General features: G+C 41.6%; 2 protein-coding genes and 1 long non-coding RNA gene across 3 annotated transcripts; 2 read left to right on the plus strand and 1 right to left on the minus strand.

Moving 5' to 3' along the window:
* Positions 1-8,567: 8,567 nt before the first annotated feature.
* LOC138974853 (uncharacterized) lies at positions 8,568-13,160 on the plus strand. Its single transcript, XM_070347578.1, has 3 exons — positions 8,568-8,633; positions 8,799-10,677; positions 13,015-13,160. Exons 1-3 carry the CDS (start codon positions 8,568-8,570, stop codon positions 13,158-13,160), a joined length of 2,091 nt encoding a protein of 696 aa, XP_070203679.1.
* A 54,175-nt stretch (positions 13,161-67,335) lies between these two features.
* On the minus strand, positions 67,336-121,237 carry LOC138974855 (uncharacterized). Its single transcript, XM_070347579.1, has 6 exons — positions 121,213-121,237; positions 120,088-120,258; positions 114,230-114,443; positions 113,691-113,815; positions 108,012-108,128; positions 67,336-69,672 (listed from the first exon to the last, which is right to left on the minus strand). Exons 1-6 carry the CDS (start codon positions 121,235-121,237, stop codon positions 68,078-68,080), a joined length of 2,247 nt encoding a protein of 748 aa, XP_070203680.1. The 3' UTR covers positions 67,336-68,077.
* Positions 72,891-74,024, plus strand: LOC138974283 (uncharacterized). The gene is made up of 2 exons (XR_011458374.1): positions 72,891-73,761; positions 73,830-74,024. It is a non-coding gene; the product is annotated as an uncharacterized lncRNA (long non-coding RNA).
* Positions 121,238-131,811: the final 10,574 nt, after the last annotated feature.

A 131,811-nucleotide genomic window follows, 5' to 3' on the forward strand; every position in this document is an offset into this window, starting at 1 on the left:
AGAAATGGAGCCACTTCCTGTCTGCAGGAACGCATAAGGAAGGCTCGTGTGAGAGCACAGAGGAAAATCTCAGCCAAAGCTGATACCTCTAGACCATGCCGTCCAACCTCATCCGGAGAAGGAGGAGACACTGAACGAAACACCCACTTTGTGACCGGGAGCGCATCAAAGCGCTGCTACTTGGGCAAGACTGAGGCTTCTGAGTAGGTTTTAACAAAAACCCGAAAAAAGCCTGACCCTTGCTTCCTGTAACTGGTGTGAAATCAAACCCCTTGTAAAAGAAGGAGATCACACCTGGTGAAGACAGTGTGGGCATAGAACATCACTGACGAACTCATCTGCTCGGTGATGACCCTAGCCAGAGCTGCCAGCAGCATGACTACGGCCCTATCCGAGGCATCCCCCCTAAACCAAAAAGAATCCAGGGAGGATAAGATGGCTCGTATGAGAGCACAGAGGAGAGTCTCAGCAAAAGCAGATAACTCTAGACCATGCCGTCCCACCTCCTCCAGAGAGGAGAGGGAGGAGTAAGATCACGAAACCCCACGTTCCCTGTGGTTTATTTGTGAAGCCCGGAGACTAGTTCCGGCGGAGCGGAAAAACTAGCCCTTGGCAACGAGAATGTCTGAATCAGATCCTGAGACTTGACACTCCAACCTATCTTCTTCCACACTAAAAGTGAGAACGAAGCAGCCTGAAACCCAGAAGCCAGCCACTGGCTAGCAGAAGGAGGCGCAGGACCATGCGCATGAAGCAGCGGGAAAGGTGTAGGCTGAAGACCACTACCCTGAGGTGCAGGTCAACCCATTGACCATTTATCCTGGACCGCCAACAAGCTCTCTCTCCGCTCTTTCTCTCTATTACGAGGTAGCGGCCTCTCGCATTTAGGAACCTACGCTTACATGGCCTTTCAGAAATCAGGGGGATGTCATATCCGGTGTCGATTGTAAACATGGACGAAGTTGCCGAGGTAAGTTCTGAAAATGCTAAAATAAACTCAGCTAAAGTGCATATGGAACATGTTTTTCGATGAATTTTTTTAAGTTTAGTTTCGAGTTTTGGAAAATCCAGTCAAGTTCATTGTCACCTCCCACTGTCACAAATAACTGGAGCATGCTTTCTTTTCACTGTCTTCGAATCGCTGGCCTTTCAAACCGGACACTAAGCGCCCCTGAAAGTCGAGCGTCGTAACCTCGAAGGGTCACGTGACGAGTTGGCGGTCCAGGCTAGTTGGTCTATGGTCAAGCCAAGAGCTGCGACATGTGGTAGGTAATCACCGGAGACTCGGCAAATCAAAACGATTGGGAGTAAGCCCGCGTAAAACCAAAGTCATCCGCGGAAGAGGGAGGAAGAGAGACACCCTGCTCTGAATCCGCCACCCCATCCGGGAAAAAATAAGCTGCCACAGCAGCCGCTTTTTGCATAGCAAGCCTACAAGCAGTAGGCAGCGCTACACACTCTCCCTCCTCAACCAAGGAGTCCGAATCCCGACCAGCCGTTGTGTCAAAACACAAAAGGAGGGGAGACAGGGGAGGTAGCCGCACTAAAACTCCTGCCGATAACACCGCCAAGAGTGAGAGTGAAAAGCGTGATCAGTCTCTGCCTGCCAACCCAAACCGCCCACCTGACGCGAGGGGGGAGAGGGGTTGGTAGTTGGCACAGCGCCCTGCCGAGAAGGAGGGAGAGTGGGGGTACGCGACAAAGCTAAGCCCGTCCAGCCGTACCCCACCCGCTGTGCGAGAGAAGCATCCCAGTGCTGAGAACCAGTCTGCCTGGTTTGAGCCACGCCGCTCCCCGAGTGGGGAGGGGGGTGGTTCGTCACAGCAGTAACTAACCCCTGGAGGGGGGAAAGACTGAATGAAGGACGCAACCGTAAACGGCCGTCCCCCACTCGTCCACCTGCTGACGTCCTGTAGCTCCACCGCTCACCCACCCCGAGGAGGGAGGGGGGGGGGTGACGGATGCTGGCTGAGGACAATGACCACTGGCAACGCGAAACCCGCTGTGCGAGAGAAGCGTCCTAGTGCTGAAAAGCAGTCTGCCTGGTTTGAGCCACGCCGCTCCCCGAGTGGGGAGGGGGGTGGTTCTTCACAGCTGTAACCCCTGGAGGGGGGAAAGACTGAATGAAAGACGCAACCGTAAACGGCCGTCCCCCACTCGTCCACCTGCTGACGTCCTGTAGCCCCACCGCTCACCCACCCCGAGGAGGGGGGGGGGGGGGGGGAGGGTGACGGATGCTGGCTGAGGACAATGACCACTGGCAAGGCGATACTGTGGTCCGATTCCCCACAAACCATTGTGTCAGAACACAAAGAATGGGAGACTGGAGAGTAAGAGCATGTTCTGTCTCCGCCTGCCACGGCCACCGCTCACATACCCCAAGGGGGTAGAGGGGTAGGCAGCCAGCACAGCACCCTGCAGAGAACAAAGCAGAGCAAAGCTCATTGTTCCCCGACCGCTGTGCGAGATACCCTGCCGAGAACAAAGGAGACTCAAGCTCATTCCGCTGTGCGAGATACCCTGCCGAGAACAAAGGAGACTCAAGCTCATTGTTCCCCGACCGCTGTGCGAGATACCCTGCCGAGAACAAAGGAGACTCAAGCTCATTGTTCCCCGACCGCTGTGCGCGACAACAAGTGCGGGCAGCTAACACAGCCCCCTGCTCCAAATGGAGCAGAGAAGGAGTATGTAACGTAGCCTGGAAAGGACGTACATAGCACCCCCACTGTGTTGAAAGGCTTGAGCCACGCCACGCCCCAGATGGGGAGGGGGTGGCTCGTCACAGCAGTAAACCCCTGGAGGGGGGAGAGACGGGGTGAGAGACGCAACCATAAACGGCCGACCCCCATCCGTCCCCCTGCTTACGTCCAGTAGCCCCACCGCACAGGGCGGGAAAGGGTGGGCCACTGACACAGCCCCTTGCCCCCATTGAGGCAGAGTGGGAACCAGCCCAGGCTGTGACTTACCGTGCCCCCCCACTCCCCCTTCCAAACGGTAAGGGGGCTGCATGCCCGACTCAGCTGTGCCAAAAGCAAGGAGAGCGGGCAAATACAGGCGGGGAGCAGGCCCCCTCTCCCAACGGAGAGAGTGCTCGTGAACAACCCTGTATTACCCGAGGAAGAAAGGGTTGAACCGAACTGGCCATTTGCACCAGACCACGGTGCGAAGCAGGAACACCCCCCCCCCCCCCCATCCCCCAACCGACACTGAGAAATACCGGAGGTAATCAGAGTGGTCAGAGGCAGGTGGGAGCAGCCCCCCCCCCCTCCCGAAAGGAGAGGGTGCTCGCGAACAACCCAGAGCCACCAGAGGCAAAAAAGGGCTGAAACGAACTGGCCATTTGCACCAGACCACGATCACGCTGCCAAGCCGGGTGACACTGGAATACGCCGCGTCACCGCATGACGTCAAATGCATCAGCTGTTCGCAGTGAGTATCTCCAGAAAATCGCCTCTAACTTCCTCCAAATAACATATCATAACATTGCTGTTGTCTTCACTTTAGCATAAGGTGCTATAGTATCCTGGAATCGATTCATTTTGTTCCTCCGACATATGCGTGGCCCTCGAAGTAAGATTATGTACACTTTTCAAGCATATTCAGTGTAAATTTAGGCATTCCTCAGTTCGTATGGAAAAATAACCTCACGGACAAAGCTGCAGATACCTGGAGAGTAATTAAAGGCCATTTCGTGATACGCACGTCACTTTTTGTTATTCAAGTTGGTATACTTTGATCACAGTTCGTGAATTCATTTGGTCACCGAAAGATTTCACGGGTGTACGCCGCGTCACTCGCCGGGTGTCTGCCCGATCACTTTTAGCTTTGCCATGGGTGTGCGCCGCGTCAACAACTTTCGTTTCTACTTGGCCATAGTTTATCGTTTAATGGTGGTATTGCGTACTTTTTGATACAAGCTGAACTCAGGAAGTACATGGACTGATCCGTGTATGTGTCTTTTCCATTTCATTACAGATGGAATTGTCCGCTGTCACCCTTGATAGCTTCTTGGATGTAAGTACTGAAGAAACTGTTCAAACGCAACCACTTCAAGATCTAAGTGAGGCTATAGGCCTCCCAGCCATGACGTCAACGCCGGCAAAGAAAACCCGAGTTCGGGAACTTTGCCAAGATTGTGGAAAAATCTTTTCACGAATGTCCAGTCTTAAAGAACACAGACGCATGAAACATGATTTTGCGCAAGGGCCAAGGTACTCCTGCCAACATTGTGCCAAAACGTTTATGAATAGATCTGACTTTCACAGTCACATCAGTGCTCACAGCGGTGTCAAGCCTCACGTTTGCGAAAAATGCAACAAGTCATTCCAAAACAGACGGAATCTCACCAGACATGTGTGTCTTAATGCCCCGAGAGCAGCTCATAACTGTAGCACCTGCGACAAAACATTTCATTCTACACACCTGCTTCATCAGCACATGCATTCACATGACAAGGAACCCCAGTTCGAGTGCTCCACGTGTCACAGAAAGTTCAAGTTTCTCCAGGGACAGAAGCGCCATGAGAAGGGGAGATGTCCCATGACAAAAAAACCAGTGAATGTATGCAAAAAAGACTAACTGCAAAGATTTCAGTTAGATTGCGATTGCTGTGATTTCTTTTGTTTATTTTATTTCTTTGTCAACAAGGAAGACAATCTGTATCAATCTGAGAACATTTGACGCGGTGCTCACCCGATCGGTGACGCGGCACACACCCATGAAAAAATAAAAAGGGATCCGGCGCACACCCGACAAAAACTTGGGTGACTTCAGAAATTCATGCAGTGTAATCAAACTACAGCACTATACGTCTCAACAAGTGACTGAACTATCAATAAATGACCATCGAACGTTCTCCGATTGTCTGCAGCTTAGTTCGTGAGCTTGATTTTCCATGAGAATCGTGGAAAACCTAGATTTAAACAGAATACGCTTGAGAACTGTGAATAATCTTATATCTACGTCCACACATGCGTCCGAGGAACAAAATGAATCGATTCCAGGATACTATAACACCTTATGCTAAAGTGAAGACAACAGCAATGTTATGATATGTTATTTGGAAGAAGTTAGAGGCGATTTTCTGGAGATACTCACTGCGAACAGCTGATGCGTTTGACGTCATGCGGTGACGCGGCGTATTCCAGTGTCACCCGGCTTGGCAGCGTGACGATGCGAAGCTGCCAAGGAGTACGCCGCCACAGTGGGTGGCCGATCGTGCCTGAAACAGCTGAGAAATAAACACATATTTCATCGTTAAGTCCCCCGAAAGTGGATTAGACACTGACTGGTTCTCCTTAAGAGGAGAGGAGGGCTGGGAAGAAAAAAAGAAACCTTATGCGCACGAACAGCTACTACAAAAGCAGTACTACTCGAAGGGTCGACGACCCGCACAGAGGTTTCTAAAAAAGGCCTAACCGCCTTATACACTTCCTGCCCGGCCCTAAGTTACTGCTTGCTATCGGCCATCTTGTAAAAGGCCGAAAACGAAGTCCACCAGAAAAGTAAATTTCTGAAGCGGCTGTAAACAAGCAGCTACCAAACAACAATTCAATTCAATAAAAAGGGCAGGTCTCACCAAAAGAAAGGCGAACAGGTAAAGGCCCCCCCAAGCCCATAAAGTCACAAAGACAAGGGCTAGGGAAAGCCAAGTGAGCAGACGAATTCCGCACGTCTGACCTGTGTCGTCGAAAATCGAGAATGATTATTCCGGATGCCGGCGCTCACGTGGTGCGCGGTGGGTTATGGGTAACCAGGTGGGACAAGGCATAGCAACGGCTATGGCGTCTGTTTTTAGCTTGGTTACCACCCTTGCAAGGGCAGGTAATTTGAGTAGTTTTTCGACATCTAGCATGTGAGATTGAAATCAATGCATTTATGAGAATTGGAGTAAGAATATGTAATTTAATGACCAATTAAACAGAATCGTGAATGTCACAGGTGTTACATCTATATATATATACGACTTGTGTCTGTCTGTGTGTGTGTGTGTGTGTGTGCGCGATGCACGGCCAAAGTTCTCGATGGATCTGCTTCAAATGTGGTGGGCATATTCAGGTAGACCCCGGACATAACCTGGTCGATGAGACTTTTCAACACGTGCTCTCAGCGCACAGCGCTGAACCAATTTTGGTTCCACCTCAGCTACCCGGGCCCCCATACCGACACACCAAAGCCGCTACACCACATCACAACGCCAAAGTTCTCGGTGGATCTTTTTCAAATTTGGACACCGTATTCAGCTACACCCCGGACACAATATCATCGATGAGATATTTCAACACGTGCTCTCAGCGCACAGCGCTGAACCGATTTTTGTTTTTGTGTTCATTTCACCATTACAAGTAACCCTTCCTTATCTTCTCCAGTGTGTTGCGTTTATCTCCCTTCATTCGTGTGGCTTCAATCCATATTCCCGTTTCTAAGTTACTATTTTTAGAATGTCACTGCGCTGTCCAGAACGCTTCCCTTGCACCCGTAAGTTGTTCTTACTGTCAAAGTGAAAAGGTCGAATCAATTTATAGCCACGCGAAAAATACACTCTCACCTATCTCTATATATTTATTTTGATAGATATACATATATATATATACGGCTTCTCTGTGTGTGTGTGTGTTTGTGTGTGTGTGTGTGGGCAAAAACCTGTGTATTGTAGAGTTCTGTTTGTGATGTGGTCTAGCGGCTTTTGTCTGTCTGTATGTTCTGGCATTTGAGAAGCCACAACAGATAATATAGGGCTAAGAAATAAGCTCTAAAAATCTCAAACCCGTTTGACAGGACTTCGCCTTCAAAGGTGATTGTGGTGAACCGCCACGCTGTCTGTCTCTGTCTCGCGATTCACCCCGGCGAATTCACCATTCCCAGTAACTCTTCCTTATCTTCTCCAGTGTTTTGCGCCTTCGTGTGGCTTCAATCCATATTCCCGTTTCTAAGTTACTATTTTTAGAATGTCACTGCGCTGTCCAGAACGCTTCCCTTGCACCCGTAAGTTGTTCTTACTGTCAAAGTGAAAAGGTCGAAAGTAGTAAGGAAGCGCACGTCTCAGGCCTTGCGCAATGCGCAATGCGCAAGGGTAGGGCCCATCATAAAGTGATAGGTTAAGGTGCCTGTGTTTAAGTAGTGATAAGGAGATATTGCGGATAAACGGTTTATTGCGTTTTATATTTTGTCATGTGATTTCATGTGCCTGTACCTGTTGCTCGGTACTAATGACCACTCCAGCTGGGGTAAGTACCAATAAAAAGCAGTAATTCCCCCCATTTTCTCCGCGCTTCGCGGAGCCCTCTCTCTTTAATAGCTATGTAGTTTAGTGCCCTGACAGGGGAGGTGTCAGGATAAAACAATAAAAAATGGTACCCCTACTCTTTGCGGAGCCCCCTCGCCGATAAAACCACCAGAGGTGGGCAGCAGTTAGAGAAGTTTAATAGGAGGTGGTTTGCCTACCCCGACTGTTGATTAGGGTTTAATGCTTAGATTAGTGCCAGACAAATGGTGTGGGGTGGGTGTGGAAGTTAGCTCGACTGATGAGAGGGCTGGGAGCTGGTGTACACATATAAAAAAAGTTTTAACAAGTAGACTCAGATTGTTGGTTTTTATGTGGGTGTTATAAACATCAGAGGTACATTTTACACCGAACACGAGTTGTTCTACAGTCAGTCATACCTAATGTTAGGTTAGAGACTGATCACGTATGAGTATTGCACCACAGAGATGCAAGACCTAAACATGTTAGAACTTGTTGATTGGTCAGCACTAAAAATAGAAACGGTTGTTCTACGTACAAGGTTTTGATAGGTACACCAGATAAGATAGGTATTATTTTGTTTTTGATATTTATTTTCTTCGTTGTTGCGGTGTTTAATTTTTTTAATTTTGTTGTTGATAGACTATGTAAGAGGTAGGGGTATATGTGTGGTGGGAATTAAATGTAAGCGCAAACACACACACACACACACACACACACACTTACACACACACACACACACACACACACACACACACACACACACACACACTCACACACACACACACACTGTCACACACACACACACACACACTCACACACACACACACATACACACACACACACACACACTCACACACACACACACACACACATACACTGTCACACACACACACACACACACACACCGGGCACACACATACACTGTCACACACACACACACACACACCACACACTCATTCACACACACACACTTTCTCTGCGCTTCGCGGAGCCCTCTCTTTAATAGCTATGTAGTTTGGTGCCCTGTCAGGGGGGTGTCAGAGTAAGGCAATTAAACGGTATCCCTGCGCTTCGCGGAGCCCCCTCTCCGGTAAACCTCCAGAGGGGGTCATTGGGTGCTTACGCCTGAGTTATTGCACCACAGAGACGCAAGACCTAAACATGTTAGAACTTGTTGGTTGGTCAGCACCTAAAAATAGAAACGCGTAGTTAGAATACGGCGGTGATGCGGGCAAAGAGGGGTATAAATAAGATTCTTCTGGGGCTAACTCTTGAGTGTCTCTTCGACTTTACAAGTGGGTGGTGGTGAACAAAAACAACTATGGCGACCAACAGCAGCAGCAGCAGTGACGCTAACACAACGCCACAACCGGCCTCAACAGATTTGGTAAGTTGATTTTGTTTTTATATCTTGTAAAGATAAAAAAAATAAAGGTAGCGTGTTACTTTTTTTCTCAGACATAGCTTTTTAGAAAAATAAATGTTTTTATGTAAGATGTTTTTTTTTATATTGTTTTTTTGTAGCTCAGACATAGTTTTTTTTTTATTGCAGCGTAACCAATGCCCGCACTGTGAACAGGTTTTTACACAAAACTACAACCTTAACGTTCATGTTAACGAAGCCCATAACAAAGCCAGACCTTTTCTCTGTGCTATGTGCGGCAAGTCGTTTAGCAGAAAACACGGCCTTGCTCGTCATGAAAACTCAAACAAAAACTGTCAAGATGCCGCGAGTCGGACACCTCCACCACCAGTGCCGACAGGCGGACAGAAAAGAAAAAGTTCGCCTTCACAGGATGCCCCTCCCCCAAAAAAGGGATTAAACAAACGAAGTCTAGAAAAAGAAAAAATCAAAAAGTTACCTTTTGAAGAAAGACAAATGTACGAAAAGCATTGGAATTCTGTTAAATCTCATAAGCGGCCTGGTAAACTCCAGTCAACCTATACCATTCTCTGGAACCCTTGTTCTGATTTCCCTGATTGGGACGAGTCGCTTCTTGATCTGTTCCATGAACAAAACAAACGCTTCAAAATCAATTTTTCTCACTCTTTTCTTCTCAAAAACAAAGAGTCGGGTGACTTGTCTTTCTTTCATGCCTCAGTCAATAACCACTCTGTCTTACAACGACCGCGCCTGATCAACTCAAAACAGGACTTTCTTTCTTTTCTTGGTGAAATCAGTGACCATGACATTTTAGAACAAGTTAGACTCGAACGCCCAAACTCTCGGTATGCTGTTCATACCATCATGTCTTCCAGTTTCTATGTCACGCCTTTGACTGACTTTCCTATCGGATGTGCCTGTGGTAGTCTACCTGACTACATCACAAACACACCGTTCTTGCACAAACTCCAAAAAGATCAGAATCAGCATTTTCCTTATACTGATGGTCTGTGTCTCTTTCGCTGTCTTGCTTTGCACAAAGGAGCCTCGCGTCATTCTTTGCAAAAACCCACAAAAACCTTGTTCAAACAGTGGGCCGGACATTCTCCCCCTGTCCACTTTTCGGGGGTCACTTTGTTTCAACTTGAGTCGATTGAATCTGAGTTTAAGGTGAACATAGATGTGTTTGAGTTTGATGAGAACCAAACACCTGTCTGTCTCGTTCCTCTGCGTCGTAGCGCTTACAAACATTCTGGTGTTATGCGTCTCTTGCGTTACAAAGACCATTTCATGTACATTTTAGATATTGATAAACTCGGTCATGCGTTGGCTTGTTCCAAATGCGGGAAACTCTGGTCGTCTTTGTCTCAAATGAATCGACATGAACAGACTTGTCAGGGTGAGGGCTCAAAAGAAACCTTGAAAGGCGGGGTTTACTCACCACCTCAAAACATTTTTCAACAGCTACAAAACCACGGTGTTCAGGTAGCCACAGATTTTGTTTTTCCCTACAGAGCGACGTTTGATTTTGAGGTGTTTTTTGACACAGATAACTTGCCACAGACAAAATCGGCTGAGTCTAACTGTACACAGTATACAGCAAAACATATTCCTCTTTCTGTTTCTGTATGCAGTAATGTTCCCCATTTCACAGAACCAACCTGTTTTGTGAGTAAAGGTGACCCTCAAGAACTAGTGGATAACATGGTTAACTACCTAGAACGTATCTCCGAGACCTCCTGCGCTCTTCTTTGTGAAGAATTTAAAGATGTGTTTGATCAGTTGACTGAGATCGAAGAGACACAACAACAAGAGACAGATAGCCTCAACATCCCCGTAGAAAGACTCAGACAGAAATTATATGAGTATTTACAAGAACTGCCTGTCGTAGGTTTCAATTCTTCCCGCTACGATCTGAATGTGATCAAACCTTTTCTCATTGAAAAGTTTGTCAAAGACAAAACAGCCCATAACGATCTTCCAAAAGACGACAGTCAAACAGACCCTGTTTTTGAACCAGATGGTTTTGATACCGTGGGTGAAGAAGAAGAAGAAGAAGAGAAAGAGGAAGAAGAAGAAGAAGAAGACAAAGAAGTCAAAACAGAGGGAAAAAAGAAGGCCCCTAAAAGACCCCCTTTCAAGTTTGTTGTTAAACGAAACAATCAGTATATGTGTCTTTGTACAGACAAACTTCGGTTTCTCGACATCAACAATTTTCTTGCGCCAGGTTTTAGTTATTCCAAGTACCTCAAGGCGTTCGGTGTCGAAGAGCAAAAGGGTTTTTTCTGTTATGAATACGTCACTAGTCTAAGTACACTAGACGAAAGAGAACTCCCACCCCATGCAGCTTTTTTTAGTAAGCTCAAAAACTCAAATATTTCTGATACAGAGTACGCTTTTTGTCAGCGTGTGTGGACTGAAAACAAAATGACGACTTTGAAGGATTTTTTGGTGTGGTACAACAACCTAGACACAGGGCCGTTTCTGGTTGCTTTGCAGCATCAGATTAGTATGTACGCTAGTCTGCGAGTTGATTTGCTGAAAGACGGTATTTCTGTCCCCGGTGTGACACTGAAGTATCTGTTTGACACGTTGTCTTCAGATACCTACTTTTCACTTTTTAACGAAAAACAAAAAGATGTTCACGCACTTTTGCGAAAGAACATTGTCGGGGGTCCGTCTATTGTCTTTCACAGATACCACGAAAAAGACAAAACACACATTCGTGGTAATCAAGACAAGCCGGTACAGTCTGTTCAGGGATTTGATGCAAATGCGCTGTATTTAGCTGCACTCATGCAAGACATGCCCACAGAGCACCCTGTCATTCGTAGAAAAGAAAACGCTTTTAAAGCGGAAAAAACAGATCCCTACGGTCAGCTAGCTCGGGAATGGTTGGAGTGGGTCATGGCCTCAAAACAGATCCATCTCCAACATAAGTTTAACGCGAAAGAGAAGGCCCTTGGTCGAAAAAAGATTAGGGTTGATGGTTGGGATGCCGCAAATCAAATTTGCTATCAGTTTCACGGATGTTTGTTCCACGGGCATGACTGTTCTGTGACCGCCGGTAAAACGACTAACCCTGTCACCGGAAAAACACTAGTTGAACTCAGAGAACATACAAGCAACATTACCAAATACTTGCGTGAGGATGTGGGTGTGATTGTCGTCGAAAAATGGGAGTGTGAATGGCACGCAGACAAAAAACAAAACACCCACATTCAGACTTTTCTACAAGGTCGTTTTCCGACACTTAAACCCTTCCGGCATCCTTCTACCATCACAGATCAAACTGTCTTAGACGCGGTGCAAAACAAAACTTTGTTCGGGTTGGTACAGTGTGATATTTATGTACCTGACCATCTAAAAGAACATTTCAGTGAAATGCAGCCTATTTTCAAAAATGAGTCTGTCAGCCGAGAACAGATCGGGGATTTTATGAAAGACTACGCTGAAAAACACAAGCTCTTATCCCAACCACGCCGTACACTTGTTGGGAGTTACCACGGTGAACAAATTCTGCTAGCCACACCCCTCTTGTTTTGGTACGTGCAGCACGGGTTGGTTGTTGAAAACATCACGCTGATCGTAGAGTATCAACCCAAAACCTGTTTCCGTCAGTTTGGTGACAGCGTTTCAAACGCGAGACGAGCAGGGGACCAAGACCCGTCAAAAGCTATCTTAGCTGAAACTTTCAAACTGCTCGGTAACTCAGCCTACGGGAAAACCTTAACTAACGTGGCCAACCATCGTGATATTCATTACGTTTTGTCTGACGAGGCCTCAAAACTGATCAACAACGGTCGTTTTCAAAAACTAACAGAAGTAACAGAGGTTGTCACTGAAGTAGAGATGACTAAAAAAAAAATCAACTGGTCACTTCCCTCTCAGATTGGTTACTTTGTTTACCAGTACGCTAAACTACGCATGTTGGAGTTTCATTTTGATTTTCTAGATAAGTTTGTGTCCAGAGCCGACTACCAGCTTTTGGAAATGGATACAGATTCTCTGTACATGGCGCTTAGCGCTTCAACGTTAGAAGAGGTGGTTCGTCCTGAACTGCGAGAGCAGTTTTACAAAGTGTATAACCAATGGTTCCCTGCACAAGCCTGTGACCAACACGAGGCAGCCTTCCAAAACACCCGTTTAGCTAACGCCCCATGGGACGCGACTCTCTGTCAGGCCTGTACAGCGCGTGTCCAGTACGATAAACGAACACCCGGTCTCTTTAAAACCGAATACCAAGGAAATTTGTTCATTGGTTTGTGTTCTAAAACCTACTTTTGTGAGGGAGACAGTGGGACCAAATTTAGTTCAAAAGGTTTGAACAAAAACCAAAACAAACTGACAAAAGAGTCTTACCAACAGGTGCTTCTAACGCAAGAAAGTGGTGGCGGTACAAACACTGGTTTCAAGACAGACGGAAAGTCTATGTTCACCTATTCCCAAACCAGAAAGTCACTCTCGTTTTTCTACATCAAGCGTGTGATCGCTTCTGATGGGGTTTCAACCCTGCCTACACCCGTCTAACGGGTCTCTTTCTTTTTTGACTGTGATACCCGTCTAATGGGGCTCTTTCTTTTTTGACTGTAATACCGCCGCCTGTGATATGGTTAACATTCCAATGCCAAACAACTTTGTCGTTTTTTTGTAAATAAATTTGATAAGACATGTTTTGCTTCTGTAAATAATGCTCGTATTGTTTAATCCCAAAAACCCCCAATGTGGCTTTGACATACCTTGTCAAAACGGTCCCAAGCCCGTGAAAACACAGAGGGAGGGTCAATTGCTGAATTTTATTGGTGCTTACCCCAGCTGGAGTGGTCATTAGTACCGAGCAACAGGTACAGGCACATGAAATCACATGACAAAATATAAAACGCAATAAACCGTTTATCCGCAATATCTCCTTATCACTACTTAAACACAGGCACCTTAACCTATCACTTTATGATGGGCCCTACCCTTGCGCATTGCGCATTGCGCAAGGCCTGAGACGTGCGCTCTTATACTACTGTCGAATCAATTTATAGCCACGCGAAAAATACACTCTCACCTATCTCTATATATTTATAGATATAGATATACATATATATATACGGCTTCTCTGTGTGTGTGTGTGTGTTTGTGTGTGTGTGTGGGCAAAAACCTGTGGATTGTAGAGTTCTGTTTGTGATGGGGTCTAGCGGTTTTTGTCTGTCTGTATGTTCTGACATTTGAGAAGCCACAACAGATAATATAGGGCTAAGAAATAAGCTCTAAAATTCTCAAACCCGTTTGACAGGACTTCGCCTTCAAAGGTGATTGTGGTGAACCGACACGCTGTCTGTCTCTGTCTTGTGATTCACCCCGGCGAAGCCGGGTATTCCTCTAGTTTACAATGAACAATTACAATAGACCACAGCGGTAATGGTCACAGGTGTTTTCCGTGAACAATAGACCACAGTGGTTAAGGTCACAGGTGTTAGAGTGAATAGTAGACCACAGATCATGGTGGAGGTGTTGACAATGGTAGTGGTGGAGGCTGTAATGGGGAGGTGGAGGTCGTCGTCGTAGTGTGGGCGGCATTTCAGGACGAGACACACTTCCAGTCGCTTCTGCTTCTGTTGATGGCGGTGGTCGTTGTGGTGACGGCGGTGATGATGTTAGTGTTGGGGGCGGGTGTGCTGGTGGTGGTGATGGTTGTATGGGATGGCGGCGTGGTGGTGGTGGTGGTGACAGGAGGCGTGCGGACCGTGATGAGCTGGGTGGTACAACGTGATACCGCATGCAGCCTGTCTTCACGACCAACCTCGTTATCAGTTATTTTATTCTCATTGTCATACTCATCTCGGTCAAACAACACGGCCACTACGCGCCGCTCCAGGCCGTACACATGGTGATACCACATTACTGTCACTGTGTCCGTTGCCGCCACCGCCACGTCCTGCACAACTCCCTCCCACCTCGCCCTGTTGTGTAGCCAGTCTTGATACCCCAACACACTCACCGGTACACCTGCATCCTTCAGTCCCTGCACCACGCCGCTAGCTGGTGATGTCACCCGCCCTGCCTCATCCGTGACGTCATCAAGTAGATCGTCGCTTCTGGTCAGGACGAACACATCACGATAGCTCAGTCGGGAAGGACTATTGGCGACGCTGCTCCCTGCAACCAATGTCAAAAGGTGCTGTCTGACAACTTCCATAATCAAAGTTCATTTACAAATTGACTTGCTTCCATTTAAAACTTCTCTGTCTTCATTGTTGATTGACGCCCTCCCAAAGCCTAATTGAAGCCCGACGGAGCGAAGCGAAGGAGGGCTTCAATTTAGGCTTTGGGAGGGCGTCAATTCACGATGAAGACCGAGATGTTTCAAATGGAAGCATGTCAATGTAATTGTAATCTAATCTGACGACGATCTCTTTCCTGCTTTCATGCGGTTGTAAACAGACAGAATTGGTTCTGTTCTGTTCACATACTACTTTCAGTCCACCTGCCTGCAAGGGTCAAGTCCCAAGAAATATGTCTCCGTATTCCTATCTTGTCACTCAGCTCCTGGTTGTTTTTTCCTTTCACATACATTTTCCCTTCTTTTTTTATGGGTTTCTGGACAGCAAACACTAAACAATTTCTTTTCATCTCAAAAGCGATCTTTGGAATTGACTGACATAGCCCCGAATAATTCATGCATCAACGTACGTCAAGCAATCGACGTTATCACTTCGCATAATTTATGGTCTCGGTATTTCGAAGGCCTTGCATATTTTTTACTTGTAAAACGACCCTCAACGCTAACCGAGACTAGTTGAGGTTGTATTGATGCGCCTGGCCAGCAGTTGATCATTGGTGTTTGTAACTGGTGTTCTTCGAGAACTTATGACCGGTAATTTTTAATGAGTTGGGGCATTCTGACCAATCATAGAATATGTTTGATTTGAAACGCCAACTTGAATTACAATTTGTGTTAAATGACTGGTGTTTTTAGTCTCATTAAACATCCATTTTATATTTTCTAAGGGGCAGAAGGTACAATCTTCACAAACCGTTGTGTTTACATTTTTAAAGTTAAAGATTTGAAACTTCACACACTTGTATAGGTGCATGACTTCCAGACGTGATGTGAGACTGGTTGACCCTCGTCAAATTTGAAGGTCATGGTGGGGTCGTATTTGGTTCACAAAGTAAGATTGTTGAGTTTTCTCAAAAGATTTAGCAGCCGCTGAGCGAGAGCTTTTGAAATTCACACAATTCTATGGTTTTATAATCTTGAAATTGTATGCGAGTGTGGTTCACCCTATCAAAATGTCAAGGTCACAGCAGTGTTGTGATAAGGTGAAACATTCGAAAATAATCCCTTTAAAAAAAATGCTTATGGGGCTTGATCTTTGAAACTTCACACACTATCCTGGATTCGATGGATTCAAGATCTGATACAAATCTGACTGACCTTCTTCAGATATCAAGGTCACTGTGGGATGTTTTTAGGTCAAAAAGTGAGAAATTGGATTTTTGTCGAAAGTTTTTGAAGCAAGAGTTTTAAAACTTTACTAACTTCTTTGGATCGATGATCTTAAGACCTGATGTGATTTTGATTTCCCCTTTCCAAATATCAAGGTCACAGCAGGGTCATGATTTAGTGAAACAATAGAACATTTCCATTTCTTAAACATGTTTTTCAGATTAGATTTTTGAATCTGCACACACTTCCAGAGGTTTAAGACTCCAGACGTAATACATTTTAGTCTGGTTCCCAATCGTCAAATGTCAAGGTCAGATTAGGAACATGTTGAAAAAACAAACAAACACCAGAACATGATAAGAAGCGTTTATTGCCTACCTTATGATTAGATTTTAGAGAAGAATATTCGTATATTTTAATCCTATTTTGAGTTTTGATTAAGTTGACTAGCATAACCATAATGTATTTATGATTATAAAGCATAGACGAGAGTATGTACGAGGATGTGTGTGAGAGTGTGAGTATGGATATGTGTGGTTTGGGTTATGTGTGTATTGATGTGTACTTGTATGTGTTTATTTGTTCAGAGAGTGTATGTTTTATGTGATGTTATTTCGTACACGAGCCAAAAGAAAAATTTCTGTTTGTTGCATTCAAATTATAAAGTTTTATTGAATCGAATTGATTTGAATAAGTACGCCAACAGTTTAAATGTTGGAGCTTTGAAATTTTGCACATTTTAATGCTTTGTTTGACACAGGTAAAGTTGATTTTTGTCAAATTTTCAGAAACCATTTGGGTCATGATGAAGTGAAAAATTAAGATTTGTATTTGTCTGTTAATTGTCACCAGAGCTTTGGAACATCCGGGATTTAACAACCTCCAGACATGATGCAAGTCTGCTGATGCGACTTGTATAATTTTACAGTGGATTAAGCATAACATAATTTAAAAAAAACTTATATAGGTGTGTTTCTTCATTTTAGCATGCTTGCACCAACACTTTCTGCAATCACCGACACACACACACACACACACACACACACACACACACACACACACACACATATATATATATATATATATATATATATATATACACACACACACACACATACACATACACATACACACACACACACAAATTCCCTGCAAGAAGAAGAACGCCTTAGATTAACAGCTTAACAGTCGTAGTAAGCAGTCCTCTAAAGTCATCTCCAATTTGTTAATTTTTTCTTTCTTTGCTGTTATTTTCACAGTCGAAGTACTCAAAAAAGCTGAAATTATTCTGTTGTGAGGTATTGACCAAATACTTAATATTGGAACATACACCATTATACGTATGGTTCCCGATCATCCTTATGCAAGCATTCACGGAAGACTTTATACAATAACAAATATATATCCAGTACTAATGCTTGTAAGGAAAATCCCTTATGATCAAGTGGTAGAAATCTTTGATGAAGCAATATATGTAAATACGCGTCTCACCCTTGTTTTAAAGATCTACTTACTATCTAAGGAGCCCAAATTAACAGAAGATCCTCCTGAGTGTACATTCAGTAACTAGTTACAGAACTTTCAAAAAGCATGGCGCGTGCCCACAGCATCCTTTGACATTGGCTTACATTTACAAAAAGTAGAAAATGTTTACTATTCATCCCAACCTTTCATCATAATCATCATCATCATCATCATCATCATCATCATCATCATCATCATCATCATCATCATCATCATCAGCTACACAACTCACCCACACCCAGACGGCGCAGCACGGCAGCGATATCCTGACCACATTGTGCACAGTCCACCGGCCACCGACCTGTGTGACCGTTGCCATGATGACTCAGCCGTATCACGCTCAGCCCGTCACCAGGGGCGGGCACGCCGCTGTCGCTGTAGTCGTGGACTATGTCAAACTCTTGAACTGCTTGCTGTACTTCACGAAGGACGGCGGGCGCCGAGCGGAGGGGGACAGTGAACACCTGTGTCTGCAGTACTGGGGGTATGTCGTGGTTCCAAACAGAGGCACACCACAGGTACAGGTGTGGTATTCGCTCCGCTAGGCGTGCTACAAGGCGTTTCTGACGGGGACCATGCTTATACCTGTGACAAAAAATGGAGGGGTCTGACTTAATACCGCCTGACAGCGCCCGACCTCTAACCAATGCATATACACGTTATGTGTTTGACTTTATCCCCGAGTACGCTAGTACTTGGGCTCAACAGACTTTAATTATGTGTGTGTGTGTGTGTGTGTGTCTGTGTCTGTGTGTGTGTGTGTCTGTCTCGACTTAACAGCTTATTGCTGGGAAACTACTGGGCGCAGTTCGTTCAAAAGTTGATACACTAACTTGATAATAGGTCCGATTGATCGTATTAAAACTTCATAATGTTACCTGGGACCTAAATGCGAAATAAACCACAAAAACGACTTGGCGGTGGGAGGAATTCACACGGAGCAACAGCCAGCCAGGCAGCCTGATAGAACAGCCAGCCAGCGGATACTGTCGTCACAAAAAGACGTCATGACAAAGTTACACGCAAAGCAAAAGAGACTTTGACGTCATTTACTTTTGTTCGGAATTTTCCGTCTGTTCCTAGCTTGTCAGTGAAGACCTGACGTGAGTAAGCTTACCCAAAACGTCTTTGTTCTCTATTCACATTGCAGCTGTGAAATAATCAGTCTTGTGTCTCGGTCGTGTAGGTACAGAGTTTGCTTAAATTGCAATCATTGTGTTCGTGTTGATGACGGCTTAATAAGACAAATCAGCGAATCTATCGTGAGGAAGACGTTTATGTACAAATCACCGAACCCAACCCATTTTTTGTGTGCATTTTTCTGAAGAATAAACTGCATGTGGTTAATTTCATCCGTTTAATGCTTGTCGAAACGAGCCATAAGGCTTTAGAATAAAAGATTTCACGCATTGCTTGGCCATCTGATCACAGATGAGGTCGCAGTTTGTAGGTTGAATCTATGAATCGGCCAGAGATAGATCTGCATTTCTGGTCAGAAACCAACATTCACACCACAGGCATTCCAAACATTTATATTGTTAAGTTATGAATAGGGTCGGCAGTATATTTTTCACTGTGATCAAATAAAAGAGAAAGGCCAGTCACCACGCACATCCTCGGCTCGCATGCAATGTATTTATATAGCAAAGGGAATGCCTGTAATTCACACAGAGCAATCACTTGGTCTTAAACGTGCACAAGACAAAAACTTTCATACTGGGGGAGCGAGCCAGTCTGAAGAGTACTCGGGTCCAGCGCGAGCGTTTTTTTTTATAGTAATTGTATGGTATTTTCTTGCGGTGTACCAAATTTAAAGTCATACAAATCTAAACTAAGGGAGTTACTATGCATTTTCAAAGAGCTATAGGGCGAAAGTGAAAGCATGTCAGACTTGCTTTTAGACCCCACCGTCCGACCTCAAACTAAAGCTTCTACATGTTAAGGACCACTTACGCAAACAAACACAGCTTCCAAACCACCAAACAAAATTGAATCAAATTTGTAACATGTTTAATTCATTATCTCTGCGATCCTTTTCCAAAATATGGTGACATTTCATTCACGCATTACGTGTCAACAAGCTCTGAAACAACATGGGGGTCGAAAACAAAATTTGCAAGTTCCGAACAGTTCAGTAATGGGTGTGTCCGCCGCGTTTTGCGATGCCTTCTGCAGTCCTGTTCCGCATCGAATTTACCAGCTTCCTGCCAAAGGCCTGAGGAATGGCCTGCCATTCGATTTGCAGGAACTGCGCATAGTGCTTTGCGCATAGTGCTTTTAGTTATGCGCTATAGAAATCTCCTTAATAAATAAATAAACGGAAGCAATTGCTGCAGGTTCCTTGGGGGTGGGTGGTTGTTCCTCACTCGCCTGTCCAGCTCATCCCACAGGTGCTCGATGGGGTTGAAATCAGGGCTGCAGGCCGGCCAGTTCATCCTGGTGACACCAGCCTGCTGGATGAAGTTGTTGACCAGCCTCGCTCTGTGAGGTGTCGCGTTATCGTCCTGGAACACAGCCTGCACACCAATCTGGTGTAGAGCGGGTAGAACCAAAGGGGCGACAATCTCATCTCTGTAGCGCTGGCCCGTCAGGTTGCCAACAATGTGGTAGAGGGGGGTTCTGTGTCGAAAACTGAAGGCCCCCCACACCATGATGGAGCCCCCGCCGAAGGCCACCCTCTCCTGCACCAGACCGTTGTTGTACCGCTCACCCTGACGCCTCCACACACGAGCCCGACCGTCATGATGGTGCAGATTAAAGCGGGACTCATCGCTGAACAGCACATCGGCCCATTGCTGGCGTGTCCACCTGGCATGGTTGTGACAGAACGCCAAACGAGCCTGGCGATGAGCTGCTGTCAGTCGTGGCCGTACAGCTGGACGACGTGATCGCAGGCCAACTTCGTGCAGGCGTTTGCGGATGGTTTTCGTGCTGACGTTGGTGTTTGTTGCCACCCTCAGCTGGCCCCTGATGATGTTTGCAGTGGTGCCTCGCTGCTGCAGAGCTTGTCTTCTTATGAAGCGATCTTCACGCTGTGTTGTCTTCTTAGACCGTCCTGACCTGGGCCTCTCCAGAACGCTGTTGGTGGCCTGGAACTTCTGATGCAGCCTGATAACGACAGAATGGGACACTCCAAGTCGTCTGCCCACTTCTCGCTTGCTTACGCCGTCTTGTAGCCATGCGATGGCCCGGGCTTTGTTGAAGGTGGTCACCGTTCGTCTGGGAGACATAGTGAGAAGATGGTGGCTAGCGGAAAATCGCGGGGCTATAAAGCCTAACCGGTGACAACAGTTCACTCTCAAGACATCCTCCCTGCACGTGCATAACGAATTTTTCATCTTTCCCGCCCAGGCTTGCCCACGCGCCAGCGTAAAAATGGTCCACTTTTTGCAGTTTGGCAGTTTCTGTCTCGTGCCCTAGCCAGGCCTCCGTGGATCCCGAGCAAGTTTCCTGCTAACACAGCATTGCTCACCCACTGGTGTGTACGGCCTGACAGCCATTTGGTTTTATAAACTTAGGAACAAGGAGTTTGGCACAGATGAAGTCAGCTGGTTTTTTCAAGGGCGGTCCCTAACTTTTGCCGTTCAGTATATATATACTATCTTCTCAACATTGTCTCACTTTCTATCAATTTTTAAGTCATAGAAATAAAAAATAAGGGAGTTATGGTGCATTTTCCAAGAGCTAGAGAGCGAAAGTGAAAGCATGTCGACTGACTTGTTTTTAGACCCCACTGCCCGACATCAAACTAAAGCTTGTACGTACATGTAATATTTTTTTTATATATCCACTATCTTCACAACATTGGCTCACTTTTTACCAACTTTTACCCTGTGTGTGTTAGAGATGTGTGTCACACTCACATGATACATTGATTGTCAGGTGATGATCATTATTCACAGTATGCAAGTTTTGTAATGACGCAATTTGATGTAGGGGAAGGTTGCCTAATATGGACCACTTTTTGTTTCTTGGTAATAACTAGCTTGTTTTCTAGTGAAGAAGTTTCATTTTGTGTTGGTAGTCCTTCTCTCTTATGTTAACCGTTAGGCCTAATTAGAGTGAAATAGTTCTGATACACATACAGCAAAAATTAAATACAGAAAAAAATCACATATTAGGAACCTGGGCGCCTAATATCTACCAGTGAAGAGGCAATCACTAATCCCTGCAAAAAGCCCCCTATACTTCCAAGTAACATGATACAACTTAGTGTGCAAGTCGGACTAATTTAACCCCTTGTGCAGCCGCAGCGCCTACGTGACAGGTAAACCCGTCAGCTGAGTTCAGGAATTTTCCGGAAATGCTACGTCACTGCTGACACACAAATACTAGCCAATGGCTTGGTAGGATACCTCATTCTCATGAATAAACATAAATGGTGACCCGGTTTTGCTTCTGAAGGCTATTTTCGGCCTTGGCAGCAGGGAAGTGGGTTGGGAAGGGGAAAGAAGACTCGACTCGTCAAAATGGCTAACGGTGACAGTCGACCGGGCCCTAGTAGGGAAAAACAAAGACGGACTGACGCTACAGGCGGTGCAAATGATTATGGATACTGACAGGGGAAGGGGGAGATCTTCTTTCGGATGATTGGTTGGAAACAGGTAGATGACAGTGATTATGATCCTTTCTTCGAGCAAGCAATACAGCCACCTGTGTTTGATCCACAGGCACCGGAAGGTGCGCCAGACTGATTTTTTAAAAGTTCATATTTAAACATCATTATAAGCCAAACTAATTATTATTTTCATGTTTAGACACTAAAAACAAATTCTTCGTTCAATTTCCTTGAAAAATAACATAGGTTTTACTTACCTACCTACAGCCAGTTTGGAGCTAGAGTTGTTTGTGAATTATTACACCTCGAACTCCAAAATTCCCTGGCAATCAGGAATGCACATAAGTAAGTTTTGATTGGCAGCGAAAGGGTTAAATATGCTTTAGATCTTTCTGCTTTGGTTGGATGAGAACATTATTTTAAACACAACAAGAAACTAAAGAAACTTATCAAAAACAGAGTGAAAATAATGAAATTATCAACTTCAAGTAAAAGAAGACTATTTGTTATACTTTTTTAAAAGCTCGAGAGCTTGTTACAGGTTATTTTCAGCAAGATTAGACGTGATCGGCGACGGAGCTTGAAACATGGAACCATCTGCACAGGGAGCCTTCCCTCCCAGCTGAACAACGTGCTGACGTCAGGGAGAAAGTGAAGCAGGACCTGCGCATCATCGGTGCTGCCATCAGGGCTTCTCTTGGTTGAATGACTGACAGGGGCGGGGATGTAGCTCAGTCGGTAGCGCGCTGGATTTGTATCCAGTTGGCCGCTGTCAGCGTGAGTTCGTCCCCACGTTCGGCGAGAGATTTATTTCTCAGAGTCAACTTTGTGTGCAGACTCTCCTCGGTGTCCGAACACCCCCGTGTGTACACGCAAGCACAAGTGCGCACGAAAAAGATCCTGTAATCCATGTCAGAGTTCGGTGGGTTATAGAAACACGAAAATACCCAGCATGCTTCCTCCGAAAACGGCGTATGGCTGCCTAAATGGCGGGGTAAAAAAACGGTCATACACGTAAAATTCCACTCGTGCAAAAAACACGAGTGTACGTGGGAGTTTCAGCCCACGAACGCAGAAGAAGAAGAAGAAGAAGAAGAAGAAAGACTGACAATCGGTCGTGTGAATCAAGTGAATACAAAAGACACTGAACGCGATTCGGAATCCGCGACGATCTTCCGACAGTCGGACTTTCCTACTATTGTGTATTTGTCGAGTTTTTGTTTTCATCCCATTCCCACTGTTCCCTTTTTGTAATGGGCCTACGGCCTATGCAGTAAACTATTCGTTCGTTCGTTCAGCAAGCTTCTTAATTAAAGGCACAGTAAGCCTCCCGTAAACCATCACAGAGCTCCCCGAGCTTCTACATACAGTACAAGCATACTTCCATTTGAACGCTCACCGAACGGGAACATCCTGGCTGCTTTCTGTCGAGCGTGAGAAATTTTCAAAGAATTTATTTTCGTGGACTTGGTCCTCTACAACAATCAATCAATCAATCAATATGAGGCTTATATCGCGCGTATTCCGTGGGTACAGTTCTAAGCGCAGGGATTTAAAAAAAAAAATTAAATGTATGCAATTTATATTGCGCACATATTCAAGGCGCAGGGATTTATTTATGCCGTGTGAGATGGAATTTTTTTACACAATACATCACGCATTCACATCGGCCAGCAGATCGCAGCCATTTCGGCGCATATCCTACTTTTCACGGCCTATTATTCCAAGTCACACGGGTATTTTGGTGGACTTGTCTCATTCTATCGATGTAAACTGGCGATAGCCGTGGATCGATGATTATCAGAATGTTTTTGGACCGTGGTGCGTTTTTGCGCTAGACCTAACTTTTAAAATCTAAATGATAAATTGACAGCTTGTTACACAAACATTTTTTAATCATAAAAGAATTCTTTTTTCATCAAGACAAGATCAGTACAATTCGAAGTGGTGAAAGTTTGAAAAAAGAAAAGCCCGGAAGCAGGGTCACGCAAGGGTCGTAGCAGACGACGGTTTATGCATATCGCCGTTGCGTTCCTCTCAACAGTCAAAAGCCATCGCTAGAGTTCTTGTGAACCACAGCTGTTTGTTTTGTGCATAAAAACATGCTATTGTAGATAAGCTCACATCGAGTCGCATTCAAATTACTAACTGACGACTACATTGTGAAAAAGGGAAACTGGATCACACGGGTTCACGATGGCTCAGGGGTAAGATAAACCACGCAAAAATAAATTCTTTGAAAATTGTTCGCTCTTTACGGAGGGCACCTAGGATGTTCTCAATCGGTGAGTGTTTAAATGAAAGGGTGTTTGTACTGTGTGTAAAAGCCTGACCGTATCTGCAATGGTTTACGGGAGGCTTACTGTGCCTTTAATCAATGAAAATAGCCTTTCGCTTTAATTTCTTCGGTTTGTTGAAGGTGGTCCATATTAGGCAACACAAACGTACTTTGAAATTTTGCTATTATTTTTTCTTTGCAGTAGAGACTCGGGATCAACACTGCTAAAATGTAACAAATACAGTCGTATACAGCACTTTTTGTGTGCTAACGGCTTTGACTGTGAACAGAAACTGGTCCATTTCAAGCGTCAAATTTATAGTGAAGGCTGCCATAAATGCAAACAAGTCGCGAAATTACTACATTTAGTCAAGCTGTGGAAGATTAAGATTTTAGGTATATATTAAGTAGAAAATTTGATTTGTAAATATAAGGAATATTTCCATTGTAAAGAGAAAATGTCCATGTCTCGTGAGTGTAAAAAAAAGAATAGCAAATATATATAAAAAAAAGAGAAAAAAAAAAGTCAAGCTGTGGGACTCACAGAATGAAACTGAACGCACTGTATTTTTTCACAATGACCGTAGTCCGCCGCTCGCGCAAAAGGCAGTGAAATTGACGAGCCTGTTTAGCGCGGGGGTGGTTGCGCTCCGTTGCATAGCACGCTTTTCTGTATCTCTTTTCTTTTTAACTTTCTGAAGTTATTTTAAATCCAAACATATCATATCTGTTTGATTTTTTGGAATCAGGAACCGACAAGGAATACGATAAAATTGTTTTTAAATAGATTTTGGAAATGTAATTGTAATCATAATTTTCATATTTTTGATTTTCAGAGCTTGTTTTTAATCCAAATATGTATATGTTTTTGGAATCAAACAATGACGAAGAACAAGATGAAATTGTTTTTGGATCGTTTAATTAAAAAAATTTTTAATTACAATTATCCGATGTTTAATGACCAAACTCATTCATTAGTTCTTAAGCCACCAAGCTGAAATGCAATACCAAAGTTCGGTCTTCGTCGAAGATTGCTTTGCCAAAATTTCAATCAATTTGATTGAAAAATGAGGGTGTGACAGTGCCGCCTCAACTTTTACATAAAAAAATGCAGTGCGTTCGTATTTATCGAAAAAAAGAAAAATAATGTCCGGGGATATCATTCCCAGGAACTCTCATGTCAAATTTCATAAAGATCGGTCCAGTAGTTTAGTCTGAATCGCTCTACACACACACACACACGCACAGACAGACCTACATACAGACAGAAAGACAGACAGACAGACAGACAGACAGACAGACAGACAGACACACGACACACACATACACCACGACCCTCGTCTCGATTCCCCCTCTATGTTAAAACATTTAGTCAAAATGTAAAAAAAGCTCAACGGTTTTGATGTTTGTTTTTCTGGAACTGTTTTAACATGTGAAAGTTGGACGTCACTTCCGGGCCCATGTAGAGAGGACGTCTTTTTGTGAGCTCTCAACATCTACGATGTAAAAACGTCTATTTCAAGTCGTTTAGGGCTCTAGTAACATGGACTGATAGTCCTCTGGGCTGTCGTAATCCTCCTACTAAAAATGTGACGTGAATATATGTGAATTTTATCGTACTTTTCCTGAAAGACACGAACCTTGTCAATGCATGATGTGTTATGAGTGAGTGATCCGCCATGCACCGTAGCCGGTCTGCATCAGTGAAGCGACGCAAAGCTGACACTAGTGGTGAAGGTGACATAGGCCTATCTAACACTCAGTCTACTTCTACGCCCAAGCCACCGAACCGACAGAAAAAACAGAAAGTGATAAATTCGCAGTTGTCTCAGCCTTCAATTGTAGACTCTTTTCTCCGGAAAAATAATGATGTGAGTGACAGTATGACAGCATCGGGTGGTGAGGACGATGACTTGAATATAATGAGTGGTACCGGTCTTGAGAGTGGTGACAGTGACACGGAGGTGGGAGAATGTTCAAACAAGGATCTTATGTCAGTACTGCTAGCTGTAAGAAAAGACCTGAAGAGTGTGAATCGTAAATTTGACAGCTTGGCACTCAATGTGGAAAAACTGGAGGGAGAGGTGTTTGATCTAAAGCAAGAAAATGACAATGTGAAGAAGCAACTCAAAGCGTGTGAGAAAAAGCAAGAAAACACAGAGAGTCAGTTACACGAGGTCCAGTACTACGCTAAACTTGCTTATGATCGGGTAGAGGCAAACGAACAATATTCTCGCAGAAACAATGTCAAACTACTGTACATTGAAGAGCCCTCTGACCATGCTGAGACGGGTGAAGAAAGTGAAGAAAAAGTTCTGAAAGTTTTCCATGACAAACTGAAGCTGACCAACATCAAACCATGGCACATTGTGGCAGCACACCGTGTGGGCAAACGAAAGGCAGGTCTCAACAGGCCTATCATTGTGAAATTCGTTTCACGAAAAAACAAGCGTGAAGTTATTCAGAACAGAAAACTCCTCAAGAATGTGCAGCCGAAAGTCGTCATCGTCGAAGACCTCACCAAATCAAAGTACATCCTCTTCCAGTGTACGCTCGATCACCCTGGCACCCGTGAGGCCTGGACCTCAGAGGGTTCCATCTTCGCTAAAGACGCGGCCGGCGCAGTCCACCGTGTTGAACGTGTAGCAGACCTGAACAGACTACCCCCCATCCCTGAGAATGACCCAGCCGCTGCTTCTACTCCAGCCCAGCGCCGTTTCCGGCAACGTAAAAAGAAAGAATTTGAACAAAAGAAACAATCAGACAGTGCAAAACAAGGAAGCAAAGACAAAACACCAGACAAACAGGACAATTGATCACAAATGTGTGCTGAAGCGTGTTACGCAGCGTGTATGTAAACATTCATACCATGTGACAGTCTTAGCCAATGATAAACGTTCCCGCAGTGGGGCACTGCGGTTATGAAATTAAAAGCCCCTCCTGTTTTTGGAACCGCAGGAGCTTTCTAGTTTGCTGTTAGGTAGATTTTTGGTTCCTCTTTCCTGTCATGCTCTCTTTTTCTTCATGAATTCTTTTCTTTTTTCTGCCTTCTTGCTCATTCACCTGTATTTTTTCCAAAAATCTCTTCTCTTGCCGCTTGTCTCGCGATTCATGTATAGTTTAATCTGTTAGTGTTCTGATGTAAGTCCAGCAGTAGATAGGTTAAGCCTATTTTAACATACTGGAAACTGGTAATCTTCCAGTAGGTATTAATTTAGTTTTACTAAAGCCTGCTGGGACACAAGTAATGGGTTAGTGCATTTGTAAACAGGAATCGCTTGACAAGTGGCCCCCTTCATCCCCCCCTTCCTCGTCCTGATATGGCTCTGCGTAGTCGGCTGGACGTTAAGCAACAAATAAACAAACAAACAAACAAACAATGATAAACGTTCGCTGCATTCTGTGTAGGCCTATGCTTGTCAGTTTCACTTTGTGCTCGGCCGCGGAACGTTGGATTTACAATGAAGCTGTCTTTTGTGTGTGTTACATAATGTGTATGTTTACGGATTTGTACGATTTTTCAAGATGGAGGTGTGATAGCTCTATCCGGAAAGTATGTTCTTTTTTCTCCATGTGTTTTACATGTCCCTGTGTTTGTGTCTGTCAGCTGTGTTCTCCTGTCACTCTCTCTTTTCCCTCTTTCTGTCACTGTCATTGTGCCTCTTTCTGTCACTGTATTGGCTTCTTATATTTTCCTTTTTCTCTATGGTGACCAGGTGCGACCAAGTTAGGCCTACATGTGTGTTACGTAACTGTTGTTATGTGTATATTCCGCCTTCTATGTTGATTCTTTCTCCCCGCATGTTCAGAAGATGGATTTGATTGCCGAATTTCTGAGTGGGGTCCTGTGCATGAATTTGTTTTTGCACTCTGCTGGTGAGTGTGTACATGACATGTCTCCTGTATTTGAATATTCATGCGTGCATTTATATCCTGACTGTGGATTACATCTACTTCATGGAGATGTTTGTGTGTGGTTAAATGTTTTACCATATTTGTGTAAGTGCAAGTGTGTTCAATATCTGTTTGCTGCATGTGCATGCATATCTGCCTATCTATGTGAATATTGCCATTGGTATGCTGATTGTTGCCCAAAGCTGCTGCAGGGTTATGTTGGTGGGTGTGTGCATGACTTGTTTGCTATTTTTGATTTGAGTAGGTGCAAATGTGCACCTGACATGTCATTTATGCCTAGATATGTGTGGGTGCTTTTGTTTGCTTATCTTTACCATGGTGTACTTCTGTTGCAGGGTTATGTTTGTGATGGTGTATACAACTTGTTTGGTTTATTTGATCTGTGTAAGTGCAAATGTGTACCTGACCCACTTATTATGTCTGCTTATTTTGGTGTGCTTTTGTCTCTCTATCAAGGCTTACTTCTGTTGCAGGCTTGTTTCTGTGAATGTGTGTATGGCAGGTGTGACTTTTCCTTAGAGCATATGGGCAAATGTCTACATTATTTGTTGTCCAGGTCTGAATATTTAGGTGTGCATGTACACTCTGATCATTGTTTATTTCTGTTGCAGTGCTGTGCTTGTGAAAGTATATTTGACTTGTTTGTTTTTCCAGATCTGTGTGAGTGCAAGTTTACACATTATTCGTTTACTAGGTCAAATCATTCATGTGTGTGTTTGTACGTTGACTGCTGGTTTAATCTATTACAGGGTTGTGTTTGCAGAAGTGCATTACATAGCGTGTATGCTCTATTTTCTTTATGTGAGTGCAGGAGTATACTGTCTTTGCTTTTTGTTTTTTTTATAAATATTCTCTGTTACTGTTGGCTAGACCCGATTATGAAATATGATGGCAAGCAATTGTGAAAAACTGAGGATCTGCACTTTCAATGTAAATGGACTAAATGATTATAAGAAAAGAAAAGATTTATTTGACTTTTTGAGAAATTCTGATAATAATATCTTTATGTTGCAAGAAACACATTGGAAAACAGAAGATGAAAATTTCATCCGATCACTGTGGGGATTTGATGTTGTAGTTAACGGAGATAGTTCAGCTAGTAGGGGAGTAGCGATTTTGTTTAAAAATAATTTTGAATACAAATTACACAATACCATAAAAGATGAATCGGGGCGGTACATTTTGTTGGATATTGAACTTCTAAATAAACGCATGACAGTGGTGAATGTCTATGGTCCCAGTAGTGGAGATCATCCTGAGTTTTTTCTTGATCTGTTTAACAGTGTTATTTTGTTAGATAATGAACTGATAGTAATGGGGGGAGATTGGAATGTTCCTTTGAATCCAAAACTGGACTCTAACAATCCAAACAATGTGTATAGAAATAGGAGTAGAAAAGAAATAACTGATTTTTTTGAACAGCATGATGTTGTTGACATTTTTAGAGCTATTCATGGTGATGTGAGAAAGTATACTTGGAGAAGAACTAATAGCACACAGAGAAGCCGGCTTGATTATTTTGCTGTCTCTGAACAACTTGGTCTTGTTGTGGATGATGTTAATATCTCACCTGGATATTGCTCAGATCATTCTGTTGTATCTCTGAGTTTTAAAACTGATGTTGTTAAAAGGCATAGATCCTTTTGGAAATTTAATAATGGTTTATTAAAAGATATTGATTATGTTCGCTTAATTAAGGAATGTATTTTAGAGGTTAAAAAGCAGTATGCTGTTCTTGTGTATGATACAGTTAACATTGCAGAGATTGATGATGAGGAGTTACAGTTAACTATTGACGATCAACTATTTTTCGAAATGCTACTTTTAGAGATAAGAAGTAAAACTATGTCGTTTGCAGCGCAGAAAAAGAGAGAAAATTGCAGAAGGGAGATTGATCTGATGGATGAGATTAAGGTTTTAGAAAGTAATCTAAATGATGAGAATGTAATTATTTTGGAACAGAAGCGGCAAGAGTTGTTTCAGTTAAGACAGAAAAAAGTAGACGGGTTGATTGTTAGATCAAGAGCAAAATGGATTGCAGATGGTGAAAAAAATTCTAAATATTTCTGTAGTCTTGAAAAAAGAAACTTTGTCAAAAAGGCTATGTGTTTTATTGAAAAGGACAATGGCGAACTTTTATGTGACAGTGATGAGATTACTAAAGAAGTTAAATCCTTCTATGCACAGTTGTATGCTTCAAGGGAACATAATATAACGAATGAAGACATTCCTAATAACTTAGAACATCCTGTTTTGACTGAGGAAGAACGTGATGGACTTGAAGGTATTATTTGTAAAGAAGAATTAGTCAAAGCAGTAAAACAACTTAAAAACGATAAAAGCCCCGGATCGGATGGATATTCAGCAGAATTTTGTAAATTTTTCTTTATTAATCTAGGTGCTTTCTTGCTTCGTTCAATTAATGAAGGTTTTAGAAAAGGTGAAATGTCGGTAACACAACGTCAAGGTGTGATCACCTGTATACCCAAAGAAGGGAAAGATAAAAGGTTTCTAAAAAATTGGCGTCCTATTACTCTTTTAAATACTGTCTACAAAATAGCTTCCACCTGCATTGCTGAAAGGCTGAAACGTGTTCTCCCAACCATAATTCATGAAGATCAAAAAGGGTTTATGCAAGGTAGGAATATAGGCGAAAATATTCGTTTACTCTATGATTCTATTATTTATGCTAATGAACGACAAGCTGATGGCCTTCTGTTAATGGTAGACTTTGAAAAAGCTTTCGATAGCATTGCATGGTCGTTTATACAAAAAGCACTGAATAAATTTAACTTCGGAAATGATATAAAAAAATGGATATTAACTTTTTACAGAAATAGTAAATCATGTGTAGCAGTAAACGGACAATATTCAGAGTGGTTTAACCTGGAGAGAGGAACCCGTCAAGGGGACCCTTTGTCTCCTTATATTTTTCTAATTTGTGCCGAAATTATGGCAATAATGATGCGTCAGAATCCAAAAATCAAGGGACTGAATTTTTTTGATGTCGAAATTTTATTGTCACAATATGCTGATGACACTACCTTTTTTCTTGATGGCACCAAAGATTCTTTTTGTGCATGTGTAAAAACACTACAGACGTTTGCTTCTTTGTCAGGTCTAGTTATTAACTATGACAAGTCGTCAGCAGTGTGGATAGGAGCCTCTAAAAATTCTAACGTTAAGTTTATGCCAGAGTATAACTTTGCTTGGAATCCCACTGTTTTCAGAGTTTTGGGTATCTGGTTTTCGACAAACATCGAGGAAATTGTTCCATTAAACTATGAAAACAAGTTTGTGGAGATTAAGAGAATTTTCAACTCGTGGTCCAGAAGGAATTTAACCCCTTTCGGAAAAATAACAGTCATTAAGACTTTGGCATTGTCCAAACTTACCTGCCTATTTATGAATTTGCCGGACCCAGATCAGGATTTTCTAGCTAATCTACAGAAACTACTGTTTAATTTTGTTTGGGACGGGAAAATTGACAAAATCAAAAGAACATCTATGTATCAGGCATACGAAGAGGGGGGGACTTAAAATGGTTAATGTGAGAGTTTTTCTATCGTCATTGAAGATAACCTGGCTAATGAAAGTTTTACATGATGATGGAAAAATTACACAAATTCTCTATGCATTATGTCCTGCTGTCCGAGTTGTGAAACAACGTGGGGGCGAGTTTGCAAATGTACTGATGCAAAGAATTGTTAATCCTTTTTGGGTTGATGTTTTTAAACATTATAAAAAAGTGTGTAACAAATGTATTCCATCTTCTTTTCATGACTTTGTATCTGAATGTCTTTTTTATAATATCAATATATGCAGAGACAAGAAGGTGTTGTTTCTTAGAAGCTGGGCACAATGTGGTATTGTTTCTGTTGGTCACTTGCTGAAGGAAGATGGATTTTTGACCTATGATGAATTTAGCAGAAAATACCCAAATGTGACTGTTAATTTTTTGTTATATCAAGGAATAGTACGGGCTGTTAAGAAGTATCAATGTAAGCTAGAAATTGACTTTTGTGATAACTTTTTGGTAAGTGACCCATGTATTTGGCAGTGCTTGGCTAGTGGTGGTTCTAAACATGTCTATGGATATTTGATTAAGAGTACTGATCCTCTGAAATGTATTGAAAAGTGGTCAGCTGCACTGAACTGTAATGTAGATGTCAATAAGGTTTTTCTAAAAATTAAAAGAACAACTGAGGACGTACGTCTCAGATGGTTTCAATATAGACTGATATATAGAATTATACCCACCCAGCGTTTTTTGCATCTGAGAAAAATTGTTGAATCTCCTATTTGTACTTTCTGCGGACAGCAGGAGGAAACGCTAGAACATCTTTTTTGGGACTGTACAAAAACACAGGCTTTTTGGAATGATTTCCTTCAGTGGATGCGAGACAATTTTGTACAGTGTACTAATGTTAGACTGTATAAGCAACTTATTATCTGTGGCTACCAAACAAACTGTGTGACGGACAAAACCTTTGATTTGTTCCTTCTAATCGCAAAATACCACATTTATACATCTAAAATACGTGCGACCTGCCCCCATTTTCAGGTTCTTGTTTTAACTCTAAAACAAAGATTTTTGGCAGAGAAGCACAATGCATTGGTTAACAATAAGTTAACTTCTTTCAACAGAAACTGGAGTCTGTACAGGCATGCGTTTGAATGATATCTTTTTTTTTTCTTTTTTTTTGTAAAATTATTTGTGTAGGTAAACTGCAAAGCCTGGTCACCGCTCGCTATCCTCTTTCTCTTCTTTCCCTGATCCCTATTCTCTTCTGTCACCCCTCTTTCTTTCTCTCTCTTTTCTCTTTATCTTTTTTGTATTGTTTGTTTATATGCGCGTGTGTAAATGATATGGTTGAGACGGTTTCAATTGGACATCTGCTATTGTCGTTATCCTATGTGAAAAAAAGAAATAAAATAAAAAATAAAAAAACATGTGAAAGTTATCAAGAGAGGGTGGACACAGCGAATGAAATATTTTGAGCGCTCTAGCACCGTTTGTTTTTCAGAACAGGAGGTGGTCCATATTAGGCAGTAGTCCATTTTAAGCAAACTTCCCCTATTACCAACGATGACGGCATGATCTAACGCACATTCTCGTGGTACTGACAAGCAACACCGCGCATTGACAGTTGTGTTGGATACACGTATGAGTGGTTTACAACACACACACACACACACACACACACACACACACACACACACACACACACACACACACACACACACACACACACACACACACACACACACAAACCTGTTGTCAAACAGCACCTCGTCAAGCAAGACGTGGAGGTGATCGTTTTGGACACATGCCACGAGGTCGGTGACGGCCTGGTCAACATCTTCCTCCCTGTCCAAGAAATCGTATTGGTGGTACGACACGCTGCCTGGTGTCAGGGAAGGCGTCGGGCCCGCGCTCAGCGACATCCCCAGCTGTTGTGTGATGGATGTGCTGATGGCCCGGGTGTTGTACCGTGTTGACAGGACGTGCACATCGTGCCCCTCTCGCAGCCACCTCAGCCCCTGCAGCACTAGCACCACCGTCTTACCTGTTGGAATACAGACATATTTAGGTTAATATGTTGCAAGACAATGTACAAACAAGGCAGTATTACACATAGAGACGACTTGCACATCGTGTCCCTGTTGTTAGGGAAGATGTAGGCCTACGATCAGCCACCTCAACCCCTGCAGTACCAGAACCATAACATTATACGCCATCGAAGTACACCCCCTCCCCCCGCCACCACACTCACCCACCCACAAACAGACGCACAAATGCATGAGTGTTGTATGGGTGCCAGCTTCCATATGAAGGCGCGCACAGTCTGTGTGTGTGAGTATGTGTGAGTGTGTGTGTGTGTGAGTGTGTGTGTGTGTGTGTGTGTGTGTATGTGTATGAGTGTGTGTGTTTAGGTGTGTGTGTGTGTGTGTGTTTAGGTGTGTGTGTGTGGGTTGGTTGGTTGTTTGTTTATGTGTGTGTGTTCAGTGTTATTGTATGAAGGGGATGGATGGTTGTAAAGATGGTGGTGCTTCGAGTTCGTGTGTATACGTGTCTGTACGTGCATGCATGCGTGTGTGCGTGTGCGGTAAAAACAAAACTTGGTAGAAAAAGAAAAAGAAAATCATCAGACATTATACAAATGTATCAAACATCATAAACAATCACAAAAGGCAAACTTGCAGATACACACAATAATGTTACAATACAAAAACACTTGCTGACTTTCGACAACCATTGGAGGGTTGCGTTCGTTTAACGTTAAACAATAAACACTACACACTAAAAGTTCGCATGAAATTTAGCACGAATAAACGTTTCCAATCCAAGATGTTTACTTTACAAAACAACACTTATTGAGGCCAAAACTACAAGGACAAACTGTCATACAAATGTCGCTCAAAGACAACGTTCCCTTGTGGACAAAGTTACAAAAAGGTACTTTCCCCATCCAATTTCTCCCACAGCGTCAACAATGAATAAGCTCGCTTACAAACGATCATCACCGAATGCATGCGCCTGTGCCTTTCAACTTAGCAACGTGGGGCAAGGAAACTGTCAGTGAAAACAACTCACTCAAAACTTCATTTGTTTACGGAACACACAAGTTTTCTTCGGAAACCTTCGGGACATTTTAGCGTCTAAATATCTTTACTCTGCGGTTCATCAGCAAAGACTTTTTCTTTATTTGGTGTTTAACGTCGTTTTCAACCACGAAGGTTATATCGCGACGGAATCAGCAAAGACTACTAATACCAAAGCACGATAATAAATTATAAAAACTTAAACAGTAAACATTTTAGAAACCTAGCTCACGTGATGAAAATCAACTCACAAAGTTATCCACAAAATGGCAACGAGAAAACAGCACAAACAAGTAACAACCAATTTACCTTATGCGCTGTGTGGTTTGACCAGGGTACCAAAAACATCGCTTCACATGAAGACACAACACTGTTCACCAGCAAAGCATTTTGAAACCGGTGTCCATTTTAAATTCATTGTTTCTTTACATAATCCAGAAAACATTTCACTGATAAACGTTAACTCAGAAAAATAACATGATGACATCCAACCTCTTCCATCGAAACCCTCAGATCAACTGCCGAGAGGGGGTCAAGCGGTACTATATATTCAACACAAAATCTGATATGGGACAGACTTGGTCATCGATTCAACCAACCATAAAAATCCACACAAAAACGTTAGGAGCTATGTTCCCAATACAGCCAATCCACAGATAATCACTCAAATCACGCGCGACTATGCGATCATTGAGTGGGACAAGCCATCCTAGAGGGGGTAAAAGATATACCTGACGTTTTCAACACTAAAATAACGCGAGTCACGCGCATACCTGACCTTTACAACACACTCAAAAAACAACACACAACAGGGCGCCACGAAAAGGCACGGTTTCTTCCCTCTAAACTGTCGATTGGAAAGGCTGTTTATTCCCCTAACCTATTCAGAAGACAGATTGAGTGTACATGACGTAGTGTCAATACAGTGGAACCTACAACACAGACACCCCCCAAAATCAAATTCGCAAAATCAAAGTTCTCGCGTTAAAAATGACAAAAAAATCAAAACTGCTAAAACGAAACATGTTTAGCATGTCCTAAGACAGAACAATCAAATCTACATCAAAATCAGTCAGTTTCGTTCACATATCTTGTCTAACATGGACGCTATGGCATGCTGAGCGGTGTAGGTGTCAATCCTCTCAGCAGGCATAAAAGGCAATTTTTGAAGCCGTTTTAGCGGGTAATGAGACAAAATATGGTACATTTGAGTAACTCGCTAACGCGTTGCCTTTAAACTTTCGGAGATTTGTGCTAACGCATGTCGTAAAGTACATACGGACTTTCAAGTCATTTGAGACATAAGGTCTGCTGTTAGTTGACATGCCAAAACGAGTTCTTGAATTGTCGGTAGGTCTTTGCTGATTCATCAAAAACAATCAATTTGTTGGAATCTTCAAGACCAATAATAGATGCGCCGCATACTCACATTATATGTACATATTTGATCAGACACGGGTGGTATGAGGATTTCAACGCGAAAGTAGTTTTTAAGAAGTTGACTCATTCAGAGCGGTGAGTGAAAATGTCGGCTTACGCCTAGCAAAGCTCACTCCCGACACGCTTTAACTGATCAATGGCTCTTGAAAAAGCCTTTTCCAAGAATTTGTGTGTGCGTTTAAACCAGTGCATTGTGAGCATCCATTGTTGAAACTGTATTAAATTAAAGGGTAAATTGAAGCTTTTATTTTTCTAAATGCATGCTAATTTTATTTTTTTCTGTTCAATCGGACAGGGTACATTGCTATTTTTAAAACGCTTTCTGGCATATCGCATAACTGCAGAACTAATTACTCAAATGACTTGAGAATCTGTTTGTAGTTTACGACATGTGTTAGCACTAATCACTAAACATGTAAAGACAATGCGTTAACGGGTTACTCAAATGTACCATTTTTCGTCTCATTACCCGCTAAAACGGCTTTAAAAACTGCCTTTTATGCCTTCTGAGAGGATTGACACCTACACCACTCAGCATGCCATAACGTCCATGTTAGACAAGATATGTGAACAAAACTGACTGTTTTGGGTGCAGATGGGATTGTTCTGTCTAACGACATGCTAAACATGTTTCGATTTAGTTGTTCTGATTTGTTGTCGATTTTATCGCCGGAACCTTGCTTTTGCGAATGTGATTTTGGGGTGTGTGTGTTGTAGGTTCCACTGTATGGACATTACGTCATGTAAACTCACTCTGTTTTCTGAACCAGGTAGGGGAATCAATGCCCTTTTCAGTCATATACTTGGTTTTACAATCAACAGCCTCATCAGAAAGATCTGCCCTCAAACGCTCAAAGTTTTTTTACGACGAGTAGTGTAGATCATTGGGAGGACACATACAAATCAAACCAGTAGGTTTTTGTCGATCTCTTCATGTACTAGCTGCTTGTCTGTTGCGTTTTCTACGGCAGGAGTTGACAGTGCCACAGTAGAACTGCTGTCAATACTTTTCTTTGTTTCTCAACAGATCGCTGAAAGTGGTTTGGTTAATATGGAAGTCCTCGGCAATGGTTACCTTTTTCTTTGGTCGCTGACTTTCAACTGCATCGATCATCAATTTTATTACTTTCTATATAGAGAAAGAGAATTGTGCTCTGCGCTTTCCGCCATGGCGACTGCCACTGAGAATGCAAAAACAAAAAATAACAGTGAAGACTTGCCTAAAGTTCAATGTTTGCAATCATTCTTCACAGTCATTTAACAGCCTACAAATGAGAAATTTGAACACACCAAATTACGATTCAGGTTCCTGTCTAGCCCTTCCAGTCAATCTGGATCGCATCCGGTGCGAACATTGACAATTTTTTTAATCCAAATTCACTGTTACTTTCCTATATATCCAAGGGAGGTGCAAAGGGAGATAAAAACTCCTTTCTTATAACCGGTGCTTTCTTATAACCGAGTTTCTTTTATCCTGAGAATTTAAGTGGAAGAAAAAAGGCATTTGGCAAGGAAAATAAAAGTCCTTTCTCGTAAGCGATGTTTCTTGTATTCGATGTTCTTATAAGCGGGTGCGACTGTACTTTGTCTAGAGGCTAAGTACGCCTCTCCAGGGTAACGCTGTGCCTTGCCGGACAAATACGTAAAGCAGTCGGCTGACCTTCGTGTTAACTTGGCGACAACTCATAATTTCTCCGACAAGAATCGTTCAGAAAATAGAAGAAATGATGGCAAGAAAAAAAGAAGAAAAAAGTAAAAGAAAAACCAATTACTAGCAAGATAAACTGTTAGTTTGTCACCTGTTCCTGGCGCTCCCGTAATGCAGACCCGTGGCGGGTCTCGGTTCATTAGTCCCAGCTGTTGCAGGGTCAGAACCAGAAGTGCCAGCCTCCGCCCCAGTTCCGCCACCGCCTGTCCTGCAGTCCGCACCTCCACACGGACACCGTTGTAGCAGGGGACAGACACCGTGGTGGCCGGTCCAACAAACCTGTAACAGAAGCAATTAAGATAATCAGAAAATGATAAATACTACTCAAACGTAGAATACCAACATTGTTTCAGCGGACTCGGTGAGCGATCGCCGTGCCGAGCGGTCAATTGTTGCGTTGCTCTCCACACCCCAAGTTTTCCAGTACAGCAGCTTCTCTCTTTCCATGTGTGTGCTTGGATTACTGACATTTCGCTTGACTTGGACTTGGACTCATTGTCTTTGGTGAATGTTATTGTACCTTGGTGTTGCTAGCCTTTCTATTCGCTTTTTCTTCCCTCTTTTTCTATTATGTGACTGCCTCAAGCCCGGATACAAACGTGGCGACAGCTCATGTGGAGCACGTGCCTCTGACACAGAAAGTGACACCGACACTGAGACCGTTCAATCCGACGATAGAGCTGTTAGTCTAAGAGCTGAAAACTGTAGCTTAAAAAAAAAGTGAACTTGACCAACCTTGCCTGTTAGAAGAAATGTTATTTCATGTATGTCTTCAGATAACACATTAGAAGACACCCAGATGGGATGTCACATTTCTGACTTTTCGGTGTCCAAGATGGCGGCTAATTGAAAATGGCGGCCATCCTGACGTAACTCTGGCACGTAACATGGTCAAGTAGCATCTTATTTTAAAGGTATTTTCAAGATGAATGCTTATTTGACATCATAAATGCTGCGAACTTACACACATTCATGCTAATAGCATTTTTTTTTTAGTGTGATCGATACTTTTACCGCCAGGCATTTGTGATTGAAAAAGAACGTTTTAAAACACATTACATATTAAATATAAATAAGAGAAACGAAGTTCGCATTATTGTATGATAATCTTTATTTTAATATCACAAACTTTTAATCATTTAGCAATCTTGTTCAAGGTACTCTTTATGATTAAGAATGAAACAAATAGTTTCAGTGATTTGCTGTACACTAATGAGTAACTGAAAATACAATGGACAAACAAACACATACAAAAATAAAACATTTCAATGGACAATAACATAACGAAAATAAAAGTTAAAAACTTAAACCGCCAAACTGCTCTCTTTCAAAATAATGTGGTTTTTTTAAATATAAACAATATGCCTTCACATGCAGAAACAGAAATAGGCATAACTTGAAAAGATGTGACACTTTTAAAGAATTAGACACATTTTTAAAACCCCATAAAACAAAAATGAGACACACGTTTTACCCTCTAACCTCATCTCTCTTCTTTTATGGAATGAATACAGTGTAAATGAAGAAATAATGATCAGATTCATTTGACCCCCTTCCCTCCCTGAATGTTCTGTATGAGTCGCATGTCACCTTTGCATGATTTTCATATTTTTACATTTTCCTAAAAAGTTTTTAATGCTCTATCTGGTGAAAACCGTTTTAGAAAAGAGCAAACACTTTTTGAGTTATAAGCCTGTGACTGAGGTGACCCTCACACTGTTACCAGACACCCCCGGACTTATATTAAGCCTAGCGCAGAACCGCGCGAGGTGACATGCGACTCATTCCGTGGTGGAGGGTCACATATATACAAAAATAGAGATTCATAACTTCAGCTCTCATACATTGAAAAAAAGTAAAACAGCAACCATACAGGTACAATCGTTACTAAGAATTTGCCCTTTACCACGTTGCATGCAGATTTGTTTCTACCCTGTAAGCGTCCAGTAGCGAGCAAACGCCCAACCCTACTTTATGTCATGAATACCTTTTAACCCATCCACCCTCCACGCCCCCGCCCCCCCCCCCCCACAAAGGTATATATAAAAAAAGTGTCTAATAGATTTTAACCCTTTTCGCAAAATACTGAGATATAATTCCAGTGAATAACGAAAATATTCTGCGATAAGGTCATATTGTTGAGTTCATTCTTGTGCCACTCCAGTCTCTCGATAGCCATGCCAACAGTGGACGAAGAAATGACAGACTCATCTAGTGTTTAAGAGGTCGATGTTGGTTGATTTAAAGAGATCGAGTGAACGGATTTTTTTTTAATATGCTGTGTTTGACATCATCCAACCCCACCGCCTCTCTCTCTCTCTCTCCCCAGGATTTTGCTAGATGGCTTTGACCAGGACACATGAACTGACTATAATTATAATATTTCAGTGTGTGCAAGTTTGTGACTTTTGTTTAGACACACGTGCTGCTGCTCGTAACGCTTGATATACGAAGTTATCATTTTCATTTGTAATATGGGCATGTGTTCTAAAACCATGACACAAAGGGATTGTTGTGGTTAATGTCCATGTTTCAATCTGGCGAGGCACTTGCACACACGCAAACGCAGGTCACAGAGAAAGGTACACGGAGAGTATAGTCATTTTTGCACAGCAACAATCCTACCAGCATTCTCATACCAAGTGATCAAATGCCGCTATTTCTCACGAGGAACAGATTCAGCACGGGGTACAGTAACAAGTAAACACCCATCTTTGAGCGAAATTGGTGCGTAAGGGGTGTGGGCGCTTACAAGGTAGTTTACAGCAAATAGATTTGAATGAATGTGAATCACAGTTAGCAAAAGACCCGGATGATAAACCAGCAGTGTTAAGGAGAGAAAAATTAAAATTGAGTTTAGAACTAATTGAAAATGCCGAATTACACAGTGCTCAAATAAGATCGAGAGAAAAATGGATTGACGAAGGAGAAAAAAATACCAAATATTTTTTGAATTTAGAAAAACATCGTGCAAATGCAAAATTAATACCAAGTCTTGAACTGGATAGTGGAACAGTAATTACAGATCAATTCGATATATTAGAAGCACAAAAGGATTATTATCAAACTCTTTATAAACGTTATAGTATTGGATACGAATACGAATACGAATACGAATACTTTATTATCTCATACAGAGAAATTTCAGTGTGGTGCACATTAAAAGACAAAACAAATAATAAGACAACAGATAAAAATACCATACGAAGCATACTACACTCGCGCACGCATATGTACACTAACAGGAATAGTAACATGATTCCAAATAGGTTAATTGCCGTCAGCTTTAGCTAAAAGTTTAACGCTAAAAACTATCATTATCACAGGACTAGATATGTCATTGAACAATATTTATCACAGGACTAGTCATTCGAGGGTTATCACACTCAGCATAAGGGTGCACATCAAAGAGTATAAAAAATATTCATCACAAAAATCAGTGCATATGTTCACCGGCACACATACTAGTTTTAATTAACTTAGGTATTTAAAAAGCCAATTGACTTTGGAATAAAACTGTTCTTAGTTCTGAGCGTGCGGAATCTGGGAGTGCGGAGGCGACGTCCTGAGGGCAGGACCTCAAAGTGGTGAGCGAGCACATGACTACTATCCTGGATGATGCAGCAGGCCTTTCGTACCACACGTCGTTCATACAGCACAGTCAGTCCTTCCTGTCTCACCCCCACAATCTTACCACATGTGTTCACCACCCGCCCAAGCACATTCTTACTCTTCACACACAGACCTCCATACCAGCAGATGAAAGAGAAAGTGAGAATGGATTCAATGAATGAAGTATAGAATGTTTGGAGGATGCGGCTGTTGATGTTCAGACTTCTGAGCTTTTGTAAGCATTAGATTCTTGACTGACACTTCTTGTGGATAGCTTTAGTGTTTGAGGAGAAAATTTAGTTTGTTGTCAATGACTGTACCGAGATATTTGTATTCAGTCACTCGCTCAACTTTCACACCATCTATGTACAAATCTGAAACTGTAGCTGGGTTTTTGCGAAAGTCAATAACTAGCTCTTTTGTTTTTGTCACATTTAGGTCTAAACAGTTATCTTTACACCAGGAGCTGAAATTTTGAACTTCAGAAAAATAAACAGAATCAGAGTCAGACAGGTCTTCAAGGGCAGAATCGTCAGAATATTTCACAAGAGGGGTCGTAACAGTGCCTTGACAATCGTTAGTGTATAATGTGAACAGAACTGGAGACAATACTGTGCCCTGAGGGGCTCCAGTAGAAGTACTAACTATGGATGAAAGTGCGCTATGGAAACGGACGGACTGGGTTCTGTTCACTAGAAACTGTGTGATCCAAAGGACGAGTCTGGGAGTGACGTTGTAAGAAAGCAGTTTTTGAACAAGCAGGTGAGGTTGTATTGTGTTGAAAGCAGATGAAAAGTCTATAAATAGAATACGAACGAAGGAACCAGGTCTTTCTAAGTGACTATATGCTTGTTGCAGAAGTGTGAGTGTGGCGTCATCTGTACCTCTGTTTTTCTTGTAGGCAAACTGAAAAGGGTCCATGAAAGGTTGTGTGCAGTTGAGAAGACGAGGCAGAAGGATGCGTTCAAAACATTTCATTACTACCGAAGTGAGGGCAACTGGACGATAGTCATTGAGCTGTTTGGGTCTACTGTTTTTAGGAACGGGACAGATGGTTGACTTTTTCCACACATCAGGAACAATACAGTCCCTGAGTGACCAAGTGAAAAGCTGACTGAAAACTACAGACAACTGTGCTGCACACCACTTCAAGGTCCTGCCCCCAAGACCATCAGGACCAACAGCCTTACGCACCTTAAGTTTCTGAAAAACAGACTGCACCACATCACCCTCGATCTCGAAGTCGTCGTCGTCAGAAATGGATGGTGGTTTAAACGATAACATTAATTCCTTTTTGCAAGACTGCGACTTTCCTCAGTTAAAAACCAACTGGAGTGCAACATTTTTATTGCTTCAATCAAAAGTAACAGCAATTGTGTTTTCAGCGTAGCAATAGGGTCCGATATTTAGACGAGTCGTATTATACTTGTTCGAGTCTAAATATCGGACCCTACTCCTACATTGAAAACACAATAGTGGTCATATTGCTATTCTGACATAATATTCTGTGTCGAACAATATGGTTTTTTTTCAGGAACCGCTACCAGCTACCAAAATGGTCCACGTTTCCTATTGCAGACGACGGTTCAGTGCGCATATTCCTTACGCATGTAACCACGCAAATCACCGAACATTGAAAAACCCGCGGAGACCTATTTGGAGAAGACACGACATAACCGGATGTTTGGGATTATGTCAATATGCCAGGTTTTATTTGACGTCACGTAGCATACTTGCCTACCTATTAATATACTAATTGTTCGAAAGTCTGACTTCTTTTGCGGAGAGTGATTTTGCGTTTTATGACTGCAGAAAATCTGTGGATGATAAGAGCAGAAGAAAGTCAACCACTAAATGTTTCAGACAAACTCATCGAATGTGGAAACATGTTGAAACCTTGTTATATCTTTGATATGACAAAACAATTGTTTTAAATGAAACAGATGTGCTCATTGGTGTGTACGACAAGGATGGCTTAACACATGACATGTAGAAGTATCCTACTCATTAATTTTGATTGGAAAAATGTGTATTACATGTAGTAAATTTAGATAGGGACATCACTTGAAATATTTATTATATTTAGTACTCAGGTGCCTATTGTAAAACAAAAGCAAGTCAATGAGTGTTTGAAACCTTAATAGTGTAGAGAAAAGCGCCGTGCACATACATATGTTTTTGGTCTCTTTTTACATTTAGTCAAGTTTTGGCATGAGGGTAGTGGCAGTGTATGTGTGAGTGTGTGTATGTATAAAGTTATTCCGAGAAAACTACTGGTCCGATCTTCATAAAACTTCACATTAGAGTTCCTCAATATAATATCCCAAGACAGTTTTTCTTTCTTTGGATAAATGTCTTTGATGACGTCATACCCTGCTTTTTGTGAAAGTTGAGGCGGCACTGTCACGCTCTCATTTTTCAACAAAATTTGTTGAAAGTTTGGTCAAGTAATCTTCGACGATGCCCGGACTTTAGTATTGCATTTTAGCTTTGAGGCTTAACATTTAAATAATGAGTTTGCTCATTAAAGTTGTCATTAAAATAATTGTTTCGCAAACAGATTTGAAATTGATTGCATCCTATTCTTCATCAAATTCTGAATTAAAAAAATATATATATGTTACGTTTACTCTTAAAATGTAATCACAATTAACGAAAATAGGTAAATTAGTACTTCGATTATAATTTTTAAGACATCGATCCAAACATGATTTCATCTTATTCTTGATCATTTTCTGATTCCAAAAACATATAGAAATAATATGTTGTATTCAAAATAAGTCCCGCAGTGGGGCACTGCGGTTATGAAATTAAAAGCCCCTCCTGTTTTTGGAACCGCAGGAGCTTTCTAGTTTGCTGTTAGGTAGATTTTTGGTTCCTCTTTCCTGTCATGCTCTCTTTTTCTTAATGAATTCTTTTCTTTTTTCTGCCTTCTTGCTCATTCACCTGTATTTTTTCCAAAAATCTCTTCTCTTGCCGCTTGTCTCGCGATTCATGTATAGTTTAATCTGTTAGTGTTCTGATGTAAGTCCAGCAGTAGATAGGTTAAGCCTATTTTAACATACTGGAAACTGGTAATCTTCCAGTAGGTATTAATTTAGTTTTACTAAAGCCTGCTGGGACACAAGTAATGGGTTAGTGCATTTGTAAACAGGAATCGCTTGACAAGTGGCCCCCTTCATCCCCCCCCTTCCTCGTCCTGATATGGCTCTGCGTAGTCGGCTGGACGTTAAGCAACAAATAAACAAACAATTCAAAATAAGCTCGGAAAAATAAAAAGAATACAGAAAAGCGTGCTTTTCTGCTTTCCGCAATACGCCATTGTTGGCTTATCAGTTTCACCTCGTGTTGCACGAGAAAAGTGAACGATTTCCATGTGCCGTGGGGATTGACAACGCTGTTTTGTCTTCGTGAAAAAATGCAGTGCGTTCAGTTTTATTCTGTGAGTTCGACAGATTGGCTAAATGTTGTAATTTCGACTTATGCAACTTGTTTATATTTGTATATGAGAATTCTTAATGTACAAGAGGGAAGACAATCTCGTTTAGCCTGTGCATTAAGCTGATAAAAATAGGTCAGCTGAACTTGCAAACTTTTGTGCAGCCAGGTTGTAGTTTTCCTCTATCTCTTAGCAAAATTTTGGCACCAAGGCTAGTTACTCGTTTTTAAATCTGTAGCTTGGGTAAACTCGGTCAGTTCAGAGAGCCTAGTGACCACAAACCGCCCTTTATCTTAGTTCCCCCTCCCCGAAACATCTGGTCAAGATGGCGGCTAATTGGCTGGATGTGCCCCCCTTGTAAACTGTACGCAGTGACTGGAGTTTCAGATTATAGGATTTTGGTCGTCCTGACTTTTCTGAGAATATTTTAATCACATCTTTTTGGATGCAGCATATAGGATGTCCCTTTTGGTTTTAGAATCGATTTGTATTGATGTTTTAGAAAAAAAGAATAGTTGAGGTTAACAGTTGGTTTATATGAAGTCTGAGTTAGGAAGTGGTTTTCACCCTCCCTTTCTATTTGTTCTTCTTTTTTATGTTTTTTATGGTCGTGCTTATCATATTCTACTTCAACACACACACACACACACACACACACACACTCTCTCTCTCTCTCTCTCATTTTTTGTTAGCTTCCCTTTTCTTGATCTTTTCTTCCATCCGTTTTTTCAATATAAACTTAGCAAAAACATCATTGCAACAAATTTCGCACCCAAATTAAAGCATTAATTCCAGTCATTTCATGAAAACTTTAAATGTCAATTAAGGCCGTTCACTTAACTATCAGGATCATTTTTGGATCAAAGATTCCTTTTCCATTGATCACGTGACCGCCGCTCAGATAAGGGTACCCTGAAAATCGACAAGTCAAAAAGTAAGGTAACCCTCAAAATAGACCAGAGCCAAAATAGACGGAAGGGCAACATGAAAAATCGAAACAAAATCACAATTAGCAAAACTTTGCAACTTTGACACACCAGAAGAAAGTCAAATCAAGTATCTACCCTGAACTGATTGTTTTGTTTAGCTACCTTGCGTATTTCGTGCGAAATGCTATTCCTACTGCTGCAGGTGTCGATCGCAAGAGCGCCAAAAACCGGACTTTTTGCGTCATTTTCTATGGGTATCATGACAAAAAACGCTGCACTTCTATCTATATATATATACGACTTGTGTCTGTGTGTCTGTCTGTGTCTTCGCGATGCACGGCCAAAGTTCTCGATGGATCTGCTTCAAATTTGGTGTCCATATTCAGATACACCCTGCACAAAATCTGGTCGATGAGATATTTCAATACGTGCCATCAGCGCGCAGCGCTGAACCGATTTTGTGCGCGCTGAACCGATTTTGGTTCCACCTCAGCTACCCGGGCCCCCATACCGACACACCAAAGCCAAAGTTCTCGGTGGATCTTTTTCAAATTTGGACACCGTATTCAGCTACACCCCGGACACAATATCATCGATGAGATATTTCAACACGTGCTCTCAGCGCGCAGCGCTGAACCGATTTTGGTTTTTGTGTTCATTTCACCATTATAAGTAACTCTTCCTTATCTTCTCATCTTCTCCAGGTTTTCAGCGTTTACCTCCCTTCCTTCGTATGGTGCACTATAGTATGAGTGGGGCGTCTTCGGATATTCCCGGCGTTCTGTTACTATTTTTAGAAGGTCACCGCAGTGTCCAGAACGTTAATTGGACCCGTAAATTATCCTCACTGTAAAAGTGCAAAGGTCGAATCAATTTATAGCCACGCGAAAAATACACTGTCATCTATCTCTCTATAGATACGGCTTCTCTGTGTTTGACTGACTATTAGGGTTTAACGTCCTCTTAGACCAACTGGTCTATATTGGGACAGGTATTGGTAATACGTTGAAGATATGGTGTGATACTTTGATTCGAACAAGCCCGCTGTGGCTGTCTTCTTCGACACACCAGCATTGGGTTTGTCTCGTCAAAGTATCAAAATACGATCATGATAATTGGAGACGAGAGATGATGCATGCGTGTCTTCGTGTTTTCCAAGCCCTGAGACTTTCGCTGTGAACGTGGGATCTTTTTCGTGCGCATGTGTGCACACGGGGGTGTTCGGACACCGAAGAGAGTCTGCACAAAGTTGACTCCAAGAAATAAATCTCTCGCCGAACGTGGGGATCGAACCCACGCTGATAGCGTCAGCGACCAACTGGCTACAAAGCCAGCGCGCTACCAACTGAGCTACGTCCCCTCCCTCTGTGTTTGTGTGTGTGTGTGTGTGTGTGTGTGTGTGTGTGTGTGTGTGTCTCTCTCTCTATGTGAGCAACACCTGGGGATTGTTCAGTTCTGTTTGTGATGTGGTCTGGCGGCTTTTGTGTATTTGTATGTACTGGCCTTCCATAACATAACAGTTCAAAAGGGCTTACAGATAAGCTATAAATTGCTCAATCCTGTTTGAGTGGAGTTCGCCTCCAAAGGTGATTAACACGGTTACATTCGTCGACAAGGATGGGACTCGATATGGTCAGGAATGGCATTATGGCCACTGAATCATTTTCGTGCTGTTCCCATTCCACGAATCTGGGAGGGACCTAAGCTTGGCGGGTCCATTGTTCGGACCCGGCGAAGCCGGCGTACGGCTCTAAGTACTTCTTCCCGGCGAAGCCGGCTACCCGGCGAAGCGGGTATTCATTCTAGTTACTAATGACTTGGTGAATAGCTTTCAAAACTTGCAGAATGTTTTACCAACATACTAGAGATACTGGATCGTTACAGTTTTTTTTTATTCAGATGTAAAGCAATGTTTCGGAAAATGGATTTTTACAGTTCCCCTGCCCGATTTTACTTGTATTTTAGGACTTCGAATCGGTTTTGTTTTTGGCAGGTTGGTTAAACCATCAGGGTACCCACGGGTTATGCCCGATTTTCCATCCATTTAACGGATTAGAATGGATAAGAACAGTTTTTAGTTAGGTTCCGAAAGTCGTTTCCAACCCAAAAAGTGCTGCTCGATTTGTAGACAGTTTAAAGACTTAATTAGAACATTTTGTTCGTGAAACATGAAGACACTGTATTATATGACCAACTTGGATTTTTATATATAGATACATTTTCTAAGAACGAACCCTAATGTCTGTTTTTTTTTTAGTGTCTTGAACTGAATATAAATTGGAACTCTATTGCACTCTTGTTGACTTTATATATTTTGTTGTCTCTTCGTCTGGTGCCTTTGTTTGATTACCATCCTGACAAATGTCTTTCACACACTATTGCACCACAACATAATAGGCACAGTCGCTCAAAGTTAAAGTTTATGTGAGGCTATTACCCTTCCAGAAATTGATTTAAACTTTTATGAATAATAATATATTATTGTATTTAGTGATATGATAAGATTGTATGACAGATTTAAAGTGTTTGACATATGTACATGTGTTTAAATACATCCGACGAAGATAATACATATCTAAAAATAGAAGTGGGAACCTGACACAACTGTCTATGCCAGAGATAGGAAAGCAAACAGAGACTTTTAAGGCATTTTTATGAGAGATACACTGCTAATATAAGAAAATAAAATAAGCGGTTATGTGTAGTTGAAACATAGATTATTTCATAATCGTTGTAAAGTTATTTTACATTGATTTATATTTCATCTAATGGTCGGTTTTGTTAATTGGTATATCTAGTTTTGTGTAATTTTATTTGTAATTTTATGACCTTTTGTTTTTGAAAAAAAAGAGTTTAGAAAGATAGAATGTTGAGTAATAATAATAATTGTCAGTAAGTACTGGTGTCACATGACTGATGTGAACCAGTTGATTGGCTAATGGCGATGCGCTAAAACTGTTAGCGCACTCTTGGAGTGCGCTAACTTTTCCACAAAGCGTATTCTTCCGCCCTTTGCCTAAGCGAGACTGTACTCTCATCCTCAGAATTAATTAATGACATGTAGCTTATATTCTCCACAATACCAATGACCATAAATTTCCTGCTTCTCAATTAAAGCAGAAGTGGGTTTTTTTCTGACAGATTGCATGTGCCTGTGCCACAGTTGCCACTGATCTAAAAATAGAACCCGCTGTGTCTAATTTTTCAGTTTCGACTTGCAAAGATTCTTCTCATAATTATGCCGTGTTAGTGGCATGTAGCTTATTATCCACATTACCAAATGATGAGTTAGTATATACAATTCCCAGCAGCTAACAGAAAACACAAGTGTTATTCCGGCTAGATCAGCATTTCGTAGCAGACTACACTGAAATACGACTGCATCTGTTCAGTAAATGAATGGTTTCCGAATTATTATTTCAAGGCAAGAACAATCGGAATCGAAAACGTGTAGTGTTTAGAACGGTCTTACCATATATAAGACTTATTACCAGCCTGCCTCATGCGTGCAGACTCAGTGCAACGTGACGAGCAATTTTTGTTTTTGAAATGAGACTGTCGCACAGTGGTTCGATTGCCATAGCCTAGCAGACGACATAAACCCCGCTCAGCAAATTAACATGTTGGGCAAATGTGAACGATAAAACGATGGGGATATAATACGTGTAGGGTTCAGAGCATTCTTACCGTTCATATTTAGTACCAGACTCCCCGATGAGTGAAGATACCACACGAGAAACATGCCACATTTATTTTGAAAATGTGCTAACCGTCGACCTTGGGGGTCAAGGGGGTCAACAATTCAAGGGGAGTCACTCTGCACAGTCAATCCGTCGAAGCTTGACTGGAGGTTTCGAATCGCAAATAACTAAGAACACAGTCCTTTCTCCGAGTTCAAATGAGGTCTCTCTGAAAGATCATCACTGTTTAGCTTAACGCTACACTGGAATTTACCAACAGAAATTAAAACAAGAGTTTGCGTGTGACGAAAGCACGACACTGAGACAGCCCACACAAAATAGACCTGACCACACAGTTATGCCTATTCAAATGCGCGTAGCAAAATGTGCGTGTTGTATCTTCTTTTTTCTCTGGCGGTACCAACAATATCGTTATTGAAACAATCCCAGTGCACTAAGGGATTTATAGAGCAAATCTCGAAAATAATTATTGAACTCTCGTTCAATAATGAATTTTCTCGAGTTGCTCTATAAATCCCTTAGTGCACGTGACACCAGTACTTACTGACAATTGTTGTTAAAATAAGAGGTTAAAATTTGATTAACTTTTTTGTTTTTTGTGGGGTTTTTTGGTATCAGTTTATTTCTTCATTTATTAAATATTAATTGATTTGATTATTTGTTTGTCTATGTATTGATTTATTGTTAGATTGCTTTACAAAATATGATTCACATAATATTGTTTTGATTAACTTTACCTCATATAAATAACTTTTAATTGTATCAAGATTGTAAAATATGATCTCCGTTTACGTTTGTAAACCCTTATATCTCAGAAGAAAGCTGATTCCCACAACAACAAAAAACAACAAACAAACAATTGTTTCAGCACTGTGACATAACTGACATGGTGGTGTCACTTCTCTCACCTGGCCACGATGTCCAGGTAAAGTTGATCAGTGAGCCGAGTGTCCACAGTACAGGCCATCCTGTGTTGCCACCAGGTGCTCAGCTGTGATAACACGGCGGGTGTCACGTGCCAGTACGATGCAGGCTGGGACAGTTGGTCAGAGCAACAGCACAGATGAAGAGCCTCCGATGTATTGGCTGCACCCAGGCTCTGACACACCGCCTGCAAAAGACATATGTGTGTACGTTATACTTTATCTAGTGTGTGACTTGTTTGCTTGTTGAAAGTCGACTCAATATACCAATGCATCCACAAGTGTGTGCGTTTGCATGTGTTTGTGTGTGTGTTTGTGTGTGTGTGTGTGTGTGTGTGTGTGTGTGTGTGTGTGTGTGTATGAGTGTGTTTGATTTCGTGTGTGTGTGCGTGCGCGCGAGGCAGCAGTTGTAAATGTACCGAGACCACCAACCCTCCTATCTCCATCTGTCTCTTTCTTTTTCTTTTGTTTTGTCTCTTTCTGTCTCTCATTTCCCTCTCCCTGTTTTCTCTCCCTCTCTTTCTCCCTTTCTCCCTCTCTCCCCCCTATCTCTCTCTCTCTCTGTCTCTCTCTTTTTTTTCAAATTTTTTTAAATTTTTTTTTTTACTGTCATGCTTATCTTTTGTAATTAAGATTAGAATAGTCCCTCTCTGGGCGAGGGCTGGTTGAAACGAAGCTCGTTTATATTGCTTATGCCAAAACCCTCGTAAAATAAAATTTGATTTGATTTGATTTGATTTCTCTCTCTCTCTCTCTCTCTGTCTCTCTCTCTCTCTCTCTCTCTCTCTCTCTCTCTCTCTCTCTCTCTCTCTCTCTCTCTCTCTCTCTCTCTCTCTCTCTCTATTTCACTCTCTTTCTCTCTGGTTACCTGTTCCAAATGTTCATCATTGTCCAAGACTCGCTCCAACTGCGCACTGCTGACGTAAGGCAGGAAGAGAGTTTTCTTGACACTCCGACCAAGTCCGGTGTCACTCACAAGGTGCCTCACCACTCTCTCCGACTTGTCCAGCTGCTTGACCGCTTGCTTCACCTTCTGGGCAAGGTCAGGATCGGCCGGCTGGTGTGTCTTGTTAGAGGCAATCTGGCTTATCCCTACAGATTTCATCTCTCCGATCAGAATGCCGTGCTGGCGGTGGATCAACAGAAAGTCAAAATCGCCCTGACGATCTTGTGGAAAGTCTTTGGGTCGCGGGAGCTGTTTGGCGGCTGCGGCGTAGGCAGGCTCGTTGAGGTAGCTCCCGAACTGAAGCTGAGACAGGATGAACATGGCCTCGTGACGACTGTCGCCAAGCTCCTGCAGGTTCAGCATCACGTGGTTCTGGGCAAAGTCATTCCGTAGGTCGCTCTCCTGCACTCTTTCTGGCGCGATATATATCTGTGACTGTGACTCTTGGGTCCACAGGCTGTGCTGTGATGGAGACACGACGTTGTGACGGGACGGGGGAGCTGTGTGCAGAGGGGCGCCACAAGACGGCGGGTGTAGCACGAGCACTGGCTCACCGGTACCGGGTACAGTGCCCCTGACGTAGGGAACCCTGTTGAACTGTACCGGCGGCACACAGTAGGTATGGGTGAGAGCGTCAGGGTATAGTGACGTCACGATCCGTCTCCAGTGGTCAGCCTGTGCCTGTTGCGTTTTTCTGACTGCCATGGTGTCGGGTTCAAACCTTCAGTCAGTGTGACCTGCGCGCTTTGTTGCCTTTGATATGACAAAGGGCCACTCTTGTTGTGCTATTGATTATGATCAACAACTTGTCTTTCCCTTACACCCAGTTAAAGAATCAGGCTCCACGCATGTCTCGTTCTACTGGTTATCACGCTCGGTAACAGAATCACGCACGCCTGGTGCCCTCTCGTTTGCTGGGTAAGCTTTAAGACAAAGTTTTCGCGGTTCGTTTGGCACAACGTCTCCTGAGTTTGGCGGGCTGTGTGTTAATGTACTGACCGAGAAAGCCTTTCAGCGTTGATGCCGTAGATTTTAAGAGTGTTCAGTGCTGTCTGTGACAGCCATTATAGACGTTGCGGGGAAGACGGGACCGACAACGACGACTGAACCGAGACAGGTGTGTTGTCGTTCGGCGTCATCGCTCGTACTGACACAAGTAGCGTGTGCGGGGAGAACGAGCGCCAGTGGCGTGAAGAAGAAAAGTCCTGGACACCCGACCGAATGGTTTTGACGCGACTTGTAGAGGCGAAGCCCCTCGGGGCATGTTTTGGGTGGTGGGGAACACGCATTTCAGTGATATGAATTATTCGTCTTGCACCTGGGTCTTCCAGGTCTGTGACCTAATTAAAAAAAACCAGCTGTTGCGTGCAAGCCCATATATTGTATGTGTGTGTGTGTGTGTGTATGTGTGTGTGTGTGTGTGTGTGTGTGTGTGTGTGTGTGTAAATGTTTGTGTGTATGTGTGTGTGTGTATGTGTGTGTGTGTGTGTGTGTGTGTGTGTGTGTGTGTGTGTGTGTGTGTTTAAAAAATAAAACACCGAATGAAAGACACAACAACTTATTTTCATTATAAAAACATTAATTTGTTAAAGGTGGTCGTGTACATTTTTGCTTTTTTTCAATAATCTTATGGTTAGATTTCGATCAAAAGTTAAGTCAGATGATGAAAGAACAATAGAGAAAAAAGTTATAGAAAAAACTTTTTTTTACATATGTGACCCTCCACCACGGAATGAGTCGCATGTCATCTTTGCATGATTTTCATATTTTTACATTTTTCTAATGAGTGTTTTATGCTCTATCCAGTGGTAAAACCCGTTTTAGAAAAGAGCGACAACTTTTCGAGTTATAAGCCTGTGACTAAGGTGACCCTCACACTTTTACCACAGTCCCCCCAGACTTATATTAAGCCTAGCGCAGAACCGCGCGAGGTGACATGCGACTCATTTCGTGGTGGAGGGTCACATATATGTTTTTTCTATAAATTTTTTCTCTATGGGGTGAATCGCGAGACAGAGACAGCCAGCGTGGCGGTTCACCACAATCACCTTTGAAGGCGAAGTCCTGTCAAACGGGATTGAGAATTTTAGAGCTTATTTCTAAGCCCTATATTATCTGTTATGGCTTCTCAAATGCCAGAACATACAGACAGACAAAAGTCGCCAGACCCCATCACAAACATAACTCTACAATCCACAGGTGTTGCCTCCACACACACACATAGACACAGACACAGAAGCCGTATATATCTATCTATATCTATAAATATATCATAGAGATAGATGACAGTGGATTTTTCGCGTGGCTATAAATTGATTCGACCTTTTCACTTTTAAAGTAAGTTACGGGTACATGCAAGGAAAGCCCACAACTTCTAAGGCGAACACCTCTGCAGAGTCTACTGTGAAGGGCGACGGTAGTCTTCCTGTCACACTCGACCCCCTTTGAATGAACTTAGGTCACTCCCAGGTGGAATGGGAACAGCACGAAAATGATTCAGTGGCCTGAACATTTCATGTCGAGTCCCATCGCTGTCGACGACGCCAAATGTAACTGAGTGCCTAAACACCACAATCACCTTTGAAGACGAAGTCCACTCAAACGGGATTGAGATTAACTGTTATGGCTTCTCAAGGAAGGCTTGAACTTACTGACACACCAATGCCGCTAGACCACATCACAAACAGAACTCTACAATCCACAGGTGTTAGAAAGAGAAAATGTAAGTTTTACGCCCTCACGGCAAAGCCATCAGGGGCATGTTACACGGGAAAACCCGGCTTTGTATGAAAATAAAAAAATAAAAATGCAGAGGGGGGGGGGGGATGTAGACAGCTGGCTGCCGGCTGAAATGGGCTAGGGACAGGGTTGGGTCGTCTTGGGTCAGTGCTGAAATGGTTACTTTATTGGCTGTTGGCCGAACGGACACCCGAGCTTCATATTTTTGGATGCATGTATTCGTGTTTCCAAGGCCTGAGGCTTCTGCTGTGACCCTGGGATCTTTATCGTGCGCATGCGTGCACACGGGGGTGTTCGGACACCGAGGAGAGTCTGCACAAAGTTGACTCTGGGACACACATCCCGCGCCGAACTTGGGGGTTGAACCCACGCTGATAGTAACAACCGGTTTTAAAGCCAGCGCCTCTACCGACTGGGCAAACTCCCGCCCCCCCCCCCAATTGGTTGGGGTCAAGAAGTTCCATGGAGGGCGGGGGGTATGGAGTAGCACATAGTGTTTTGCTCAGAACATTCCCACCCAAGCAGAGCCGCGCTAGGGGTACGCATTACCGTGAAGCTGGCAGTCAGTGCTACCAAATGCCGTCTGTGTCTACCACTCGGTGGTGACTTAATGTGGGTCTATCTAAGCAGATGCCAGCGCAAGCAATCTGATGCAGAGTCAGGAGGCGGTTTGGTACAAGAGAACCTTAGAGGCCACAGTCACACATATTATGGCATTCTCACAAGTCATGGTTTTGGGCAACCATGATATGTTGTTATAGAGAGTAAGTGTAAGAATGACTCACTCAGTCATAGACTGCACTCGGTGCAGGACTGACCGACTGTCCGCACACTACCATCACAACACAGCTCGCATAAAACACAGACTAAACAAGGCAGGTGAACAAAAGCATGAGTACTTACCATTGACAAAATTATCAGAGCACACGTAATTTCCTAGCTGTTGATTCAAAGTTGAAATTCTTCAGCTGAAGCTGTGCCAACCATTCTCGCCGGCGTCGACTCGTGCAGTCAAATCCCTTGTCTCTTTACCCTTTCCGTTGACAACAAGTGGAACAGAAAAGAATCTTCTGTCCCTATCTCTACGTGTCTGTTATGGCAATTTTTAACACTTCAACTAGAGACCATGTCCATAAATGCGGGAGATTCGGAGTGGAGATTTCGCGTGTTGCCTTCTCGCGAGTTCCGCCGGAATGCCTGAGGCAAGACCGGACAACTCTGCACACGACTGTGTGACGTCATCGCGTCAGAGCTCATTATGGTTTTTATGGTCTGTGTTGGTCTGTGTCGAGCATAACTCAGGAAAAGCACAAAAATTACACTTTTTGCCAAAACTTGCCATACTGTATCGATTATTGCAATATTTATTCATTCGAGTATCTAGCTGTGTAAGTGTGAGGATATCCCAGGCATTTTAGAACTTTAAAACCAAACAGTGCCAGTGGCTTCTGATTACGAAAAATGGGCAAATTTTAGTAGCCTTTACGCGTTTTCGGCAAAACGCTGCCGATTTGGCGTAATGGGCAGCGTTTTGCCGATTACTCGAAATGGGCAAAAATATTGCCGATTCCACGAATTCGGCAATTCCGTGAATTCGGCACGACATGTACATGTTAGAGTGTGAAAGAGAAGTGTGAGAGATACGTGTGCTCGCCTTCATAGGCGAGAATTTGTATGTGCGTTTTCAAAATGCAATCCTAGTGTGCTTGTTGAATCGTCACTCTCCTCCTTTTCTTCTTCACTCTGATTCCCTTTCTTTTCCTCTTACTCTTTCCTTTTATCCACCTCTGTTCCTTCTTCAGCCCTACTGTACTTGCTCTCTTCTGTTCCTTCCCTTCTTTCGTTCTTTCTTTTCTTCCATCTCTCTCTCTCTCTCTCTCTCTCTCTCTCTCTCTCTCTCTCTCCATTTCTATCTCCTTTCTCTTTCTCCTCTCCTTTCTCTTTCTCCTCTCCTTCCCTTTCTCTTTCCCTATCTCTCCCTCCTTCCCTCTCTCCCTCCTTCCCCTTCCCTCTCTCCCTCCTTCCCCTTCCCTCTCTCTCTCTTTCTCTCCTACCCTCTGTCCCTCCTTCCTTCTCTCTCTCTTTCTTCAATGTGTGTTGACCCCTCTGTTATTCCTTCTTGTTTGTCGTGTTAGCCAAAGCTTCACTCTTTAACCGGTATTGGCGTGAGTTTTTGTAACGAAGTGTGCGCTAATTTCGTGCTTGTGTTGCTTGGACACTGAATTCAGTTGTGTTTTTTGTATTGAGCACTATTCAGAAAAGGGTGTGCGGGAACTGAATAGCGATTGTAGGTCATTTTTCCACTGGCAACCGTCGGACGCAGAAGGCTTAAGGTTCAAGGAAGCCTATCTTTTTTTGTTTACACTTCAGTGAAATTTATGGTCTGAAGTTAGTTTCAATGGGACAATGCGCAGAACAGGTATGAAGATTTATCTGTTGATTGTTTGCATTATGATTGCCTTATTGTTTACCGAAATATGCCTATTATATTGCACCGTTTGCAACTTTGTGCTCGGATTTACCGCATATGTCGAGACGTTTTTCTTCAATATTTTTGGACGTTGTTTATGCGTTTTCTGCTGATTATCGGCTTGTTTTGTTTGAGCGAATAAATTGTCCGCAATAATAACTGTAGATGATGAAATTTCAAGTTTGATTTGATGAGTATTTAATTTGTAGGGTAATTTTGACATTTTTTATGGATTTTAAATTCGCAGTTAACTTGTAATTATAATGCCGAAAGGGAAATATACGTTGGTTAAGCTAGTTTACTTTGATAATTTATGCGCGAATTCGTGGTCTGACCGGATTTGACTATTTGAGACGTTTGACGATTCGCTTAATTTCGCTGCCTATTTTGTTTATTCAGTGTTAGTAATTCTGGTATTTGAATGTTATGAGTTATTACTTAAGCCGGAATCTGCGTCACGTCAATGTAATAATTATGCTTTAATGATTTGTGCTTTCTTTGACGCCGTCTCGCCATTTAAAGAGGTGATTAACATGTTTGAAGTTATGCGTTTATGAGAATGTGCTTTGATGTTTCATCTTAGTTATTCTAGTATTCTAAATTACTTTTTGTAGTTTTCACCAGGGTCAGCGTCATGGTCACGGCACAGGGTATACAACAATAAACCTCCCGTAACATCATCACCTGCGTGAATTCTTCAGCGTGAGAAAGAGGCAGTTAGCGTGTCCCATAAACTGAATGCGAGTACAATACGAGAGAGTGGACGTATTTTGTAATGTGCTCCACTAACTGAGAAGATGTAGTCTATTGCGCATTGTGTTGTGCCACCCGGCTTCGGTCGGGTAGGTGAAGATGTATTTGGAAGAGAAACACAGGAATAAAGTTTGCCATGCCAGTATTCTGCTGTCACAATGTCATCTGTTGTGGGCGGAATGGAGTGAGAAAGACGTGTCCGTGAGTGATAATCGGCAAACACATCTTGTTTCACCGAACCTTTCACATTTCTCGTCATTTGTTTGTGTGCAGTTTTTCAAGAAAAGGTAGCCAAAACCGCCACAAGCCCGACGGTGTTCTTTCCGAAAAAGGTCTAGTAAACCGTTCCTTTCAGTACACGCTGTTTGCATAATTTATAAACAAGGGTTCTTGTCACGGGAAAAAACTCCGTCTATACAGATTAGACGCTGCAACAAGTACCGTACAAAGGGCTGCTTCCCTTGCAGCGTCAAATCTGTGACCATGAGACCATCTGGTGGGCTACAGTACACTTCTCAGTTACCAAGTTCAAGTTGCCGCGCCGACTTGGTTTTTAGATGTAATCGACAAGAGAGCTATTTTAGGGATGACATGAAATGAATACGAAAGAAGGAATTCACATACCTTGTTTCAGACATGAAGCTTATATACTCTGTATAGCAACAACGAAAGTGTTAGTCGAAATGTAGTAGTTAGAAACAGCGACACTCCGTCCTCAGTGTAGTTGAATGGAAGATTGAAAAGGTATTCACTTTGCTGCACCACCTCTTGATGTCAATAATCTCATGACTAGACTGTGCAAGCTGTTCCGTCCTGTCACACCGTGCTTTGCGAAGTCATTTTCCTGCACTGTTTGCCTCGGGTACCCTCGTGAAATTGTGGATCTACGATAAAGGGTGGTCAGTATGCACCGAGATCCCTTTATCATAATTATTTTAATTTTAGAAATGGGTTTCAAATCTGTTGAAGGATCCTAATTAAATTACCAGTGGAAGAAGTATGGCACTGGCCTTCCTGCCGTACCTCGCACATTGCAACAGTGTTATTCCTGCTCTGTTTGAAAGAAACTGACGCACAATCGTGGCTTGACTCAGTCATGACGGGTGCGTATCGCTAGCGCTACGTGTCATTTGTGCTACGTGTCATTTGTCCTACGTGTCATTTGTGCTACGTGCCGCTATCGCTATGTTGATTAGTGCTACATGTACAAATAATTTGTCTATGAGTCGCTATCATTCGTTCATTATCACTACGTGTCGACAGCACTACATCTTTTAGCGCTACGGGTCATTATTGCTACGTGTCAATACCACTACTTACTGACGACTTTCTTTTTCTCATTTTTTCTCTCGCTCTCACTCCTTCTGGTTTGTGTGTATATGTATGTCTGTGTATGTGTGTGCCTGTGTGTGTCTGTTTCAGTGTGTGTGTGTATGTGTGTGTGTGTGTGTGTGTATGTGTGTGTGTGTGTGTGTGTGTGTGTGTGTATCTCTCTCTCTCTCCGCATGCTCACTCGCTCGTTCACTCTCTCTCTCTCTCTCTCTCTCTCTTTCTCTCTCTCTCTCTCAAGTGGAGGATGAGATTTCTGCTATCCATTGCATCCTCCAAGATACTGTAACCGCCACAGAACAGCTGTCAGACAGTAAAGCTGAAACTAGTCAGATCGAAGACGCCAAGGTGCAGCTCAAAAACGTACACTCTGGTGAGAGACTTTTCAGAAAAGTTTGAAAAACGCGCAGAGGAACTTTCAGTCCTAAGAAACAAAGTGTCCAGTCTCGAAAAAGAAAATGCTATCTTGAAATGCCAGCTGCAGGAAACACGCCGTGAGGCTAAACTAAAGAAGAGCTTCTCACAAGCAGTACAAACGGTAACCCTTTTCCCACGGTCCGCTGCCAATGGCACCCAGACCACACTTCCCCCATGCCAACAAAGCCCTCCCCCTCCTCCCTTGTATGCTGTCCCCACCTCTAACTCCTTTCAGGCCCTATCCGATGATAACTCCCCCACTAGTGAGTCCACACTCTCCCAATCCCACCCGGTCCACCCACTTACGGGAAACCCTGCTGAATGTGTCGACATACAGAAACCAACATCACCCCAAGAAGCATTGTCCACTCTTTCGGTTGCCGGCCAGTCAACCATGCTCTTGATCGGCGATTCTGTCATCGAGCATGTCGACCCACAACGACTGGCACCAAAGGGTGAGACTCTTCAAAAAGTATGTGTGTCTGGTATGACAGTGTGTGTGTCTGGTATGACAGTATGTGTGTCTGGTATGACAGTGTACGACCTGTGCAAATGGCTGCACGTCAATGCCACCTCTCCCTTCAGCAGGAATGAATCGAGTGATTGTTCATGTTGGAGTCAACAGTTGCAAGATGGGACCTGTGTCGCAGAGAGAGTGGGCCGACATCATTGGACTGTGTCGCAAAGCCTTCCCTAATGCCAGAGTTTGTCTCAGCTCCATCCTGCCAGCAAAAGGTCGACAACTCTATGCTCCCCTCAAATAGAAACCTGGAAGCTGCCTGCCGACGTCTTGATGCTGTCTTTGTAGACAACTCCGCCAGCTTCACTGCGAGCAGTGGTGCACCAAGATTGGCGCTCTACAGCGATCACATTCACCCCAGCGCTAAAGGCACGGCTAAACCGGTAATTAACATTAAATATGCCGACACACCCAACTTCAAAGAGGACCGCCGCTCCAGCGAAGACGCTCATCAAGCAACGAACCATAACCAGGACAACCGCGACCATTCTCGTCGCAAGCAGCTTCCACACAGACACACTAATGAGGACACGGGTGCACGCTCCATCTCAAACCACCATTCCCACTCCTACCCCCCACCACCTCCACCCCCACCGTCCTCTCACCACTACCCCCCACTTATGCCCACCCATACCCCAGTTAACGTCCCCCCACCATTTCCCTATCCGCCCACCCAATCCAGACAATAATAATAATAATAATTATAAATGAACATTTATATAGCGCAACATCATAACTTTACAATTATGCTCTTTGCGCTTGACACATTTAAAATTAAAACACAGTTATGCAAGCATTTACATCTACATTCATAGTCAGCAACGCTTAATTAAAAGCATACACCATCAAACATACATACAACAGATTCTTCCACTAACTAAGTAATAAAAACATGAATAAACAAGTCGCGTAAGGCGAAAATACAACATTTAGTCAAGTAGCTGTCGAACTCACAGAATGAAACTGAACGCAATGCCATTTTTCAGCAAGACCGTATACTCGTAGCATCGTCAGTCCACCGCTCATGGCAAAGGCAGTGAAATTGACAAGAAGAGCGGGGTAGTAGTTGCGCTAAGAAGGAAAGCACGCTTTTCTGTACCTCTCTTTGTTTTAACTTTCTGAGCGTGTTTTTAATCCAAACATATCATATCTATATGTTTTTGGAATCAGGAACCGACAAGGAATAAGATGAAAGTGTTTTTTAATTGATTTCGAAATTTTTATTTTGATCATAATTTTTATATATTTAATGTTCAGAGCTTGTTTATAATCCAAATATAACATATTTATATGTTTTTGGAATCAGAAAATGATGGAGAATAAGATGAACGTAAATTTGGATCGTTTTATAAATTTTTATTTTTTTTTACAATTTTCCGATTTTTAATGACCAAAGTCATTAATTAATTTTTATTTATTTATTTATTATTTTTTTTTTCTTTTCTTTTCTTTTTCTCTTCTTCATTCTTTTTTTTTCTCTTTTCTTTTTGAACCTCAGTTACAATATGACTCGCTATGAGTATGATACTGTGAGCGAAGCTGAACAGTTTAAACGTAAACAGAATGGGTTATAAATAATAATAATATCATTCTTTCGTTTAACATGGACAATCTTCGAAAATGTACAATATTTTCAATCAATTATAATTTAGCTATAATTCTCTCCGTCAACTGGCATTTGCACACTTTCTCTCTTTCTCTATCCTCTCTCCCCATCCTCTCTCTCCCTCCCCTCCCCTCTCTCCCTCTCTCCCTCTCTCTATCTCTAATCGTCCTCTCTCTCTCTCTCTCCCCCTCTCCCCTTCTCTGTCTCTCTCACCCTCCCTGTCACTCTCTCTCTCTCTCTCTCTCTCTGATACTGTGAGCGATGCTGAACAGTTTAAACATAAACCCTACCATTCTCTCTCTCTCTCTCTGATACTGTGAGCGATGCTGAACAGTTTAAACATAAACAGATAGGGTTATAAATAGCAATAATATCATTCTTTCGTTTAACATGGACAATCTTCGAAAATCTCTCTTTCTCGCTCTCTCTCTCCCACCCCTCCCTCCGCTCTTTCTCTACCTCTCTCTCTCTCGCACCCTCCCCTTTCCCCCTCTCTCTCTCTCTTCCTCTCTCAATCTCTCTCTCTCTCTCTCCCTCTCTCTCTCTCTCTCCCTCTCTCTCCCTCCCTCACTCTCCCTCCCTCACTCTCCCTCCCTCACTCTCTCTCTCTCTCTATTACCATGGTTGTGTTTAAATGAATTAATAATAATGATATATTTTGCTGTTCGTCATAATTGTTTTCATCATTGGTTCACCTTAGTTAATACATTGACATTTGCAACGAGTCATTTACAATAGCATGATAGTACTGGGTTTCTCAGTCAAAAAGCCGAATGGAGAGCTCTCTTTCAAATATACAATTTGGGTCAAAGCCTTCTCCGTATTTGTATATACTTATTGACATTTTTGCAACAAGCAGAATAAAGTTAATATTTCTTATAGTTTGGTCCTGTTGCTTGTTCGGTTGGAAACCAAATAAAACGTCAGTTTCTTTTAATTTTATCTGTGAACCTGTTTTTATATAAATTTGCTTTTCTACGTTCTTCCAAAAAAGTGATATTCTTGGGCATTTAAAGAAAAAATGTTCAATGAAATCAATATCTCCACACAGACTACAGCGATTGTTTTCACGTTTTTTCATTTTGTGTAGTAAGATATTAGTGGGGTAGATATTATGCAATATCTTCCAGTGAAGTAGCCTTAGTCGCTCTTCCTTGGTGCAGTTGTTTGCTATCATCCAATGATTTCTTTCTATTTTATAGTTATATTTATTCATCCAAAAATGTATTGAGCAAGGAGTATTTGCTTTTTGTTTGGTAAGTAGTGATTTTTTGGGAGTCCAGTTTTTAAGAGATTGAGGTTCTAGAGAGACAGTCGCTTCTTGAGTTTGGTTATTGTCAGCTCGCAATGATTGCGCAATGAGCGCGGTTCGCATTGCATTATAATCAAACAGCAGAGCAGGGTAGTCCCCGATTTTTTCTGCAATACGTGCGAGTGGTAATAATCCCTCGTCTGTCCATATATCTTGGACGTAATTTATGTATGCATTTGTCCATCTCTTGAAGAACAGAGGTCTGTTTCTGTACATTATCTCTTTGCTATTCCAGAGACAGGTATATTTGAATTCAGTATTGGACAGGTATATATTTCTGAATTCAAGCCATTGAGCGACATTGCCGATAGGCCTAGTCTTAGCAGCCGCTAGGCGGCGCTGTCGTTGTAAGTGGCTTACTCTTCAATCTCCGCAGCAATCCACCATTGTTTGTTCGCGTGGTGACCCAAGCTTTTCAACGTTTTGTTGGGCTTTTGTCGACATTCAGTGAGCTAAAATGAAGAAATTTGGTGACATGACGCTGGCTGACCTTCGAACAGAATGCAAGAAAAGGGGTGCAAAGCAAGATGGCCGGAAAAACGATCCTGTTGATCGGTGAGTTGAAGCAATGCTCTCGCACACGTGTGTGTGTCGTACGGTGAAGAGAAGTTTTTTTTTAATCTTTTCTGCAACGTTTGGCTCTTTTTCAGTTGTGGGAAACATTAATGATAATAAAAGAGGAACGTCTACCAAATATTTTTTTTATTTTTTTTTAATTGACTCCTGTAGCTTTGGCATGATGATGACCTAGCTAGTATGTAGGCCTACTGTGTAGTAGTACTAGAACTCTCTCAACACATACTTTCTACAGGTAGTGTTAATAAATTATATATGAAGTCCTGATATTTTTTGGGGGAGGGGGGGTGGGGGAGTGGCATCAATCAACTTATCAAGCCTGTTCAGTGTTGAATTTGGTTACTCTGTGCTGAAAAGAAGAATCATCAATCACAAGGCTACCATTTGTGTTTTGTTTCAGACTGGAAGCCTATGTGAAGAATGCCAACTTTGGACGAAAAGATGATCAACAAGAAAAGGCCTTCTCTCTGGATGTTCCAGAACCTAGCACATACCGGGACATCAACCTGGACACACCGTTGCCAGCAGTAACCAGGAAGCTTGTTGACGGATATCTACTGTCGGTAGATGCTGATCTGAAGCAGGTTAGTAACATTTTTTTTCTTTTCATTTTTTATACATCTGTGTGGCACCGATCTTGTCCGAGAGGGGGCCGACGGGGTAGGAAGTCAACTTTTCTTTCATTTCAATAGTGATGTAAAATATTTAAAATAAACACATATACAGTAAATTCAAGTTCCAACTGTCTGCCAACATCAGCTCATAAAATGATTTACCAGATTTTTCACGTACGTATGCCGACAAAAGTTACCAACCAGGGATGGAATTCATGTTGGTATGTTAACCTACCATATCAGTTGGTAAAATCAACTAACCGACCGACATGAATTCCAGCCCAGGGGTATGTTTGTTGCAGGTTTATATTTTTTAACATTCGGGTTATCCCCTAACCTTGGGTTATCTGAGCACTGGTGCTGTATCTGTGACGCAGGGTTATTTTAACCCCAGTTTATCTCGAGGGTTAAAAAGATGTACCTGTGACAAAGATATCACCCCAGATCAGATATAATAATATTTAGATTGCCCAAGCTATTTCTAGTTGTTTTAAGAAATATTTAGATTGATTTTAATTCTTGTTCTCTCAATTTGTGTTGCAGGTCAGCAAATCACTGTATGAGGAGACCTACCTGCAGTATTGCCGTTGGGCTGCTGGAAATGACAGCTACTTCGTGGCAGCACGGTGTCACGCCCAAATGAAAAATGGGGTGACATACCTGGTGAACATACAGCTCGATACCATCGGAGCTGTCCTGGCAGCAGAGAGTGCGAGTGTGCTGCGGGTATGGGGCCTGATGCCCATTGCAAGCATGTCCTTGCCGTCTTGTACGGGTTGTCAGTCTACAGGAAAGAAGGCGCGCTAAAGACAGAGAGAACATGCACCCAGAAGCTGCAGCAGTTCCACGCAACGAAAAGGTTACATGGAGGTTCACCAGTCAAGGCTGCCAACCTAACCTTGCCGTTTGGTGGTAACATCGTGAAGGACCCAAGGCCGGAGCAGTACAGGGACAGGGCGGGCTATAACACTTTTTTTTGAACACCTGGAAGGCGTGTCCTGGGGTGTCCAGCAGGCCTGTGTCTCACCTGTTTGAAGCAGTGAACATGTACGGTTTTGTGCATGACCACAACTATGGAGAGACGGACTATGAGACGGAGTGCCTCAGGAGTTTGGGAGTCCATGGGCTAACAGCGAAAGGGCGAGAAGAGCTTGAGAAAAGCACGCGGGGTCAAGAAAGCAACATGAAGTGGACTGCTGAGCGCACAAAGAGGCTGCACTCGTCCAATTTTGGAAGGATCTGCAAAATGACGGAACGGACGGACGTCCGAAGCTATGCCGAAAACCTTACCCAGCCCTCCAAGTTGACGGCCAAGCCGATCCAGCACGGCAAGCGGTACGAACCTGAAGCTGTGAGCAGGTTTTCACTTTGTCACAAGAAAGAGGTGACTGACTGTGGCATTTTTGTCTGTGCAAATCATCCCTTCCTTGCTGCATCACCAGATGGAATCGTCACAGAAGATGATGGTGAAATGTCAGTTTTGGAAGTGAAATGTCCATATGCAGGCAAGAAATGAACTGATTTCACCCAAAACGGTACCATATTTGATTCAGACGGATAGCTCTCTCTCCCTGGCCCTCAAGGAAAACCATGACTATTTCTACCAAGTGCAAGGACAGTTGCTATGCACTGAGGCAAAGAAGGCATACTTCGTTGTATACACCTTCAAAGCGTTGGTCGTCATCACCGTTCCTCGAAACGAAGCATTCATTGAGGGCATGGTCAGCAAACTTTCTTCATTTTTCGACAATCACTTCCGTGACGTTTTGCTGGAAACCCACCTGTACAGAACCTACAAAGGGGAGGAGGAGATGGAATCTGACATGGAGAATTAACTTTTGTGCTGTTCTACTTATGCATAGTGCTGGACTGTGTTTCTTAAATTGAAATTGAAGGAAATGACTGATCTTGCACCAGGATTGGTAGCTGTGACTCTAGTCCTAACCAGGTACAGGATAGCCCAATGCATGAGAATGTAAAGCGCTTTGTTTATGTTCATTGCTACTGCTAGCAATATTACAGTCTTACCTACATAACTACCGGACGGTCGCTGGCTGCGCGCCTCAAAATGAGCCTGTTTATGTTACGATACGTGCCTACCAACACAGGGAGCGTTCGCTTATCAGACGTTACATCTGTGTCACGTTATACGGCTTGCGTCACAATGTGTCGATCGTTCTAGGACTGTACAGTTAGTTTTATTTACATTTTTATTTTTTCATTTGCTCGGGACAAGTTTAGTTTATGCAAATAAATGATTTCCTGATTATTCTTACATTGTTGTGTATGAGAAATGTCAGTTTGATTATGTTTGAACATTGAATTCAAGTATAGAACTAATTTTAGAGGTGACGGAATGTGTGATACTGATAGGTGATTATTACCTCCCTTGTTGAATTGAGTGTTGCCGTATCTAGTGTGTTTTGGTTTATACTGTTTGTTTGTATATTCTTGTCTGTGTACAATTGTTTATGTATTATACTATACTTTAGTGGGCATGATTGAATGTTTGTACTACTGGTTATAAAATATGTGGGCATGACGGCATGTGTGAATGCATCAATTTACCTCCCTTTGTAGTGGATTTTTTTTAAATTTTTTTTTAAAGTGGATCCAAGTGTTAGCCAGTGTTTTTGTGTTGTGTTTTTACTGTTTGATTGAAATTTATTTTCCTGTACACGATGGATAAAAGGAGGTTGTGTTGAGGTGTCGAGTTGATCAGATGTGCGCCAAAGAATATTTTTTGTCCATGCCAAGTACATGTATGCGAAGAACGTAAAGTGTATGATCATGCTTGATAACTGATTTCAAGTAAAGGTTAGATAATGTGCTTCAAAGAATATTGTTTTGTTTTGCAAGGTACATGTATGTGAATGTAAGCTTGAAAATTTATAAATTTGAAGTAAAGGTCAGGTGTGCAATCAAGTAACAGGTCTTATTGAGGATGTCTTATTCCTGTAGATAAAACTGAACGTCAGCAGCCGCTTTTTGACCTGGATTGAAAATGATGTAAGCTAGAAGATTGGTGTATCTTTAGAAAGAAATAATTATCTTACTTTCACGAGCAATATAATATAAAAGTGTCAAAAACTGATTTTTCACATTGATGGATTTCTCCTGTTATGATAGGCCTATGAGGGATCATCTTTTACACCTAATACATCCTTTGAACTCAAATAATAAACATTTTAAATAGTTTTCTTGCATATTTTTCTTTATAAGAATCCAAGTACAAATAGCGACTGCTGACTTCAGTTTGTGATTAATTTCATTTCATTCGTTCTGCACACACACACTCACACGAACACATTCACAGTCAAATCCACTAAAAGTAAAACAGAACGCCATGTTCTAAACTAGCATTTTAATGCATTTGTCATCAAACTCAAACAGCACACATGCAGGGTTTGATTTTGGCATATATAATAATATATAATCATGACATTAGTCAGCCTACTACTGAACGCAGCAGGGCCTATAATACATGTACTTCAAAAACTGCTTCAGGGTCACCAGGTCATCTTTTCATAGTTCAGTGGAACCTGCAATTAGTACCACCCCAAGGGACCGAACCAAAAGAAGTGCTACTTTGAGGTATTCACAGGCACGTTTAGACGTGCGTCACACGGCCAACAAAAACACTGTTTTTGCTCCTCACATGTTACAACAGTCGCCTCTCGGTGTTTGTGTTTGCCATGTGACGCAGCCCTTATACTGATAAAGACAAAATTTAATTGGTCCAAAATTGACAGTGCTATTGAGCGTAATCACAGATTTGGCCCTATTTGGAGGGGTGCTATTCACAGGTTCCACTGTATTAATTATACATGTATTCATTCTCAAAATTTTGATCGCAAAAAAATCTATCTTTAGATTGGCACTTGGCATCTCCCCACACACACACACACACACACACACACAAATACTAACACCACCAAGGGCTTATGAAAGAGAGAAGACCGAGCGTCAAACAGAGGCGCATGAAAGCAAAATCACGAGAGCCTGTAATACGCACACAAATCGTGTTTAGGGTAATCACACCAGGTTTTTTGTTTTTATTGGATTTCTGGATCTGAGAGAACTCAACTTCCTCAAGCAAATCTTCCAATGATTGTTTTACGGAAATTGCAAAGAAAGAAACAAACAGAGATGATCTGTGTGGCAAGCTTTGTTTCAAGCAGGTTCAACTTCTGTTGGCAGATTGCATATACTTTTGCCATACCAATCACCCTTTCTACATGGACACGTTTGCTTGCAATTTTTCTGTCATCTGCCCGAGTGGTTGGGGAAAGTCTGTTCTTCTGCTTGAAAAATGCAGGAATGTTGATGTGGACATCACGCAAGGCAAAAATGTCTTGAACATTGAAACCCTTGTCCGCCATGATTGAATCATGTGGGTCACAGAGCGTTGTCAACGCGGACCTCTCCACAATTTGCCGATCACTGCTGGATCCACCATAGGCATCAGACACAAAAGAGGTTAAGCCCCCTGGCGTCACACCTACCAACACTTTCACTGTATTGGAATGTTTGTACGATGAAAATGAAATTCTCTGTGCCTTGGGGTTTGAAGGTCGTTTCACACGAACTTCTGTTGCATCCACAATTACTCTGGTTGACGGAAATTTCCTCTTAAAGTCTACTGGACAGTGATGGCTCACCATTTGTCGTTTTGGCCACCAGTCCACCTCCCTCCATTGAAAGTAGCAAAAGTTCACCCAAGTAGTGAACACCTTCTGCACAACAAACCGAGACACACCGAACATGCGGCCAAGTTCAAAATGTGGATAGTATCTCCTAAGTTTAACCAACATGAGGAGGAACTGGTTCACTGGTGTCAGAGCTGTGCATCCACTGGAGTAGGTGTAGATCAGGTGATCTACTGCATCACCAAGTGACCAGAAGGCATGCATAAAAATGTAAATTGTTTCTAATCCTGTATAATGATGCACAAGTTTGTTATCGTGCTTGATAGCTTCCACAGACAAGTAGGGCTGTCCTTTCGTACGTTCTGTATCACTATCAGGTTGTTCACTTTCATCCTCCGCCTCGTTTGATTCGACTGTGAAGAAGTAGCTGGATGAAGAGCTGCATCCTGCTGAAGGCGTCTGTGTTGGTGTTGCTTGGTCACTGCATTCATTACCACTGTTTTCAGGCAACGAGCAAGTAGACACAATCTCCACAGACTCACTGCAATCAGGAAGAATCAAACTGTCCGAGCAAGTAGTCACAATCTCCACAGACTCACTGCATTCATTACCACTGTTTTCAGGCAACGAACAAGTAGACACAATCTCCACAGACTCACTGCATTCATTACCACTGTTTTCAGGCAACGAACAAGTAGACACAATCTCCACAGACTCACTGCATTCATTACCACTGTTTTCAGGCAACGAGCAAGTAGACACAATCTCCACAGACTCACTGCAATCAGAAGAAATCAAACTGTCCGTGGAGACACATATTTCTTCACAGTAGCTCAAATCCAGATCTGTGTACACTCTTTTTCTGTCCAATTCTTCTGTTCGCTGCTCCCACTCCTCTGCTGCCTTGCGCTTTCTGTTCTCCTCCTTCTTTTGGTGGCGTTCCTCTCTACTGAGCTGGGCTGCTGTCTTCTCCTTGCTCCATTTGAAGACTGAGGGAACCGCAGTTTTCTTCAGGTTTTGTCGGGTTCTCTTCAGTCCTGGGAAAAAAAATCTAAATTTGAATTCCTATGAATACCTTTTTATGCTTGCACTCTTTTGTGTCATTTTCTCACCATATAAACAACAGGGGCAAGAACATGTTTGAGGTCTGTTACAAAAATCCACAGCGTGCTTTACAATGTACAGAAAATCCAACAAGCCTTTCAAGGCAGCATAGTGAAATGCGTGCACACATGGAAAAAGTGACAACAAAAAGCTGTGTTGTGTGTGCATATTTTTCATGATTCCCCACCAATCTTCCCGATTATTTACAGATAAATGTACATACCATCTACTGTGAGTTTCTTGTTGTGATAATCAGATTCTACGAAGTGCCCATGGCAAACGATACTGTGCTTCGTCGGTGCAAACTTTTTTTTCTTGAGTTCACTTGTTTCCTCGTCGACGATCGACTCTATTCCGCGTCTAACAGCATGCATCCAACTCTTCCTTCGCTCCTCATCTTCTGGAAACGTATGGCCGCCACGCCTTGAACATCCAGGAACACAACAACACCCGCTCGGCATCCTAATCTTTGCTAACGAGTCGCAGAACGTCGATAGACAAAATCAAAAATGACTGGGGATAAAGATGGAAGCGTCTGCTCGAAGCCCCTTACAACCGAAGCGACGCCAATCGGCGGCAAGGGAGATAATATCCAAAACGTCGACCATTTAGATTTGACTTTTTCGAGTCCTAAAACTGTTTTTGGATTGGCAGTAGCATTGAGGCAGCAAAGGTTTGTTCCAACTTCATTAAAGATGTAGGTTGGTATTAATTTCCATTTGGCAGATGTGTCTATTTTTAACTGAGTTATCCATGTCATCATAAAGGAGGCTTGCATATCTATTATGTTTATCATATTACAACCTCCATTCTCCCCTACGTTGCACATTACACATCTTTTTACCTTTTCAAAGGCTCGCGTATTTGTGTACTTCTTTTTCCATAAAAATCGAAATAAGATTGTATTTACTTTCTGTAGGATAGTGGCTGGAGCACGTAAAGCTTGCATTGGGTATACAAATTGTGAAATCAAGAAACTTTTTACAATACATAATTTGCCTGTGATACTAAGGTTTCTTTTAGACCATATGCTTATTATTCTTTCTATTTTTTCGATTCTTTCCGACCAATTCTCATTTATGTCTGATGCAGTGACATCATTTTTAAAGAGTATACCTAAAATCTTTAGTTGTTTTTTCCATTTTAAGTCACAGAGATGTTCTCTGCTGTCCTTTTGAGATCCTAGCCACATTGCTTCCGTTTTGTTTTTATTAATTTTTAGTTGTGATATTTTCGTGAAATCAGTGACAAGCTTCATTGCATTTTCCAGATCTTGTTTTCCTTGTAATAGCATGCTAATGTCGTCAGCGTACATTGCTAATTTTATCATATCAAATGAGTTGTTAGTCTCTATCTGGGAGCGAGGTAATCGAAGTCCGTGTATGCTTGGATCGTTTCTAATCTTTATTGCAAGAATTTCCAGTCCGAGAATGAAGGCCATTGGCGAAAACGGGCAGCCTTGGCGAATTCCTGTCTCAATCGGGAATGGTTCGGAAATCCAGCCAAGGTAGTTGATACTACTTTCGGTCTCATTTGTGAGAACTTTAACCCAATGCGTAAAATTATCGCCAAATCCGAATTTTCTGAAAGCCCATAGCATGAATTCCTTGGAGATAGAGTCAAATGCACGTGTATAATCTAGGGCCAATAAAATACCGGGTTTATTTTCATTATTCATATGTTTAATTACGTCATCTATTAATCGGATAATATTACTAGCTTTTCTACCCTTAATGAATCCCACTTGATCCTCTGAGATCAAATCACTTATAACATTCGACATCCTAAGCGCAAGGCATTTTGCTAATAATTTATAGTCTGTATTTGTAAGGGAGATGGGTCTCCAGTTACACAAGTTATCTCTTGTGAGGTCTTTTCCTTTATGGATTAAGGTTATAATAGCTCTTTTTTGTGAGGGAGACATTTCTCCTACATGAAAGGATCTTTGAATCGAGCCTAATAGTAGCTCTCTTATTCTCGACCAAAAGAATTTAATAAAACTTGTAGTCACTCCGTCACATCCCGGTGAAGAACCATTTTTCATGCTTTTTAACGCTGTAAGAAGTTCTTGTTCAGTTACTGGGTTTTCTAACGCTTCAGTTTGTTCTCGTGTCAGTTGTGGGATATCAGCTTCTCCTAAAAAAGTATTAGCCTGTGCCTCTGAGAAATCATCGGTTTTCTTAAAAACGTTTTTGTAGAATTTAACTTGTTCTTGTAGGATATCGTTTTGGGCGGTGACTGTGTTACCTTCTGCAGTTTGCAGTTTATCCATGATCTTCATGTTGGCTCGCATTTTTTCAAGCCCAAGAAAATATCTTGTGTTCTTTTCTCCTTCAGCAATATATTTTTCCTTTGATCGCTTTTGGGCGCTTTTTGCCTCATTTAATTCGTGGAGTTCTAGTTTTTGTTTAACCTGGCCTCTGTGAGTCATAAGGTGTACATCATAAGGGTTGGAAGCCAGTTTTTTTTGTCCGTTTCATTAATTTTTAAGCCACCAAGCTGAAATGCAATACCGAAGTCCGGGCTTCGTCGAAGATTACTTGACCAAAATTTCAACCAATTTGGTTGAAAAATGAGGGCGTGACAGTACCGCCTCAACTTTCACGAAAAGCCGGATATGACGTCATCAAAGACATTTATCAAAAAAATGAAAAAAATGTTCGGGGATTTCATACCCAGGAACTCTCATGTCAAATTTCATAAAGATCGGTCCAGTAGTTTAGTCTGAATCGCTCTACACACACACACAGACAGACACACACACACACGCACGCACATACACCACGACCCTCGTCTCGATTCCCCCCTCTACGTTAAAACATTTAGTCAAAACTTGTTTTGTTTTGGTTTTGGTGTGTGGAATGGTAAGGATGCGACAGTCAGAAGAGGCACGGAGTTGTCTTGCTGAAGAATAGACGATGAGGAGTTCAGAGAAGTAAGCAGGAGACGAGCCAGAAAAGAAGTTAAAGCAGAGGGTGGACAGTTTGTAGTCAATGCGGGCTTGAATAGGTAACCAGTGCAGTGTGTGAAGAAGTGGTGTTGCGTGATCTCGTTTTCGTGCTTTCAGAATGAAGCGTGCTGCCGAGTTTTGGACTTTTTGTAGTTTATGCAGGAGGTACAGAGGACAGTATTTAGGTGTAGTTCTAGATAACAAGCTAAGCTGGTTTAATCATGTTGATGCTGTTTTTAAGAAGACGCAGTCAAGATTGTTTTTCCTGCGCAAGCTGAGATCATTCCATGTGTGTAACAAGATGCTGTACATGTTTTATCAGAGTATGGTGTGCAGTGTGATGGTGTTTGCATCAGTGTGTTGGGGAGGGAATGCCACTGCAAGGGACACTGGCAGGCTGAACAGGCTGATAAAGAAAGCGAGTTCTACTGTAGGCCAGAGCCTTGACACCCTTGAAGTCCTTGTCGAAAGAAGGCTTGCCAGTAAGTCCAGAGCTATTCTGTTCGACCCAGGGCATCCCCTCCACGACGCACTGATGGATCTCCGCATCACACGGAACGCTCGGTTTCTCATGCCTAGGTGTCGAACGGAGCGTTTTCGGCGTTCTTTTCTTCCTGCAGCTGTGAGATATTTTAACAGCAACCGAGCCATCGTCCTGGCCACAGACTATCAGTGATGCCTTTTAAATGTACCTCTTAGTGATAGATTTAATATGATTTGATGACTGTTTGACCTTTGATCATAACTAGTGCTGTGAAAATGAGCTCTAGCTTTGTTGTGATGGTGTTGACACTATATTTGCCCAATTGAGTCTAACTACCTGATGGCTAATCTACTGTGATACCTGTGATAACTGATGATGATTACTGTTATTGGTTTTTATGTGTTTGGTTGGTCTCTTCTTTGGTAGTGCAATAGCGTTAATTATGGATTGTTGTTATCATCATTTACATAAAAACTTATCTGTTAATCCAAACAATGATATAATTACTGTGATGTTCTTAACTACACTTTAACATGGAATGTATGTATGTATGTATGTATGTATGTATGTATGTATGTATGTATGTATGTATGTATGTATGTATGTATGTATGTATGTATGTATGTATGTATGTATGTATGTATGTATGTATGTAGGTATGTATGTAGGCATGTATGCATGTGTATTGGTGTGTCGGTGTGTCAGGTGTGCAAGAAAAAAGGGTATTTTTATATCATGGGTTTTATGAATTTTCTTCTTTTATTCTTTTATAGTTATTAATTAATGACCTATATGTGCTGATGACTAATTTAATTTCCTTTGTTGGATCAATAAAATGTTATGAGTTATGAGTTATGAGTTATGACAGCCAGAGAGAAGAGAGTTGCAGTAGTCAAGTTTAGAAAGAACAAAGGCACAGACAAGAGTGTTAGTTGTTTGAGAGGAGAGTGTGTGGCGAATGGTGCTGAACTTACGAAGCTTAAAATAAGCTGCTCTACAGACTAAAGATATATGTTTGTTAAGGGTCATGTCAGATGAAAGGGTGAATCCAAGGTTTCTAGCTGATGGTGAGAAAAGAATGTCGGTATTGCCTATTTGAACAGAAACAGGTTGGGGAGAGGGAAATGTAGTGTTCTTCTTTTTGCACAGTAAGACTTCAGTCTTATCATCATTCAGCTTGAGTTTGTTATCGACCATCCAAGATTTAACATCAGTGATGCATGTCTGAATGGTCTGGATGGCGGAATAATAATAATAATAATAATAAAGTAGATGTGTACTGCCGGGCAGTACATACCCCAAGCGAAGTCGTCCATCTGTGTGTACATGATTCTCTCTCTCTCTCTCTCTCTCTCTCTCTCTCTCTCTCTCTCTCTCTCTCTCTCTCTCTCTCTCTCTCTCTCTCTGTCTTAAAATGTGTCATCGATGACGTGTTTTCATACTTGCTAATGCGGCAGGCTAATCATGACGTCAAATTGAAACTTCTTGAAGTCTCTCAGAAAGGGACATGAAAACCATGTGGGGGTTACTGGTTTGGGCTGAAAAAAACCCAACTCCACCTAAAATTCAAGCGCCTATGGGGCTGAATTATGCAGCATAAATTGTGAAACATCAGGATATCTCACACTTTCAATTCTGCCATCATGTCAAATCTGACAACAAACCTACCCACAAAATGTCATAAATATCGGTGTAGAATTGAGACTTAACGGTTTTTAACTGCCAAAAATAAGGTTTTTTGACTGGAATAGTTTGTCTTGAAATTCAGTTTGGGACAACGGACCCACCCACTAAATTTCATAAATATCGGTGAAGAATTTAAATGTAACGGTTTTTAACTGCCAAAATTATGTTTTTCTTCTGGAAAAGTATGGAGTGAAAATCAGTTGGGGACAACGAACCTACCCACAAAATTTCATAAATATCGATGAAGAATTGAGATTTAACGGTTTTTAACTGCCAAAAATAAGGTTTTTTGTCTGGAAAAGTATGTCTTAAAATTCAGTTTGGGACAACGGACCCACCCACTAAATTTCATAAAGATAGGTGAAGAATTGAAATTTAACGTTTTTTAACTGCCAAAATTATGTCTTTCTTCTGGAAAAGTATAGAGTGAAAATCAGTTGGGGACAACGAACCTACCCACAAAATTAGATGTGTACTGCCGGGCAGTACATACCCCAAGCGAAGTCGTCCATCTGTGTGTACATGATTCTCTCTCTCTCTCTCTCTCTCTCTCTCTCTCTCTCTCTCTCTCTCTCTCTCTCTCTCTCTCTCTCTCTCTCTCTCTCTGTCTTAAAATGTGTCATCGATGACGTGTTTTCATACTTGCTAATGCGGCAGGCTAATCATGACGTCAAATTGAAACTTCTTGAAGTCTCTCAGAAAGGGACATGAAAACCATGTGGGGGTTACTGGTTTGGGCTGAAAAAAACCCAACTCCACCTAAAATTCAAGCGCCTATGGGGCTGAATTATGCAGCATAAATTGTGAAACATCAGGATATCTCACACTTTCAATTCTGCCATCATGTCAAATCTGACAACAAACCTACCCACAAAATGTCATAAATATCGGTGTAGAATTGAGACTGAACGGTTTTTAACTGCCAAAAATAAGTTTTTTTGACTGGAATAGTTTGTCTTGAAATTCAGTTTGGGACAACGGACCCACCCACTAAATTTCATAAAGATAGGTGAAAATTTAAATGTAACGGTTTTTAACTGCCAAAATTATGTTTTTCTTCTGGAAAAGTATGGAGTGAAAATCAGTTGGGGACAACGAACCTACCCACAAAATTTCATAAATATCGATGAAGAATTGAGATTTAACGGTTTTTAACTGCCAAAAATAAGGTTTTTTGTCTGGAAAAGTATGTCTTAAAATTCAGTTTGGGACAACGGACCCACCCACTAAATTTCATAAAGATAGGTGAAGAATTGAAATTTAACGTTTTTTAACTGCCAAAATTATGTCTTTCTTCTGGAAAAGTATAGAGTGAAAATCAGTTGGGGACAACGAACCTACCCACAAAATTTCATAAATATCGGTGAAGAATTGAAATTTAACGGTTTTTAACTGCCAAAATTATGTTTTTCTTCTGGAAAAGTATGGAGTGAAAATAAGTTGGGGACAACAAACCTACCTTTAAAATTTCATAAGAATCAGTGAAGAAATAGGATTTAACGATTTTTTAACGGCCTTTAAATCATTGGTGATGTCATCATAACCCAGTCGTTGTAGTTGTCGTCGTAGTTGTTGGTGTTGTTGTTGTCATGTTCGTTGTCGTGATTGTTGTTGTTCTCGTGTTGTTGTTTTTGTTGTTGTTGTTGTTGTTGTTGTTGTTGTTGTTGTTGTCGTCGTCGTCGTCGATGTCATTTGTTGTTGTTGTTGTTATCGTCGTCGTCGTCGTCATCGTCGTCGTTGTCAGAGGTTATTTCTAAAGATTTCATTGATAGTCTTTGTTCTCGTCACCAAGACTTGCTAAGAACAAGCTTGGAACAGCAAGAGTTCCAAGAACAAGATTAGAACAACTCATTACATCATTACCAGTACGTCATTTGTATTTAGAACACACTTTAGAAAAAAACTCTTCAGCTACAAACCAGTCACCCTCACATGTCCGAGGTGTTTGTCTAAACCACTTACTGAAATGTTTTGAGGTTTAATGACCATACACATGTTGAACCGGTGAGTGTCTTCCGCTGCTTAATTCGCAAATAACTATTTTATTAAAGTCCGCTTGAAACGCTCAAAGATGAAATTCCATGTTAAAAAGTGACAAAAGTTTCACATTTTCCCGTTGTAACAGCTTCCGATGATATTATATGAAAATTCTGATCCTCTGAGAGGATTCCCCGAAACAAAATCAGTTTGTACGCCTAATTTTAATAGAATTGTCCAAACAGTGTCGCTAATATTGTGCTAAAAGATGAATTCTAGAACAATGTCCAGACAGACACCACTTGGCAAAAAAATTTTCAGTGCTGGGAGATGAAAAAAAAACTACCTCGCTACGCGCGGGCTCCGCCCGCGCTCCGCTTGGATAATAAAGTAGATGTGTACTGCCGGGCAGTACATACCCCAAGCGAAGTCGTCCAAGTCCAACGGCAAGTGATAGTGACAAGTCCTAGGGCAAGTGCAAGTGGCAAGAGCTACTGTCTCAGCAAGTCCTACGACAACGGCAACTGCAAGTCTCGGAAAGTGCAAGTCCCTAGGCAATTGTCACCGTAAGTCAGCGTAAGTGCTGCTACGTTATTACTGACGTTACTGTTGATGCTACCATCGAGGCTTCCACACCGTGAACGTTACTGTTAATGCTTCCATAACGTGGATGTTGCCGTTGACGCCTCCATGCTGCAGCTGCTTTTTGGAATAATTCCTGTGGATCTTCGAACCAATGTGCAGTATTACGTCATTATGAGCAAACACGATGACATCATTTACGTCATGGAACAATATTGTCAAATAGTCTCGGCGCCCTGACAGTCTCTTAAAATGTTACAATTGGAGTACAGCATGAAGTGTCGTCCAACATCTCATGCCACGAGTTTCACTGTGCACCAAGATTAAAAGTTTATTGGACGTAAAGAGATTCACTGTGAACCAAGATTATCTGATTATTAGAGGTGAATAGTGATGACATATATTCTATGAAATTCAGTACAGGACAACGGATCGACCCACAATCTTTCATAAAGATTGGTGAAGAAATGCCATTTAACTGTTTTTAACTGCCGACATGTAGGGGTTTTTTCTTGACATGTGGGTCATGAGATTCAGTTTTAAAGTACAACGGACATGTTCACAAAATTTCACAAAGATCGGTAAGGAATGGAATTTAACGGTTTTTAACTGCCAAAATTATGTTTTTCTTCTGGAAAAGTATGGAGTGAAAATCAGTTGGGGACAACGAACCTACCCACAAAATTTCATAAATATCGATGAAGAATTGAGATTTAACGGTTTTTAACTGCCAAAAATAAGGTTTTTTGTCTGGAAAAGTATGTCTTAAAATTCAGTTTGGGACAACGGACCCACCCACTAAATTTCATAAAGATAGGTGAAGAATTGAAATTTAACGTTTTTTAACTGCCAAAATTATGTCTTTCTTCTGGAAAAGTATAGAGTGAAAATCAGTTGGGGACAACGAACCTACCCACAAAATTTCATAAATATCGGTGAAGAATTGAAATTTAACGGTTTTTAACTGCCAAAATTATGTTTTTCTTCTGGAAAAGTATGGAGTGAAAATAAGTTGGGGACAACAAACCTACCTTTAAAATTTCATAAGAATCAGTGAAGAAATAGGATTTAACGATTTTTTAACAGCCTTGACACTGAACATTTGATAAATCATTGGTGATGTCATCATAACCCAGTCGTTGTAGTTGTCGTCGTAGTTGTTGGTGTTGTTGTTGTCATGTTCGTTGTCGTGATTGTTGTTGTTCTCGTGTTGTTGTTTTTGTTGTTGTTGTTGTTGTTGTTGTTGTTGTTGTTGTTGTTGTTGTTGTCGTCGTCGTCGTCGATGTCATTTGTTGTTGTTGTTGTTATCGTCGTCGTCGTCGTCATCGTCGTCGTTGTCAGAGGTTATTTCTAAAGATTTCATTGATAGTCTTTGTTCTCGTCACCAAGACTTGCTAAGAACAAGCTTGGAACAGCAAGAGTTCCAAGAACAAGATTAGAACAACTCATTACATCATTACCAGTACGTCATTTGTATTTAGAACACACTTTAGAAAAAAACTCTTCAGCTACAAACCAGTCACCCTCACATGTCCGAGGTGTTTGTCTAAACCACTTACTGAAATGTTTTGAGGTTTAATGACCATACACATGTTGAACCGGTGAGTGTCTTCCGCTGCTTAATTCGCAAATAACTATTTTATTAAAGTCCGCTTGAAACGCTCAAAGATGAAATTCCATGTTAAAAAGTGACAAAAGTTTCACATTTTCCCGTTGTAACAGCTTCCGATGATATATGAAAATTCTGATCCTCTGAGAGGATTCCCCGAAACAAAATCAGTTTGTACGCCTAATTTTAATAGAATTGTCCAAACAGTGTCGCTAATATTGTGCTAAAAGATGAATTCTAGAACAATGTCCAGACAGACACCACTTGGCAAAAACATTTTCAGTGCTGGGAGATGAAAAAAAAAACTACCTCGCTACGCGCGGGCTCCGCCCGCGCTCCGCTTGGATAAGAACATTTATATAGCGCTAAATCAAAAACTTTCGTTAAAAAGGCTTGCTCTAAGCGCTTGACATCTAAACTAAAACGTCATTCACACTCTTTACAATGATGTACAAGAACTTCATGTCACACTCTTTCATTCAGTATAGCACCATTCACACAGTTGTTATTCTGTACAAGACAATAAGTGTCTCTGCAGGGGGACTGGGTTTATACAGCTGGGTGTCATCAACAAAAGACTGATTTAAAACAGAATGGTTTTGAATCAGTGTGGAGAGGGGCTTAGTGTACATGATGAAAAGGATGGGACCGAGTACTGAACCTTGAGGAACGCCGAAAGAAAGTGGGGCTGGAGCAGACATCTGGCCATCGACAAGCACAGCCTGAGTCCTGCCAATGAGATAGGACTCAAGCCATGCTAGCGGTGGACCGGATATGCCGTACAGAGTCTGAAGTCTATCGACAAGAGTACATCGGTCAACCGGCGCGTGCAGGGACCACGCCAGCGCAACCAACTTGGCAATACAAAGAAAGCAGCGCAATTGGTCCGCCCCTTCGCCCCTGTCCGCAAATTCATCAGCAGTTTGCGGTCCCTCCCCCCGGTCCTCCACCTGTCTACAGCCAGTCAGCTGACCGTGTCCAACCGCCGCACCTGTCGTCACAGCTCAGCGCAAATGCAGTTCAGCTGCTGAATTTAATTTCAACTCAGCTGATGCGTTAAAAAGCTCATAACTGTAGGCTTTGTGTAAGATAGGCGACCTTCGGTCTGGACGGAACAATTTAGCTTTTGAACAGTGTTGAGCGTTGTATCTGCTCCCAGCACAGACACAATCAGCATCAATTGCATCAACTAGTGTGTGTGTGTGAGTGCGTGCGCGAGTATAAGTGTGTGTGTGTGTATGTGTGCGTGAGCGCGATCGCCGGGTCACCTTGGATAAACATCTTTTGGTTAATTGTCCTTGTAGTGTTTTACAACCTATAGAGCTTGTGTTGCGCTTATACTCTTACGATAAAGTTCGAAGGGATTTTGCACCTTGTGCGGTGACTATACCTGTGTTTTTAGTTGTGCCTTGCGTTGTATTCGGACTGCCTGTCTGTGTGACGTGACGTGGACACTAAGGAAAGAGTGTGTTTCTTTCCCTTCGGTTCTAGCACTTCTTCATATCGTCTGACGTGCCAGTGACACTTCGTAGCACATTGTTTAGAACTCTATTGTGTAATTCGTAGACGACAAGGATTTTTGCTTTTACTGGCAAAGCTGGAACATTCCCTCTACAACGTCCAGTGTGTGCGTATATTGTGTCTGCTTCTGCGTGTGTCTTAACATTTATAAGCATGTCGTCATTTGCTTCAGCCGCTGGACTGAATATCGGTCACTTGAACATTTATCATCTTTTGAACATAATTCCTGATCTCTGCATGTTATTAAATCAACATTCTCCCATAACCCATTTGTTTGGGATTTCAGAGACTAGGCTAGACTCACGCATCTGTGATGATATGTTGCGGATACCTCATTATTCTGTAATCCGACGTGACAGTATGGAAGTACAACATACTGGTCTTGCTGTTTATGTCCATGATTCCATAGCAAAGTTTGTTAAGCGCAGGGTTGATTTGGAAGTGAACAGTATTGAATGCCTTTGGCTCGAAATTTCGTATAAGAATTCGAATTCTTTTCTCCTCAGCTTTGTATATAGAAATCCCGCATCCCATTCAGCTTGGTCTGACGATTTATTGATTTGATGGATAACATTAAATGTAATAATCGTAATGTTTTGTTACTTGGTGATTTAAACATCGATTTGCATAAAACCCAGACAGCCTGGCGCTCAGTAACGTCTCTCTTTGGATTCCATCAACTTGTGAACACCTCAACCAGATTGACTGATACAACATCAACGTTGATTGACCACATTTGTGACCCTCCACCACAGAATGAGTCGCATGTCACCTTTGCTTGATTTTCATATTTTTACATTTTTCTAAAGAGTTTTTTATGCTCTATCCAGTGGTGAAAACCGTTTTAGAAAAGAGCGAACACTGTTTGAGTTATAAGCCTGTGACTAAGGTGACCCTCACACTGTTACCAGACACTCCCCGGACTGGGCGGGGATATAGCTCAGTTGGTAGCGCGCTGGATTTGTATTCAGTTGGCCGCTGTCAGCGTGAGTTCGATCCCAGGTTCGGCGGAAATTTATTTCACAGAGTCAACTTTGTGTGCAGACTCTCTTCGGTGTCCGAACCTCCCCCCGTGTACACTACATTGGGTGTGCACGTTAAAGATCCCACGATTGACAAAAGGGTCTTTCCTGGCAAAATTGCTTAGGCACAGTTAATAATTGTCTACCAAAACCCGTGTGACTTGGAATAATAGGCCGTGAAAGGTAAATATGCGCCGAAATGGCTGCAATCTACTGGCCGTATAAAATTTCATCTCACACGGCATCACTGCAGAGCGCCTAGAACTGTACCCACGGAATATGCGCGATATAAGACTCATAATGATTGATTGATTGATTGATTGATTGATATTAAGCCTAGCGCAGAACCGCGCGAGGTGACATGCGACTCATTTCGTGGTGGAGGGTCACATTTACACTAATAATACCTCCATGGTGTCAAACGTGAAAACTATACCTTCAAGCATCAGTGACCATTATTCAATAGTTTGTTCTTGGTCGTTTAAGTTGCCTAAGCGTGTACATAAAGGCCATACAACTATTGAATATAAAAGTTTTAAAACGTTCGAGGAAACATAATTTTTCTTCGATCTTAATTTAGCACCATTTTCCTCCGTTTTTGACCATGTTGTTGCTGACGAGGCGTTGGGCGCCCTTTTAAATATATTTTATCCTATAGTGGATAAGCATGCTCCACTACGTCACCACAAAGTGAAATATCCATATCTACCCCCATGGTTGACTGAACAGATTATTGAAGCCATGTCCCTGCGTGAATTTTATAAAGCAAACAACATGGAGACAGACTTTAAGAAACAAAGGAATAAAGTGACAGAATTAACACGTCAAGCAAAAGAAAATTATTTCAATAAATTAATCGAGGACAAGAAAGATATTGCAACTGTTTGGCGGGCTGTTAATAACATATTAGGTAAATCTAAACAGAACTCAAATCGGTCTGCCACAACCATCTCCCCTGAAGATTTTAATAACCATTTTTTGTCCCTTGCTAAATGAATCTGCAAAATACGACAGTCCTGATTCTGACTTTGAAGTCTCTCTCTCAAAATTACATGATTTTTGTAATGACAAATGTAAACCGGACGATTTTTTTACTATTCCAGACATGGCAGTGCATGAGGTAGGTAAGGCGCTAGAAGGCCTTGAAAATAAAAAGTCCATGGGTCCTGACAAGATTCCTCCTTACTTGGCCAAATTAGTGCTACCATATATTGTGGAGCCACTCACCTATGCGTATAATCTCTGCATAAAGCAAAATACTGTACCTAGTTTATTAAAGAGAGCAAAAGTAATTCCACTCCATAAAGGCGGAAATTTATCAGACCCAAATAATAAGACCCATTTCCTTATTACCCATTTTATCCAAACCTTTGGAAAAACATATTCACAAACATTTGCTCGCGTACATAGAAAGCAGAAACCTTTTCCATCAATTTCAATCTGGTTTTCGAACAAATCACTCTTGTCACAGCGCCCTTACCACGCTATGCGACACCTGGTTGTCTGCAACAAACCGATCTGAAATCAGTGGTGCTGTGTTTATCGAGTTTAAAAAAGCGTTTGATCTTGTTGATCATTCAAATTTACTGAAGAAATTACAGTTGTATATCAGAAACAGTTCAGTGTGTAACTTTTTTGCTTCCTATTTACAGGACAGATCTCAATATACTGCCCTAAACTGTAAAATATCTACTGAGGAGACTGTGAAATGCGGGGTGCCTCAAGGGTCAGTGCTTGGGCCGATCTTGTTCTGTCTGTATATCAATGATCTGCCACTGCACATTTCTGATAGTAATGTAAGAAGTGACTTTTTTGCTGACGATTCTTCTCTTCATTCAAGTGGAAAGTCTGTTCCAGTAATAGAGTCCTCCCTTCAAACAGCTTTAAACGATGTAAATAACTGGTGTAGTGCTAGTGCTATGCTTGTCCATCCATTAAAAACTAAAAGTATGGTAATTGCTACCAGACAAAAACATCAGATTTCTCCACTCAAACTAAATCTTACTATTGGTACGCAATCAATTGAACAAGTTCAACAGCATCGCGTTTTAGGGGTAATTCTTGATTGTGAATTCAAGTGGCAGGCACAATTACAGCATATTTGCAAGAAAGTAGCCAAGAACGTTTTCCTCCCATCCAAGTTAAAGCAATATACCGACAGAAGGACTCTGGAAATGTTCCACCATGCTCATGTAATGCCTCACATTAATTATGTTTCGACGCTCTGGGATGGCAGCAGTGATGTCCACTTGAAAAAAGTTAGACTCTCTCTATCGTCGCTCGGCCAAACTCATCGTAAAGGATAATGCCTCAACAGATATGAAATTAAAAATGCTTAACTTTCTTCCACTGGTAAAGCATCTCAAGTTAAACAAAGCCATTTTCATGTATAAATTGTATTACGGTAAAGTGCCGATTTATATTACATCATTATTTAATAAAGCTACCCACAGATATGGCCTGGGTCGGTCAACTTGATCCCACCAATTCCACGAATTGACCTGTGTAAGACCAGTCTTGCTTTTTCGGGTACTTCAATTTGGAATTCATTTCCATCATTTTAAAAAATGTGTTAAAACCATTTAATGTCTGAGTAGTTTGACGCCTTTTGATTTACCACACTTAGTATTACGTCAAAGATATGCTGTGCATTGTAACTATATTCTGAACATATTTTTGTTGCTACCAGCTTGTATTTATAATTACCTGCATAGTATGCATTTGATTTTATGAATAACCACATATGTATGCTCTTCATGCCTCATCTTCATCATCATCATCATCATCATCATTATCATCATCATCATCATCATCATCATCATCATCATCATCATCATCATCATCATCATCATCATCATCATCGTCATCTTTATTATCACGTTTTCCGACCTCCTTTTGTTGGTTAACTTTTTCAATTTTTAATTTTTAATTTTTTAATTATATGATTGTGTGTCTATGCGTCCCAGGGACAGATTGTAAGAAAAGGCGTAGCCTTAAATCTTAATCGTTTGTTTGTTCGGTTGTTTGCTTTGTATTCTTTGGTTCATATTCTAACATTTTTTAAACGTATTTTCATTAGATTAAACCCTCCCATGGAAGAGAGAGACAGTTAACACAGAGAGAGAGAGAGAAAAGGATGGAGAGTGCTTTTTATTTTATGGTTGGTTGGTTTTCGTTCTTAACGCACTGTTTTTGACAATAGTTTTCATTTGGTAATAGGCCGTGAAAGGTGAATACTCGCCCTAATAGGCTTGAGGTTTGCTGGCCGATGTGAGTGCGTGATATATTGTGTAAAAAATTCCATCTCACACGGCATAAATAAATCCCTGCGCCTTGAATCCGTGTGTTGAGATATGCGCGCGATATAAATTGCATAAAATAAAATAAAATAAAATAAATAAATAAATAAATAAATTCAATTACCGCTCTCTCTCTCTCTCTCTCTCTCTCTCTCTCTCTCTCTTCATTATACACACTGACACACACACACACACGCACACGCACAAACGCATACATACACACGGTATCGTACACACAAACTCACCTACAGAAAAACATCCGTGTATGTGTATACGGTATCATGCGAGAGAGAGAGAGAGAGAGAGAGAGAGAGAGAGAGAGAGAGAGAGAGAGAGAGAGAGAGAGAGAGAGAGAGAGAGAGAGAGAGATGGTTTATCATACTAAGGCCACAGAATCATATACAAACCACGGGGGATGGGGGAAGAACAAAATCCAAAAAAAACCACCACACACACACAACAACAACCATGAAATAAATACGTGGTAAAACAAAAAGAGACAGAGAGAGAGAGAGACAGAGAGAGAGACAGAGACAGAGAGAGAGAGACAGACAGACATACAAATCCGTGAGACAGCCATGCAGACAATATGTTTATACACACTCACACGCACACACAAAGGGAAATGTCTGCCGTTTGAACATGTAGTATAGTGCTATCGACACGAAACATCGACTCGTAGCGCTACAGTACATTGGTTTTTCAAAAATAGTGATATCGACACGTAGTTCTATTGAGACGTAGTGGTAATGGCATGTGTGAATTGTGGCAATAGCACTACGTGCCGATAGCACTACTGTTTTTGGCAATTTGTGTCGATAGCACTGCAGAAAATAGCGCAAACGATACGTAGCACGAATGACACGTAGCGCTAGCGGGACGCACCGGTCATGACCGCCGTTGCCAGGTTGCCAAAATACAAAACAACATATCGTTGCCGGGTCTCAAGGACAAGCGGACGGGGGGGGGGGGGGGGGGGGGGGGGGGAATTCGCGGGCTGCAATAGGATACTGATATTCACACAGAGCTCTATTACGACGAGCGGTCCACATTCTCGCTGCGGACGGTCGTACAATAGTGTTAAAAAAAAATGACAACAAACTTTACAAGCGGCCGGGCGAGGCAGTTTTGTTGCCATGGATACAGTTTGCTTCTTTGACTGGTCGACAGACGATACAATTTTAAACAATTGTTTGCCCCGTACATACAATAGATCGCATTTAAGTCCTAATTCTTACCGAACAAAAAGCAAACAAACTTGAAATCGAACCTTGTATACACACACACACACGATCCCAGGTTGGTGGTAGTAACAGCGATAGTGGTAGTAGAAGGAACGAGGTGGAAGATGAAAGACTGATCAGTGGCGATTGTGTTTATAGTGAAGAACAAGGGGAGGTGGAGGGTGTAAAGTGGAATAATGATGATAACGGAGGAGATAGAAACGGAGAGTTAGAGATGGAAGGACGGAGTTCTGTGAACTTTTGTGGTAAAAATAATGAAGTTGATGATGAACCTAACAGCATCCTAAGTTTATATAATGACTGTGTTTTGACTGACGGTGAGACAGACTGCAATTGTGAACAAGGTTAATGTCACCATGTGACAGATTTAGAAAAATGGCTTGCGAAAAACTACACTCACTAATACACGCCATGCTGGGAAAATGTGTCACACAGCCAGCCTGCGACGAGTCACGCGACTGTGTGTGCGCCAATCCAGCAACAGGGGGAAGAAGATCCGTAAAACCAGAGACATGTATGTCTCTGGTAAAACATAGCAATGACCGACAAGAAGATATGCGTGCAAGCGTAAAAGAAGAACATGAATAATGTGGACGCATGAGTGTTGTTTATGAAAATGCGCTTTGCATGAATGATTCACAGCTGTCTTTTAAATAGTTATGGTAATAATAATGTAGCAATTGTAGATTTGTTTTTTGTTTGTGGTAATGCCACTGCCATTTGTGACGTTAATACATGTGATTTTGTTGGAATAACAAAAATGCAATGTTATTGAAACTGTTCTGCAACAGGCACATGCAATAAGCATTTCAAGAACCGACGTGGTGGTTGATCAGCAACAGGCACATGGTATAAGTATTTAAAGAACCGGCGTTGAGGTCGATAAGCAACAGGCACATGATATAAGTGTTCTAAGAACCGACGTGTTGGTTGATCAGCAACAGGCACATGATGTAAGCATTCTAAGAAAAAAATATTATGTGTTATCACCTGTCGTGCATTGGTGTATTGTCTAAAATGAAACGCGCTGTTTTCTGCAGTTGATTTATAGCTATGATATGATTGCCTTATCAGACAGTAAGCTGGCTGATCTTGGTTATGTATCCTTTTATAAGAACAGAGGCAGATTGAAACGTAAATCAGGAGGAATTTTGTTATTAGTTAAAGAATACATTGTACGGTATATTGCAGTTTATGAATCGACAGGAAGAAAAGCCAAAGTTGATACCTCCTTAAAAAAATATTACAAGTTTTGTGATATAGAATTGTGGGTAAACGTGTTGTTTTTCAAATTTAGTAAGCAGTTTGTGGAACATGATATACTTATTGGCGCGGTATATATTCTCACAGAAGGCTTACCCTACGTTTGTTTGTTTGTTCGTTCATGGACTGAAACTCCCACGGTTTTTACGTGTTTGACCGTTTTTACCCCGCCATTTAGGCAGCCATACGCCGCTTTCGGAGGAAGCATGCTGGGTATTTTCGTGTTTCTATAACCCACCGAACTCTGACATGGGTTACAGGATCTTTTTCGTGCGCACTTGGTCTTGTGCTTGCGTGTACACACGGGGGTGTTCGGACACCGAGGAGAGTCTGCACAGAAAGTTGACTCTGAGAAATAAATCTCGATACAAATCCAGCGCGCTACCGACTGAGCTACATACCCGCCCGCTCACCCTACGTGAACAAGGATGTTTATGCTGAATTTTCCCCCCTCTGCTTCTTTCTCTCTGTAAACGTGTGGGGCTAGTTATTGTTTGGTAACTTACCCAACAACCAAAATCACTTACCCAACAACGGGCCTGAATCCTCGATAGCTCACAGGTTGATGAGCTAGACTTTGAGGGAACTACTTTAGCGATTGAAAAGTTCCGAACGCTCTAATGTACGAAATATACATCTCTAGACCAAACAATACAAACATACTGCATTTAAACTAGCAACTACAGGCTTGAACACATTAATCTCCATATAAAATCCATGAGTTTGGTTGTTTTCTAAATCCAAATCTAACGATCAGTGCAGAGAAACTCGTTTTAGATCTCTTATGAGTGCACGCAAACTTCCAAGGCAAGTAGTCTAGCGATAAGAGTAGTTCCCCTTCCAAATTTTCTGAACTGAGTTGCTTTGACAAAAGACTGCAATCCGACGGTTAGTTTTCGACACCATTTCATTTTATAAACAGATCACACTCAACCAAATGCACACATGTCATCAATTTAAAGAACATAAAGCGTTTTGATACACTGTTTTGCCCCAGAAAATCGAACTTCATACAGTTTTTAACGTTGGAACCTGGGTCCAAAAGTTCGTCTGCTAGTCCCATTCGACGAAAGAAAATTTCCTTATACCAAACCATGAACAGAACTCACAATATTTGCCTTTACCGCCACAGCAGAATAACAACATAACTGTGTACTTGATTTTAGTCCAAAACAGGGAAACTGACAAGACGTGTGGACAGAATTGAATGATTTTCCCTGAACTATACAAAAGCGCATTATTCAATCGCCTGCGCAGGTTGAGTGAACAGGATTCGATCAAACGTTCGCACAAAAACTCCTCTTTTCTTTGAATAACTGAAGAAAGGAGGAATAAAGAGGTTACATACCTCGTCTCAGTGATAATTAAAAATATTGTCATCATTTTCACGAGTTTTCATTCACAAACACCTGGGAAATAAATATCATGTTCCCCATGCAATAAATCGAGGTGGTGAATGGGTTTGAGCTTTCAGGTGAAACGTGGATTGTCAAAGTAAAAGCCAATCAGGCTGATTGTTTGATGTGTGGAACCATCGCGGCTTTGGATTTGTGTTTCCGAGGACAACGATTGTAAGCATTCACTCTCAAAGACCCAATCAATGTTGATAATTACCGCGGCGACTCATGGTCAATTTGCAACTTATCTCTGAAATCGCAAAATCCACAACGAAAAGTCATAAACACTTAAAAAGAAAAGAAATATGCTCAACACTTACTGAACTCACACGTATGATCGCAGCTCTGTACATTTTCAGACTGGAAGAAAAGCGTCAACAAGCTACGTTTGACGTCACATACAAGGTTAACGTGTTATCTCGAGCTACTGTGACGATGCTTTGTGACCCGGAGTTGGATTCTAAAAATTCGTCTCCCTGCGGGTGATTGTGCATTTTGTTGCACAACCAAAATGATGACAAAAACGATGTTTGGTGGCTTGTTGTCAGACCAGCATTTTGTTGTTGGTCCTCGGGGAGCATATCGCCTTTTGTCTCATATTTATCAACCGCGGCCTTCGGCCTTGGTCGATAAAGATGAAACAAAAGACGATATGGTCCCCTTGGACCAACAAAAAAGCTGGTCTGTCAACAAGCCACCAAACATCTCATAATGGTCTCAGTTAGCGGTCATGAAAAAGCTCGCTGAACCTCGCATTTTTCATGATCTGCTAACTTCGACTATTATTTTTAATAATCACTGATACTCGGCATGTAACCTCCACTTACATGATGCATTATCCCAGCGAAGCTGGAGGTATCCGACGGACGCTATACTGTAATCGACTTGAGAAATACTCGATTCTTTGTGCCCGATCAGGGGCTACAGTTGGGGACGGAAGTTCACCAAAAATTAGGAACATACTAACGAAAATACGGTGGGTGACATGGGCGCCCCATTGTTTTGAGCAAACGCCACCCAAGGCCGCTTTGGCCGGATAGAAATTCTACAGTTTCCAACACTGGGCGAAAAGTGGCGTTTTGTATCTTACAAAACTACTCAAAATCCCAACAAAACTTCAAGTTTCAATGGGTTTATTACATTTTGGTGTTCACGACAACGCCAGATTTTGATTGGATTTTGTTGAAGTTATCGCTGCGAAATTGCCTGGAATTTCAGCGCGTTTTGCGACGGTCAAAACATGCAAAAATGTCAAGTTTTTATGGCATTAAAGCTTTGGTTTAACGCCAAGTAACATCATGTTATCGTAGACTTAAACTTGCAAAACTGCTTGTTTTGGTGGTGTTACAGCTTGCTTGTAATGTGATTAACATCATGTTATTGCTGGTTTAACATGCAAAACACCATGTTATGTTGGTGTTAAAGATTGCTCAAATGCCTATTAACTCCATGTTATGTTGGTGTTAAAGCTTGCTCAAATGCCTATTAACACCATGTTAGTTGGTGTTAGGCTTGATTATTAATGTAAAAAAACCACCATGTTATGACGTTCACATAATTGTTTTCACCTGGATGGAATTTTGTGGAAAAGAAAGCGTGTGACTTGGAATAATAGGCCGTGAAAGGTAAATATGCGCCGAAATGGCTGCAATCTACTGGCCGTATAAAATTTCATCTCACACGACATCACTGCAGAGCGCCTAGAACTGTACCCACGGAATATGCGCGATATGACTCATTGATTGATTGATTGATTGATTGAATTGTGTGCGGGTTTCATGCTTGGATATTGCACTTTGCTGACTTGTCACAGGTCAATTTACATTTAACAATATTAGTTTTCAAATGCATCATCCTTCACACATTATGTAAACATCTTTAACATTAACACTTTGGTTGTAAAATTATTGCACTTTATTCAAACAGGACAAAAACAAAAATGCTGATTCACAATGTACAATAGCAAAGGACTATTTTGAGTGGAGACAGTGTTCATCCACACTATAATTGGATAAGCTAAAATAAATTATTTAAATCGGTGAAGGCCACACGAAATGAAAACACACCATCAGTAAATTACTTCCCTTGTGAGTAAGAGCTTTCTTTCTTTCTTTCTTTATTTGGTGTTTAACGTCGTTTTCAACCATTCAAGGTTATATCGCGACGGGGAAAGGGGGGAGATGGGATAGGGGAAAGGGGGGAGATGGGATAGAGCCACTTGTTAATTGTTTCTTGTTCACAAAAGCACAAATAAAAAAATTGCTCCAGGGGCTTGCAACGTAGTACAATATATGACCTTACTGGGAGAATGCAAGTTTCCAGTACAAAGGACTTAACATTTCTTACATACTGCTTGAAAATCGTGAGTAAGAGCGTCATACCCATAAAAGCCATGTAAGTTTTAGCCCATGTGAGTGTGTGTTGGGAGGGGAGGGGAGGGGGGGGGGGGGGGGGCAGATGCCCTGTGAAAACATTGGCCATAGATATATATGTGAATTACTTCCCTTGGGTATGAACATTTATGAATGATTAAATGGGTGAAAGAAGGCCATACAAAATAAAAATCAGTAAATAACTAAATCACTTCCCTTGTGAGTGAGAAGAGTCATACCATGTTCCAACTTTTTGCTAAAAATTCGCCTACAATGTGACCTTCAAAGTTGAAAAGGGGTAACTGAACTTCATGTTTGGATGTCATGGAGTCCAACATGTCAGTAAATTTTGAAAGCCCTAGATTCATAAACATCTGAAAACTGCTCAACGTCTTTGCATCACGGCACATTAATAAAAGTAAGAGTTAGTAAGACTGGCCTAACTGCTATGGTGAGGCAGTAATCACTCGTTGATGAATTCTTTTCTTTCTTTATTTGTTGTTTAACGTCGTTTTCAACCATTCAAGGTTATATCGCGACGGGGAAAGGGGGGAGATGGGATAGGGGAAAGGGGGGAGATGGGATAGAGCCGCTTGTCAATTGTTTCTTGTTCACAAAAGCACTAATCAAAAAACTGTTCCAGGGGCTTGCAACGTAGTACAATATATGACCTTACTGAGAGAATGCAAGTTTCCAGTACAAAGGACTTAACATTTCTTACATACTGCTTGACTAAAATCTTTACAAACATTGACTATATTCTATACAAGAAACACTTAACAAGGGTAAAAGGAGAAACAGAACCGTTAGTCGCCTCTTACGACATGCTGGGTAGCATCGGGTAAATTCTGTCTCGTCCCAACCAATATGGGACTCCCCCTAACCCGCGGGGGGTCTCGTTGATGAAGAATTATTTCAATTCTGAATATCAAACAAACAAATACAGTGTCCTTCCAAACCCCCTTTTCAGGCCTCCAAGAATAAAAACAAGTCGCGTAAGGCGAAATTACTACATTTAGTCAAGCTGTCGAACTCACGGGATGAAACTGAACCACTGTATTATTTTTACCAAGACAGTACAGCTTCGTCAATCCCCGCGTGAAGGAAATCGCTCACCTTCCACGTGCAAAACGTAGTGATATTGACACGCCAGATTAGCGCGGTGGCGTATTGTGCTAAGCAGGAAAGCGCGCTTTTCTGTATTCTTGTTAACTTTCTGGGCTTGTTTTGAATACAACGTTACCTATCATATCTATATGTTTTTGGAATCAGGAAATTATAAAGAATAAGATGAAATCCTTTTTGGATCGATTTCCTAAATTTTAATCGTAAGACTAATTATTCTATTTTCTTTAATTGCGATCACATTTCAAGAGTAAACATGACAAATGTATATATGTTTAGATTCAGAATGTGATGAAGAATACGATGCAATCAATTTTTAATCTGTTTGCGAAAAATCGATTTTAATGACAACTTTAATGAGCAAACTCATTTATTAAATTTTAAGCCTTCAATCTGAAATGCAATACCAAAGTCTGCGCTTCGTCGAAGATTACTTGACCAAAATTTCAACCAATTTGGTTGAAAAATGAGAGCGTGACAGTGCCGCCTCAACTTTCACGAAAAGCCGGATATGACGTCATCAAAGACATTTATCAAAAAAATGAGAAAAAAAACGTCTAAGGATATCATACCCAGGAACTCTCATGTAAAATTTCATAAAGATCGGTCCGGTAGTTTACTCTGAATCGCTTTACACGCACACACACACACTCACACACACACATACACCACACCCTCGTCTCGATTCCCCCCCCCCCCCCCTACGTTAAAATATTTAGTCAAAACTTGACTAAATATAAAAAGCTGGTCTTAAAAAGGAGGAAATCTGCTTAATATGTAGGTAAATGCACAACGGGTTGTGAACAGAAAACCCAAAAACGTAAGGTCTTAAAGGCGGGGAAGTTTGAAAAGGGGGGGGGGGGGGGGAGGGGGAGGGGGGACCTAAAATGTGGCGATCATAACAACCATAATAAATTTATCTAACAAAGTTCATTCTGAAATCTTCTTCAGCGTTTGATTATGGAAAGACTAAATCCTCAGTTTAGATGTGGTCTTAACTCCTTGTCTCCCAGGTACGGATATATATCCGTACACACAGTCACTATGTACATTGCATCTGTTCTCATTCGGCACATATCCGCATCCTGCTTGGACGGTTAGCTTCAGTCGCTTCCTGTAACGTTGATCTAACGCCAGCATTCTAGCCTGTTGATACACAGTTCCTACAATTCTGAGTGACCTGTTGCAGCACAGCTGGTCTCGGCTTAAAAAATCTTGGCCAACATAGATGGGGTACAAAGTGTTAAAATAAAGCGTCCTTTCAAAGTCGATGACAGGTCCCCAGAGTATTCACAAAATTATATGGTACTGGAAGCCTTGCATGGCGACGAAAAAGATGTCCACGCCTACATGAAGAAGTATCCTTCACGGCTTCAGCGGAAACAGTCGGCTGGGGATGAGGACAGCAGCTAATGGGGAACCTATGTAAAAAATATAGACAAGAACAAAAATATGTCAATGGGAAAACAAAGAAAGAAGTAGAGAAGGACCTCCCCACCTTAACACAGTGAAAAAAATGAAAAACACATGTGAATGTACTTATTTTTTAAACCCCCCCCCCCCAATTAAGACCAATTATCCAAGATATTTTTCAGTCCTCAAAGGAGAATTTCACTGTTCTCACGGAACCCTCAAGAAAACTGAGCTGTGCTAATATATTATATAACTGAAAACATCCCTCAAATTCAATATTGCAAGCCGCTATACATTCCTCATTTATGCTTGCTGGAAATAACCTATTACTAGCCCTCGAGATTTAAAAAAAATATAACAAAAAGTCTTCTTTTCGTGGAACTGATAATTTCACTTATTTTCACTCTGTTTTTGATAAGCTTCTTTAGTTTCCTGGTGTGCTTCAAATAATGCTCTCATCAACCCGAAACAGATCAATCTAAAGCATATTTGAATTAGTCTGACTTGTACACTAAGTTGTATCATGCTATTTTGAAGTATAGGCGGCCTTTTACAGTGATTCATGCTATGAAGGCCGCTTCACTGGTCCATATTAGGCGCCCAGGCTCCTAATATGGACCATTTGTGATTTTGTCTGTATTTAATTTTTGCTGAATGTCTATCAAAGCTATTTCACTCTAATTAGGCCTAACGGTTAACCTAAGAGAGAAGGACTACCAAACACAAAATAAAACTTCTTCGCAAGAAAACAAGCTAGTTATCAGCATGAAACAAAAAGTGGTCCATATTAGGAGCCCTTCCTAACTGTCTGTGTCTGCGTCGAAGATGTTACCGTGAATGTGTTTTTAAAAGACATTTGTCAGGACGGCATTCAAACCACACGCACCAGACACGAACCGACGAACAAAATACTTCTGACAACAACTTAAATGTAAAATCAACAAGAGTGTAGCAGGGACCTATATTAATATAGGTCTATGAGTGTAGTAAGATTCCAAATTGTATTCAGACCAAAACAACAATCATAAAACATACATGGGATCTTTCATATGTGTGTGTGTGTGTGTGTGTGTTTGTGTGTGTGTGTGTGTGTGTGTGTGTATGTGTGTGTGTGTGTGTGTGTGTGTGTGTGTGATGATGATAATTAGTTTTAACGTCCTCTTAGAACTGCAACTGGCTTTAGGACAGGTAGAGTTAATATGCTTTATGTGGGGACAAGACACTGAACAAACATCCAACCAGAGAACACGTATGATCGTGTTATAATCATATCTGGAAGTCTGTTGCGATGTTTCAAAATGGGGATGGAAGTGAAGATTGTGTACGCGGAATATGGTTGGACTGGAGCGGTTTTGTAGGCTTATTTTTTTAATTTTTGTTATGTGGAATATTGTTATATTTGTGGCTGAATAGGTAAGTAAATACATAACTGGAAAAATAATACAATGAAGAAGAAAAAGCTCGGTGTGAGAGAGTATTGAGGGGTGGGAAGGAGGAACGGAGATCAGGGTTTTTAAAACAGATATCCTATTTCAGCCTTTTAAATGGAGAGACACAGGGTGTATGCTAGCTTCCATTGAAGCGTGCAATGTTTATCTAAAAAGAAACTCATGGGGTTTCAGTTTGTGTTCGTTGACAAGGGTGTGTAGCACAGGAGCTCCTGTGGTGTGTAGGTTGCGGAAATCTTGTTGGAGTGATTGGCAGCGGTCAAAGAGGTGTAAAAAAGATATAAACTTTCCACATTCACAGAGACGGGGAAAGCACTTGTGAGCGCATCCATCCGTGCGAATGCTGCGAAGTATTTTAAGGAGGGAGGTGGGGAGTGTAGGCCTGTTTTGTTTTGTTTGTCGGGGCAGAATAAGCCAACCATGGGCATTGCCTTCTATTTTTAATTCTGTTTCCCAGTGACGCCAGGCAACTTTGGCCATTTTGTGTTTTGCTCCCGTCTTTGTTAATTTTATGTCATGAAATGCTGCTTGATCTGTGACAGCCTCTTTTGCTTCTCTGTCAGCCATATCATTGCCTCTGATCCATGTGTGTGTGGGGAAGTACGTAGGCTAAGGGTCAGTTCTGTTCAAGAGGCAATGATCTGGTGACAGAGGAACAATATTTCCGTCTGAGGCTCCTCCCGGTTTCTGGAACCATTTTGAATAGCAGTCATGCTGGTTTTGAGTCGGATAGAATCACGACTCTTGTTGGAGGTCGAGAGGGGTCATTGATATAGTGGCATGCTCTAAAGATAACGTACATTTCTGCAGTGAAAATGGACACATCCTTGTTGAGTTTAATTTTTTTTAAACTTATTTTGAGGTCAGGAATGACAAAAGCACAGTCAGCTTGGTCATCATTTTGTTTTGAGCCGTCAGTAAATATTTGTAGGTGATCTTTGTAATTGTTTGAGATTATTTCTCTTACTATTGATGAGACAAGTGTAGGGTTATCTTTTTTTTGTTACACCCAGATCATGATCGGTGATGATAATGGGGGATTCCATGAACCAAAATGGGAAGGGGTGAATGGGAATGTGGGCCATCCTACCTGGGTTTACCCCCACTTTCTTGAAATATCGGTTGAACATATAGTCTGCTAGTGGGATCGTTGCTTATTGTATTTTGGGTGTTTTTCTTTTTACATTTAGTCAAGTTTTGACTAAATGTTTTAACGTAGAGGGGGGAATCGAGACGAGGGTCGTGGTGTATGTGCGTGCGTGCGCGTGTGTGTGTGTGTGTGTGTGTGTGTGTGTGTGTGTGTGTGTGTGTGTGTGTGTGTGTGCGTCTGTCTGTGTGTGTGTGTGTAGAGCGATTCAGACTAAACTACTGGACTGATCTTTATCAAATTTGACATGAGAGTTCCTGGGTATGAAATCCCCATACGTTTTTTTCATTTTTTTGATAAATGTCTTTGATGACGTCATATCCGGCTTTTCGTGAAAGTTGAGGCGGCACTGTCACGCCCTCATTTTTCAACCAAATTGGTTCAAATTTTTGTCAAGTAATCTTCGACAAAGCCCGGACTTCGGTATTGCATTTCAGCTGGGTGGCTTAAAAATTACTTAATGACTTTGGTCATTAAAAAACTGAAAATTGTAAAAAAAATATGTTTTTTATAAAACGATCCAAATTTACATTCATCTTATGCTCCATTATTTGCTGATTCCAAAAACATATAAATATGTTATATTTGGATTAAAAACAAGCTCTGAAAATTAAATATATGAAAATTAATATGAAAATTAAATTTTCGAAATCAATTTAAAAACACTTTCATCTTATTCCTTGTCGGTTCCTGATTCCAAAAACATATAGATATGATATGTTTGGATTAAAAACACGCTCAGAAAGTTAAAACGAAGAGAGGTACAGAAAAGCGTGCTATCCTTCTCAGCGCAAGTACTACCCCGCTCTTCTTGTCAATTTCACTGCCTTTGCCGTGAGCGGTGGACTGACGATGCTACGAGTATACGGTCTTGCTGCGTTGCATTGCGTTCAGTTTCATTCTGTGAGTTCGACAGCTACTTGACTAAATGTTGTATTTTCGCCTTACGCGACTTGTTAGGTTTTGGTAAGAGGCCGAGGTTATTGTGTGGAACTCAGCAGTGAGCTCTTCGTTCACAGCATTGTCAAAAGTACTTGCTCTTGATACGTACTGGGCCGACTTTAGTCTTCTTTCTTCATCGAGGGGCAGCCTCTTGATACACTAGTTTGTTTATGGAGTCTTTTGGGAGATCAAAGATGAGTTAGAGTGCAGCCATTTCGGCTTTTTCCTATAGTTCGTAGCATCGTCAGTCCATCGCTCGTGGCAAAGGCAGTGGAATTGACAAGAAGAGCGGGGGAAGAAGTTGCGCTGAGAAGGATAGCACGCTTTTCTGTACCTCTCTTCGTTTTAACTTTCTGAGCGTGTTTTTAATCCAAACATATCATATATATATATATATGTTTTTGGAATCAGGAACCGACAAGGAATAAGATGAAAGTGTTTTTAAATTGATTTCGAAAATTTAATTTTGATCATAATTTTTATATTTTTAATTTTCAGAGCTTGTTTTTAATCCAAATATAACATATTTATATGTTTTTGGAATCAGAAAATGATGAAGAATAAGATGAACGTAAATTTGGATCGTTTTATAAAAAAAAATTTTTTTTTACAATTTTGAGATTTTTAATGACCAGAGTCATTAATTAAGCCACCAAGCTGAAATGCAATACCGAAGTCCGGCCTTTGTCGAAAACTGCTTGACCAAAATTTCAATCAATTTGATTAAAAAAATGAGGGTGTGACAGTGCCGCCTCAACTTTTACAAAAACCCGGGTATGACGTCATCAAAGGTATTTATCGAAAAAAAGAAAAAACGTCCGGGGATATCATTCCCAGGAACTCTCATGTAAAATTTCATAAAGATCGGTCCAGTAGTTTGGTCTGAATCGCTCTACACACACACGCACACACACACACACACACACACACACACACACACACACACACACACACACACACACACACACACACACACACACACCACGACACTCGTCTCGATTCCCCCTCTATGTTAAAACATTTAGTCAAAACTTGACTAGATGTAAAGAGACATTATGTATTGCATCTAAACACGAGGTGAGTAAAACATTATCAGAAAAGGTAGAGCAAGAGAAATCCCAAAACTCAAATTCGAGTCAATTCAGTTTGTACTGTACGTACTACAAGTTGAGAAAGTCAAGTTGCAAGTCCAGTCAGTAGCCACCATCTCGGACGGATGTTTCGGGGAGGGGGGTGGGGGGAAGTAGAACAAAGGCCTATCTGTGGTCAATCGCCGCTTCTCCGGACCTTACAGGTCCCAAGCAACACATGGGAAAACGATTAACTCGGCTAGGGCCCCAAGCAAAAGTGTTGCATAGCAATAGAGAAGGAAATTTGGCTCCACTAAATTGTCAGCTTAGAACTGACCTACTTTCTCTGCTCAACGCACGGACAATGCATACTCTCTTGTACACGTGACAAGGCTCATATAGAAAAAATAAGAGATACCCCCCCAAAATGTATATGCACTGCATTTTTTTTTTACATTTATAAACTGATGATGAGTGTGTGTATGTGTGTGTTCAGTTGTGTGTGCGTGTGCGTGTGTGTGTGTGTGTGTGTGTGTGTGTGTGTGTCAGTTCAAGGGGTGTGTGTGTGTGTGTGTAACTGTGTGCCCGTGTGTGTGTGTGTGTGAATGTGTGTGTGTGTGTGACGGTCAGTCAGTGTCAGTCACAGTGTGTGTGCATGTGTGTGTGCCTTTTGCAGTGACGGTGTGAATGTGTGTGTGTTTGTTTGTGTGTGTGTGTGTGATTGATTGATTGTGTGTGTGTGTGTGTGTGTGTGTGTGACCGTGCTGAGAGAGAAACTGGAGAGAGAGAGGGAGCCGATAATCGTCTGATTCTGCAGACTCGCCGAGAGGCGGTCGGGGTCGGCACCAGGCTGATTAAAACGCAGAATAATCCATCAAAAAAACACTCTAACATCAAGTTTTAAAATCACTTTGAACAGAGACAGCAGATTTTGTATTTGATCCCTTGAGCCACAGGCAGCCAATGCAAACTGAACAGAAGCAGCGTGCAATGTTGTGTACGACCCGCTTTACAGACGAGACGAGCTGCAGAGTTCTGGAGAGTTTGTAGGGGTTGAATGGTTGGAACTGGGACACCAGAAAGGAGGGAATTACAATAGTCTATTCACATACTCAGACTCAAAACCTCCTATCGCATGAGTCCGTCAATGTTGTTGGTCTGTTTTATACTCAACTACTGGAATGTATATTTACATCCTGATTTAACCTGTTTCCTATGCTCCAAACCTTTTTTTTTTTTTTTTTTTGCGGGGGGAGAAGAATGTATTTCAACGTTGAACTTTGAAATATAAAAAATATTTAAAAATGTGTTTGTTGGTTTTATCGTAAAATAAGCTTTATTTCAGGTGCCTGTACATCACTTCTTACATGCGAGTAAATGGTTCAACCCTACTACACGAATTGCACGTTGCCAGCAACATTTCAAAAGCACGGAGACTATCGCTTCAGTGTCCCATACGAATCGCTGCAACATACACCATAAACCGGATACAAAACCCATCAATTTCGTGCTAACAAAGTTTGTTTTGTTTATTTTGTCTCAAAACCCAAAAGCATTTGTAATACATACTCATAAATCTATTGGAGCGACACACCTCTCCTGGCCTGATTTGTTAACGTTTTGAGTCCATTTTCTGAATATTAAATCTGGATCGAACAAACTAGCTAACAAGATAGTAGAAGTTTGACCAATTCCTTTAAGTAATAATTCCATGTAATATCTTCCACTCTTAAATCAAAGGACTTGTTCAGTCACTTGAAGTAAGTAGTTTACCATAACAGATGGGCCTCCAGTTATGCCAGAATAAGTTCATGTTTGTGAATGAATGCAAATGCGCTAGTACGCTATCATACAGGAACAAACACAACTCCAAATGTAGGTTCCCTCCACTGTATTATACAGCTATGACAACATACACACAAATACACACAATCATAACATAAATGTTAGGTATGCAAAAATCCGGTACTCACAGTTTTGTATGTAAAAACAACTCGAGATTACAGTCTCGTTCGCAATTTCACTATCAAAACTCTCTACCCTTCACTTAGGTAGAGAAATACACAAACAGTCCGTGAACTCACAGGCACACGATATCTATGTTACGGGTATCGACTCACGGCTCGTTTGTAGTAAAAAAACCCAGTTATAGTTCATATTCCGGCAGACTTAAATCACCGTCTGCTCTGCCTATTAAACATTCCTTATATCTTAAGTAATTAAGAGCTTGTAGACATATTTTAACTCTGTTCATACACAGAATTACACAGCGTCTATGGCCGTTCACTAGGAAATGTATTTAAATATTAATTCCTTCTACTGGCGACCTCGGTCTACTTAGTTTCTATCGCCCTGTGACCTCTATGGTCCAACTAGACGGACAACTATAACCTTGCAATAGCTTCACGAAATCCCGTCGAATCTCAGTTATGCTGGTCTAGAGGCATGATACTTCGGCGGCTTCTCAGATCCTGCATACTTGACATCAGGGCTCGTATTCTTGAAACAGCTGCAACTCATATACCGGCCTGTAAAACCACTTCCGCTCGATAAGTCCGCTAAGTGTTATTCATGAAACTCCGGTAAAGAATTACCCGGGTGTCTCCGAGCTGTAAAGTTAGAGGACCCATCCCCCTCCTCTAAAACCGTCAATTTGGAATGAATCTTATTAAAATATTGTTTGTAGATTTATGTCCCTCATGGACACACATTGGTGTCATTTAAGCACCAATGCATTGCGGACAAATACGAGATACCGCTCGCGAAAGATTTCAACCGATGCTCGATCATACCGGCTTGTGGTGAAAGCGTGCTAGCGTCTTCTTTCCCAGCCAGCAAGACATTAGCGGCCGATAATCGGCCGAACACCCTTCAAAAAGTCGGGCCTGTGACGTCAAAACATACGACGCGGGTGTTGGCCCGACTAACTTTTGCAAAGAGGCAACGAGGCGGCCGATAGGCGGCCGAACACCTGCACTATGGCGGCACGCATCCGGTCCGATGTTAATCGGCCCGATGACTTGTTTGACCTGCGGTCCGACACCTTATGCCGACATCGGGAAGATATCGATTTCAGCGGGAAGACATCGGGACGATGTTGGCATAAGGTGTCGGGCCGCAGGTCCAACAATCCATCGGGCCGATTGTCACAAGCGCCTGTTGTATGTAGGAAAGACCGATTGCAAGCGCCTGTGTTGGTGTTTGGGCTTTACTGCCTGTGTGTGCGCTAAATGGGTTTTCTCGTGTTTTTCGTAGTTTACGTTTTAAATGTTGTGAACTGTCTTCATTTGATATATGACTTTAGAAACTGGTGAATAATACTTCATTCGGTGAAGGCTTGCGTTCCAAGCAGCGAATCCAGCTACAGCAGCTGTAGGTTCGGTTTCAGAGACCGGACTGGGGAAGGGCATAATGATTTGTCTTGTACATGCGGCCGAGATGCGGTCGTCCTGTTGTTAACCTGAAGGCTGAAACAATCAAGTTCTGGTGTCAACTTTAACCGGAAGATGACATTTCACTCACATCTACATCTACATCTACGTCTGCGCAGTCTTCTGCTTCACCTTTAACTCAGTGTCGTCCTACTACCGTCATTCTATCGCCTACGTCTACATCGTCGGGATTTCTATCTACTGCTGGACTCAGTTGGTTACTTGAGTATTACCCTTATTACCTAGCTCGATAAATAAGCCATTTACTCCAGCAGGTCATTAACTTAAACGTGTGTGTGTGTGCGTGTGTGTGTGCGTGTGTGTGATAAATATGTTTATAAGTGAACAATAATATTTCCTCTTATTCTACAATTCGTGTTTGTGGAACTTTATTATGTAAGATTCTTATTGAGTCGGTGGTTGACTGGCTGCGCACGTGTGTGATGCATGTGTGTGTGTGACACCGATTAACATCGGACCGGATGCGTGCCGCCATAGTACAGGTGTTCGGCCGCCTGCCGGCCGCCTCGTTGCCTCTTTGCAAAAGTTAGTCGGGCCAACACCCGCGTCGTATCTTTTGACGTCACCTGCCCGACTTTTTGAAGGGTGTTCGGCCGACTATCGGCCGCTAATGTCTTGCTGGCTGGGTGCAGCTACAGATACAGCAGTATGTACCACCCCCCCCCCCCCCCCAAGTGTAACAGTGCAAAATTCACTTACAGCTACAGCTACAGCAGTATAACCCCCCTCCCCCCAGTGTTACAGTGGAAAACAAACCTACAGATACAGCAGTGTGTACACCCCCCCCCCCCCCAGTGTAACAGTGCAAAACACATCACCAGCTACAGATACAGCAGTATGTAGAACCCCCCCCCCATACCGCCCTCACTGTAACAGTACAAAACACACCTACAGCTACAGATACAGCCGTATACACCCCCCCCCCCTCAGTATTACAGTATAAAACACACCTACAGCAACAGATTCAGCAGTATATACAACCCCCCAAGTGTAACAGTGCAAAAATTACTTACAGCTACAGCAGTATGTACACCTCCCCTCCCCCTTAGTAACAGTGCAAAACACACCTACAGCTACAGATACAGCAGTATGTACAACCCCCAACCCCCCCACCACTGTAACAGTACAAAACTCATTTACAGATTCAGAATTATGTACATCCCCCTCCCCCCGCTGCCACCACTGTAACAGTACAAAACATACCTACAGCTTCAGATACAGCAGTATGTACAACACTCAACCGCCTTCCCCCGTGTAGAGTGCAAAACACACCTAGACCTACAGATACAGCAGTATGTACAACCCCCCCCCCCCCCCCCCCCCTGTGTGCAAAACACACCTACAGCTACATATACAGCAGTATGTTCAACCCCCCCTCCCCGCCTACTGTAACAGTACATAACACACCTACAGCTACAGATACATCAGTATGTACAAACCGCCCCCCCCACCCCCCAAGTGTAACAGTACAAAACACGCCTACAGCTACAGATAGATCAGTATGTACACCCCCCCCCCCCCCAAGTGTTACAATGCAATACCTACAGCTACAGATACATCAGTATGTACACCCCACCCCCCAAGTGTAACAGTGCAAACCACACTTACAGCTACAGATTCAGCAGTATGTACTCCACCCCCACCCCCCCCCCCCCCGTGTAACAGTGCAAAAATCACTAACAGCTACAGCAGTATACCCCCCCTCCCCGTACAGCTACAGCAGTATAAACAAGAAGGGCAAAGCCCATACGACTCACATGCTTGACCTTGACCTTTACATGACCTTGACCTTCAGGGTCAAGGTCAAATAACTAAACCTAGCAATGACATACACTAAGAACTGCTTTACACATTTTTCCTACCAAAATACATGTGACCTTGACCCAAGGTCAAGGTCATCCAAGGTCATGCAACACAAAGCTGTTAATTCAAGACATAGGAAGTACAATGGTGCTTATTGGCTCTTTCTACCATGAGATATGGTCACTTTTAGTGGTTCACTACCTTATTTTGGTCACATTTCATAAGGGTCAAAGTGACCTTGACCTTGATCATATGTGACCAAATGTGTCTCATGATGAAAGCATAACATGTGCCCCACATAATTTTTAAGTTTGAAACAGTTATCTTCCATAGTTCAGGGTCAAGGTCACTTCAAAATATGTATACAATCCAACTTTGAAGAGCTCCTGTGACCTTGACCTTGAAGCAAGGTAAACCAAACTGGTATCAAAAGATGGGGCTTACTTTGCCCTATATATCATATATAGGTGAGGTATTCAATCTCAAAAACTTCAGAGAAAATGGGAAAAATGGGAAAAATAGCTGTTTTTTAGACAACATTTATGGCCCCTGCGACCTTGACCTTGAAGCAAGGTCAAGATGCTATGTATGTTTTTTTGGGGCCTTGTCATCATACACCATCTTGCCAAATTTGGTACTGATAGACTGAATAGTGTCCAAGAAATATCCAACGTTAAAGTTTTCCGGACGTCCGGACGGACGGACGGACGACTCGGGTGAGTACATAGACTCACTTTTGCTTCGCATGTGAGTCAAAAATCACTAACAGCTACAGCAGTATGTACCCCCCCTCCCCGTACAGCTACAGCAGTATATCATGCAGCTACAGATACAGCAGTATGTACCACCCCCCCCCCCCCCAAGTGTAACAGTGCAAAATTCACTTACAGCTACAGCAGTACAACCCCCTCTCCCCCCAGTGTTACAGTGGAAAACAAACCTACAGATACAGCAGTGTGAACAACCCTCCCCCAATCCAAGTGTAACAGTGTAAAAAACACCTACAGCTACCGCAGTATGTACACCCCCCCCCCCCCAACTGTAACAGCACAAATCGCACCTACTGCTACAGATACAGCAGTGTGTTCAACCCCCCTCCCCCCCCCCCCAGTGTAACAGTGCAAAACACACCTACAGCTACAGATTATGAGATACAGCAGTATGTACAACCCCCCCCACCCCCCACTGTAACAGTACAAAACTCATTTACAGCTACAGATTCAGAATTATGTACACCCCCCTCCCCCCGCTGCCACCACTGTAACAGTACAAAACTTCCCTACATCAGTATGTACAACACTCCACCGCCTTCCCCCGTGTAGAGTGCAAAACACACTTAGAGCTACAGATACAGCAGTATGTTCAACCCCCCCCCCCTGTGTGCAAAACACACCTACAGCTACATATACAGCAGTATGTTCAACCCCCCCTCCCCCCCTACTGTAACAGTACATAACACACCTACAGCTACAGATACATCAGTATGTACAACCCCCCCCCCCAAGTGTAACAGTACAAAACACGCCTACAGCTACAGATTCAGCAGTATGTACACCCCCCCCCCTCCCCAGTGTTACTGTGCAAAACACACCTACAGCTACAGATTCAGCAGTATGTACACACACACACCCCCCCCCCCCAAGTGTGCATCAGTGCAAAACACACCACCAGCTACAGATAGATCAGTATGTACACCCCCCCCAAGTGTTACAATGCAATACACACACCTACAGCTACAGATACATCAGTATACATACACCCCACCCCCCAAGTGTAACAGTGCAAACCACACTTACAGCTACAGATTCAGCAGTATCATGAGTATGTACTCCACCCCCCCCCCCCCACTGTAACAGGACAAAACACACCTACATCTACATATACAGATACAGCAGTATGTACTCCCCCCCCCCCCCCACTGTATAACAGCAAAACTAACATTAAAGCAAAAAAAACCAAAATCACTTACTCGCTGGATCCGTCGGTTGTCCTCGAGTTGACGTTAACAGCTTGAACACACCTGTAGGTTTCCATCCGTCCTTGGCTACACAATTTTAACTTGTCAACTATCACCGCCACCACGTGGCACTGGGACCAGCACTCAGATTGAGATCCCGAGGCGACATTCGTCTCGGATAACATATCATCAATGTGCTGTCCAACATTCGCAAGAATGTCTCTTCTTTCGATATTAACTTGAACTAAGAAAACAAATAAACTTCGCTCACGCGGGAAAGTAGCAGACGGCCATGTTCACACTCAATCTTGTTTACCGTAAGGAAAGCTATTAGAGTATTTCAAGTATATATATGATGGCGTATTTTTAAAATGTAAAACTCATGGTTTGAGCTCATGCTGTATTTGATTGCAAATATACAAACAAAACTTACAATTAATTATCCTACTCCTATGTGAAAAAGTCAACAAAATATAAATAATTTAGTTTCGCATTTGCAGGGTCATGTCACGCCGTTCCCGACGCTTGAACAGGGGACGTAACAAATGTTAAAATAATGATAATAAATTCAAGTTGTTATCTCCCGTAACTCTGCATATTTTTATCGACAGCAACATTGCGTCGGGCCGATGTCGGGGTTTATTACGTACATTTGCCGAGTTTTACACACAGTCAAAACGATATCGGCGCGACAACGGACGTCGACACACGACATTTGACGACGTCACCCGACTGAAATCGTCAGTCGGCCGACGAAAGCTTGCTAGCTGGGTTAATGCAATACAGTGTCCGATTATCTTCAACTAATTCCGTGGTCGAACGGTTCTCTCGTTCGCCTGATGCGTGATTGAGTCGAGTTCAAATCTCCCCGTAATTTTTTTTATTTTTTTTACTCTTTTAAAGAGTACGTTATAATAGCAACATTTATTTAAAAAAAGATTTAGGCTGGAATGGTTTTTTTTAAATCTTTGGTTAACATGATATTAGTTTATTGATAAAGTTTGTTAACTTAAACATGTAAACATTTGATTAAAAAAATTAAATAAATAACCATGAAGAAGGATGCTTCCCGCTTAAAAAAACAAAGGTGAGAGAGAAAAAAACAACCTAAAATGCGGTAGCAGCCACCTGCATGCAACAGATAAAAAACCAAAAAAATTTACAAAAAATAATAAAAAGGGTCTCCCCGTGTTTTTATTTCATTCAGTTTGTTTGGGTAGTTGCTATTGACTTTGAAACTGACACGCTGGCTAAAAAGCTGCAACATTGTGTCCTTCACAGTCAAACTGTCGTTTAACTACCGCTCAGTATTTATTTTTACTGCCCAGTAATTATTTATTTTTCCCCGGTATTCATGTGTGTCTAGCGGAAGGTCGGCAGCTACCGGTTATTTTTAGAATTGAAGATTCCCGATGCTTGCTCTTCTCTGCGCACGCGTTACCGGCGTTTTCGCCGGCGTGTCAGTTTCAAAGTCAATAGCAACAACCCAAACAAACTGAATGAAATAAAAACACGGGGAGATTTTTTTGATTTTTTTTATAAACCTCAGTTGCATGCAGGTGTACATGGTATAATACCTAGTAAACGCCCACCCCCCAGTTTAAACCAGTGGACTTGTAGACAAGGAAAATAAATAAAGATTATTCAGTCTGCTGTTGTTGTTGGCTCACGTAAGTGTAGCCTATGCGATGCTAACTTTTGTCTGTCTGTGCGTGCGTGTGTGATAGAAACTTTAACATTTCGTCATTTGAAGACGTCACACGCACGTATGTGCGTGCGTGTGTATGTCTGTGGTAGAAACTTTAACATTTCGTCATTTGAAGACGTCACATTATGGCGTAAGAGGGTTAGACGTCACGCGAAGGAATTACTGAAAGTCTCGGTCATTGTTACTTTGAGCGGGCCGAGACTAGTTGGCAGTCGTGTCGCAGGTATTGTTGACACTCTCTCTCTTTCTCTCTCTCTCTCTCTCTCTCTCTCTCTCTCTCTCTCTCTCTCTCTCTCTCTCTCTCTCTCTCTCTCTCTCTCTCTCTTTCAACTTCAGGCCCTTCAAGCGTTATTATTCTGATTTGTTTCGTTTTGGTTTCATTTTTCATTGCTCATTTTTCTTTTTGATTTATCTCCCTTCCCCCTTCTTTTGCGCTTGGAGGACATCATCTTCTCTGATAAGTCGTTTTGATATTTGTATTGTTGTTTTCATTTTTTTTTAACCTGTTGAAGACCATTAGGTCGAAACGTTGTTCATTGTCATTTGTTTGTATATTTCGTTGCGAGTCCAGAATATTAGGTATTACTCTTAGTCGTGTCCCTGTAAGTAGGCTACATGCAGACAGACATATCTAGATCTAGTGTCTCGCTTTCTTGCACAGTGTCACCAATGCTTACTGTGTGTGTGTGTGTGTGTGTGTGTGTGTGTGTGTGTGTGTGTGTGTGTGTGTGTGTGTGTGTGTGTGTGTGTGTATGTGTGACGGAGTGATTGAGTTTGTGTTACTGTTTGTCTATTTCTTACGTGAGCCTTGAAGGCTTCGCCTCTTGTTTTTCAATTGTTTCCTTTCCTTAGACATGCTTCGAGGATTGGACAGAAACAGGTTTCTGGAGTGGCTAGAGAATCGCAATACATTTTTGACTGGGAGGAAAAAGAAGAAACGAAAGCTTCATCTTTGGTTTAAACATAAGTTTATTTCAACAAATGTTACAATCATGACATGTATACAAAAGACACAGGTAACAGCAACAAGCTAGAAGCTTATAGGGGTGTTCCTGCATGGATATTATAACGTAAGGCGGTAACGGCTGAACAATTTGTCTAAATAAACCAAATTGGAAATCCAAAGCATCATCATTATAATCATCCTCATCTCATTAATCATCCAAAATTATCATAACATAATAAACGTTGCATAATCATTATAAAGAAAGACAGTAAGAGGAAGGAAGGAGGGGAAGAAAAGGAATAAAAAGAAGAGGGATGGGTAGGAGTTGTGCAGAAATTAAAGTTGTTGTCCGGCTTGTGGAGCATTGATTCTGGTTTGCCCAAAGCGGCCTGAACGTTCAATGAACGAGTGTACTCTGGAAAAAATGTTCCTGTTCAAATCTAGAGAATACTGTCTGTCTCCATTTAGAAGGTGGGGGGGGGGGGGGGGGAGGTGAATACTGTGTTAGGGAGGGTATGTATGGTTTCTTGACGTGCTTCGCAATAATTTGGACAATCTAATAGGAAGTGTTTTACGGTTTGGGCGGAAATACGCAGTCACAAGATGCATCTGTAGCAACGTGTCGTCTCACTAGATCGTTATTAAGATCACTTATATATAGCCTGAGCTTACAGTGAATTGTTTGTGATATGCGATCTCCAGAATACCAATAACACGGCGGACTTAAATCGTTTTTTTGACAGAAAGTGCTTGAGGGACTTACTAAGTTTTATGTAGTCTGGTAAAGAATTCCAGAGTTGTGTTGTAGATGGGAGAAATGAGTTTTTGTATAATTCAGTGTGAAACGATGGAACTTTCCTTTCTAAAGGTCTGCACTGGCGATATGGATTATTAGTTGATATTAATGGTGGCAATATCGCAAGTAAGTAGTTTGGCACCTTACGGTGTACAATCTTGTGAAATAATATCAATTTTTGACGTTTACTCCTCTCTTAAAGTGAAATAAAGCCTGACTCGTCGTACAGTTGTTGATGGCTTGTGCCGCGGACTGCTCCAACAATGGTCTTCATCTTCAAAGCTTCATCTTTGGCGGGAAGTGATGTCTGAAGAGGTTGATTTTGTGTGTTAGTGTTAGTGTGTTAGTGTGTGTGTGTGTGTGTGTGTGTGTGTGTGTGTGTGTGTGTGTGTGTGTGTGTGTGTGTGTGTATGTGTGTGTGTGTGCGAGAGAGAGATAGAGAAAGAGATAGAGAAAGAGAGAGAGAGAGAGAGAGAGAGAGAGAGAGAGAGAGAGAGAGGGAGTGTTGTGCAATAACGCATCCTTTGAACACTTCTTTGACAAATGACCGAAATATCGTTTTTCTAGCTAAGGACCCGCTCCTGCCAAGGGTATAGTACCTAGTAAACGCTCACCCCCCACTTTTGGGCAAAACTGGTACATAGGGTGGGTGGGCGTATACAAGGTAGTTAACAGTAATATCATGTTAACCATCAATTTAAAAAAAAGAAGTCATTCTCGCCTAAAATTAATTTTTCAAGTCAATTTCGATATTACAACGTACTCTTTTGCACACAAAGAAAATAAACAAAAACAAACAAAATTAATGACAAAGAGTAAAAAAAAATTTAAAAAAAAAGTAAGGCCTGATGGCGATTCGAACTCGACTCTATCGCGCATCAGGCGAATTCGATAACCGTTCGGCTACGGAATCAGACACCAAATTCACGCCACTGTAATGCATTAACAAGTCGCGTAAGGCGAAAATACAATATTTAGTCAAGTAGCTGTCGAACTCACAGAATGAAACTGAACGCAACGCAACGCAGCAAGACCGTATACTCGTAGCATCGTCACTCCACCGCCCGTGGCAAAGGCAGTGCCCGTGGAATTGACAAGAAGAGCGGGGTATTCGTTGCGCTAAGAAGGATAGCACGCTTTTCTGTACCTCTCTTCGTTTTAACTTTCTGAGCGTGTTTTTAATCCAAACATATCATATCTATATATTTGTGGAATCAGGAACCGACAAGGAATAAGATGAAAGTGTTTTTGAATTGATTTCGAAAAAAAAATTTTGATAATAATTTTTATATATTTAATTTTCAGAGCTTGTTTTTAATCCGAATATAACATATTTATATGTTTTTGGAATCAGCAAATGATGGAGAATAAAATAAACGTAAATTTGGATCGTTTTATAAATTTTTATTTTTTTTTACAATTTTCAGATTTTTAATGACCAAAGTCATTAATTAATTTTTAAGCCACCAAGCTGAAATGCAATACCGAACCCCGGGCTTCGTCGAAGATTACTTGACCAAAATTTCAACCAATTTGGTTGAAAAATGAGGGCGTGACAGTGCCGCCTCAACTTTCACGAAAAGCCGGATATGACGTCATCAAAGACATTTATCAAAAAAATGAAAAAAACGTATGGGGATATCAATCCCAGGAACTCTCATGTCAAATTTCATAATGATCGGTCCAGTAGTTTGGTCTGAATCGCTCTACACGCACGCACGCACACACACACACACACACACACACACATACACACACACATACACACACACATACACCACGACCCTCGTTTCGATTCCCCCTCGATGTTAAAATATTTAGTCAAAACTTGACTAAATATAAAAAGACGCTAGCACGCTTTCGCAACACGCCGTTATGATCGAGCATCGGTTGAAATCTTTCGCGAGCAGAAGCTCGTATTTGACCGCAATGCATCGGTGCTTAAATGACACCAATGTGTGTCCATGAGGGACATAAATCTACGAACAATATTTGAACAAGATTTATTCGAACTTGACGGTTTTAATGGACAGTGTTGGTGAAGTTACTGACAGGTAGCGACTTTACAGGAGGGGGAGGGGTCCTCTAACTTCACAGCTCGGAGACAACCCGGTAAGGACTTACCGGTGTTTCATAAATAACACTTAGCAGTTGGCGGACTTATTGAGTTTTACAGGCCAGTATATAAGTTGCAGCTTTTTCAAGAATAAATCTTGTTCAAATATTGTTTGTAGAGAGGAGCAAGCATGAGGAATCTCCTATTCTAAAATTAACCAGTTCTGGTAGCTGCCGACCTTCCGCCAGACACATACGGAAAATAAATAATTACTGGGCAGTAAAAATGAATACCGGGCGGTAGTTAAACGACAGTTTGACTTTAAAGGACACAATGTTGCAGCTTTTTCAAGAATACGAGCCTTGGTCGCTATCTTCCTTTCAGACAGGTTATACTACGCACTGCACAAACATAAATAGCGGACATCTTGTCTTAGATATCTGTCTGCTATGTTTACAGTTTACAGTGTTAGTCGATTCAACTTATGCGATAAACACTAGCGATATTCAAATGCTTATTCCATTTACCTGTTAAGTGCTTTACTCAGGCTTCCTTTCTCCCGGTCGATTACTGTGACAACCCCTCTCTGTCCCCGGACAGTGGTTAAGTGTAACAATACCCTAGTTGCGATTTACAACGTCAACTCTCTCGGTCAGTGAGCTGAACTCACAGTGCGTGCAACACACTTTGCTATGTCACGCTATATCTCTGGTTAGCGCTCTAAAAGCGTGGAGGATATCACTGTCAAACTTTGCCTGTTATAGTGCTATTCGTGATCTCCTTCACAATGTTATGTCTCAAAATAAGAAAAGAGGTTCTTTTTATTGCGTTCATTTTCCTGCTCTATTTTTTGTTAGACTGAAATGTTAAGATCACAGAATTCGACACTATCAAATTTTATTGTGGTTCTTCTTGTCGGTGAGTGATCACAACAATTGTAAAATATACCGGCTGCCGTTTTTTAAATTTTTAAATTTTGTTCATTATTCTTTCTCACATACTCCAGACACAAACCGATTCATAAGAGTTCCGTTCTATGTATCCCCTCTCCTCTCCCACCCTCTATGGAAAAAAAAGAGCGAGTGGTTTCAAGCTAGGTGTCGGGCTACAACGCGGGCTGAAAGTATTTAATGGAAATCCATGAGCTGTGAGTTCAATAGACAATCGTCATTTCGAGCCGGGCAGGGATGTAGCTCAGTCGGTAGCGCGCTGAATTTGTATCCAGTTGGCCGCTGTCAGCGTGAGTTCGTCCCCACGTTCGGCGAAAGATTTATTTCTCAGAGTCAACTTTGTGTGCAGACTCTCCTCGGTGTCCGAACACCCCCGTGTGTACACACAAGGACAAAACCAAGTGCGCACGAAAAAATCCTGTAATCCATGTCAGAGTTCGGTGGGTTACAGAAACACAAAAATACCCAGCATGCTTCCTCCAAAAACGGCGTATGACTGCCTAAATGGCGGGGTAAAAAACGGTCATACACGTAAAATTCCACTCGTGCAAAAAAACCACACGAGTGTACGTGAAAGTTTCAGCCCACGAACGCAGAAGACAGAAGAAGAAAGAAGTTATTTCGAGCATGGGCCGATAGCAATTTCCATGTCTGAACTGATATCCGCGTGCCACATATCATCTCCTTTTACACGACGAAGCCTTGTCGTAACAACTCCCCTCCACCCTCTCCTCCCCTCCCCGTACACTTGATAGTCCTGAACTTCGACCTACGGCGATCGGTGGATAATTGAGACAGTACTCCGAGTAGCTTTCAAGGTTACCAAAAGACTTTGATTTTTATAACAAGTTTTGGAAGCTGTGAGCACTTTTATCCTTTAGAGAGAGATGGGCACCACTTATGTGGTACAATGGTACATCGCTTATGGTTGTTGTTGTTTAGAAATTATAGTATTTATTAAGAAATAGGTGACGCAGCGCGCGCTCATGTGTGTGTGTGTGTGCGGCGTTCATGCGTGCGTGCGTGCACCCGTGTGGTGTGCGTGTGTGTTCATGCGTGCGGTGGGCGTGCGTGTGTGTGTGTGTGTGTGTGTTTAGTATATAAGCGTGTGTTTTTTCTGTGTGTTTATGTGATTGAGTGTGTTATATGTGTAACCTGCGCACGGCAGTGTTACTTTTCAGTAGGAAGTCCAAAAAAACCGTTTAGATAGTCCCTACATTTTTGCAGTCAATAACCGGGTTTGACTGTGACACGTTCTATTCATCTGGAAATCAATTGTTACAATAGTGTATTTAGTAATATTATAAAAATAACAATAAAAATAAAAGCAGAGCACGTAGTATTTAGAAACCTTTTTCCACTAAAACGCCACAATTTCACTCATTTCAACCAAAAATTCATATTGCATTCACACGGAATACATAAAAACGCAACGTAATGTTCACCAAACCACAACTTCTTAAAAAATTCACGTTGTGACAAGAATTTTCTAAAAAGTGTCGTCACAACCGCGTCAAATGTATCCGTCTTGCTTTTAAGCAAAGGGAAGGAATCGCTGCTTCTTTTTCCCCACAGCTGAAAGTGATTGTGAATCTCTCGCTGTCTCCGCGAGGAACAAATCGGAAACTGTCAAATATGTTTCCGACGTGGTTTAGCATGTGAGAATTTGTGTGTGAGACATCGTTTCACCGAGGATTTACTTAGCAGACAGACGGGGATATTATATGCTCACGTCCTCGCGATTCTCTGTAGAGTTTAGAGTACCTGTCTTTGATCACTTTTGTAGCTGCATGGATACGCTGCACTTTGATCCTAGCAACCAGCGTATTCCCCCAAAAACGCAGCATATCCATACACCTACAAAAGTGAAAAGAGACAAACAAGCATGCCATGTGGGATAACTAGTAACAAATGCTTTTGAAGAAAATAAGCACATCTTTAGATGGTTCAACTGTTAGATTCTAATCCGAGCCTGTTGCATGCAGGCACGCAGAATACATTTAAAATAGTGATTCTCAACTTTAGACATTAAAAAAAAAATATTTAAACAGTCTCGTGAAGCACAGGGAATATTGTTTTTATATATTTTAAAATAAACTTAAATAGTGCAACATTAAGGACTGTATAATATTAAATAACAACGAAATTTGTTTGATGCTGTTTAAATATGTTTACGGATTTTCTACAGTGTTTTCATATGGGGGTTCAGCTTGTGCAAGACTGACTTGCTTCCTTGTCTTTTTCTTAAAGGTTATCCGCTTTTCTGCGTACATCACAGCCTCTGAGGACGAGGATGAATTGCTGTCCTCTTTTTTGATGGTAGCGGTGGTCACATCAGACAAGCCAGACGCGACAGGATTTAGGTAGTCTTCGGGCAGGGAGCTGTCAGACGAACGACAGGCGATGTGATGCAGGCAGTCATCTGACATGCTGCTGTCTGACCGTGTTGATGAGGAAACATTTGTTAGGTTGCTTTCCGATTCACCTGCAAATCAAACAATGGTGCTGAAGTTATTACCAAACATGCAAGTTACTACAGTGAAAAACACAACATTGCGCGGTTCAAATCACAAGAAATCGCACACTCCTTTGCGAACTGTGGAAAAACATGATGTGGTGTTATGTTTGTAACTTTTTACATTTGGTCAAGTTTCGATTGACTGTTTCCAGCTAGACTAGGATTTGAGAAGAGAGAGAGAGAGAGAGAGAGAGAGAGAGAGAGAGAGAGAGTGTGTGTGTGTGTGTGTGTGTGTGTGTGTGTGTGTTGTGTGTATGTGTGTGCGAGCGTGTGTGCGTGCGTGCGTGTGTGTGTGTGTGTGTGTGTGTGTGTGTGTGTGTGTGTTTAAGCATATGCATCCGAAACACATATTTCAAAAGCATACACACATGTCTATTGAACAGATACATTTCAAGGAGGTGTTGTACATGAGAAATGTTGTGTCCATCGTTAGTGATACAAATATTTGAATGAAATGTGTAGATACAAGTATTGAAATTAAACACCCCCCCATGCTGTGCATGGCAAGCTTAAAACAAGTCGCGTGAAGCGATATAAAAACATTTAGTCATTTTCTGTCGGCATCAAACTAATCGATCAACAGTACAAATCAGTCATCGCCCAGACTACATTTAGATAGTCTCGGCTAACCATACTCGAAGACCGAGACAGGTCACGTTTGTCTCCGCGAAGCACGCGACCGTAGTACATGTCCATACTAAAACTGTTTTTTTCTCTCTCCATTCTGCGCGTAGTTTTAGAGTAAACATAATATATCTATATATTTTTGAATTCAAGAGAAGATAAGGAATACAATGCAATCATGTTTGAATCTGCTTCTGAAAATGTGATTGTTATTACAATTTTAATGAGCAAACTAATTAACTCATTTATAAGCTTCCAAACTGAAATGCAATCCCATAGTCCAGACTTTGTCGAAGAATGCTTGATCAAAATTTGGTTGAAAAATGAGGGTGTGGCAGTTTTGCCTCAACTTCCACAAAAAGCCGGATTTGACGTCATCAAAGACACCTATCTAAAAAATGAAAACATATGTCTGGGGATATCATATTCAGAAACTCGCATGTGAAGTCTCATGAAAATCGGTCGAGTAGTTTTCTCGGAATCGCTTTATACACACACACACACACACACACACACACCCACACACACACACACACACACACACACACACACACACACACACACACATAACTACATACACCACCAGTGCCCTCGTGTAAATGTTAAAACTAACAGATCAACATTAAAAACCAGCCATCACATAAACACCGAGACGGGTTACGCTCGTCTTCGCGAAGCATGCGAACGTAGTACTGTGCCTATTTTCTTTCATTGTGAGCACATATTTAGAGTGAACAGGGCATACCTTTATATGCTTTGATTCAGGAAATAATACAGAATAAGATGAAATCACTGTTAGCACGATTACTCAGATTCTATTTGTAATCATGATTATTTTGCCTAGTTAATATATTTTCATTAATTGTAAATACATTTTGAGAGTAAACATGGTATATCTTTATATGTTTGGATTCAGGAGATAATACAGAATAAGAAGAAATCATCTTTTGGTCGTTTACTTTAATTTTAATTACAATTTTTGAGATGTTTAATGACCAAACTCTTTAATTAATGTTTAAGCTTCCAAGCTGAAATGCAATCCAGTAATCCGGACTGAGTCAAGGATTGGTTGACTTTCAATCAATTTAATCAATAAATGAGGGCGTGACAGCGCCGTCTCAATTTTCACGAAAAGCCGAATATGATGTCATCAGACATTTATCGAAAAAAAGAAAAAAAGGGTCTGGGGATATTTCACCCAGGAACTGTCATGTGAAGTTTCATGAATATCGGTTAAGTACTTTCCTAGGAATCCCTCTACACAAACACACACACCCACCCACATACATACATACACCACCACCCTCGTCTCGATTCCCAGTCTATGTTAAAGCATTTTGTCAAAACTTGATTAAATGTAAATATAAAGAAGAACAAAACATTACTTTCTTTGAAAATCTCACGAATACGTACTTCTCAAAAAAGGTGCTTTATGACACTATTTCAGTATTTGGATACCCTTTGACTGCTCTGATCCTTATCCGCACATGTTGACGTCATCATCCTTATTTTCGAGGTGCTAAACATGTTGCTTTTAAGTGAACAGATAAAAAAATATTCACACAAAACTTATCTTGATGGAATCAGTTTTCGCTCACTCGCCAGGAAGAAGAGCGAATTAATATAAGATAAAATAAATCCAAATTGAAAGAGACTGCCAACGTTCCAAAATGTAGGATAACAAAAAACAAGAAAGGTAGGTTGCTGGAACGTTTGTTATTGACAAAACAATACATTCACAGATATTTCAACCCAACGGTCTTTTAAGTGAACAGACAAACAAATATTCACACAAAATTTATCTTGACAGAATCAGTTTACGTCCACTCGTCAGGAAGCCGAGCGAATGAATGATTGCATGATGACATGAATGACGTAGAAAGGGAATGACGTCAGCGTCGAAAGAATGTTCTATTGGTAAATAGAACATGGCAGAGAGAGAAGGAGAGGGACAGAGAAAGAGAGAGAGTGAGAGAGAGAAAGAGAACGAGCGTGGTCGTGTGTGACTTGTGAAGAAAACAAAGAGAGCTAAGGTTGAAAGTAGTATACACCTAATGTGTATATAATTACTGACCTATGATGTCTAACCCTGGAATAGAAAGTATGTGTGATTATTAGACATCATACCTCAGTTATTATATACACATTAGGTGTATACTACTTTCAACCTCAATAACAACGTTCCAACAACGTACCTTTCTTGTTTTTTTATTCTGAATTTTGGAACGTTGGCCGTTTCTTTGTTTTTGGATTAGTTCTCATGTACATTAACTCCTTGAAATTAATCTATTACATATATAACAAGGGATGTAAGTGTGTGTTTGTGTCTGTGGTCGCCATACCTCAGAGATGGCAAGAGGCAGGAACAATATACAGTAGTGTGCATGCACACTGCCCAGGAGCCGCAGATGTGCACCGGCTGGGTTTTAGGTTCTTCATTCATTGTTTCCCTTCTCAGATTATGATCCTCCCCTTTATCGAATAGAGCCACAAGTAAACTACAAATTGATATCACTCTTCATTGGCTCTGTCGACGCCCGTTTGTAACCGCTTGCTTCCCTTTATACAATGAACCGCCCATAGAGCATCGTTGTCCCGAACAAAATCCATAGTATGTCATCCAAAATGTTGCAGTCTGTGTTGGGAAATCCTTTCATGCAATGAGGTCAGGGCCTTTCGGCGATTCGTAAATATATTTCGGAGCCAGACAACAACATAATGTCGGTCACGCTTGAAATCAGTATCGCTACATGATATTGCATTCCAAACTAATACGCAGTGAACGGGGGCATAGGGTCAGATGTTAATTTAACTTGTCTCGAACAATGAGATACAGAGAATGTAAAGTACACAAATACGAACAGAGAGACTCGGAAACTCGAGTTGAGTGAATACTACGCTCGAGAACTCAAGTGTAAGATTTGAAATTAAAATATCCCTCGCCAAGCGTGAGGCAGATTAGCTCAGTTGGTAAAGCGCCGGATCGCTTTTCCTTACTTTCGTGGTCACGGGTTCGATCCTCTTCGACGGCATTTGTTTATTCTTTTTTATTTTATTTTTTCTGAACTCGTGATTTTGTATTTTATTAATTTTCTTCAATCTAATGAATCGAAATAATCAAAAAGTTGCATCATTATTGACTTCCAGACGGGCGCAATTGCTTGGTGGTAAGACGCCGGCCTCCAAAGCGGAAGGTCGTGGGTTCGAATCCCGGCCGCGCCCGGTGGGTTAAGGTAGAGATTTTCCGATCTCCCAGGTCAACTTATGTGCAAACCTGCCAATGCCTTATGCCGCTTCGTGTGTACACGCAAGCACAAGACCAAGTGCGCACGGAAAAGATCCTGTAATCCATGTCAGAGTTCGGTGGGTTATAGAAACACGAAAACACCCAGCATGCTTCCTCCGAAAGCGGCGTGTGGCTGCCTAAATGGCAGGGTAAAAACGGCCGTACACGTAAACATCTACTCGTGCAAAACCACGAGTGTACGTGGGAGTTTCAGCCCACGAACGCAGAAGAAGAAGAGTACTTCCAGCAGACAATTTCCCAGTAATACCCCGTCTATACTTTTAGTAACATCGGCTTTTGTAAAATGCCCTATTGGTATCACAACGACTACATGTAATGATGAGATCATGAAAACGTACAAAACACAAATACGAATGAGGAAACTTGGAAACTGACGAGTCGACACATGCTCAAGAAACCACGTGTAATGTATGTTTGCAATTCAAGTTTCTATTTTCTTGCTTGAGTATCGTATGCCGGGTTGGCTAAGTGGTACTACGTTTGCCCCCTGTCCCGGTGGTCTCGAGTTTGAGTCACGTAAATGGCAAGAATTGTCTAAAACATTTGTTCTCAATTTTCAAAGTTTTTTTCTTATTTTCTAAACTCTATATTCTTGTATTTTATTCTTTTTCGTCGTTTCCAAAGATTTTGAGTAGTGTATTGAAAATAGAATATAATGCGTAAGTGCCCATGAACAGCTTTCCCAGAATCCCGTATTCTATTTTTAGTACGGGATACCCCCAAGAAAAGGGTCGAAGGGCTTATGTATCCCAGCATGTCGACCGATATTAGTTAAAGTTGAGCACTTCTAGTTTGATCCACTTCTGATTGAGTCTATATAGTACCAGGCCAGTTCAATGCCTAGTGTTCACAATGATTATAGAGACTCTCTATTGCTCCTATGAAGAGAAGAAATGAAGAAAGAAAATTAACCAGACAGTTCCGGAAATGTATAGAAGCAAGGGGACGTAACTCTGAATTAGTTATACATGGAAGGGAGGTAACTCTTATCATGCAGGCATGCCTGGTCATTGTCACAAAATGTACGAGTCGAAGTTAGATCTGCTGCGCCAGTCTCTAGAATTTTCCCAAGGAAGGGCAATAACTCATGTCAAATTTATTTTTGAGCAAAAAAAAGTGTGTTGATGGTAATACTTTTACATTATCTCCCGGCTTTTTAATTCAAATGTATGAGCACACTCTTTCAGTCAGTTGTTCTTATCCTTATTGGAATAACATTCTTGAAGTTCTCTGAGAGAGGGGAGATCAGAAACATCCAGGCGAAGCCGGGCCCTGTCTGCTAGTTTGTTATAAATCGACATGTGTATATAATGATATGCGTTTTGGATGCATATGATTAAATACACAATACTTTCTCATAAATCTGTTTTTCTATTGTACTCACAAAGCCAATTGGACCGTAAACAAAAAACAATATATAATATATTTGTGACTGTAACGTATTGTTTTGTCAATAACAAACGTTCCAACAACTTAGCTTTCTTGTTTTTTGATTTTCAATCGGAGCATAAAAACCCCACATACTGCAACTTTTCTAAGCTTCATTTTTTTTGGATTACTGCTCTCAAACTCAACTATTCAGGTCTTCAGCTTGACGAACATGCATTAATAACTCTTCACGCGACTTTATTATTTTTTTTTTGGGGGGGGGGGGGGGGGAGAATTCAGGTAAGCTCATACTCAGATCAGTGTCATCAGGAATTATGGCGTAGTCGTGTCCCAGTGCACTGGCGAAGGAGACCCTTTCACACTGTCCAGCAGCCTGAGCGTGGAATATCACGGCGTCCGCCACTGCACGTCTGAAGTTGTGGGGTGCGGGAGGTGGTGGGGGCAGTCTCCTGGCAGATCTGCCTGGTAGTGAGAAACGAACAGGGATCACTGAAAACGTTGGTATTTGTTACAAAGGCGTATGCTCTGAAATCCATGTTGCAGATAACTCACAAGAAGAAAAAAAACATAATGATAGAAAGAATTTAACTAGTCAAATAGTAAATGTACAAATAAGATAATAAATACATAACAGAATCAATAAAAAATTGTATACACACACACACACCCACACACACTCACACACACACGCACGCACGCACGCACACATACACACACACTCGCGTACACATGGCGTGTAAAACAAGCACGCAGGCCCACACTGAGAGATCTACAAGGTGACCCTAAAAATGCAACCCAAACAAATGCTAATAACATCTACATCTGTGAGAAATGCAGTTTTTGGTTCAGCAAATATATTTTATTATTGATGTGCTTCAGTTTGTGCATGATCATTCCACGCAGATTATGATTTGTATCTCAAATGATCTGACTTTAATGGTCTGCCCAAAATGCGTTCGAAACAACCTTTGTGAAATGTTGAATGAAAGCAACGCTTTCAATTCTTGCATAAGGATTGCCCTGAACCTGGCTGTAATGTATGGTAATTGCTGTCTTCAGGTCACCGATGATGTGGGGATATTTCTGCATACTCTGACATTCATCTCACAAAAAAGTAAACGTCGTGGACGGTTGTAATCGGATAAGTGTGGATATAGCGCATAATTTAAAACCTCTTACTACTGAGTTGATCGCCAGAAATGAGATACATTTTTGAAACAGCATAAAGTCAGACCATTCAATCTATATACATATTTGAACCTTTGTGAACTGTTCATTCATCATCTGAAGATAAGGTACACTAAACATGAAGTCATTCAATTAACAGATGTAGAAGTAATTAGCATTTGTTTGTGTTGCATTTGTACGAGGTCATCCTGTACTTTGATGTTATTGCAGAGCTGAGGACTTAATTACCTCTCTTTCTGAAGAGAATTCCCATGCAGATGGAAAGAACAGTGACAACGAGCAGTACAAATCCAACAACACCTCCAAGTATGAACAATCCGATCTGAGCGTCATTTTGGTGTTCTGGCTTTTCTGAAGGCATACGTAATGTCCATCCATCTATCCAGCGTTCAACCAAGAAAAAATTGAAAACTTAACTTGTCCAAAACATTATTGCAACAAATTTCGCACCCAAATTAAAGCATTAATTCCCAAGTCATTTTAAAAAAAACCTGTATAATTATGCCAGTTAAAGCTGCTCACTTAACTATCAAGATCACCTTTTGGATTAAATATTTCTTTTACAGGGATCATGTGACCTCCGCTCAAATAAGGGTACCCTCAAAATTGTCCCGACAAAAACGGAAGAGCCAAATGAAAAATCGACAAAAAATCACAAAAGGCAAAACTTTGCAACTTTGACATACGAGAAAGTTAAATCAATTATCTACCCTGAACAGATTGATTTGTTTAGCTACATTTCGTAGTTCGTGTGCTATGCTATTCCTACTGCTGCAGGTGTCGATCGCAAGAGCGGTCAAACACGGGACTTTTTGCGTCTTTTTTAGGAGTATCATGACTAAAACCGCTGCACTTTGCCAATTGACTTGTTTGATTGCTTTGCCTCTTTTAAAATCTTTTACCAACATGCTAGAGATACTTCGTGCGAAATTGTGGATCTTTACAATTATTTGTTAAAATGTTATTGAATTTTTCGAAATTATTTTTTGAAACTCGTCTAGAATTGTTCACTTGTGTCAAACAAATTCATGACTTCGAATGACTTTAGACAAATGATTGATACACATACTGCGAAAGTTTGATATGCGCATAAGCACTAACACACATTTTCTAGGCCTGTAAACACGCTTGATATTTAAAGGTGATGATTCTGGTGCCACAGCGATGCCCAGCCAAGCGTGACCGCAGCATGTTTTAAGAGGCACGTAACGATAACAGCAGTCAGCGTGAAACAGCCTGAACGTTCCATTTTTTTTCTCTGATGTGTTTGCATGACTAGCAAATCAAGCCAGAGGCTACACGCAAATGAAACTTTGACAGTATCTGCATCAATCATTTATCTGTAGACATGCAAAGTCACGACACATGTGAAAACTCCTATGACGAGTTTAAAAACTTCTTTAACAGAATTGAATAACATTTTAACAAATGATTGTAACAATCCACAATTTCGCACAAGCAATGACGAGTATGTTGGTAAAGTATTCTTAAAGTTTCAAAGGAATCCAACAAGTCGTTGCTAAAAAGCAGCCTTTTTTGTAATGATACCACTAAAACAATGACGCAAAAAGTCCTGTTTTTGACCGCTCTTGCGATCGACACCTACAGCAGTAGGAATAGCATAGCACACGAACTACGAAAGGTAGCTAAACAAAACAATATGTTCAGGTAGATAATTATGACTGACGCAAAAAGGCGCCTCAATGAGAATTACAAATGGAACGCTCACTTAAAACCCAGCCGTTGTCAATTTGAGTGACTGAGCACGTTTATTTTTAAGTATTCTTGGTCTATGGTCACATAATTACAACCCCCAACCTGAACTGTACAGCACCTTTAGCTCTTGCGGCGATGAGAGACAGTTGTTTTGCTAGACATTATCGCTTTAAGGATGCCAAAGAGTACCAAAAATATGGTCAAGAAGGAAAAGAGAGAAGGTTCATGGCAAGACTTCAACTGTGGCAGACTGTCGTTTCCAGAATGTTATGTAGCATTTTGGATATTCGATACTCTAAACGTCAAAATCTAATAATAATAATAATAATAATGGTGATTTCTATTGCGCTTTCGAACACACAAAGCGCTTTACAAAAGCAATAACAACATCATTACCAGAATGACGCCATTGACATTAAAGCGTTTTGAAATTAAGGAAAAATCAAGGGCTCATTTATCTACTACGACATGAATTTGGCGTGTCCGTGGTGTGTTGAAGCTACACGTGACATGTTTTTTTTTCTCACAAAAAGACAGTTGCTCCTTCAAACAGAATCACATTACATTTAGGCATTAAACCCATAGGCAGTGATGATAAACTTTGCCTTATCTACACTTTTCTACACTTATATCATTTACTCTGATTTTTTTTGGTTGTATTTTGTATTTATTGTTCCCTATTTGTATGTGTTGAAAAACCCTCTCGTGCATAAAGACCTCTTATTAATTAGTAATTTTGCTCTAAAAACATGAAGACATAACTCCCATGAAAAAAATGCTTGGTTTGCATGAACTGTACCAGATGGAAGTTAAATCATACAAAAAATTGAGGGGGAAAATGCAGGCATATATATGTTGAGTATTCAACTGGTGAGACAGTTGCATTACTGAAGTGACCTGAGAGAAATTCAAGTAATACGCCCATACGGCAAAGCCATTTGGGGCATGTTCCCGGGTTTTTCCCCGACTTTAGATGACACACACAAGTGTACCCTATGCGTGTTTAGATGGTATATCAACCATCTGCATTTATGGCAAAATGACGTTGACTCGTGTCCGTCCCGGCCCCGATTCGAACCCGCGACCCTAGGATCACAAGTCCTGGGCTGGTATGTATGTGTCGAGGTTCAACTTAACCCGGGCTAATAGCTTAGCTCGGACTTTCTATCCCAAGGATAGCATCGATTCTTTAGTGTAATAATGCACGAGTCAAGATTACAGAAAACTGAGATTACTAACCCATGCATTATCCTCGATCTATTTTTGCATGGGAATTTCCGCAGCTCTACGCGTGATCAGACGTCAAGGCCGTTCTACATTCAGAAGTCAGCGTTCGAATAGTGATGTAGCTCTGTCCTAAATGACCAATGTAGACCTTGACGTTAAAAAAAGCGTGACGGAATGTTTCTTCAAACTGGGCTCCGGTCTTGTTCTGGTGCCATTGTTTTCTTCGCGTTGTTGTTTTCTTGTGCATATTCACATTGGATAAGCCAAAATGCGGCACAACAAGGAGACATTTGTTCTAGGACTAAGTAAAGTAAGTTGGAGGGAAAGGGAGGGGGTGGGTGGATCGCCATTTCGACTTGAAGTTCAAATTCGTTTTGAACACCGTCAGTGATCACACAAATTTCCGCGGCAAAACCGACATTTTATTTACAGTTCATAAACATCAAACACATTAAACAGGTTATTCCTGTATGTGAAAACATGGTTTCTTCGCACTTGAAGTGCGACCGCCGCCATGTTGTTTTTCAACTAACCCCGGGATAAAAGACTAGTCAGCTTCTAAACGAGTGGATAGTTTGACCCGGATTTTAGCGCGAGGATAGAGCTAACCTCGACTCATGCATTGGGATATTTTTACAGTGGGCTGAATTAGCTCGAGGATAGAGTTTATCCCAGGCTAGAGTCTCCATCTCCGACACAATTATACAATTCCGGTCCTGGAAGAATACATGGGAAGTGTGTCTCATTTGGTACAAATTCCGCTTGGTTCAGTTCTGTTGACAACGCCATCACAATGCCAGATATTTTTAGTTTAAAAAAACGAAGTCAGCTAATGGAGGTTGGTGGGACGCCACTGGCTTTAAAACCTTGACAAGAAAAGTGACAATTACTCTCCTAGCATGGGCTTGGTAAATACTTTTTTTTTAAATGCGGGAAACAATATGCTTTTCTCTATGTTTAAAGTGTCAATAAAGACCTGTTTGTGATGATGCCAATATCGGTGTTTGGGTGTCATCAGATGCTTCACTGTAGCTGGTTGCCTCTGTAGGTTTGCTGGTGACTGGAGAATTCGGCCCTTGAAAAAAACCTGCATTACAATTCCATCGGGGGTGCAACAAAACAACAAAAAACAATGCGAAGAAAAAATCTCCTTTAATGGGATTCAAGCGTGTGACACTCTGATGGTAGCCGGAGTACAAAACCACACTCGTTTGTGATTTCATTCTAACATTAACAATGACCTAACCATGAGTTGACGAGCTGTTTCCATCGTGTGTTAACAATTTGAAGTCGAATACTTGTACGTTTCCTTATTTGTTATGTTTTATTTTGCTTTTTTCCACACACACACACACACACACACACACACACACACACACATACACACACACACACACACACACACACACACACACACACACACACACACACTACCACAGACACGCTCGCACATTCTTATTCTGCCTCTCCCATAAGAACAAGCACACAGTCGATAACAACAACAACAAAATTCAGCAAGCAAACGTACTTACTTACAGTAAGAATGCATTCTCTCTCTCTCTCTCTCTCTCTCTCTCTCTCTCTCTCTCTCTCTCTCTCTATCTTGTGCAAGCACGTGACCCCACTAGGCATACTCACAATGAACAGGCAGGTGGTAAACTACAGAGTCACGCCGTAGACGGTGGCTGCATTGGGGAATTGCCTCCGCACTAACTTTCGCCGATGAAGAGCAACACGCAGGGTGAGTTTCTGCACAAAATCGTCTCTGTTTTCTCCAAAATGACATATCATCACAATACTGGCGTTTGTACTTCGACCTAAGGTGTTATAGCATCCCATCATCGATTTTATTCTTTTCTTCGATGCATTTGTTAACGTTGAGCTTCGATTATTTATGCTTTTCTTGCAAAGTTTGCGTAAATTCTGACTTCCCACAGTTATTACGGAAAATCAAGGTTATCAATCAAACTGCAGTCTATTGGAATATCATTATTGTTTATTAGTTGACATGTGGTCCAAGTTGTGTCATCCAAAGTCACGCGGTTGGAGCGTAATTCTTGAATCTGTACCACGACTGATCGATTTTGCGGCTGCCCACCTACGCAATGTATCTTTGCTTACGGCTGCATGCCTACGCACTTTCTGGCTGCCCACCTATGCGAGTACTACAAATAATAAAATGGTATATTATAGTTAGGGCTCTGTTCGTGACTGTTGCCTGCCTGTGTAAACATAAGACAAGACAGCGTTTATGACTGTAACCTATTTTTTTATCCCAAGTAATACATAAATAAAGAAATCCGCAGAAATCCGTCCATATTCTCATCTTCGGAAATGTTTGGGAAAGGTGGGTATTATGGATTAGTTTTTCCAGCTGACTTTAGTCACTTGTCTATAGCTCACTCTGTTCGTTGGTCTGTCTGTCTGTCAGCTTGTCTGTTGGTCTATCATACTTTGGACACTTTTTTTATCTCTACTTTTACCTGTTATAACCATCAGTGCTGAGCACATTTTTGGACACTAAATCATGCGTAAGAAACTAAGGATCTTCATATATCAAACCTAAACCTAACCCAGGTTACTAATCCTAACCCAGGTTATAATCCAAAACACTTTAGTAATTAAATTGTTCGAACCATTTGCAATATTTTAGAGAAATCATATTTACCACATACACAAAAGAACGCTCTATTATATAGCATAACACATATTGGGTTTTGATGATCACGTCATCTCCAATTTTATGACGTCACTTCCGGTTTCTAAACTATATTGATATGTCAAAAAAGTGACGTCATACACTGATATGATAGCGAGTGATCTTTCCCGCCAGTTGCAGACAGTTGCTGAAAAGAACAATCGATATCAAACACACTCAGCCTGGCAGCATTCTTACACATTGGTTTTAATTGTGGCAAGCCCAGGCCTGGAAAAAGAAAAGCTGACGGCAATGCTAGTCACTAAAGAGTTAAATTGGCCTAAGTTCCAGTATGTTAATATCTATGAGTAGATATTTCATAAGAAATACACACACACACACACAGACACACACACACACACACACACAGACACACACACACACACACACACGCAAATAGTGCATTGGCATGCAGCCACCCTTTGCGTAGGTGGGCAGCCGCAAAATCGATCAGTCGTGGTACAGATTCAAGAATTACGCTCCAACCGCGTGACTTTGGATGACACAACTTGGACCACATGTCAACTAATAAACAATAATGATATTCCAATAGACTGCAGTTTGATTGATAACCTTGATTTTCCGTAATAACTGTGGGAAGTCAGAATTTACGCAAACTTTGCAAGAAAAGCATAAATAATCGAAGCTCAACGTTAACAAATGCATCGAAGAAAAGAATAAAATCGATGATGGGATGCTATAACACCTTAGGTCGAAGTACAAACGCCAGTATTGTGATGATATGTCATTTTGGAGAAAACAGAGACGATTTTGTGCAGAAACTCACCCTGCGTGTTGCTCTTCAGCAGTGTAACTCATAACTCATAACTCATAACATTTTATTGATCCAACAAAGGAAATTAAATTGGTCATCAGCACATATAGGTCATTAATTAATAATTATAAAAGAATAAGAGAAGAAAATTCATAAAACCCATGATAACAAAAAAATATCTAAAGTAATATATGTACAACTACAATACCCTTTTTACTTGCACACTTGACACACCGACACACCAACACACATGCATACATACCTACATACATACCTACATACATACATACATACATACATACATACATACATACATACATACATACATACATACATACATACATACATACATACATACATTCCATGTTAAAGTGTAGTTAAGAACATCACAGTAATTATATCATTGTTTGGATTAACAGATAAGTTTTTATGTAAATGATGATAACAACAATCCATAATTAACGCTATTGCACTACCAAAAGAAGAGACCAACCAAACACATAAAACCAATCACAGTAATCATCATCAGTTATCACAGGTATCACAGTAGATTAGTGCGGAGGCAATTCCCCATGCAGCCACCGTCTACGGCGTGAGAGTGTTCTGAAACAGCTATATGTGGCGAAATTATGTAAAGGCTTTACGGAAGAGATGTGTTTTCAGCTGGGTTTTGAACGACGCAAGACTACAGGCATCGCAAAGATGATTAGGAAGCGCGTCACATCAGGTCAAACCATTTTGACGTCATTTATTTTGCTCATATATATTAACTGTAGATTTCGACACCCAGCAAATAACCCCTCAAAAGGTACGTACACTCTTTGACTACAATATATGGTCCTTTTATGGTCCAACGCGTCCTTTTGAACTTCCAAATGAGGTAAAAAGTGGTGTGCGGCTACGGAAAAAGCGGTGAAACCATGCTGCAACTTTCTGGGCATGAACCCTTTAAAGCTAAACAATTGTGTATTTATCTGAGCATGAAGAATTGTGTAAACATTCGTCAAAACTAACTTTACGTTTTAATTTGAGCTGCGCAGAAATCTTCCATTTCCAACGTGCGAAAACAAAAATGGCGCCTCTTAAATACAGAGATTTTTTTTATCGATTTGAACCAACATTTCCAGTTCAACCACATGAAAATGTTACCATAACGTCATTCCGTATCCACAACAAAACATCTATATGATCAGTTTCTTTACATGGACATATAGATTACTTTCCTTTATTTTCATTTTACGCAATGACATATTTTTGGGATATATATTTTGTGAAACATTTCATTGCACCTGTTTTAATCTTTCTTCGTCGTAGTTTCACTTTACCGGACCTATTATTAATCATCAATACAAATAAACTTAGTAAAACAAATATTGCGACACATTCCGCTTCGCAACTAAAGCATTTAAAGCCCGTGTTATTTCATTCAAACTTTCTATATGCCATTTAAGCCAGTCCACTTGACTATCTAGCACACTTTTGGGATCAGAGATTTCTTTTACAAGGATCATTTTCTGACGCTCAAGTAAGAGTACCCCTAAAATGGACCGGAAAAGAAACGTAATATTCCTTTTGAAAAACGACGAAAATTCATATTAGGCAAACCGTCTCAACTTTTTAATAAGCCAAACATCAGTGTGAGTGTTTCCTTTTTACATTTAGTCAAGTTTTGACTAAATGTTTTAACATAGAGGGGGAATCGAGACGAGGGTCGTGGTGTATGTGTGTGTGTGTGTGTGTGTGTGTGTGTGTGTAGAGCGATTTAGAGTAAACTACTGGACCAATCTTCATGAAATGTTTCATGAGAGTTCCTGGGTATGATATCCCTAGACGTTTTTTTCCATTTTTTTGATAAATGTCTTTGATGACGTCATATCCGGCATTTTGTAAAAGTTGAGGCGGCACTGTTACACCCTCATTTTTCAATCAAATTGATCGAAATTTTAGTCAAGCAAACTGCGACAAAGGCCAGACTTTGGTATTGCATTTCAGCTTCGAGGCTTAAAAAGTAATTAATGACTTTGGTCATTAAAAATATGAAAATTGTAATTAAAATTATTTTTTTTATAAATAATAATAATAATAATAATAAATAACTTTTCTATAGCGCGAGTCCCATCAATTGGCTCCAGGCGCTTTACAAATTCATTATAGAATAAACTAGCACAAATCAACAAGCATACAAAGCATACATTTAACTGAGACATAACACCAAGAACCCAAGCACTAAGCAAAACTTAGCGTACAATGTTAAAAGTACACACACACACACACACACACACACACACACACACACACACACACACACACACACACACACACACACACACACACACGCACGCACACGCACACACAAAGATACCATTGACAAAGAGACCATAAAGCACATGCAGGGTAGAGAGTTCCAAAACAGAATAGGGTTGTGGAGAGTCTACTCAGGCCAAGCAAAGGCTTTACGAAACAGGTATGTTTTGAGTTGTGTTTTGAAGGAGGAAAGGCTGCTGGAATCACGGATAGAACTTGGAAGCGAGTTCCAGACGGTCGGAATCTGGTACCTAAAGGTTCTTTCACCAAAGGTCTTGGTCCTGGTTTTGGGGATGCGAAGGAGTTTTTCAGAGGAGGATCTGAGAGAACGGGATGGCTCGTAGATACTGAGGGAATGGGACAAATAGGGGGGAAGTGATTTCTCAAAACAGCGGTACCCTAACAGAGCGAGCTTGTACTCGATTCTATACTTCATAGGAAGCCAGTGAAGGGTGGTAAGTAGGGGAGTGACATGGTCTTTCTTAGACTTCTGCAGAATGAGCCTTGCAGCACTGTTCTGGACTCTCTGTAAGCGATCAAGTTCTTCAGTGGGGAGGCCGGCAAGCAATGAGTTGCAGTAGTCAAGTCGACTCAGGATCAGAGAGGAGACAAGTTGAACAGTGGCTTGGAGTGTCAGGAATGATCTGACAGAGGAAATCTTGCGCAACTCAAAAAAGGCACATTTACAAACAAAACTAATGTGTTTTTGCATTGTCAGAGCAGAGTCCAGGTACACGCCTAGGTCCTTAACAGCGGTTTGGGAAACAATCTGAGTGTCGCCTATTGTCAGGGAAGTACAGTCAATCTGATTTAAAGCATGCCTTGAGCCTGACAGCATCACCTCAGTTTTTGAGTCATTCAGCTTGAGTTTATTGAAACGATCCAAAATTACGTTTATCGTATTCTTCATCATTTTCTGATTCCAAAAACATATAAATATGTTATATTCGGATTAAAAACAAGCTCTGAAAATTAAAAATATAAAAATTATGATTTAAATTAATATTCCGAAATTTCATCTTATTCCTTGTCCGTTCCTGATTCCATAAACATATAGATATGATATGTTGGGATTAAAAACATATTCACAGAGTTAAAAAGAATAGAGATATAGAAAAGCGTGCTATCCTCCTCAGCGCAACCGCTACCGCGCTTTTCTGGATTGTTAATTTCACTGCCTTTGCCACGAGCGGTGGACAGACGATGCTACGAGTGTACGGTCTTGCGGAAGAAATGCAATTCGTTCATTTTAATTCTGTGAGTTCGACTGAGCTTGACTAAATGTTATATTTTCGCCTTTCGCGACTTGTTTTACATTCAGTGAAGTAATGACTGAATGTTTCAACAAGCGCGGAAAGCGAGGTTTGTCTTGATGATAAGTGTGTTTTAATGCCCTCACGGTAAAACCATTAGGGGCATGTGCCCGGGTGTGACCCCAACACACACACACAAAATGTGGAATTCTACTAGCTGGGGGGCGGGGTATTGGACCCCATTTATGGTCAGCACTTATTTCGTATGTGTTTGCGCGGCTAGCAAAACTACGCCAGTGGCCATACGCAAATGCAACTTTGGCAGTGTTCATTAATCAATTATTTGTCAAACTTCTACTGAAGAAACCATCGCTTGACCCAAACACTCTCAGCAACTACCGCCCTGTCTCAAACCTTTCCTTCATCTCCAAAGAGTCGTCCTGAAACAACTCAACTCTCACCTTCTTTGCAACAATCTTCTCTCTCCGCTTCAATCTGCCTATCGTCCTCACCATTCCACCGAAACTGCCCTTCTCAAAATCACTAATGATCTCCTCCTTGCCACTGACCAAGCTGAAATCTCTGCCGTCGCCCTACTTGATCTATCAGCGGCCTTTGACACAGTCGACCACAACATCCTCCTTCAACGCCTTCAGCACACCTTTGGTATCCATAGCACAGCTCTTTCTTGGTTCTCTTCTTATCTCACCGACCGCTACCAGACTGTTTCGATTGACAAACTGAACTCTGACCCCATCAGGCTTGAGTGCGGAGTCCCTCAGGGCTCAGTCCTTGGGCCTGTACTATTTACTCTCTACACTCAACCTCTTGACCACATCCTTGACCGACACAAC

This window comes from Littorina saxatilis, linkage group LG8 (genome assembly GCF_037325665.1).
Source record: "Littorina saxatilis isolate snail1 linkage group LG8, US_GU_Lsax_2.0, whole genome shotgun sequence".
Classification (NCBI taxonomy): Eukaryota; Metazoa; Mollusca; class Gastropoda; order Littorinimorpha; family Littorinidae; genus Littorina; species Littorina saxatilis.

Coding starts and splice junctions, on each gene's coding strand:
- LOC138974853 (XM_070347578.1), top strand. CDS start 8,568: ATGGCGACCAACAGCAGCAGCAGCAGTGACGCTAACACAACGCCACAA. Junction 8,634..8,798: donor AACCGGCCTCAACAGATTTG/GTAAGTTGATTT, acceptor TTTTTATTGCAG/CGTAACCAATGCCCGCACTG. Junction 10,678..13,014: donor TGATACCGTGGGTGAAGAAG/AAGAAGAAGAAG, acceptor TTCTAACGCAAG/AAAGTGGTGGCGGTACAAAC.
- LOC138974855 (XM_070347579.1), bottom strand. CDS start 121,237: ATGGGAATTCTCTTCAGAAAGAGAG. Junction 120,259..121,212: donor AATTCTCTTCAGAAAGAGAG/GTAATTAAGTCC, acceptor TCTCACTACCAG/GCAGATCTGCCAGGAGACTG. Junction 69,673..108,011: donor GCGAAGCCTTCAAGGCTCAC/GTAAGAAATAGA, acceptor TTTTTTTCCCAG/GACTGAAGAGAACCCGACAA.